General features: G+C 46.0%; 7 protein-coding genes and 1 long non-coding RNA gene across 14 annotated transcripts in view; 4 read left to right on the forward strand and 4 right to left on the reverse strand.

Moving 5' to 3' along the window:
• The window catches only part of LOC125126930 (NXPE family member 3-like), a 5697-nt gene extending 4994 nt beyond the window's left edge, over positions 1 to 703 (reverse strand). Inside the window, exon 1 of the mRNA XM_047779266.1 lies at positions 695 to 703. Within this exon, the coding sequence (XP_047635222.1) occupies positions 695 to 703 (9 nt within the window). The remainder of the gene's footprint in view (positions 1 to 694) is intronic.
• A 36929-nt stretch (positions 704 to 37632) lies between these two features.
• Positions 37633 to 40310, forward strand: LAMTOR4 (late endosomal/lysosomal adaptor, MAPK and MTOR activator 4). Of its 4 annotated transcripts, XM_047779669.1 has the most exons (5): positions 37963 to 38092; positions 38220 to 38300; positions 39142 to 39200; positions 39517 to 39634; positions 39974 to 40310. In XM_047779669.1, the coding sequence occupies exons 3-5, from the start codon at positions 39174 to 39176 to the stop codon at positions 40069 to 40071; spliced, it is 243 nt and encodes an 80-aa protein (XP_047635625.1). In that variant the 5' UTR covers positions 37963 to 38092; positions 38220 to 38300; positions 39142 to 39173; the 3' UTR covers positions 40072 to 40310. The 4 variants fall into 4 exon arrangements, with proteins under 4 accessions (XP_047635624.1, XP_047635623.1, XP_047635626.1 ...); XM_047779668.1 differs by lacking the exons at positions 37963 to 38092; positions 39142 to 39200 and adding an exon at positions 37633 to 37742 and having other exon boundaries at positions 39957 to 40310; XM_047779667.1 differs by lacking the exons at positions 37963 to 38092; positions 39142 to 39200 and adding an exon at positions 37634 to 37742.
• Positions 40311 to 40579: 269 nt separating this feature from the next.
• TRAPPC14 (trafficking protein particle complex subunit 14) lies at positions 40580 to 44870 on the reverse strand. The gene is made up of 11 exons (XM_047779665.1): positions 44278 to 44870; positions 43970 to 44065; positions 43747 to 43876; positions 43493 to 43579; positions 43215 to 43335; positions 42964 to 43111; positions 42756 to 42838; positions 42498 to 42661; positions 41805 to 41959; positions 41418 to 41611; positions 40580 to 41305 (listed from the first exon to the last, which is right to left on the reverse strand). Exons 1-11 carry the CDS (start codon positions 44686 to 44688, stop codon positions 41152 to 41154), a joined length of 1743 nt encoding a protein of 580 aa, XP_047635621.1. The 5' UTR covers positions 44689 to 44870; the 3' UTR covers positions 40580 to 41151.
• On the forward strand, positions 44058 to 57847 carry LOC125127107 (uncharacterized). Of its 3 annotated transcripts, none has more exons than XR_007134862.1 (6): positions 44058 to 44144; positions 46258 to 50266; positions 50562 to 53331; positions 54070 to 55500; positions 56848 to 57015; positions 57717 to 57847. It is a non-coding gene; the product is annotated as an uncharacterized LOC125127107 (long non-coding RNA). The 3 variants fall into 3 exon arrangements; XR_007134861.1 differs by lacking the exon at positions 44058 to 44144 and having other exon boundaries at positions 50182 to 50266; positions 54070 to 54192; positions 55354 to 55500; XR_007134863.1 differs by lacking the exon at positions 44058 to 44144 and having other exon boundaries at positions 50182 to 50266; positions 56852 to 57015.
• GAL3ST4 (galactose-3-O-sulfotransferase 4) lies at positions 45374 to 49687 on the reverse strand. The gene is made up of 3 exons (XM_047779666.1): positions 49563 to 49687; positions 49075 to 49378; positions 45374 to 46828 (listed from the first exon to the last, which is right to left on the reverse strand). Exons 1-3 carry the CDS (start codon positions 49685 to 49687, stop codon positions 45797 to 45799), a joined length of 1461 nt encoding a protein of 486 aa, XP_047635622.1. The 3' UTR covers positions 45374 to 45796.
• On the reverse strand, positions 52209 to 57780 carry GPC2 (glypican 2). The gene is made up of 10 exons (XM_047779671.1): positions 57615 to 57780; positions 56824 to 56982; positions 56177 to 56499; positions 55322 to 55402; positions 54408 to 54570; positions 54037 to 54167; positions 53701 to 53847; positions 53464 to 53603; positions 53196 to 53371; positions 52209 to 52482 (listed from the first exon to the last, which is right to left on the reverse strand). Exons 1-10 carry the CDS (start codon positions 57778 to 57780, stop codon positions 52235 to 52237), a joined length of 1734 nt encoding a protein of 577 aa, XP_047635627.1. The 3' UTR covers positions 52209 to 52234.
• Positions 57848 to 58317: 470 nt separating the features above from the next.
• STAG3 (stromal antigen 3) lies at positions 58318 to 101700 on the forward strand. The gene is made up of 34 exons (XM_047779673.1): positions 58318 to 58674; positions 59324 to 59506; positions 61210 to 61312; positions 61711 to 61827; positions 65459 to 65555; positions 66286 to 66362; positions 66855 to 67059; positions 67465 to 67616; positions 73765 to 73838; positions 75582 to 75705; positions 76162 to 76260; positions 76464 to 76543; positions 76866 to 76973; positions 77227 to 77341; positions 77769 to 77874; positions 78060 to 78163; positions 78682 to 78774; positions 78888 to 78977; positions 79525 to 79725; positions 79843 to 79913; positions 80028 to 80115; positions 80600 to 80680; positions 80767 to 80859; positions 81033 to 81201; positions 81316 to 81461; positions 82192 to 82293; positions 82841 to 82989; positions 83252 to 83380; positions 83467 to 83624; positions 91752 to 91926; positions 92162 to 92263; positions 92564 to 92639; positions 100967 to 101026; positions 101297 to 101700. Exons 2-34 carry the CDS (start codon positions 59334 to 59336, stop codon positions 101303 to 101305), a joined length of 3726 nt encoding a protein of 1241 aa, XP_047635629.1. The 5' UTR covers positions 58318 to 58674; positions 59324 to 59333; the 3' UTR covers positions 101306 to 101700.
• A 21585-nt stretch (positions 101701 to 123285) lies between these two features.
• Positions 123286 to 125584, forward strand: PVRIG (PVR related immunoglobulin domain containing). Of its 2 annotated transcripts, XM_047779675.1 has the most exons (6): positions 123298 to 123407; positions 123938 to 124073; positions 124160 to 124510; positions 124588 to 124711; positions 124803 to 124863; positions 124966 to 125584. In XM_047779675.1, the coding sequence occupies exons 2-6, from the start codon at positions 124013 to 124015 to the stop codon at positions 125296 to 125298; spliced, it is 930 nt and encodes a 309-aa protein (XP_047635631.1). In that variant the 5' UTR covers positions 123298 to 123407; positions 123938 to 124012; the 3' UTR covers positions 125299 to 125584. The 2 variants fall into 2 exon arrangements, with proteins under 2 accessions (XP_047635630.1, XP_047635631.1); XM_047779674.1 differs by having other exon boundaries at positions 123286 to 124073.
• The last annotated feature ends 14352 nt before the right edge of the window (positions 125585 to 139936 follow it).

Here is a 139936-nt window from a genome sequence, read left to right on the forward strand (position 1 = left end):
GTATTTTTATAGATTATACTTTGTTTAAAGTGATTGTTGAGTTCCCACTGTGCCTCAGCAGGTTAAGACCCCAACTAGTTTCCATGAGGATGTGGGTTCGATCCCTGGCCTTGCTCAGTAGGTTAAGCATCTGGCATTGCCACAAGCTTCCGTGTAGGTCACAGATGCAGCTGGGATCTGGCGTGGCTGTGGCTGTGGCATAGGCAGACAGCTGCAGCTCCAAATGGGCCGTTAGCCCAGGAACTTCCATATGCTGCAGGTGCAGCTCTAAAAAAAAGAAAAAAATAGTTATTGTAAAATATTGGCTATATTCCCTGTGGTATGTAATACATCCTTGTAGCTTATTTATTTTAAACAGAGTAGTTCGTACCTCTTAAGCCCCCACCCCTACCTTGCCCTTCTCCCCCTTACCACCGTGTGTTTAAAACCATATGTTTGTGAGTTTTGCTAAAATTCCCACGACGAACAAATAGTATCTCTCTCCACCCCTCCTCTGTCCCTGCTAGCTTCTGCCCCATCGGCTTACCCAAATGCACACACACTTCCTGCCACCAGAGGAAGGGGGTCCAGGCTTGGACACACCCACGTCTGTAGCCCTCCCCACCGTTTACAAGTCCTTCTCTGCATGGACTCCCAAACTCAGAGTAAATCCCCCTGTTCCTTCCTGTTTCCTCTTTCTACAGCCGACCTCTACCATCTCCATCGCGCATTCACAAGCAGAAGCAGGAGCTAGAGTCTATGGAACTAGGCACATGGGGTCCTGGCGTTTCCCTGTACAAGAGGCAGGAGAGAGACATGTAGATGGAAGGGGCTCAGGAGGGAATGGGCTGTGGCTCCAGCTCTTTCTAGCTCCCAACAAAAATCCAAGTCTCAGGTAAGCACAAGCCTAAGAGGGCCTTGGATCATGGGAAACAAACATGATTTGAAAGCACAGCACAAATGCTTAGCAGTTCTTTCTGGGGAAGGAAGCTAATCCAGTTTGATGGCCCATCAGCATTTGATGGTCTCTAGCGTTTATCTACCCAGCATCTGTTTGTTCTGTGAGGGCATATGGGTTTTTTTGTTTTGTTTTGTTTGCTTGATTTTGCTTTGGAGTATATTACCTCCACCCAGGTCAGCTTGAGGGAGTTCGTCTGTCCAGAGGGAGATTAGGATTTATTACAAAGGAATGCAAAGAAAAAGATGACATGTGAAGGTTATAATGAAGGAGAGGAAAATGGACTGATCTTGCATGTTAAAATTTTGGAAGCTTAGTTGAAGCTTTCTGAAATGATCAGGGAACAATAGAGAGACATATTAAGAAATAACACAAGTTACTCAATTACTAGAAAACTCAAAAGCAGAGGAAAAGCGTATGTGTTAGTTAGGAATTGTTTTGGCTGATTGATACTAACTTCAGGGGCATTAGCAAAAAAAAGTTTATTTTTCTCAAAGTGAGTGTCTAGAAGGAGACAGTTGGTGGCCTTGGTTCGATGTCTTAATGATGTCAGGGCAGGGTCTCTGTGATTCTCTTGGTATCTCCCTCATGGTCCCAAAGAGGCTGCTGGAGCTCCAACCATCATATTCGCTTTTAGGATGGCAGGAAGGAGGAAAGGCAGAGCATCAAAATAGCTTTTAAAAATCCCACCCAACAACACCTGTTTGTAAGTCATTGACCACTCCTCTCTGACGGGACCTGGACATGGTCTTCCCCCTTTTTCCATTGGGAACCTTACCTAGATTTGAATTAGTAGGGGAGAGTGGGAGCATATTTCTAAAGTGAGGCAAGAACCTTGGAGCTACAAGATCCAGTTCAGGAATCTGCAGAAGGTGAAACCAACATGGGGCGGAGAGGCATGGCCCACCTTCTGCCATACACATGCTCCCCACCCCTGCCAGGAGGCATATTTCACGGGCCAAAGCAATTCTGTGCAAGAAGCAGAGGCTACAGCCTTTGAACAGGGCACAGAAGATGTCTGTAAACAAGATAACGATAATATAGGGAGTTCCCCTTGTGGCTCATCAGTTAACGAAACTGACGAATATCCATGAGGATACAGATTCGATCCCTCGGCTTGTTCAGTGGGTTAAGTATCCAGCATTGCTGTGGCTGTGGTGTAGACCAGCAGCTACAGCTCTGATTTGACCCCTAGCCTGGGAACTTCGATATGCCGCGTATGCAGCCCTAAAAAGGAAAAAAAAAAAGATATGGTAATATAGTTCTCACTATTGTGCCACACTTTACACAGCAGCTGAACGTCTGAACCACAGAACTTGACGGGAAACAGGAAATTCAGATGTTTTAAACCGACATGACATGGGAAAGATGGGCCTCTTGAGTAAGATCTGATGATTAGGTTTTGTTATTGCCCATTTCCACATTTTCAGAAAGAAGGCAATGTCCCGCACCCCGTTCCCTGGGAAAGGAGGCAGTAGACAGAGGTGGATTTCCTCTGCTACTGTACCCTCAGGACGCGATCACTGTCTGTGGGAGAAATTCCCCAATGAACTTTAGGTCCATAGGTTGTAGACTTCAGACAAGCAGTGTAGACCACCTGGTGATCAGTTAAGGCTGAACCTGAGAAGCTTTTCTCTTTGCCTCCTCACTTGACTTCAGCTACCTCTGAAGTTCAGCTCTGGTCTTTGGCAGAACCAGAGACTTGGCTGTATTAAGGACCAGGTTCTGGGAACATTGTTTTCTGGGCTAACTGCTTGAAGGGTGGAAATTTGCTATCATTTTCCAACTCTGTGTGTGTGGCAGTGATAGTTGAGAGTCCTGATGACTCTGGGGCTCCTCCTTGTCCTCCTCTCTCTTCACCATCTCAGAACTCTCAAGGTTGGTGTTATGCGAGACAGTGATTCTGTAGAAGTGTGTCTCCTGTGCAGATCCAGGTGGTCCTGCAGGCGGATCGTTGGAGGTCTAGACTTGAGGAGGGTGCCTGTAACAGACACTGCTGGTTGTCTATCCAAGATCCCATTTTCTTTGGGGGCAGAATGTAGCCAACGGTGATACACTGTTATCATGATGTGTATTGTTATTGGTCTCAGCCAATCGTGACCCTCACATCCCACACATTCTCAGTCTTTTGGGGAGTTTCTCAGTTCTAATAAGCTAGGAGGAAAGGGTTTGATGAGAAATATCAGGGACAGCTTTTACTCACTAATGAAAAGGACCAATGAAGCTAGTGATGCCTCTATTTTATTTCCACCTGCAATATGGATTCAGTGTGTGACAACCCATCAATCTTCTTGAGATAAGAAGGGAAAAGCTATTTCAAACCTTGTTTCTCCTACACTGCCCACATACATCTGGTGCTGGGTGTCATAGGAAACAGTCATATCGTGATAGGACCTCTGGCTGTCTCTTCTTGCCTTGATGCTGGGTTCTATAGTGGGGGTAGGAGTATTCCTGAAAGCGATTCCTGCACTGAGACATTTAGCTGTAACTACACAGAGAAATAACTGAAAACCATATTAAATCAGAACTAAATGTTCCTTAACTCAAATTTCCCTCATCAGGCTCTAAAAACAGTCTGTGACCAGTCTAACATCACCTGACATGGAGGAAGTTGTAATAAAAAGATACATGACCTTCACAGATTGAGGTCAAAATATTTTACTGTTGCACATTTTGTAAGCGCACGTGACATTGCTAGTGCCCCACACAGGGCCTTGGAAGGGGTGTTTGCTTCACTGGCGTTTTGGCGGATATGCCTCACGTCATAACCTCTGCCCCCAGCTGACTGCAGTGTGAGCTACCATAATTTAGAAGACACATCTCGATTTCAGAGATGTTCAAATGTGAAAAGATGAACATCTTAGAACTGATGGAATATTTGCAACACATATGATAAACAAAGGATGAATATCCAGAAAACAGGATTGGCCACAAGCCAACATGAAAAAGGCAGCGTCCAAAAGAAAAATAGGCAAAGTAAACCAACAGGCAATTTACAGAAAGGGAACTATAAAAATAACAAACAAAAAGAATGCTCAGCTATGCTAATTATATGATCTAGAAACAGTTTTGCTGCAAATTATGGAAAACCCAACACATGGTGGCTTGCAAATGATGGTCTTATTTTTCTCACATAACAAGATGTCCAGAAGTAGCACATTAAGGGCTAAACCTATTAATTCCTGGAGCTTTTTTGTAGGTTTCTTGGGGGTTTCTACATAGGAAATAATTTCTTCTGTGAATAGAAAATATCATTTCCTTTCCAAACTATGCTTTTTTTCCCCTCGCCTTATCTCCCTGGCAGACCTCCAGTACCATGTTGAGGACAGACATCCTCGCTGTGCTCCTGACTTGGGGGAAAGCTTCAGTCTTCACCACTAAGTATGATTAAGCAGATTTCCTACATTAGCTTAAGTTATCTTCTATTTCCAGTTTGCTAAGACTTTTAATCATGAACAGATATTGAGATTTATCAAGTGCTTTTTCAGCATCTATTGAGATAACCATTTCTTTCTTTCTGAGGCTTTTAACATGGTGAACTATACTTATTTGATGTTTGAATCTTGGTAATGATGCATTTCCCAGGAAGATTTTTTTAAACTACAAATTCAATTTCCACAATAGATATAGACCTATTCATGTTGTGTCTTTCTTTTTGAGTCATTTTTTGTTTTACTGTTTTTGTCTTTAAAGAAACTTGGCAATTATGTCAGAGTTGTAGAGTTTATTGGCTTAAAGTTGTTCATGGTATCTCATTATTAATTTAATATCTGTAGAATATGTATTGATGACACCTCTTGCATTCCTGATATTGTTAATTTGTGTTTTTGTTCTTTTATCTTGATTGATTTGTCTAGGCGCTAATCAACGTACTGATCTTATAGAACCAGCTTTCAATTAATTGATTATCTGTATTTTTCTATTTTCTGTTTATTTCCGCTCTGATATTTATTTTCTTCTACTTATGTAAGGTTTAATTTGCACTTCTTTTTTTTTAGTTTCCCAAGGTAGAAAACAGTTCATTGATCTGAGATCTTCTTTTCTGACAAAACATTTAATGCTATACATTTCCCTCTTGAACATTCCCACCAATTTTTATAGGTCTGGTTTAATTTTTCCTTCCATTCAGAATACCTTCTAATTTCCTTTCAGATTTCCCCTTTGACCCACTGGGCCATTAAGAAGTGTGTTATTTAGTTTCCAAATATTTGAGAATTTTTTTAGAAATCTGTCTGTTATTGATTTTTAATATATTTCAATAGTGGCCAAAGAACACAACTTTGTATTATTTGAAACATTTTAAATTCATCAAATGATAAATTTTATGATCCAGAATACAATCTATTTTGGTGAATGTTCCATGTGTACTTGAAAAGAATATTTACTCCACTGCCGTTGTGTGGCGTGTTCTATAAATGTAAATTGGGTCAAGTTGGTTGAGTCTGTTGTTCTAGTCTTCTATACATAAAATTGTTTTCTGTCAACTTGTACTTTCAATTATTGATAGAGGGGTTCAGAAATCTGACTATAATTGTGAATATGTCTACTTTTCTTTGAAATTCTTTAAGTTTTTTACTTCACGGTTTTTGAAACTGTTATTAGGAGCATATACAGTTAGATTTTTTATGTCCTCTTGATGAACTGATGCTTTTAATGTTATGAAATAACTCCCTTTATCTCTGAAATTCTCACCAAACACCTCAGGTTCTTTTCTAGTCTTCTCCTTTCCATAATTGTAACTCCTTCAACAATGAGAAACTGGCTTCTCATTATCCTTAATGCAGTTACTTACTTGCTGTGCTTGCTGTATGAAACCAATTTCCCAGTCTTTCCTTCTCTTCCGCAGCTGCCACCCTTCTTGATTGCCTCCATATCTCCAATCTCTACTATATGAACTGTGATGTGACTTATAAAACATACATAAACTTATATATTTATAAATATGCGCACACATACGTACATATGATATATATGTATGTATGTATGTTTGGGAGCTCACAGCTCCCCAAACCTTTGTAAGTTCCTGTTGAGAATGATAAAGGAAGCACATAAGGATGGGGGCTGGTTGCCAGGAGAACCAACCACCTGATTAGAGGGTGGGGTGTCTTAGCCACCATTGACCAATGGCTTAATCAATCATGACTGTGTTATAAAGACTCCACAAAAAAAAAAAAAGGACAGGAGTTCCCGCTGTGGTGCAGCAGAAACAAATCCCACTAGGAACCATGAGACCATGAGGTTGTGGGTTCTATCCCTGGTCTTTCTCAGTGGCTTAAGAATCCGGCATTGCTGAGAGCTGTGGTGTAGGTTGAAGATGCGGCTCGGATCCAGTGTGGCTGTGGCTGTGGTGTAGGCCTCGGCAGCTGCAGCTCCAATTTGACCCCTAGCCTGGGAAGCTCCATGTGCCGTGGGTGTGGGCCTAAAAAAAAAAAAACCCAAAAGGACAGCTTTTTGGTCCTTTTTCAGAAATCTACTTTGGAGAATCAAAACACTTCCATATACTGTGATGTGGGATCCCAAGCTCCATGAGGACAGAAGCTCCTTTTTATGGGACCTCACCTTGTCCATATCTTCTTCTGGTTATTGATTTGTGTCCTTTAATATCTTTTTATAATAAATAGGTAATCTAGTGAGTAAATGGATTTTCCTGAGTTCTGTGAGCCATTCTAGCAAATTAATTGAACCCAAGGAGGGCATTCAGTTTGTAGTTGGTAGGTATGACTGGCATCTCAAGTGGAGGGTGGTCTTATGGGACCGAGCCATTTACCTGTGGAATCTAATTTTATCTCTAAGTAGGTCGTATCAGAACTGAGTTGAATTCTTAGACATCCTGCTGGTGTCTGAGAATTGCTTGTTGGAAACTGGGTCTGTAAACTCCTATTCAGTTCCATTTATCTACTTCTCTTACTCAATCCTGACCAAATGGCTTTTTGACTGACTTATTTAGGAAGGATAGGAGGTCTGTTTCCTAAAGAGATCCTGTTCTTCATTCTGTAGATCTGTTATTCTTAATGTATTTAGGTACTATTTCTCTACTGTTAACCATTCAGAAAATACCTTTTAAAGTGCTATACAACCTAGGAATTAGTCTCAGAAAAAAAAAGCAACTAGTGGTAGACACACCTATATATTATTCAAGCTTGAGAGAAGGAAATCATACTATAAATCTCCTAGCACTCACTAGGTATTTTGACATATGTTCATTCCCTTTCTCCATTCAATTAGCTCTAGCTAATATGTAATGAGCTCCTACTATATGCTAAGCACTGACCATACAGAGCTGAATAGGAAGTGGCCCTGCCAAAAGGTAACAGACAGGAAATAGGTGCTTATAGTTCAAGGTGATGTGTGATTAATAGAGATTTCAGGTAAGTCATCTTTAAGGATGTCATCATTTTCATTGAAGAGAGAGAAAAGGGTGGGAGAGAGAAGGAAAGAAGAGAGAGACAGAGAGATAGAGAAGATATTTTTGTTAAGAGGCAGATAGTCATGACCAAAAACCCGGCAAGTCTTGGATTCTAAAAGGTATAAGACAGTAGGTGAAGAAATTGAATTTCACTTCAGTATGGAACCACCTGGTTGACAGGGAGAAAGTGAAGAGGTCTGAGGGCAGGTCCTAGGTGCACTGGGATTTTACAAGAGGGTTGCAGGATAACACAAACCAGGTGGCCTAAGGGTGTATAGCCCTACAGTCGTATCAGGAAATGCTGTCCCTTGGAATAATCTCTTCCTCACACAGGGTCTTATCCCTCAGATACAGCCTCTATTCTGAGACAGCACTTCTCTACTGATTTCCTATTGCCTATTCTCTGATAAAGATCTGAGTTGGACTAGAAAACAAGAGAGGATGTTCAAGAAAAGATTCTCATTTTCACCAGGATGAGTCACAGCAACAATGTAAACATATCCCAGGCTAAATGGTGAACAGTCTAAGCTAATGCCCGGAAAAAGGAGCTGTTAAGACATTTCGGTTTGAAGACAGTTGTTAACTAGCTTAACATAAGTGATTTGTCCTTTGTAAATACAGAGATTTATATCTTTGTGGGGTTTTTTTTTTTTTTTTGTAGTTGTTGTTTTTACTTTTTGTCCCTTCTATTTATTCCTGGTAAAGCTTCTTTTTGAAGAAGTCAGCTTTTTTTTCCCCCAGCAAAACCATGGGGGAAAGGAAACTTCTACATATGTACTAGAGATAGGTAGGGAGGGGGAACAGGGTAACTTTCAAGACAAGGTGTAGCAGTTGCAGTGGTCTTCTCAGTTTTAAGAACTGGAAAGGAGCCAGGTAAGCTGAAGCAGAAATATAACAGCTAAGGGAAAGAGAAAGCACGGACAGCTGAGGTTTCTACCTTCTGCTCAAAGTCTTTTGGACTAGTGTTTTTGACTTCTCTAAAGCTACCCCTGCCTGATAGAATGCGCTCATTCCTTCTTTAAGAACTTGTCCCACCATGGCACTGCCTGGATTAGAAACAGGAAGATGGAATGCCAAAATACAAGAGTTCCTTCAGCCTCCTCCTCCTAGATGTAAGTAACTGGATCAAGCTCTATGGAACTTGAGTGAGAAGGGGTATACTTACACAGATTGCAATGACTGATGCCACAACCACAATCTTGTGCCACTTGAACTGTCTGATGAATAGGTCTTTGGAAGCTTGGAGTTGTTTATTAGACATCTGGTATGTGACCAAGACCCTAGGTAGATAAAAGTGTAAAAGCAAAAGGAGTGAAGTAATAAACATGATGAAATGGGAGTTTCTTCCCTTTTCCCCACCAAAGAACCTCAATTCTGACATCACCCATGGCTGAGAAGGCTTTTGTAGAAGTTTAGGGGTCCAGTGAAGAAATTTCCAGGACACACTTGGAGCAGTTATGATCCGGCAGTTCTATTCATGCTCACAAAAATATACATGAGAATGGTCATAGCACCCTTATTCATAATATTCCCAAACTGAAAAAAAAATACCCACTAATGGAAGAACAGATAAGCTAGTCTGCTATGTTCATATAAATGGATACCACTCAGCAACAAAAAGAAAAAAAAACTGTTGATACATACAACAACATAAATGAACCTCAAAAACATCAGGTTGAGTGAAAAAAAAAAAGCCAATCACAAAAGTTTCTTCTTACATGATTCTTTTAATAAATTATAGAAGATAGATCAGAATGGCAGTTGGCTCTGGTGGAAGGAGTTGACTGGAAGGGGATATGAGAGAAACTTACGGCATTCTAGAAAGTTCTTTATCTTAAATTGGGTGGTGGGTATACACATTTGTCCCAATTAATTATACCCTTAAGATCTGTGCGTTTGACCATAAATTAACCTCAATAAAAAGAATTAAAAAACAAGGATGAGAAAAGAAAAATATGTATATTCATAACTAAATTATAGGCAATATCAACATGCTAGAGGTGTTGCATAGGGAAAGACTAAGGGATGTGAGAGCACACTAAAATACTGGTATTGTTCAGGGGAAATATATAGATATTGATAAGCTTAAGAAATCAACAGGGTTAAGTAAACATCAAAAACCAACATAGGACTAAAAATGTAAAATGTTTAAACCAATGGAAAAAAAATGGATTCATCTATTGTAAAGTAGGGAAAGAAAAAGAATACAATAAATGGGAAATTGAAACAAGTTGGAAGGAGCAAGAAACTGTCATTGCAATAAATGTAAAAAGGTTAAACTCTCCAATTAAAAGATAATGGAATGCAATCAAGAATATATGCTCTTAGTGGACATCTCATTTCCCCGGAAAGCACAGAGAAGGAGCTGAGCTGGATTTACCACACCTATTCTCTCCCAAATTAAAAAGTGTACTTTTATGGAGGAATTATCTTCTTCCTTCTCTGGGGCTGGACCCCAAAGAAGAGCAAGATTAAATAGGCGCAAAGACAGGCATACCCCATATATTGCCTTGGTGGCTGGAGCCATGCTCAAGTGGGAGAGGACCAAGGCCTTGAGGCAGGGGTTGAAGAAACACCTGAGGGCCCAGGAGCAGATTTGAGGGAGAGCCCAGAAGACTGCTTATATGGGGTATATGGGTATGAGGGCTCTTTTAGATCATCTAGAGCTAGAGAGATATGTATCCACTGGAAACCTGGCCTGGAGCTTGAAAACCAGGCTTCCACTGTCCAACATGAATCCTGGGAGAGGCAAAGAGCTAAGATTGCTAGATTCAGTGACAACCTGGCTATTGGTGAAGATGGAGAATAAATTGAGACTCCTCTTGACCTTCTGCATTAACTTCTGCCTCTCCTTTCATTCAGAGCAGCAAAGAGCCAGGGGCCAGTACAGCAAGTGAGTAATGTACCCATGCCACTGTAATTTCCCAAATTATTGATCCCAACATGTGCATGCGGGGGTTGAATAGGTATATGATATGCAAGTGCAGACCCCATAAAAATGCAAAGCAAGAACAGCAACGGAGTTCCCATTGTGGCTCAGTGGTTAATGAACCCGACTAGTATCCATGAGGACTTGGGTTCAATCCCTGGCCTTGCTCAAGGGGTTAAGGATCCAGTGTTGCCATGAGCCATGGTGTAGGTCGCAGACACAGCTCTGATCCTGCATTGTTGTGGTTGTGGTGTAGGCCAGCAGCTACAGCTCCAATTCAACCCCTAGCCCTGGAACCTCCCTATGTGGCAGGTGCAGCCCTAAAAAGACAAAAGACAAAAGACAAAAAAAAAAAGCACAGCAGCAACTCAGGTGTCCTGAGCAGATTTAATCTTCCACCCAAATAAGGATGGGAGGCAGGGAGAAGTGTATGAAAGAGATTCAGTCCCCCAACTGCTATTGGCAAACTCCAAATACACTCCCATTTCATGTCTTTTCTTGAAACATAGCGATCTTAGTCACCAATTCCACCCACCTACTCACCTCCTTCACCTCTGTTTAATCACTTAGAAATTCCACCCCTTCTTCCTTGTACCTATAATGTTGGACAGACTTCCTTAAATTCTAAAAGCCACCCACACTGCTCTAATAAATCCAGTCATCCCACACTGTTAGGCATCTGCTTCCAGTCAGTACAGCATCATGTTTATTCAGCATCTGAACAAAACTAAGGCAAATACTAAGAATTTAACTTGGGACAGAGCAGGCGATCTCTTCTTCAGCTTCATGAAGTAGCTTCTGCCTATTTTATTCCTCCTCCTCCAGTCCTTTCTTGAGTAGGAAGCTACATCCTCCTCAGCACTTACTTCTTGAGGCTAATGGAAAACCCAGGAGTCCAGACCATCCTCCCTTAGAAATTCCAGACATCCTACCACTCAGTTGACCCCTTTCACTCCTGGGACTAGGTTGCAGGCTTCATTTTTTTACCCCAACACAGCCTTAGGACCTTGGTAGGTGCATTTGGCTAGAGCAGACCAAGAAGAGAAATCAAGCCACATAATTAGAAATGATGGGGTGTTCCCATTGTGGCTCAGGAGGTTAAGAACCCAACTAGTATCTTGAATCCCTGATTCATTCATTCTTTCAACCCCTGGTCTCTCTCAGTGGGTTAAGGATCTGGCATTGCTGCAAGCTGTGGCATAGGTCACAGATGCATCTTGGATCCAGTGTTGTCGTGGCTGTGGCATAGGACTGAAGCTGCAGTTCTGATTCAACCCCTAGCTTGGGAACTTCCGTATGCCCCAAGAACAGCCCTAAAAAGAAAAAAAAAATGATGCCCAAGATGGAGTCAATTTGATATCATAACTCAAACCCCAAAAGGTTGCTAGCAAAGGAAGCCATCTCAGGGAAGCTTATTCAGCTGATGAATGAAGTCACTGCTGTGCATAGACCTGATGTTGCTGTTGGAATTTAGGTGGCAATCAGTGTGTATGGCTCCCCAGCCAACAGTGTAGTTAGGACCATCTACATAAATTGCCATACATCAGGCAGTGGTCAGTACAAGCAAAAGGGGAGCCCTAGTGGTTGGATCCTGTGCCCCTGTCCAATGCTACCTTCCTCTCCCCTTCAGCCCAATTCATGAATGAGAATGAGCACACAGACCTACCATGAGGTGGGCTACAGAACCAGAGGTCAGCTATGGGCCCATTGGTATAGCACCGTATTATAAAATACTCTGGCCTGCATCCCTGAGCATTCTCCAGTAGAACACTGGCTACTGGCTTTGTTGGGTAGACACCCCGTATTCTATCCTGGAGATATTCCGTATCTTCTAGAAATAAAAGATCCATCCCACTTTCCTCCCAACCATGAATCCACCTCTAGTTCCCTTCAAGTCTCCCAGGGTTAACTGTCACCTCCGTGGTCTCTTTCACCATTATCTTTCTCAAATTCTCAGTGCTATTTTAAACTGTTGACCATTTTCTTCAGCCTGTAGCCTTACCCAATCCTCGTTTTTATGACTACCTGAGTCTTGTGTCTTCCCGACCACTTAGACATTGCTCATATCCCCATCTGCGGACAGAACCCAGCATTCTATTTGTTCAGCGCTGTGCATATCACTTTATCACCTTATCTTGTACCCTTTCTGTGTCCTGTACAACACTAAAGATGGTGATTTGCCCAGATTGTGATTTCAATCCATACTGGTTACATGACAAATAGACTAACTGCCGTGTTTCTTTTACCTGAGTCTGCCCTAGAGTCCACTGCCTGTGTTCACATTTCCTTTCTTGAAGCCTAAGCCCCCTTACCTCTTTACAGGATACCTCTCAACTCTTCTTGTTTTTTCTCTCCATCTTCTGCCAAGTCCCCAAAGCCTTGTTTCCTCTCTTCATAGCTCACAACGTCATAACTCACAAGATAATGTCCTGCCAAAGTACAGCATCTCTATACATGCGGATGCTGTGGCCAGCCAGACACCCAGAATGAGGTCAGATGTGGAGAGAGCATCGCTGTGGTAGGAAGGAGAGAGCCATGCTCTTAGCAGAATAAAGTTAGTGGCTGAGAACACAACAGTAAAGAAGAAATGTGGGAATAAGTTTGCAGCAAGAGGTGCTTAATTACTGTAGAACACCATGGGCCAAACCCCCAGACAAAGAATAACTTCCTCTTCCCACTCACTGGGGAGCATTTTCTACTAATGTCTGCAGAACAAAGCAGTGGCCTGGGAGAGGGCCATACTTTTCTCCTTTCTGGAAACTAGACTTGAGTCCATTCCTAAGCAGATGAGGGAAAGGGCAGGGGATGTTACGTGGTGTTCTTGCTTGAAGACTGAGTGCTTTCTCCCTGACTCTGAATTTTTATTGTCTTCTGTGTAACATTTAGCACTAAGAGGAGAAAAGAGGCTCAAGCTGGAAGCAGGGAGAAGGATTCCAAGTGCCATGGCTGCAGGAAATGAATGGGAGGTTAGGGGAGGGAGTTCCCATCGTGGCTCAGCGGTTAATGAACCCAACTAATGTCCATGACGACATGGGTTCAATCCCTGGCCTTGCTCAGTGGGTTGAGGATCTGGTGTTGCCGTGAGCTGTACTGTAGGCCGCAGACACGTCTTGGATCCCAAGTTGCTGTGACTGTGGTGTAGGCCGGCCGCCACAGCTCTGATTGGATCCCTAGCCTGGGAACTTCCATATGCCGAGGGTGAGGCCCTAAAAAGACAAAAATAAAAAGAGAGAGAGAGAGAGGTTGGGGTAAAGAGAAACTTCAAAATCCAGGGTTCACAAAGGAAAACATTATTTTGATTCTCTCTACAAAAGATATTATACAGGTCACTTGATTAGACAAAGAATAACTTACAGAAATAAAATCAGAAAGCAGAGAGGGAGAGTTCCTGCTGTGGCACAACAGGTTAAGGATCCAATGTTGTTTCTGCAGCAGCTCAGGTTTGATCCCTGGCCGGGAAAATTGCATATGCCGTGGGTGCAGCCAAAAAACCCCCCAAACAAACAAAAACAAAAAAAACAAAACAACAGAAAGAAAGCAGAGAAGGTAGTGTACAGGTATATTTCTTTTATTGCACTTTGCAGATATTGCATTTGTTACAAACTGAGATTTGTGGTAACCATGTGTTGGGCAAGTCTATCAGTGCCATTTTCCCAACAACATTTTTCATTTAAAGATTTAACATTTTTTTTTACGGTTTTTACTTTTTATGCACACTGAGGTATATGGAATGATTGGCCAATGGGGACCTGGTGTAAAGCACAGAGAACTCTACCCAATATTCTGTGATAATCTGTGTGGGAAAAGAATCTGAAAGAGAATGGATGTGTGTACATGTATAATTGAATCACTTTTTTATGTGACAGAAATTATCACAACATTGTAAATCAACTATACTTAAAAAAAAATGTTTTTCTTTTTAGGGCAGCACCTGTGGCCTGTGGACGTTCCCAGGCCAGGGGCTGAATCAGATCTGCAGCTGCGGCTTACACCATAGCCACAGCAACACCCAATCCAAGCCACATCTGCGAACTTCACTGCAGCTTGCAGCAACACCAAATCCTTAACCCACTGAGCAAGACCCGAATCCTCACAAAGACGATGTTGGGTCCTTAACTCACTGAGCCACAAGGGAACTCCTTTTTATACAATTTTTAAGAGGTATACTCCATTTACCGTTATTACAAAATATTGGCTGTATTCCCAGTGTTGTACAATACATTCTTGTAGCCTAGCTTACACCCAATAGTTTGTACTTCCCATTCCTCCACCCCTATAGTGCTCCCCTCCCACCATCACCACTAGTTTGTTCTCTATATCTGAGTCTGCTTCTTTTTTGTTATATTCATTAGCTTGCTGAATTTTTTAGGTTCCACATATAAATGATATCATATAGTATTTGTCTTTCTCCGACTTATTTCACTTAATGTAATGCACACTCCAAGTCCATGCATGTTGCTTCAAAAGTCAAAATGTTCTTTTTTTATTTTTATTACTATTTTTGTGTTTTTGTCTTTTTAGGGCCACACCCGTGGCATATGGAGGTTCCCAGGCTAGGGGTCTAATCAGAGCTGTAGCCGCCAGCCTACTCCACAGCCACAGCAACACGGGATCCGAGTCGCATCTGCAGCTTACACCACAGCTCAAGGCAACACCAGATCTTTAACCCGCTGAGCAAGGCCAGGGATCAAACCTGCAACCTCATGGTTCCTAGTAGGATTCATTTCCACTGCGCCACGACGGGAACTCCCTTTCTAATATTTTTTAGTGTTTGGTTTTTTTTTTTACTCAACGAATTTTATTACATTTATAGTTGTACTGTGATCATCACAACCTGGTTTTATAGCATTTCCATCCCAAACCCCCACCCCACTGCCCCACCCCCAACCTGTCTCCTTTGATAACCATAAGTTAGTGAAAATCTGTGAGTCAGTATCTGTTCTGTAAAGAAGTTCATTGTGCCCTTTTTTTAGATTTCACATGTAAGTGATAGCTTATGATGTTGGTGTCTCACTGTCTGACTAACTAGCATGATAATTTCTAGGTCCATCCATGTTGCTGCAAATGCCATTATTTCTTTCCTCTTAATGGCTGAGTAATATTCCATTGTGTATGTGTACCATATCTTCTTTATCCACTCCTCTGTCAATGGACATTTAGGTTGTTTCCATGTCTTGGCTATTGTATATAGTGCTGAAATGAACCTTGGAGTACATGTACCTTTTCTTTCCTTTTTTTTTTTTTAAGGGCCGCAACCACAGCATGAGGAGATTCCCAGGCTAGGGGTCCGATTGGATCCGCCAGGGATCAAAACTGTAACCTTATGGTTCCTAGTCAGATTCGTTTCCACTGCACCCACAGCGGAACTCTGGTTGTTTGTTTTCTTGATGCTGAGCTGTGTGAGCTGTTTATATATATTGGATATCACTGCCTTATTGGTCATATCATTTGCAAATATTTTCCCCCATTCAGTAGGTTATCTTTTCATTTATAAAACTCTAGAGGAAAACATAGAACACTCTTTGACAAAAATTGCAGCAATATTTTTTTGGATCTGTTTCCACCCTCCCCAGCAAAATGGATTCTCATTGTTCAAGTCATTCACATCTGGATAGAAGGATAGGAAGTCATTTAATTTCTGACTGAAGTACATGCCTTAAATTTTTTCTTTAGTAAGGATCTCCTGGTAAAGCCACTATCAGTTTGTTTGTCTGAAATGTTCTCACCTTACCATTTGTTATGGAATGAATTGTGTCCCCCTAAAATTCATATGTTGAGGCCCTCGCCCTCAAAGAGCCTATCTGTAGACAGATAGGTAATTAAGGTTAAATGAGGCGCTAATCTGGTAGAGACATTGGAGACCTGTCTTTCCAACCTGTGAGAAGGTGGCCGTCTGCCAGCCAGGAAGAGAGTCCTTACCAGACACAAACCCTGCTGGCACCTTGATGTTGGATCTTAGCCTCCAGAACTGAGAAAATAAATTTCATTTGTTTCAGCCACTTAGTCTCAGCGTTCCCTTGTGACACAGCGGGTTAAGAATCAGCGTTGTCACAGCAGCTGCTTGGGTTGCTGCTGTGGCTCAGGTTCAATCCCTGGCCTGGGAACTTCCACATGTGGGGAAAGGATGATGAACTCAGCCAGCAGTGCCAGATCAATCAGGAATCCAGATTTCTAAAACATAGAAAAAATCTGGAGTTCCTGTTGTAGCGCAGCAGAATGAATCCGACTAGTACCCATGAGGACGCGGGTTCATTCCCTGGCCTCACTCAGTGAGTTAAATATCCGGAGTTTCCGTGAACTGTGGTGTAGTTTGCAGATGCGGCTCGATGCTGTGGCTGTGATGTAGGCCGGCAGGTGAAGCTCCAATTTGATCCCTAGCCTGGGAACTTCCGTATGCCGCGGGTGTGGCCCTAAAAAGCTGGGAAAAAAAAAAATCTGTCATAAGTAATCAGAGAAATTCAAATTAAAACCACATGAGTCACTGATACCCATAATTTTTGCCAAATGTTTAAAAATGATAATATCAGATGCTCACAGGAATGTGGAACAACAAGAAACTGCTGGTAAAAGAGTAAACAGGTAAAACCACTTTTTAAAAATCAGCAAAATCCAATAAGTCTAAAGATATACCTACTCTCTGATCAGCAAAACCACGGCCAGGTGACACCCTACAGAAACACATGCTCATATGGACTTGAAAGTTACATGCGGCATATTTATGGGAGCTCCCGTTGTGGCTCAGCAGGTTAAGAACCTGACTAGTATCCATGAGGATGCTCTTCCCAGGATTTCCCATTCAGTATGTCTGGGGTGGGGGCTGAGCGGTCCATTTCCCAACAAGCTCCCAGGTGATACTGATGATGTGGTCTGGGAACCATGTTTTCAGAACCACCCTGATTCCTGTGCAGCATTAAGCCCCCTGGAAGTTTGTGGTCCTACCCTAAGGGGAGAGCATTCAGTGCAGCTGAACTTTTTCTCTAGGCATGTTCAGCAGCACAGGTGTAGTTGCAAAAGAGGCAGAGGGCTGAATGAGCCAGAGATTATCACCAAGATCATCATGGAGCTGGTTCCTTCTTATCCTTCTGACTCAGCCCAAATGAAACTGCCTTAGAAGCATCTTCCTCCTCACCATCTTGCCTTTTCACATAATTTTTTTCTCACAGGACTTTTTGTTCTTCCAAATTGTATACAGATTTATTTCATGACTTGTTTCTGAGTCTTTTCAGTAGAGTTTATGCACCACAAAACAGTGATCTTTTCTTGTGGGTGGTGGTCACTGCTACATTCCTAGAACTTAGAACAGTGCCTGGGCACCACAGGTACTTAATGAATATTTATTGATAAGGAAAAAAGGAAGGAGGGGGAGACAGAGAAAGAAGGAAAGAAGAAGAAAGAAAGGAAGGAAAGGAAAGAGGGAGGGAAGAAGAAAAAGAGAAGGAAAAGCAAATCACTACACAAGAAAGTAAATCCCACTATTAGTTTTGACTCTGAAGAATATGTAAGTAGATAACTGTAAACACAGCTTATTACATCGAAGATGAATGGAAAGCCATTAGAGTGATGGGACGTGGAGGCTCGCTAGGTCCTTACCACCGCATCTTCTCTTCCGGAAGGTGGTGTTTCCCAAATGCCCTGTTTGGACTGTGAGGAGGTTGTGGTCCCTATCAAATGGGTTCTTTGTAAGATATAAAGAATTCAAAGTAACATATATACTAATCAAAGTAAAGTTGACTCCAGGAGGGAGCTGAGCTTCTGTTCCCACCTGGCAGCAGAAACAGTGGGAAAAGGTATAGTGAAGAAATGCTTGCTGCATTGCACTCCCCGGCCCCGATGTCAATAGGGCAGAGTGTGGACCTGAACTTCTATCTTCATCTGGAGGCACCAAGGCCATGTGCTCCCCTTACACCAGGGCGGCTTCAGCAGGGCCCAAAAGGGAGCTGAACAACCACCCCATCTGGACCTACATACTGTTGGGGACATGGCTCGGATCATCAGTGTCGAAAAATGAGACACGTGAACATGGGGAGATCTCGACAAGTTTCTTTACTTCTGCAGAAGGGCACGGGCACTCCAAAAAATGCACGCGCCGAACTAAGGACCCTCTCCTACTTATCCCTAATGCAGGTGATGTACCTGTCCCCTTCCCATAGGTCAGGTCAGGGTGCACATTCTTCCTGGTTGGCTAATTTGAAACAAATTGTTCCTGGGAGAAGCGAGAAAGATTGGGGCGGGGCGGGGGCAGGTGGTCGCAGTAAGGTGAACAGGAGCAAAATGAAGTCACCAAGATTTCCTTTGATAGAAAAGACATTGTGCTACTTTCCACAATACTACACCTAAACAGGGTGGCTTCCTGCTAAAAAAGACCTGGAGTCTCACAATATAATACCTAAAATGTCCAGGGTTTTTGTTTTGTTTTGTTTTTTAGGGCCACGCCTGCAGCAAACGGAAGTTCCCAGGCTGCAGGTTGAATCAGGGCTACAGCCACAGCAACGCTGGATCCGAGCCATGACTGTAACCTACACCACAGCTCACGGCAACTTTGGATGCTTAACCCATATCCTTATAGATACTAATCAGGTTCATTATCACTGAGCCGCAACAGGAACTCCCCTAAAATGTCCAGTTTACAATAGAAAATCACTCACCACACCAAGATGGGACAGTCACAACCTGAAAGAAAAAAGACAATCATCAGATGCCAAGACCAAGATTACTCCGATTGGAGTTCCCATCGTGGCTCAGAGGAAACGAATCTGACTATCATCCATGAGGATGCAGGTTTGATCCCTGGCCTCACTCAGTGCATTAGGGATCCAGCGTTGCCCTGAGCTGTGGTCACAGATGCTGCTCAGAACTGCCTTGGCTGTGGTTGTGGCATAGGCCAGGAGCTGTAGCTCAAATTAGACCCCTAGCCTGGGAACCTCTATATGCTGTAAGTGCGGCCCTAAAAAGCAAAAAACAAAACAAAACAGAAATAGAATCATAGACATAGGAAACAAACTTATGATTACTAAAGGGGAAATGGGGGAAGAGGAATAAATTAGGAGTTTTGGATTAACAGGTGCACACTACTATGTGTGAAACAGATAACAAGGACCTACTGGATAGCATGGGGAACTATACTCAGTATCTTGTAATAATCTATAATGGAAAAGAATCTGAAAAACAATGAATACATATATATATACACATATAACTGTATCACTTTGCTGTACACCTGAAACTAACACAACATTGTAAAACAACTATACTTTAGTTGAAAAAAAAGAAAAAAGCTTGGGAGTTCCCATGGTGGCTCAGTTGGTTAAGGACCTGACATTGTTTCTATGAGGATGCAGATGCAATCCCTAGCCTCACTCAGTGGGCTAAGGACCCGGTGTTGCCATGGCTGTGGCTTAGGCCGCAGCTGCATCTCCAGTTCAACCCCTGGCCTGGAAACTTCCATATGCTGCAGGTGCAGCTGCAAAAAAAAAAAAAAAAGCTTTATCTGCCATTACGAATACTACATACCTATTAGTGTAGCTAACATTTAAAAGATTAGGGAGTTCCCGTTGCGGCTCTGTGGTTAACAAACCTGGCTAGTATCCATGAGGATGCAGGTTCAATCCCTAGCCTCTCCAGTGGGTTAAGGATCTGGCATTGCCATGAGCTTTGGTGTAAGTTGCAGATATGGCTTGGATCCTGCATTGCTGTGGCTGTGCCGTAGGCCAGTGGCTGTAGCTCTGATTCAACCCCATAGCCTGGGAACTTCCATATGCCACAGGTGTGGCCCTAAAAAGACAAAAGACAAAAAATAAATAAAATTTGAAAGATTAGCTTTTCCAAGTATGGGTGAGAATATAGAGCAACTGGAAGTCCTACCCAGTTATAATGGGAATAGAAAACGGTACAACTAGTTTGGAGAACATTTTGGCAGTTTCTTATATAGTTAAACATACACATATCATATGATCTAGCCATTCCACTTTAAGGTATTTACTCAAGAGAAATGAAAGCATATGCTCATAGAAAGACTTGTGCACAAATATAGCAGCTTTATTTGTAACAACTAAAAATTGGAAACAACCCAATGGCCCATCAACGCCAGATCCCCAACCCACTGAGCAAGGCCAGGGATCAAACCCACAACCTCATGGTTCCTAGTCAGATTCGTTTCTGCTGCACCACAACGAGAACTCCCAGTTTTCTTTTGTAGCAGTGTATTTTTTGGCTTTGGCATAAGAAAAACGCTATACTAATAGAATGAATTAGGAAGTATTTCTTTTCTGCTTTTTAGAAGAGTTTGAGAAGAATTAATATTCATACATCTTTATATGTCTGGTAGAATTTTTACTGAACGACACCAGTGAAGCTATCTGATCCTGGACTTTTCTTCATTTTTTAATTTTATAATGATTTTTATTTTTTCCGTTATAGCCGGTTTACAGTGTTCTGTCATTTTTCTACTGTTCAGCAGGGTGGCCCAGTTACCCATACAAGTATACATTCTTTTTTCTCACATTATCATGCTCCATTTTAAGTGACTAGATATAGTTCCCAGTGCTAGTCCTGGACTTTTCTTTATTGGGAGAAGTTTTATTACTGATCCAATCTCCTACCTGAATCTCCTATTCAGATTTTCTATTTCACCCAGCATCAATTTTGCACATTGCATATTTCTAGGAATTTGTCCATTTCATCTAAAGTATCTACTTTGTTGGCATACAATTGTTCATAATCCTTTTTTAACCTGAAAAGTCAGTAGGAATGTTCGTTTCTGATTTTATAAATTTGAGTCTTCTCACTTTCTTCTTCTTCTTTTTTTTTTTTTTTTTTTTTTGCTTTTTAGGGCTGCATCTGCAGCATATGGAAATTCCCAGGCTAGGGTCGAATTGGAGCTACAGCTGTCAGCCTACAACACAGTCACAGCAACAGCAGAACTGAGCCTCATCTATAACTTACATCACAGCTCACAACAACACTGGATCCTTAATGCACTGAGCAGGGCCAGGGATCAAATCTGCATCCTCCTGGATACGAGTTGGATTTGTTTCTGCCTCGCCACAATGAGAACTCTGCTTTTTAGTTTTTTTAAGGAACCTCCACACTGTTCTCCACAGTGGCTGCCACAATTTACATTCTAACCAACAGTGTTAGAGAGTTCCCTTTTTTCCACACTCTCTCCAGCATTTATTGTTTGTAGACTTTTTGATGCTGGCCATTCTGATCAGTGTGAGATGGCACCTCATTGTAGTTTTGATTTGCATTCCTCTAAAAATTAGCGACATGGAGCATCTTTTTATGTGCCTCTTGGCCATCTGTAGGTCTTTTTCAGGGAAATATCTATTTAAGGTTCTTCTGCTCATTTTTTCATTGGGTTATTTCTTTTCTTGATATTGAGCTGTATGAACTGTATATTTTGGAATTTAAACCCTTGTCAGTCACATCATTTACAAATACTTTCTCCTATCCCATAGGTTGCTTTTTCATTTTGTTTATGGTTTCCTTTGCTATGCAAAAACGTACAAGTTTGATTAGGTCCCATTTGTTTATTTTTGCTTTTTTTTCCCCCACTGTGCTAGGAGACAGATCCAAAAAAAAATATTGCTGCAATTTATGTCGGAATGTCTTGCCTATCTTCTCTTCTAGGAGTTTAATGGTGTCATGTCTTATACTTAAGTTTATCTTTATGTATGGTGAGAGGAAGTATCCTAACTACCCACTGCTTTTCATTTGTTCATTCTGCAAACCTAGAGCAACAGCTGGGTTGGGCATGCTGCTATGGTGCTTTGAAGAGCTCAGTGCCAAAGTGGAAACCCAGGCTGAGCGTAGCTGCAGTATGATGTTCTAAGTACTGGAATAGAGCAGAGGCCCCTGCGATTACTTCTGGGCACAGGGAAGCCTTCACAGAGGAAGTGGTTGTTTGAAGAGGGCCTTGAAGGATGAAATAGCTCAGAGAGGTGAAGGAGGGAGGGAAGAGCATCTCAGACAGAAGTGCCACATACAGAGAGAGGAAAGCAAACCCTTCTGGGAAGACAGAGACAGAAGACACACCTGGAATGGAAGGTTACAGCCAGACCGTGAGGGGATTTTTAAAAACTGGCTCAAGTGTTTGGACTTCCAACCCAATTCAGTATTTCCTAGATTTGTTTTTGTCATGGTCTTGGGAGGGGGCTTTCAGGGTCACTGAGAGGTATCCCAGTCAGGTGGGAGGGGGTTGCAGGGTCCCAGCTATGTGGAAGTAATTAGCGTCTTCTCATCCCAAACACATCCCAGCCCTCTCCTACTCACCCTGGCCTTGTCTCTTCCTTTCTCTTCTCCCGCCTCTCTCCCCTCTGCCCTCTCCTCCCCCTACCGCCCTTCACCACTCAGCTCTCAGTGCATTTGGGGTGGGTGCAATCAATAGCATTAGGAATTCTGCACAAGTGCACGGGTGCCCACGTTGGTAGTGGAGAGGGGAGGGGATCAATGGCATTCCCACTAAGGCTCTCAGGCATTTCAAGAAGTATCTGCTCACATTTTTTCACTAGGTCAAGGGGAAAAGTGAAATAGAGCTCAAGGATACTCACAAAATGAGAGCAATGGGATTTGTGGGAGGCGTTTTTCAACCAGAGACAAGAGGTAGTAAATTCACGTCCATGTTTAAATTTTTTGTTTGTTTGTTTTTGTCTTTTTAGGGCTGAACCCAAGACATATGGAGGTTCCCAGGCCAGGGATCAAATCGCAGCTGCTGGCCTACACCACAGCCACAGCAACTCGGGGTCCAAGCCACATCTGCGACGTATACCACAGCTCACGACAACACGGTATCCTTAACCCACTGAGGAAGGCCAAAGATCGAACCCAAGTCCTCATGGATACTAGTTGGGTTTGTTAACTACTGAGCCACGATGAGAATTCCTTAAATTTTTTTTATACCAGGGGAAAGTGAGTCTAAAGTTTGGATTGTCAGAAAATAAAGTCTCCTTGCCTCCTGGCAGGGTCCAGGGTCTCAGAGTGACTTGAGGTCATCTCCACCACTCCAGGATACGCCCCCCATTGCAGCAGGCAAGACCAACTACAAAATCTTCAGGGCCCAGTGCTAAATGAAAACATGGGGCCCCTGGCTGAAAAATTATTAAGAGTTTTTAGATAGGGACAGCAGAGCATTAAACCCAGCACAGGCCCTTCTGAGCACCGGGCCCTGTGGGACTGTACCATTTGAGCACCCATGAGGTCAGCCGGATGAAAGGCAATAACAGTATGGACAGAGCAGGCTCCATACATAGGAACTGAAGGTGGGAGAGAAAGAGGGTCACAAAGGAAATGAGCCACTTGGGTTCCCACGATGGGGTCTGTGATGGTCCGTGAACCATTTTCAGTATTTAAAAGACTTGGTAGAAATGGATATTGGAAGTATCCAATATCCAATGGATCTTGGAAGTAGGAGTGAAAGTTTCAGTACACTTGAAAAACAAAATAGAAAAGTTACATTCAAATGCAACTTTGGGGAGTTCCTGTCATGGCGCTGCAGAAATGAATCTGACTGGAAACCACGAGGTTTCAGGTTCAATCCCTGGCCTTGCTCAGTGGGTTGAGAATCTGGGGTTGCCGTGAGCTGTGGTGTAGGTCACAGATGTGGCTCAGATCTGGCATTGCTGTGGCTGTGGTGTAGGCTGGCAGCTATAGCTCTGATTGGACCCCTAGCCTAGGAACCTCCACATGCCATGGGTGTGGCCCTAAAAAGACAAAAGACAAAAAAAAAATGCAACTTTGTAAAAAGAGACTAGTGTCTTATTTCTGACTGCTGTTAACAAATTATTGTGGACTGGGTGGCTTATAAACTACAGAAATTTAGTTTTGGAAACTGGGAGTCAGATCAGAGTGCCAGCATGGCCAGGTTCCAATGAGAGCCTCTTCGGAGTTGCAGGTATCTAATTTTACCCTCACGTAGTGGAGAACAGAGACAGGAAGGAGCTCTCTCCCTCTCCTCTTATAAGGGCACTGATCCCACTGGTGAGGGCTCCATCCTCGACTAGTTACATCCCCAAAGTCCCACTGCCTCACACCTTCACACCAGGAGCTAGAATTTCAACATACGAATCTGGGGGGAGGGACACAAACATTCAGTCTATAATGAAGCGGGTTGGTTGTTGGCAATGAAAAGGTAAGAATCATGAAATAAATAGGAGCCCCCATTGTGGCTCAAGCAGGTTACGAACCCAACTAGTATCTGTGAGGATATAAGTTCCATCTCTGGCCTCCCTCAGTGGGTTAAGGATCTGGTGTTGTGCTGAGCTGTGGTGTAGGTCTCTGACGAGGTTCAGATCCTGCATGGCTGTGGCTGTGGTGTAGGCCGGCAGCTGCAGCTCTGATTTGACCCTTAGCCTGGGAACTTCCATATGCCATGGGTGTGGACCCTCAAAAAAGAACAAGAATAATCATGAAGTAAAATCAATTCACCTCATCACTCTATAATCTAGCCAACTTGGGAGGAGTTTTTGAGGGGAAAGCCAAGATGGGAAAGGCCTTTCCTGTGTCTAACCAGGAAAGATCTGATGGTCTAACCCCTTCCATCTCTCTGAGATAATCTGGAGTTCAGTAGATTCCCTCATGCCCATAGACCTCTCTGGGTTCACATTCCCTTCCTACCTCTTCCCTGCCTCCTATTCTTCCTCTCTTTTCAGTCTTGGCCTTTTCCCCTCTTTCTGCAATAGCTACATTCTCATTTCTTTGAGGAGAGCAAAAAAGTCCCCAAATTCAGCTCTCTTACCTCTTATGGGAGAGGGAGGAGGGAATGATGAGGAGGTAGGTGGAAATTGTTTGTGGGCCTGAACTTTGTTTTATTTGGTTTTGTTTTGCCTAATTTTGAGACAGTATGGCCCCAGTTTATGAGCATATTCTTGGTTTGCAAGTTTTTGTCTTTTCTTTTTCTTTTTTTTAGGGCTGCACCCATGGCATATGGAGGTTCCCAGGTTAGGGGTCCAATCGGAGCTGTAGCCCCCAACCTACACCACAGCCACAGCAACGCCAGATTCGAGCTGCGTTTTTGATTTACACCACAGCTCATGGCAACGCCAGATCTTTAACCCACTGAGCAAGGCCAGGGATCAAACCCGCAACCTCATGGTTCCTAGTTGGATTCATTTCCACTGTGCCATGACAGAAACTCCAGTTTGCAAGTTTCTAGTAGCAGCTCTGAGCTGAAGTTTCAGGGAGTGAATTCAGGATAAGTGATAGTATTAAATATAAATGATATATGGTTATTCAAAAGTGTTATTTAATGTGCCCACAGGGGTGACAGTGAACCAACTGGACTCCCATCCATCCATTCGGCCTGTATGAGGTCGTGTGTACCAGCAGTTTGGGAATTTATACATCTCTATCTTGCCATCAGAGTCCTTTATTTTTATTTTTTTTATATTTGGTCTTTTTAGGGCTGCACCTGCAGCATACAGAGGTTCCCAGGCTAGGGGCTGAATCAGAGCTTCAGCTGCCAGCCTATGCCACAGCCACAGCCACAGCCACAGCCACAACAACACAGGATCCAAGCCTTATCTTCGACCTACACTACAACTCACGGCAATGCTGGATCCTTAACCCACTGAGCAAGGCCAGGGATTGAACCCACAACCTCATGGATACTAGCTGGATTTGTTGCCACTGAGCCACAGCAGGAACTGCTAGAATCCTTTAAATACAGTGTTTGCCTCAATAAGTACACACTCACCTTCTAACAAAGCCAGGAAGAGAGGCTCTCCTTTCCTGGCTCCCAGACTGCTTGGTCTCTTGGCTGTGGCTGACTGGCTGGCCCTGGGCCTCACAGCGCTAATTCTGTGAGGTCGCATTTGCTCACCTGTTCCGGGCTCACCCCCAGCTGTGCCTTCTTTGACCTTCCAGGACCTTTTTCAGGCCCTTTCAGAGCCCATAGCAGGTGGTTGTTCCTACTGTCTACCAGCTGCCATGTCGGTCCCTGCATTTCTTACCAATGTCAGTTCCTGGCTTAGTCCCACTCTCTTCAATCCCCCACCTGTCCTCCTCTCAGCATTTCGTGTAGGTGATCCTTTCACGCGACAGCCTTTCAGTTCTGTGAGCTGCTCTCCACCAGTGATCCTGTTATCCATCCATGCTCAGCCACTCACTCTAGGCTGACCGTTTCACCCCTGGAGTCCTCAAACTCCAAATACCCCCTCTCACATACTCTCTCAGCCAATGTTCCCAGTTCCCCCTTCTGAAAAAAAATTCCACCGACTCTCCCAGTCACATTTGCATCCAACTATCAGTATCTGCATCTGTACAACCATAGAACTGGCCTGCCTGTCAGCTACCATGATGATCTATTCTCTTACCTAAAGACACCTCCCCTGGACCCTACCCTTTCTCACCTGCACAAGGCCATTGCCCAGCAATTCTCCATGCTCTCCACATAATTTTTCTCCTCTCTTCTGAGTTATTCCCATCAGCATACAGCTGTGCTTTTATTCTCTCATTTTGACACTCTATGATCACAGAGCCCTGTTCTGATCACTGATGTATCTGTACCTCCTTCTATCAGCTTTGGCCCATTTCTCTGATTCCTTTGTAGTCCAACTCTTCAAAGCAGACAGAGCCTTACTCAATGTTGTTGATTTCTCTCTTGCTGTTCTCTCTTAATCTTGTTCCACTCAGACTTTGTTCCTACTGTTCCACTAAAACTGCTCCTTTCAACATTATCAATGACCTTTAGAGTGCATAATTCATTGATCAACCCCCCCTTTTTGTCTTTTCTTTTCTTTTTTTTGCTTTTTGTGGCCACACCCACAGCATATGGAGGTTCCCAGGTTAGGAGGCCAGTCAGAGCTACAGCTGCCAGCCTACATCACAGCCACAGCCACAGCAATGAGGGATCCAAGCCACGTCTGCCACCTACATCACAGCTCATGGCAACACCGGATCCTTAACCCACTGAGTGAGGCCAGGGATCGAATCCACCACCTCATGCTTCCTAGGCGGATTCGTCTCTGCAGCGCCACAATGGCAACTCCTTTTTGTCTTTTTAGGGCCACACCTGCGGCATATGGAAGTTCTGGGCTAGGGATCTAATCGAAGCTGCTGCTGCTGGTCTGTGCCACAGCCATAGCAATGTGGGATCTGAGCCACGTCTGCAGACAACACAGCTCACAACAATGCCGGATCCTTAGCCCATTGAGCAAGGCCAGGGGTTGAACCCATGTCTTCATGGATACTAGTCGGGTTCGTTACTGCTGAGCCTCCACGGAAACTCCTCCATCCCGTATTGATAGTTCTCAGCACCTGTCAGAGGCATTTGTTTCCACTGGTCACTTCCTCCCCCACACGTGCTCTTCACTTATTTTCCAGGGCACCTCACTTTCCTGGTTTCCTCTTAGCTCACAGCTTGCTCCTTCTCAGGCTCTTTTGCTGATTCCTCCTCTTTTCCTAACCTCTTGATGTCAGCAGGCCCCAAGGCTCAGTCCCTGGCTCTCTTTTCTACTTATACTAACGCCCTTGGTGAGCTCATTCGTTCTCATGGATTAAAGACCGTCTATCTATCAACAGCTTCCAATTAGATATTTCTAGCCTAGACTTCTTTCCTGCATTCCAGACTTGTCTAGCTGCCTACTCATAATCTTTGCTTGGACATGTAGCAGATTTCTCAAATAGATGCATAGAAAACTGAACTCCTGATTCCACCACCACCCACCTTCCAAATAAATTGCTCCACCTTTAGCCTTTTGCATCTAAATTGAAGAGAATACCATCCTTCCAGTGGCTCAAACCAAAACCCTTAAAATCTTCCTCCTCTCTCTGTTTTCTCTCACATCTTACCCTCAGGTGCATCAGGAAATCCTACTGGTTTACCTTCAAAACATATTAATAGTCTGACTACCTCTCATTACCTCCGCTGCTAGCACCCTGGTCTTCCCCACCATAATCTCCTACATAATCGGTCTCCTTGCTTCCGCATGTGGGTCCTACAGTAGTCTTTTCTCAAAAAAAAAAACAGCCAGAATGATCCTTTTAAAAGTGAGGCCAGGAGTTCCCATTGTGGCTCAGCAGATGAAGAACCCAGTGTAGTCTCCATGAAGACGTAGGTTCAATCTCTGGCCTTGCTCGGTGTGTTAAGGATCTGGCATTGTTGCTTCAAGCTGCCGTGTAGGTTGAAAATGCAGCTCAGATCCCCAGCTGCTCTGGCTGTGGTGCAGGCCTGCAGCTGCAGCTCTGATTCGACCTCTAGCCTGGGAACTTCCATATGCCACAGGAGCAGCTGTAAAAAGAAAAAAAAAAAAAGTGAGATTATGTCATTCCTTTGTTCAGACTCCCTGGTGACTCACTCTTTCACTCAGAGCATGTCTTTTTTTTTGCAAGCAAAGTCTATTACAGGAAAGCAAACAGCTCCCCAGACAGCTGGGAGGGGGAAGAAGAGTCCCCAGAGCATATATTCTTAACAAGAGCAGTATCACCTCCAAGGGGATAAAATTTCTTTCCTGGAGAGGCAGGGAGTGATGAGAATCTTGGCTATTACAATATTATAAACAAATATACATTATATCTCTCGTATTATGATTTTTATGAGAGGATAGCAATTAGGAAAACAAAATTGTCTAGAAGGTTTTGTAAGGGTTGACAGCCACTAACTCAGAGGAAAAATCAAATTCCTACATGCCCCTACATGACCTGGGCCCCATTACTTCCCTGAGCTCAGGGAATTCCAACCACACTGGCCTCTTTGCTGAGTCTCAAGAACATCAGGCACATACACACGTGCACACACTGAGCCTTTGTGTTCTCTCATCTCCCGGATTTCCTCCAGGCTGACTTCCTCACCTCCTTCCAGTCTTTGCTTGACTCTTCTCAGTGTCACCCCAGAGAGACCTACCACGACCAACCTATTTAACACTGCAGGATTCGGAGTTCCCGTTGTGGCGCAGTGGTTAACGAATCCGACTAGGAACCATGAGGTTGCGGGTTCGGTCCCTGCCCTTGCTCAGTGGGTTAACGATCCGGCATTGCCGTGAGCTGTGGTGTAGGCTGCAGACGCGGCTCGGATCCCGCGTTGCTGTGGCTCTGGCGTGGGCCGGCGGCTACAGCTCCGATTCAACCCCTAGCCTGGGAACCTCCATATGCCGCGGGAGCGGCCCAAGAAATAGCAACAACAACAAAAAAGACAAAAAAAAAAAGACAACACTGCAGGATCCCATTTACCCTGACCTGCTTTTTTCCTCCATAACACTTATCATCTTCTAATATACTATTTAATTTTTCTTTTGCATGTATTGCTTTTTTTTTGTCTTTTCTAGGACCGCAACTGTGGCATGTGGAGGTTCCCAGGCTAGGGGTCTAATCGGAGCTGTAGCTGCCGGCCTGCACCACAGCCACAGCAACGCAGGATCTGAGCCACGTCTGCAACCTACACCGCAGCTCACGGCAACACCACATCCTTCACCCACTGAGCGAGGCCAGGGGTTGAACCCGCAACCTCATGGTTCCTAGTCGGATTCGTTAACCACTGTGCCACGATGGGAACTCCTGTATTGCTTGTTTTCTATCCGCATCCACTGGAGTCTAAGCTCCGTGAGGGTAGAGATCTTTATCCACAACCCCCAGAACAGTGCCTGGCCCAGAGGAGCTCTGTTATGAATGAATGAATCCTTTCCAGCCCTAGGGGGAAAATCTAAGTCCCAAAAGGAACCATAGATTGAATTGAGTGTGAATCGGTAACTGGGAAAAAAGTACAAGGCCAAGGCTGAGGGTGACTCATGGCCACATTATTCATTCTGTCTGGGACGCCCTCCGCAGGATCATAAGAATAATTAGAAACTGAGGCATGTTAAAACTGTATCTGGAGCCCAGCCCAGAGCAAGAGAGATTCTTTGCTTGGGTCAAATTCACGAAGAGCCTCAAATACAGGTTTTGAACATCCCCTCTAAAGGGGTTTGGTTAAATACCCAGCCAGAGACATGCCTGCTCTAAAGGAAGGAAACTTTCAGCTTAGAGTTTAACCAGTGTCTCATTACAATATTCTGCCCATGGGCTAACTCTGTAAGCCTGTAATTACTGCATGACTGTTAAAATCATAAAGGTTGTAATGTCTCCACATTAAAAGCATTCATTTGTTAAATGTAACTTTTTCAATTGTGCCACCGTCTTGGATCCCTGCTTTTGCTTCTCTTTGGTTTTCACATACTACTGCATTTGAGAAATGGAAGTGGCCACGGCTTTAAAAGGACCTGCATATTAAGAACCTAACCAGTACCATGAGGATGTGGGTTTGATCCCTAGCCTCCATCAGTGGGTTCAGGATCCAGTGTTGCTGCAAGCGGCAGTGTAGGTCACAAGTGCAGCTGGGATCCCGAGTGGCTGTGGCTGTGGTGTAGGCTGGCAGCTGTAGCTCCAATTTGACCCATAGCCTGGGAAATTCCATATGCCACAGGTACAGCTGTAAAAAAAGAAAAAAAGAGAAAAAAGGAAGGGGTTTGAGGTAATAAGGCAAATTGCATTGTTGGTATTACTTTAAATAATGGATTTAGTAATGTCTTAATGATACTTTTTTACCCTATGGAAGACTTAGACTCTGAATACTTACTTTTATAATAAATATTTGTCAACAAATTAAAGAAACATGAAGTTAGCTGCAGATAATTACCTTATAGAACATGTGTTCAGTTGTGTAAGAACTATTGCTATTCTCATGTGACTGTTAGGATATTCCAGATTCATTAATTTCAAATTTCCAAGTCTTGAATTGACTTTTTTTGAAAAATAAACATTATTATTGGCATTAAGACAGGGGGGAAAAAAAAAAAGAAAAAAAAGAACCTGCATAGAGCAGATAGGCTTGGACTCCTCTTGGCCACCAAGAACCAAGGAAGTAGACTCTGCAATACTGCCTGGTGCTCACAGGCCGCCTGCTGGGTCCCAGACCCCAAATGCCTCCTCCCCTCTGGCTCACCAACTCTTCCCCCAAGATAATGTATTTCCAAAGCACATGCCTTCCCTTTTGCTTACTCACTTATCTCAAAACACTCCTGGATATGGGCGGGGATGAAAAAGGGAAAGCCAGTATATTGTTTACCCAGGAGTGCAGCATATTGTCATTTGTAATAAATATGTATCTGTTCTTCATCCCATTTCTGGCACAAGCTCCTAAAACCTTAGTGTTCCCTAAGGGGGGAGAGCCACAAAGGTGCCTTTTTTAAAAATTATTTTTATTTTTTCCATTATAGTTGATTTACAGTGTTCTGCCACTTTCTACTGTACAGCAAAGTAACCCAGTCATATATATATACATATATATATATACACACACACACACACACAAATTCTTTTTCTCACATTACCCTCCATCATGTTCCATCACAAGTGACTGGATATAGTTCCCTGTGCTGTACAGCAGGACCTCACTGCTGATCCATTCCAAATGCAATAGTTTGCATCTCTTAACCCCAGATTCCCAGTCCATCCCACTCCCTCCCTCTCCCCCTTGGCAACCCCAAGTCTGTTCTCCAAGTCCATGAGTTTCTTTTCTGTGGAAAGGTTTATTTGTGCCGTATCTTAGATTCCAGATATAAGTGATATCATATGGTATTTGTCTTCCTCTTTCTGACTGACTTCACTTAGTTTGAGAGTCTCTAGTTGCCTCCACGGTGCAAATGGCATCATTTTGTTCTTTTTTATGGCTGAGTAGTATTCAGAGGTGCCTTTTGTTATGTTAATGAGGTGATTTTAGAAACTCTCTGAGGTTCAATCACCAGTGGCCCGTGATTTAGTCAACCATGACTATGTAATGAAGTCTCCATAAAACCCCAAAAGAATGGGGTTTGGAGAGCTTCTTGTGGGGTGAACACATGGAGATTTGGGAAGAACGGTGTCCTCAGAGAGAGCATGGAAACTACTGCCCTTTCCCAATACCTTGTCCTGTGCATTTCTTCCAACTGGCTCTTCCTGAGTTATATCCTTTTATGGTAAACCAGTGATCTAGTAAGTGGAATGTTTCTCAGCATTCTGTGAGTCCCTCCAGCAAATTAATCAAAGCCTTGGAGAGGGTCGTTGGAACCTCCAATGTGTAGCCAGTTGGTCAAAAACACAGGTGATAACCTGGACTTCAATACCAGTCTAGATGTTGCTATTAAAGGAAACCAGAATATGTTGCCCCAAAATATGCCACTTTGACATAAAAATTATTTTGCATTAAAGGTATTTGTTAAAAAACAGTGCGTGCAGAGTTCCCACAGTGGGTTAAGGATCTGGTGTTGTCTCTGTAGTAGTGCGGGTTTGACCTCTGATCCAGCACATTGGGTTAAGGATCAGATATTGCTGCAGCTCTGATGTAGGTTGCAGCTGTGACTTGCATTCCTTCTCTGGCCCCGGAACGTCCATATGCTATAGGTGCAGCCATTAAACAAAAACAAAAACAAAAACAAAAGCAGGTGCAGTTATGGTGCTCCGACTCTCCTCTTTTTCTTTGTAAAAGCAGGATATAAAACCTTAACACGGATGACGTTAAGCAGAAGCCAGAAGGAAAGTCATTCTTATCACCAAAGATGAGAAGTTAAACCTAAAATTCTGTAAAATGGACTTTATTGAAATAATTCCTTTCTTTCTTTAGCCTCCCCATGGTTTAATTATTTCTCCACGATTGCCTTACTTTGTCCAACCCAGTATAAAAGCATGTAGGTTTTACCACTTCTTTGACAAAAAACATGAAAAACAAAACAATATATTGTTTGGGGATCTAGCTATCTCGAAATGATTAATGGTTGGATGGATAAATAAATTGTGTCACATAATGGAACACTGTAGAGCAATGAGAATGACCAAACCAAAACTCTACATGGCGACATGAATGACTCACACAAACTTGACGTTGAGTGAAATCATACAAGAATACTTCCTGTGTGATTCCAATTATGTTAAGTACAGAAACAGGTAAAACAAATCAATCCTGTTAGAAATCAGAGTTGGGGTTGTCCATGGGAAAAGGGTTGAGACTGGACAAGAGAGGGTTCTTGGGGCTGTAATGCCTTTTTTTTTTTTTTGTCTTTTTAGGGCATCACCCGTGGCACATGGAAGTTCCCGGGCTAGGGGTTGAATCAGAGCTGCAGCTGCTGGCCTATGCCACAGGCACAGCAACTCCAGATGTGAGCCAGGTCTGAGACCTACACCACAGCTCAGGGCAACGCCAGATCCTCAACCCACTGAGCGAGTCCAAGGATCGAAGCTGGGTCCTCATGGATATTAGTTGGGTTTGTTACTGCCGAGCCACAAGAGGAACGCCAGTAATGCCATTTTTTGATCTGGAGGCTGCTGTGTGTGCATTCTGTTTGTGAAGATGTACTGAGCTGTACGGTTATGATATGTGAACTTTTCCCGAATGTATATTATGCTTTAATAAAGTTTAAAAGCAAAGTCAGGTAGAGGATGTAGAAGGTCGGGTGCTGGTGGGTATGTGACGTTATATCAAGTGGGCAGGATCGGCCTCTCTGATGAGGTGACAACTAAATTGAAAACTTGAGGGTATCAATCTGCCTGGGGGAAGAAGACTCCAGGGAGAGCGCCTTGCACTTGCGTTAGACAGTGAGCTCCTTGAAGATAAGGACCTGGTCCGCCTTCGCGGTTCCAGTGTGTACCTCAGCACCTAGCACGTGGCTAACCTACACAATGAACTGTTTTTTTTTCTATATTGTCCCAGCTGCTCCCAGAACTTCCTTCTGGTTTTAGGGACTTTTTATTTCGCTCCTTGCCCTTCCTTTTTTGGCAAAGGAGGGAACAAATTCTCCAATGTGAAGTGACATGTTTTCATCCATCCCAGTTCCCTCCTCCTTCCTGTCCAAGCCGTTTCCAAAGGACCCCAACACTCCCTCTTTCAACCTAATAGACCATCCTGACTGGAAACCACACCTTCTTTTATTTGCCCCCAACTCAACCCCTCCCAACACACGCACCTCATCCCTTGGGATCTAAGGGGCTTCTCTCTAGCGCAGCGCTTGCTACACTTCGCTGTGACGTTTTGTTTGCCCGCCTTGTTGGTTTCCAGGCTGGGCAGCATCGGGGTCAGGAATGTGGTATTTTCAGCATTTTATCCTCAAAGCACATGACTCGTACCCTGGTTGAACCCTGGGTTAAGAAAACCAAGAAAGGCAGAGTTGGGTTTGGGAAATCTGTCGATGGCTCTTGGATAGGGTCATAATTGGTACTAGGAAAATAAGAGAAAAGGAGGTTGTGTGTGAGAGGCCAGGAGATCTAGTTTCCAAGCAAATAACAACCAGCACAAAAAATCAGAATCAAAAGGACAAGGAATGCTAAGGGGGGGCAGCAAAGACAGCAAACACACAGAAACCAGCCCTAAGTCAACCACTGTGTTAGTCAGGATTCTCCAGAGAATAAGGGAGAGAGAGAGAACAGGGGAGGGAAAGAAAGGGAGAGAGCGAATATTTATTGTAAGGAACTAGCTCACCAAATTGTGGGGGCAGGCAAGTCTCAAATCTGTAGGGTAGGCCAGCAGCTGGAAATTCAGGGAAGAGTTGATGTTGCAGTTTTGAGTCTGAAATCCACAGGGCAACAGGCTGGAACGCAGCAGGGTTGCTATGTTATTAAAGTCTTGATGAGAATTCCTCCCTCTCTGGAAACCTCAGTCTTTCCTTTTCAGACCTTCAACCAGTTGGATGAAGCCTGTCCACATTATGGAGGCTCACATGCTTTATTCAAAATTAAATACTCATCCTATCTTAAGATGCACCTTCACAAAATGTTTTACTTCTCCCTTCCTAGGGTTTTCAGCTGGGTCTGCGAATTAACTTGACATAAGACCCATTACAGGAGCAAAGGGTAAAAATCTCCTTGACACAAGTGTTGCGTGACATGGGAGTCCTCACCCGGAAATGAAGAACCAAAGAACCGGGGAAATCTACGTGCTTTTATACCACACTGAGCAAAGAGAGGCAATTGTGGAGAAGCAAACTGTGCGGATGCTAAAGAAAGATAGCAATTATTTTAGTAGGGTCTGTTTTACAGGATTCTCTAGGCTTAGGTCTTGTTGATGGAACTCGGCTTTATTTTTCTCCATAGCACTTCTCACCACTTAAAAATATGTATTTTATTTACTTATTTATTACTGGCTCACAGCTCCTGGAAAACAGGAAAAAAATGCCTTATTTGTATTCACTGCCATACCTCCAATTCCAAGAAGTGTCTGGTACATAGAAGGTGCTCAATAAACATTGATTGAATGAAAGAACAAAAAACTTTCCTCCCTACATGAGGAGCTTGATTCAAGTTGTTTGTGAAAATGAACCAGTTCTAAAGATGGCTGGGGAGCAGTGTCCTGTGAAGGATTCTTCTGTGTCAAGAAAAATGAGAACAGGGAATTTCTGAGGTAAAACTAAATGTAGCTTTAAAAAAAAAAAAATAGTTGGCCAATGCAGCAATGGAAAAACCATCAGCCTCGGAGTCAGCAGACTTAGACTGGAATCTGGCTCTGTCACTTGCCAGCTGCGTGCCGTGAGCAAGGCTCAGTCTCTCCTGAATTTCCACTTCCTCATCTCTATAGTATCTGGGGATACTATTACAGGGTGGTTAATGAGTGGGTTAGGCCAGCGTGTGGATGAAAATGCTCTGAACAAGAATGTGCAGAAAAAATGATACCACAGACTATCATCAAAGTCACAGGCCAGGGAAGGCCTTGCAAATGAAACATCTCCACAGAACTTTCTCTCTCTACATGCTCCTCCAATTTAAATTTTATAATCATACCTCCCTTTAAAAAAGGAATCCCTCTTCTTCAGTTTTCTTCTCAAACAACAGCACTTAGCTTTATTGAGATAGAATTCACCCTTTTAAACTGCATAATTCAGTGGTTTTCATTACCTTCACAAGGTTGTACAACCATCATCACCCTATGATTCCGGAACATTTTCATCACCCCAAATGAAACCCCACACCATCAGCAGTCACTCCCCATTTCTCCCTCAGCTCAGGCTCTAGCAACCCCTAATCAGCTTTCTGTCTCTATGGATTCATCCAGTGTAGACATCTCACATAAATATAACCAGGCAATCTGTGAATTGTGTGTCTTATTTCTTTCACTTAGCATAATGTTTTCAAGGTTTACCCATGTCGTGGAATAGATCAGTACTCCATTCCTCTTTACAGCTGGATGATATTCCATTGTAGGGATGTGCTGCATTTCATTTATCTAGTCTTCAGTTTATGGATATTTGGGTTGTTTCTGTTTGGGTCTACTGTCAGGAATGCTGCTGTCAACATCTGTGTACCAGTTTTTGTGGGAACATGGTTTCAATTCTTACTTATCCCTCTCCAGTGGAATCTTTTTGGTCACATTTAACTTGTCTATATTTAACTTTGATTTATAAATATAGTAACTCTATATTTAACTTTTAGTGGGACCATTTGTTCCCTACAGCAACTGCACCATTTTACATGCCTACTAGCAATGTGTGAGGGCTCCAATTTCTCCACCACATCAAGTATTTATTGTTTATTACTATTGATCATCATCTTACCAACATTGCCTCACTCACATTAATATTGCCGCAGGTCTAAAAAGTATTTAAATTAAAGCCAAAAATGTCTGTGTGACATATATGAAAAATGATTCCAAGGTCATTTTCTAATTATTCCCGGCTCAGAATATTCAGCACTGCAGCTGCCTTGGCCAGCAAGAAACTCAATGCATTATCACACCATTTCTTACAGAATCCTGGGAAGAAAAACCACTTTGGAAAACAATTCCTGTCCTAGAGAGTTGCCTGGAGTAGTCACAAGGGTAGCTTTTTTGTTTGTTTTGTATTTTGTTTTGCTTTTTAGGGCCGCACCCATGGTACATGGAAGCTCCCAGTCTACCGGCTGAATTGGAGCTACAGCTGCCGGCCTACACCACAGCCACAGCCACAGGATCCAAGCCGCGTCTGCGACCTACACCACAGCTCACAGCAACCCCGGGTCACAGACCCACTGAGCGAGGCCAGGGAACGAACCCGCATCCTCACGGATACTAGTCGGATTCGTTTCCGGAGCGCAGCAACTGCAACTCCAAGATTAGCTTTTTGAATAGCTCTAAACTTGTGCTTCATGTCCTTTAGCTCTATTCTCTCCGGGTTCCACCTGCAGTCTAGCCCAGGTGAGGTGGAACCCAGCGGACCCTCCTGTGTACGCAGGTGCACACCGTCAGCCTAGCCTCCTTCCTTCGGCCGGCCTGCAAACCCGCACCTCCAGCGACCCGCCCCGTTCGCTCAGTGGTCTGGGGTTGAGGGGCGGGGAGATGAGTGTTAAAGAGAGACTACAGCCAATCCGCGCGCGTCTCCGGGAAATGGCGCTCCGCACTGGCAGATTAGTCCTGATGACGTAGCCACTCTCCAATCCGCATTCTAAGGGCGGGACTAAAATCGGGCGGTGCAAGGCAGGAGGAGGGCCGCCGTGTGGCAGCACGTGATCTGGGTCTGGAGCCGGAAGCTGCTTCTGGCAGGGAGCGCCCCCCAGCACCTAAGGCTGCGATGGTGAGTGAGAACGCATGCGCGGGACTATTCGCGGGGGGTTCCGTGGCCCTGTCCTTAATCTCTTTGGTTGCCCCGTCCTGAGCCTGCACTCGGTCCTCACCTGCTATCCGCTCCCCGGGACTGAGGGAATGGAGAGGGGAGGGGTGGCGACGCAGAAGGCTGAGAGGGGTCTTTGGAGTAGCCTGAGGGGGAGGGGCGGGCCATAAGTGAAATTGGAGAGGGGCCTGAGAGGAAGAGCCAGTGGGATAGCAAAGGTGGGGTGTTTAGGGCCGGTGGAAGCCAGGGGCATTGGGTGAGGACTGATGGAGGCTCAGGAAGATCAATGTTGAAAACCGTGTAGAAGGAAGAAGGTCTGGAAGGGCCCTGGCTGGGGAGAGAGGCTTGGGGAGGAGGGGCATTGTCAAGAGAGAGACTTGGGTTTGCCAAGGACCATCCTCTTAGGCTACTGTTCACACTGACTGCATCTTTACCCGCTAGACTTCTGCACTGACCCAGGGGCTGGAGCGAATCCCAGACCAGCTTGGCTACCTGGTGCTGAGTGAAGGCGCGGTGTTGGCGGTGCGTTCTGGAAAAGGGGAGGCGGGGTGGCACTCCAAGCACACGTGGCCCAGTGATGCTCTCTAACCTTACCCAGCCTGATTTGTCTGTTCTTGATCTTTACCTGGTATCGTGCCTGGCATTAGTAGTAAGCTTTCAGGAATTAAATCAATCTCTGCAGTCTTAGTCTTGTAACTATGCTAAGGTAAGAGAGGTTAACCAACTTCACCAGTGTCAGACTATTTACAGGTTGGTTGATAATGGACGTTACCAGAGTTATTCAGTCTAGCTAGAGAGGCAAGGCAAAATCTAGGTATGAAACTGAGCTGGTGGCAAGGAGGGAAGAGATTTCAAAGGGAGGTTCAAAATGCCTTGGTAATGACTAGAAATAAGTAATAGAGGAGATACTTTTTCATCCTGTAAGACTTTGAACTCAAGCCTAGAATGATGATGCCTTATCAGGAACTTAAGAAAGGAAGCTGAGGAGGGGGAGAGGTAAGGGGGATTTTGATGGCTCAGATTTAAACACTGACTTTGATATAGAATAATAGTTAAGTATGTATTGCTAGGAGCTGTTCTAAGCACCTTACCAATATTCTCTTGTACCCCTCACAGTGAACCCCTAAGATGGGTACTGTTGTCCCCAATTTACAGATGAGGAAACTGAGGTACAGAATGTCCAAGAGAGCAAAGGGCACTGAATTTGGCCTAATGGGAGGCCCATATTGAGGTGGTAGGCAGAAGAGGTTGAGATAGTCCCCAGAAAAGAGGAAGTCCAGCCACTGTGACATCATTACCCAAGGGCTCAGTAGTAGGAAGGGGTTCAGGGGCAAAGGGGATGCTTATGTATCGAATTCTGCAGACAGAGCAACAAGTGGGAAGACTGAGGAAAAGATGGAGCCTGGACCAAGTCCATGGCAGGTGGGCACTGATGTTTGAGAATGTGGTTTTATCAAATAACTTTTATCAAGTTTCAAGGAATTAGGAGAGCAGGGTCAGCAAAGAAATGGGTGGAAGTCACTGGTTCCCAAGAGAAGCCTGGTATTACAGGATGATAGCAACAGGGGCACCAATGTCACAGGCAAGTTTTAGGTTGATTTTTCCCAAACTGGGGGCGACCTTGGGGTTTTGGAAAGCGGAGAGCAGAGGTTAACAATGCTAGCGCCAAAGTCGCCTCCTAGAATTTTCTTCTAATTGTTTCCCTCATTCCTGTCACCCTCTCTCCATCTGCATGCAGTCATCTGGGGATCTAGAGAATGACGAGCAGGCAGCCAGCGCCATCTCTGAGCTGGTCAGCACTGCCTGCGGTTTCCGGCTGCACCACGGCATGAGCATCCCCTTCAAGCGCCTTTCGGGTGAGCCCCTGCCCCTGTGGTGTGGGTGGGTGCTCCCCGAGGCTTCCCAGGGAAAAACACCTGTCCCACCACCCTGCCACTATCTCCTGCTGGGATTCCTCTCCTCCCCTTGATATTCACCCCAGCATCAGAATTATGAGAAAGTAAGAGAAGGCAGAGGGTTTCACAGAGACCTCCCATCTTCAAATCTCAGCCTTGAACTATGAAATTCTTTGGCTTTGGATTCTAGCCAGTTTGTGTGTAACTCCCTCCACCCGCCATGGAGGCCTTGGCACCCCCCCCCTAACTCTCTGCTCCCTTCCCTCTCCTGGGGTGGGGGAAGGTCTGTCTCCCCTCCAGTGGTCTTTGGAGAACACACATTGCTCGTGACCGTGTCGGGACAGAGGGTGTTTGTGGTGAAGAGGCAGAACCGAGGCCGGGAGCCCATTGACGTCTGAGCCCGCCGGAGGGCGAGGGGCAGAGGTGGATGGGGCTGGGAAGCCTCTGTGATGAGGAGGACACAAGCTCCCCCCCCGCCTCTCCCTTGCCTGCTAGAGCTAAGCCATCTGCACACCCACTTCTCCATCCCCTACCTGGCAGGGCAGGGGCTTGGAGACTTTGTTAAGGAGAGTGAGGGCAAGGGGCCCTCCCTCTTCCCACCCTCCCTCCTAATAAACATGAGTCTGATGTTCCCGGGCCCAGGGACGTGTTGTGCGTATTGGGGGCAGAGGGTCACACGCCATGTGTCTTCCACCTTCTAGGGCCTCAGCCCAGAGGGCTGGGGTAAGGCCACCTCTAGGCATCTAACACTGAGAATCAGAAGGGAAAAACTGGTGGGAAGGGAGCTATTTGGTATACATGCTGAAGCCCCTGGGTCTCTGCTCCTGCCACCAACACACACACAGCAGTCATTCTTCTCCCTCCTGAACAGGCGTTTAATAGTCTTATTTCAGTTGGAAGCAGTAGTTGGAGAATAATTTATAGGAACAACAGACAGAGCCCCCCCCCAAGAAAAAGAAAAACTGAAACACCAAAAACCCCCACACAACTTAAAGTGCTTCAGGCTGCAAACGTAAACATGAGGGCAAGGGGAGGCCACATAGCTGGCTCCCCTGACCCGAGACAGGAGGGTCATGTCATTGTCAGGTCCCTTTTCCATCACCACCCTCTGATCTCAGCCCTGCGGGTGGAAAGGAGGGAGGGAATGTCAGAGGCGGGAAGACAACTTAAGAGGAATGAGGAAAACACTTTGTAAACTTAGAACCAGGGTACAAGGCGAGGGGCAGGGGAGCTCCCGGAGCCCTTGCCCTGGCCGAGGGGAGGGGCCAGCCCCCCCAGGAAGTCGGGGAAATACTGTTGGCGCCCCCCTGCAGCCATCCCCGCCCATTTCACAGCTTCTTCCCTGGTCCCTCATCAGCAGACACAGGCAGGCAGCCCTGAGGGCCTCTAAGGAGCTGGGAGGCATCCCCAGGAGGCCCAGCCTGGAGGGCGCACCCCCTTGGGGGCTGTCCATTTCCGGAAGTGCAGGAGGGAGGCAGCTACTTGACGGGCTCCACCACCAGGACCTTGCACTCGCGCTTGGCGATCTTGTCCAGAGAGAGCACAGCCTTGTCCGGGGGCAGGTAGAGGGGGCGGCCAACAGGGGAGGCCACGGGGGGCGTGATGGCCCTGCGCTCCATCACGCTGCCGGACCTGGGGGAAGGCAGAGGCTGCGGGCTCCGGTCGGACCCCAGGACCCCTTCCCGCGCCCTCGCCAATCCTGGCCTCTACCAAGCCCCCTGGCACCCCTCCTGCGGTTCTGTACCTCATGAGGTGGCTGCGGGAGGGCTGCTGGTGGGAGAAGGACTGAGATCGGCCCAGGCTCGCCTGGTGTCTCTCGACCAGGTCCCGGACAGCGGGGCTGCTGGGGCTGCTCTTGCGAGAGAGGGGCCGGGCTTCGGGCGGAGGGTGGGACACACTGGCCGTGAACTGCAGCTTCAGTTTCATGTGCTGGCTCAGCTGGGGTGGGAGACGCAGATCAGCCGTCTGACTGGTCCTCCCTTCAGGTCATCTTCCCGGCTTGCCAGGCCCAAGTCAGATCTAAATGCCCCCTTCCCTCTGCTTGGCTTTGTGGCACCACTCATTGTACTTCAGCTACAGAAGCTGGTGACCCAGGCGCCTCCCACCTGACCCTCTGCCTCACCCAGCCCACCTCAAAGAGCCCCGTCCTCAGAGCCTGGAAGGCCACACTGAAGGTGAGCGCGCTGCCCTTTCGGGAAAAGCCGAGGTTGTTGAGGGGCGTGTGGCAGACAACGGAGTCCAGGGCTGCCTGCATGGCCCGGCGCTCCTCTTCACACAGCTGCTTTCCTGGCGAGCAGAGACAGGGGCCGGGGACACATCTGTATGCTGTTGCTCAGTTCGCATAGTCTCATTTGATCCTCAGAGCCACTCTGTGAGGTGAACTGAGTATATGCTATTGGTCGCTGAATTTTAGAAATAACAATAGCTAATGCTTTGTATTGAGATCCATTCTAACCACTTCACGTACATTAACTCATTAAGTTGCCGTCACAGCCCCATGAAGTATTATTGTCTCAGTTTAAAGATGAGAATCTTTAAAATGAGATGAGACTCTGAGGCTCAGAGAGGTTAAGTAACCTACCAAACATCACACAGCTATTAAATGGGAGAAGTAAAAGTCAAACATACCAGGGAGTCCAGCCCCAATGTCAATGACCTTAAAATCACTCTGCCCTGTGGCCTCTCTAAACTCACCACTGTGACACTGTGGACACCACCCAAGAACAAGAGCCGAAGCAGCCTATGTACAAGTCCCCGTACCTTCATGACTTCTTCCTTTTCCCTCCTCTCCTTGGGACCAGGTCCTAGCCTGGCAGCCACTTACCAGCCTGAGCATGCTCTGGGGTCCACACGAGCCTCACAGCAAGGAAGTCTTGGAGATTATTGAGCAGCGTGTAGGTGACAGTGAAACGCTCGTAAGTCCGAACAGGGGACTCACAAGAAGCAGTCATCACAAAGCACGGGCGGTCCAGGCGGATGCTGGGCAAGCTAGAAGCAGTGAGAGAGAGGGAAGCGGGATGTGTATGTTTCCAAACAAAGGTGAACAGGATGGTGCCGAGTGGGGGATGTCCCATTAACTCACCGGTAGTGGGTATAGATGCTCTGGGTAAAGGGCAGTTTCGGGGTGGACCACTGAACCACAGCAATCAGGGGTACTTCCAGGCCCTGCCAGAGGGACACAGGGAGATGTCATGTCTCAGAAGTCTCCTCTCTTCTTAGCCCCTTGGCTTTTCCCTCCTACGGCGTTTTCTCAGCCTTCCTCCTTGAACCCATCAGTCCCTTATACTCACCTCTTTGGCCCCTGGAGGGGGTTGCTCACCCCCTCTCAGCTGAAACAGGAAGTTGTGTTCCTCCAGCGCACTAAGCGGGCAGGGGAAGCAGCCAGAGGTACCAGGGAGCCGGCAGAAGGAACCCATGGAGACTTCCCCAGATTGGTGACTAGTTCAGAAGAAAGGGGTCAGAGCTCGATCTGTCCACACCAGGGCTCTCCGCCCTGCCTCATCCCCACCACCTCGTGGCCCTCCCCCTTCCAGGACCTCACCAGACATTGTCCACCAGCAGCACAGAGCCATCGGGCATGACAGGTAGATAACTGGCATTGAAGTTTGGGAGAATGCGGATATCCCAGATGGAAATTTCCTCCTGGGAGGAGCTGTTCAGCACTGTAGAAGGCAACCAGCTCAGCTCAGAGGGTCTGGACCCATCGGACCCCACCTTTTCCTCCTTAAAGTGGACACCCCCCCCTCCACCGGCCAGAGTGACTGTTACCCAGTCGGTGCCCTGGCTGCTACCCAAGACTTGAGCCACCAATCTGCTTACCCTTGAGCACAGTCAAGTGTTTTCCAGCCACAGTGAACTGGCGGCATTTCAGAACCGGAGGGGGCAGCAGAGTCAGCAGGGTGCTCACTGCAGGAGAGGGCGGAGGCAAGGGATGGCGGACTGGGCCCACCTCACCTCCATCCCACAGTTCTAATCTTCCTCTTCTCCCGGGATTGGGCACTTGCCAGTAGCTCCCCTCCACTGTCCCCCAAATTCCAGGCTCCCACATTTCCTCTCTGCACTCTCCTCCCCACCTTGGGCCTTGAAAGCGCTCTGCTCGCCCCGGAAGGTCTCCCCAGGAGATCGGGTCTGCAGCAGGCGCAGGTAGCCTTGATCTCTGACCTCTGGTGCCTCAACCTCCCGCTTCCACACGGTCACTACAATCTGAGCACAGGGGACACAGGACCACAGTCGAGAGGAGAGACACAGGCCAGTTGTCTGAAATAAGGAAACAGCTCTACCCCTTGCCAGTATTACCTTGGCCTTAGGTGTCCCTGGGGGCAGTCTGTCCAGTGAAACGGTGAGTGGGAAGATGACCTCATCTGTGGACACAATTGGTTCCTCCACAGGCAGCTGGGTGGTGAAAGAGGTGAAGAGGTCAGGAGAGTCAGAGGCAGCCCGCGGCGCCAGCGTCCCCTTTAAGATCTGCCCGGTACGTGGTTCTTGCCCTCCCCTCTCCTCATCCGTCATCCGCTTCCCGCTACGGGCTTCCCTCTCCCCTCCGGGTCTTTGGAGCCCAGCACACCGCCCCTCCACCCTGTGCCGTGTCACCCCGAGCTCCTCACCGTGGTCGCTCCCCCTGAGGTAGCAGGGCCCGGGCCATGGGTGAGGAGGGGGCTGCAGCCTCGAAACAACCCCCCACCGCCGGGATCCCCGCCCCCCGGGGGTTCGGGATCCTGATCTCCGGAGCCGCCGCCCCCAGGAGCCCCGCCTCCGGCGCTGACTGAGGCCAGGGCGGCCAGGGCGGTCGCCAGTTCTGCCCAGGCCCCTCGGGAGCCCAAGCCCGGGCCGCCCCCAGCGCCGGACCCCGCGCCGCCCCGGCAGCGCAGCACCAGCAGGAAGCGGACAGTCTCCCCCAGGTAGAGGTGGTTGCGCCGGGGCAGCGCCCGGTACCGGCCCGGGTCGCCAGCCAGCTCGGCGCGGGGCGGCAGCGGCACGGCGGGGAAGTACATCGAGTAGTCGCACTGGGACTCCATGGGCGGCGAGGACAGCGCGGGCCAGGGGCGAGGTGGGGCCGGAGGAGGGCGAGGGGGCCGACGGGGTGGGCCCGGGGAGCCCCGACCCCCGACGGGTGCTGCGCGCGGCCGGGCCGGCCGGAGAAACCGACCGGGACCGGGAACCGGGACAACGAACCCGGAACCGACACCCCGCGGGGGCCGGAACCGGGGTGCAAGGCCGAATGACTGGCGAGAAACCGGAAGCGGAAGGGAAGGGGCGTGGCCTCCGAGGCCCCGGAATTTGTGGGTGACCGGACCGTGAAGGAGAGGGGCGGGGTGCGGCTGGGGTTAGGCTGCGGGAGGAAGGGTTTAGGAGATACTGCAGACAGACTTCTTAAAGAAGAACTGCTAGGAGTTCCCTTTGTGGCTCAGGAGAAACAAACCCGACTATATCCATGAGGATGCGGTTTCCATCCCTGGGCCCGCTCAGTGGGTTAAGGATGTGGCTTTGCCAGCTGCGGTGTATTGGGATCTGGCATTGCTGTGGCTGTGGTGTAGGCCGGCAGCTGCAGCTCCAATTCGACCCCTAGCTGGGGAACTTCCACATGCTGCACCTGCGGCCCTAACCCCCCCCCCAAAAAATGTTAAAAGAACCCCCTCCTATCCCGTTTCTCTTAGGAAGATGCTCCATCCCCTTCCCTTTCCACCCTACATAGAGCAGGTCGAAGTTCCAAATTATTTATTCATTCAACAAACATTTCATGGTGAAATGAGCATAGCCCAGTAACAAATATTTCATATAGAAATGGACTCATTATTCCAGTCCTTTGGGTTCCAAGCTTTCTCTGACATACTCCAAGGTTTGCTCCTCCAGGGCACCTCTGAGAGTGCTACTTGGAACTGCAGTGTGTGGGGGTCGCGCTGGAAAGAGGAAGGGGCCAAAAGGGGGAGGGAGGAGGTTACTGGTAGGACTGGGATTCCTCTGCACAGGCAGTAGGTCATGGAGCCCACTCCATGCAAAGTTCCACTGGTCCTCTAGGGAGCAGATATGCTTTCTGAGGGAAACAAGGCATTTGACTGCCCCACACTCATCACATGTGCCCTGTGGCTTAGCGGCTCTTCAGCTTAAGATGTAGTGGTCTGATGCCTAGGGAGAGGATAGCCTTGAATTTTTAAGGGGCAGAGAGACTGTTGGGGGAAACTGCTTGGCATCCAGCTTGTCCTTGTACTGTAGCTCAGGGGTAGCCAGGCGCTCACACTCTTCCTGGTCCTGGAGGCTCAGTCCACTCCGAAGCACATAGCCCAGAACCTTTCCTGACCCAAACTGGAAAGGGCGGAACCGCCGGTCTGTGATGTATTTGGGGTCTAAAGCCTCACCCCCCACAAGACAATGTTTAGCCAGGGCCTCTCGGCGAGCCCGGAGCTCCGCCACAGCACTGTCCAGCCGGCTCTGGCCATATTGCTTTATCCGTTCCCACAGACTGTGGTTGAAGTGGACATAGAGAGCCCAGTCTAGATTGTTCCAGGCCCGGGCCCGTGCAGTCAGCTGCTTGTCCTCAGCAGTTAGCCCATCGTCACTGACAGCACTTCCACTCTGCCTGCCTCCAGCCTGGGCGTTGTGCATGAAGCCCACCACGTCATCTAGCCCCCAGCACAGGGCATCTGCCAGCAGGACCAGTGACTCATCGAAGTACTCGGCCACCAAGACCAAGTCAAAGACAGAGTCCAGCCAGGCCAGACTCCACTGGATGAAGGATGAAGATCCCAAATCTGAAGAAGCAGGGCTGGATGTCCTACTGTGACCGTCAGCAAGGGTGGGAACAGGATGGAAGAGAGCGTTAGGATCCAGGGTGTGGGCTGGAGGGCCAGCACCAGAAGGCAAGACACGCAGCTGTGGGGCCTTGGGGTCTCTGGGGGGGCGAGGATTCCCTGTTTTGGTCCTCATCTCTGGAGGGAAGGGGAGGCCAAAGTCAAACCATAGCAAGTTGCGCGCATAGTGGTCTCCACGGGCCCCTGGCCGGTAGAAGGCTCGAGGATTGGCCAGGAAGGCAGCCAAGGAGGGTGCTTTGCGGAAAGCCGACGAGGTGGATTTATAGTAGGAGAAGGCAGAGCGGGTCAGAGCTGCTGGGTCTCGAACAATGGAAAAGAAGAAGCTGTCAGAAGGCATGACCTGAAGTACCTGCAGAGGAGAGAAAACAGACTTAGGGAGAGAGAACTAAGAGCAAACCCAGTGCCCGCTGAACCCCCAGCCTCTTCCAGCCTCCTTCTGACAGCTCTGCTGGGAACCTCTCAGCTTCCTTCACTAGCTGCACAGATCTTGGGTAGGGCATTTGACATCTCTGAGACTCAGTTTGCTCATCTGCAAAAGGGGAGCCATCCTACCTTCCTTGCAGAGGTATGTGATTGCAGAGATTACATGAGGTAAGGACGTGAAGGAGCCTGGAATGTGGGAAGCTCCTGGAGAACATTAATTTCCTTGGGCCTTTCTGTCTGCCTTGGTCAGTAAAACCTCTGGGAATTAAACTCTGTGTTCAGTTCGCCAATGAAAACCTATTAAGTGCCTACCCTGGGACTCTTGGTCACAGCTCCAAGAAAGGAATCGGCCTCAGGCCTCCTCAGGGGGATCATGGGCAGCCAATAGGGAGGAGAGGGGACAACCAATGCTGTCTCGGGGGCAGGCCAAGCCCAGGATGGCCGAAAGATGGGTCACTTGGGGGGTTCCTTCCCATCTTGGAGAGCAAGAGACACCCCTGGAATGGATGTTGGGGAGCCATGGCCACTTGGTTGGGTGCCGCTCTGAGGCCTGGGACATGTGATCCCACTTCTGGGCAAGAGGGAAGGAGGGAATTGGGCTGAGCCGCACCCTAACATGTTCCTGCAGGCAGGTCCACATCAGAACCCAGCTCTGGGGCTCCCTAAAGAGTTTCTGCCTCGGAAGGTCACAGCTGTCATTGAACCTGACTTCCTGACAAGTCCTCCAATCCGCTCTGCAGATGTGGGCATGGCCGCAGGGCAGAATCCACAAACTGTGTGTCTCTTTGAAGGCATAGGGGAGCGGTGCAGAGAACAGGCTGTGGCATCAGCTGGACCTGGAATAAACTCCCAATTCAGCCATTTACCAATGGTGTACCTTTGAGCAGGTCATTGAACTTCTCAGAGCCTTCATTCCTCCATCCGTAAGTCTGGGTTAACACTTACCTTGAAGAATGTGGAAGAGCAGGGAACGTGGGAGATGTTCAGTGAATGGTGGTACCAATGAAGGACATGATCGTAAACTCCAGAGAAACCTGCATCGGTGATCGCTAGCCTCGCCTCACCCCCAACAGTGCCCCTCGCTGCCAATTCAATCATATTCATGGGGCTCAGCTGCTTTCTCCAGCTTCAACAGGACTGTCTTTGCAGCCACCGCTGGAGCTCTACCACCTAAACACACACACACACACACACACACACACACACACACGTCTCACCACCACATCTTTGAGATATTCTGCTCTAAGACTGCCTAATACTTTCCTTCCTACAAAGTCATGTTCCCTCTTTCCTGTAAAACTCACCACTCCAGAAAGCCCCACTTGTTTTGATGAATATCCTCTCCACAGTTCCAGATACAAACATACACACACACACACACACACACACACACACACACATACATCGCAGGTGCTTTGACCTTGGAGCAGCTGGGCCTGGGTTCAAATCCCAGCTCTGTCACTTTCTGTTCACAGAGGCCAGTCACAGCCTCTCTGAGATTTGCTCTCCTCATCTGTGTCGCGGAGACTTATAATGCCCTCCAGGCAAGGTGGTGGTGCGATGACTACCCAGCACACACGACGTTTTCCATGAAAGTCCCCTCCTTCCCTGTGTTTTCATCTGCACATGGATTTTCTTCCTCCAGGAGCTCTCAGGCTCCCATGTGTGTGGAGGACATGAGAGTGGGTGCACTCATCTCCCCTGTTAGAACTGAGGCTCTCCACTGGGACTGGGCTAGGGCTTGGCATATAGCTGACCTCAAAATCTGGCAGACATGGTGAGGGGAGTGAGATGAAGACTGGTCAGAGGGCAGTGACTGAGCAGGGGCCCTGTTAGTCTCAGTGGAAGGCACCAGGAGGGGGGCACCTGGAGGCAGAGTTTCAGGGGGGTGGGATCAGGGTTGGTGGGGCACTGATGATAGATTGGTCCAGGAAAGATACTGGAGTAAACTCTAGGTGGGAGAGGGCAGAACTTCAGCTGCCAGAAAACTAAGCAAGAGACACCAGAAGAGAGGGGAACAGGATTCTCACCTTTGTGGCACCCACACCCAACTCTTGGGGAGGAGGTTGCCTGGGGAGTCCCCAGGCCTGGGCCTCCTCCCCTGGTGGTCTTGGCCATGCAGCCCAGAGCCCATTTCTCCCCAGTCCCACCCACCCCATCTCCACCCCTCACCTCTTTCAGGTTGAACCTCATGTGATGACAGAGGATGTGGAAGGGGGGCTGGGTGCCTCCACCCTGAGGGCGGTAGCCTTTGACCCGAGAGGCCTCGAAAAGTCTTGGGTAGCCAAACTGGTAGCGGGCAGGGAGGGCGAAGCGCAGCCCGTGCCGGTCCCCGTAGCGATGCAGCAGGCTCAGCACAGAGCTGCTCCCGGATTTATGAGTCTTGAGGAACACGAGTCGCTGTCGTGGTGAGCAGGACGGAAGAGCTAGTCCCGGGGATGGAGCCCAGGACTGTCGGAGCTGCAGCCCGGGGAGCCTGGGAAGAGACAGGAGGGGAAGTGTCCTGTCCCTCGGCAACAGGTGCATGGGTGTCTGTGCAGTAAGGACAGAGGACGTGAAGCATCCTCTGAGTCCCCAAGGGTCGCAGCCCCAGGTGGATGGGGAGGAGCACGTGGGGAGGGGGGCATCTGCAGGGGCATTAAGACAAGATGAGAACTCACCTCCTCTGGAAGGGACCCCCCCAGAACTGGAGGGCAAATCCGATGGTCATGAAGACTCCCAGAGCCACCCCCAGGCTCCGAGGCCCCCAGAGGCGCATGGTCCTGGTAGGAGACAGATGGCCCATGTGGCACCGGGAAGGGTGATGCTATTGAGGGACAGGGACAGGCACAGAAGCAGAGGCAGCTTGAGACAGCCGTGCGGACGCAGAAGGCGCCGGTTCGAGGCCGGGGGGTCATTCCCCAGATCTGCTCGCAGCCCCGGTTGAGTCTGCCCCCTGAGTTAGCAGATTTTTGCCTCTGTCAGCGTCTAGAAGGGAAATGAGGGGGAAGAAGGGGAGTCTAAGGAGAGGGTAGAGCTAGCTCTCCTGCTGCTACTGCAGCTGAAACTTCATTTCGGGTGGGAGGGGCAGCGGGGCAGGGTGTGTGGAGGGGTGCCTCTCTACCCTCAGGTCTTCTAGGTGTCCCGCAACTGCTCCTCTAGGTGCCATCAGCCTCCAGCGCCCACCGACAGTTTCTCCTGGGCATCGGGGATTTGGAAGAAAAGGGGAAAGTTCAGCCCAGTCGGCTCATACCAGTCCCCCGGCCGCCTCCTCAGCCCCCGTCTGTGATAAGCTGGGATGAAGAGCCCCATTCTGAGGCTGAGAGCGGGAGCCATGAGGAGGGAATGAGGGCCCGACAAGACACCGGCTTAGGAACCCGGCGAGGTGAGACTGCTGGAGCGACTTTGTAAAGAGTAAGAGTCGACCATCTCGGCCAAGCTCAGACATCCTCTCTCTCTCAGCGCTCGGCAGACCCCAGTCTGTGAGAGGGGTGGGGGCTGGTGGTGTAGGGTTGCTTATGAAGCCCAGATCCCGGACCCACTCCCGTTCCCATTTCCCACCCCCATCAGTGCACCCAGAGGGGATTGAGCGGGTGGGGCTGGAGGAGGCGGGGGGAACTCTGCGCCACAAAGATAACTAGAGAAAAACGCGAACGCTGAGCTTTGGAATTCCTTCCCAGGCCCCAGCTTCTCAATCAACCAGGAGCCCAGACTTGACCCGTCAAATTACAGTGCACAGCCACGGGCCACAGCCCCTCCAACAAGCCCCGAGAGCCCTCTTCCAGGACGAGCCCAGAGTGACCCCAGGCGGAGAACCCACACTTGCTACCCAGAGACCCGCCCCCTCTGGCATCATCCCCCAGCCCAGCCCCCAGGACCCAGCCCCGCACTGGACTCCCCTCTATATCCAGATTTCTTCTTATCCTCCCATCCATCTCTGTCTCCTCCCATTACCCCCATTCCAGCCCGCTGTCCCCTCCAGCGTTGGTGACTGCTCAGTCTGTCTCCAGCCCTGGGCTGGCTCCCACCGGGATTCTTTCCCATAAATTCTAGAGATCCTCCCTCCACTGGCCGAGGCCTCAGCTTCACTTGCCCACTCACCAGGCCACCTGAGGAGCAGCAGGGAAATCAGGGTCTTGTCCTCCCGCCTGCCCCAGCCACCGCCCGATTCCTCGCTCGGCTCAACTCTCCCCATAAACTTTCTCGGCGCCCAAGCTCCTCCCCCTCCCTCCCTTTGTCCCGCCAGTCTCTGTAGCTGATTCAGCTTTGATCGCGTCCCTGGGTCTCTCCCTCCCTGCATCTTTCCCTCACTGTCAGGACACTCAGCCTGCCCTTGCAAGACACCATTTCCACCCTCCCTTCACACTCAGGAATCCATTGTACCTTTTCCCTCTGCCTTCTGCAGGACAAAAGACTCATTCAGGCGACCGAAAGAAAGAAGGAGAAAGTTATCAGACAAGAATTGAAAGCAGGATGTGAACAAGGTAACCTGAGGCTGATACGGAGAACAGGGGCCGCCAGGGGCAGTGGTGTGGTCGTATTAATGACGCATCGGCTCCAAAAGAATTTTGCCAGTGCCCACAATTCTCCCCACTTTGCAGATGAAGGTGCTCAGACCCGGAGGGTGGACACCTTGCCCATACTCAATCCCTGGGGAACAGGTTCCAAGAGAGGCAAGAAGTAGGCAGAAAATGAGCTGCCAATCACAGAGGCTTGGGGGCTGAAGGTACCGAAAGTCACACACAGTGTTCAATAAATTAGCAGTTTATTTATGGAATAAACACTGAAGCATGAAATGAGTAAGCTTGTGAAGGATGTGGTGGATGGCAGAGGCCATGAGATGAACTTTTTTTTTTTTTTTTTTGGCATTTAGTTTAAAAAATTGATACTGAAAAAACTCAATAGAACCCAGGTCCATAGAGCCTGACATCCTATTCACACCCACCCTGGTCCCCTGCCCTGCACCCCGTCAGCACCCAGCTTTGTCTGTTTCTGAGACTGGGTGCCCCCACCCATTCCTACTTCCAACTTCCTTCAGACCCACCCCTCCCTCCCTCCTGGTTGCAGCTGACCACCAGCCCAACCACAGAGGCTGGGCTGGAGAGACCACACCTCCTTCCTACATAAATACCCGCAGCCCCTCCTCCCCAGATACTAAATGAAAAAATAAACATTGTGAACACCCTCCCCCAACCCACCAATGGAAATCTGGATTTGGGGCCCCAGCCATTCACCCAAAAAGTCCTTCTTCTAGCCTCTCTGCAGCCCCCTTCGACTCCTCCCCAGACTCTCTCCAGGGGGGGAGGAGGGGAAGGGCCATGAACCCTTCTGATGCCAGGGCACCCCTCCCCTGTTATCGAGGTCCAAGCAGGGCGAGGGCTGAGAGGAAGAGAATGAGGAGAGGTTGGGCATGAAAACCAATAGATGTCCCTCCAGTCCTGTTCCTGTCCTGGTTGTGGCGGATAAGGACATCGCCTCCTTTACCCCCAGCACTATCCCTTCGAGGAGGGCGAAGAGGCCGGCCTGGGGGGGCCGCAGCTGCTGCCCCAGCCATCCAGTCATCTGCATAGTGCTGTCCCTCTCCGGAGCCGCTAGCGTCCTCTGCAGGGTGGAGGAAGATCAGAAGAAGACAGGGATGGGAAAGAGAGGTAGCAGGAGATGGGGAGAGAGAAAGAAATGCAGGCAAGGAGGAAAAGAACTCGTGATAAAATCAGTGAAGGAGGGGAGCAGGCAGGTTGGGAGGAGGGAGAAAGTGAGTGGCAGGAAGGCAAGGAGTGAGAGATCAGACATGGGAATAGGCAAAGAAAACAAGAGACAGGAAGAGACGATGAGACAGAGACAGAAAAGAGAGACAGATGGGGAGAGAGGATAAACAGAAAAAGACAGAGAAAACAGACACAGAAGCAGCAGCGAGCAGACGGGAAGGGGTGGGGAGGAGAGACAGAGACAGTGGGAGAAAAGAAAAAAATGTAAATGCCTTGCTTTTCTCTGGCAAACTCTACCCCTACCCCACTTCCCCACCGCCCCGGATCGCCGCCCTCCCCAGTCTCTCACAGCCCATTGCCCACTCTCAGGAGCTTCCGTCCAGTTCTGTAAGAATGTTTGGTGTCTTCCCGCGCATTGGTCTTCTACGCCCCTTCCTTTGAGATAAGCGTTGCGTACGAGCGTGTAAATTGAGTGAGTGAATGAATGAACGGTAACTGAGATGCCAGGGGAGGAGCTACAGAAGGCAGGGGGCGGGGTTACGATTTGGCCGGAGTCCAATCATGGGCAGCTGGGAGGAGCGAGGCCCTCGCTCCGCCCCCGGGTCTCACCCCAGTCCTCCTGCTCCAAGTCGCGTCCTTGGGCGGCCGCCTTCATCCTGGTCGTGGCTGCGCGCAGCTTCAGCCGCCGCCTCCGCGTCTGAAGGTCGGGGCTCGAGGCTTCCGCATCCAGCTCTGGGTTGTCGAGGTGCTGAGCTTGGGAGCCCCCAACCACGGGTGACAAGTACCTGCGAGCAGAGCAGCCCCAAAGCCTCCCGCCCCGCCCCCGGGGTTGCCCGCCCGCCCGCCGCCGCCGCTGCCACTGCCGCCCCGCTCTCACCGGCCCTGCCCAGCTCCGGTCCAGCAGGGCGCCGCCTCCTGCGAGAGGTCCGCCGCCATGCGGGGGTCCCCGCACACCGCCAGGGGCAGCCCGGCCCAGAAGCCTCTCACTCGGCTCAGCCGCTCGCGGAGCTCCCACACCTGGACGCAAAGAGAGAGCCGGGTGGAGCTGGAGCGCGCGCCCCCCGCCGCGCCCGCGCCCGCGCCCGCGCCCCCGCCACGCCCGCCCCCTACTCACCAGCTGGGGCAGGCTGGAGCCCGCAGCGGTTGCCGGCCGCTCCTCCGCCGCCGCCGCCGACCAGAGCCGGCTCACCTCTTCCCGCGGGGCCGGGGCTCGGCGGGCGCGGGCCGGCGTGGGTTGGGGGCTCCCACACTCCTGGAACACCTGCGGCATCGGGAAGAGATCCCCGACCCCCCACAAACAGTCATCCCGTGGACAAACCCACACTCCAGTCGCCTGCAACACCCCAGTTTATTCGGAGACCCTACGGTGTCTCCCTGACACCCCACTTTCCCCCGACTCTTCTCTCTCCTGTCCTCCCTCCAAACCCCTCCCTTCTCCTGGCCCCTGTACCTGGGCTGACACCCCCACACTGTTTTCCTGCAGGTGCATCAAACCCTCTGAGATCTTCGCCCCGAGGGACTGGGCTGCTAACTCAAAGGAAAAGGGGCCCTGGATCTTCTCAGCCAGGAACAGGAGACCATCTTGAAAGAGAGGAAGAGAGAAAAGGTGAAATGAAGGGACATTCACTTCTGAGATTCTCACTGAACTGGGAAGTTCCCACAGATCTGGCCCGGAGGGAAGCAGCAAGTCTTAGATGGGGGCAACTCACGGGAGAAGAGCCCCGTCCTCTCCCCTCAGTGCTGCTTAAAACTCCCTCCCCAGTCCACACTGTCCACCCCCACGCAGACAGCCCCCTCCCAGGCTTTCCTGAATCCCCTCACCCAGGTAGGGCCCCCAGTCAGGATCCAATCCCTGGCTGCCGATACAGCCATGGGCCACGTTGAGGCAGAAGCCCCGGCAGGGTGGCAGCGAGGGGACCCCCCGGCAAAGGGGGCAACCTGTCAGACGCATCACAGCCCGCCTGCAGCCTTCGGACATCGGCATCTGGGAGCAGAGAGCAGGGCTGTGTCATCCACAGACACCGTGGCTACCTTCAGCCAAGCCTGGTGCCGGGCACGGAGAGAAACCAAACCTCCCACCCCACCTTTCCCAAGTTCTGCATGTGAACATCTAGAGCTGGGCGTGAACATCTAGAATTGATGACCCCATGTGGCATCAGGAGTGATCCCAAGGCTGCCACAGATCTGAGGAGGGAGCTTCCTAAGGGCCAGGGTGCAGACACTGCTTCTTGGGAAAGATGGAACTAGAAGGGTGGTGGGGGTGAGGGTGGGGGTCTGAGAAAAGGTTCAAGGAAAAGAGTGAGCCCATCCTGGTTGCGGAGAAAGGAGACTGACGATGCAGGAGGTAAGGCTGGGAGGTTAGAGAAGAATGGGCAGTTGAGACAGGGCCTTAAAGGCCAGGCCAGGAATCTGGCCTCCAGTAGCAGAGAAAAGGGAGCCACTGAGGGGTCCTGGGGAAAACCAGGAGGGCCAGTACTCCAATCTCAGAGATGCTGGGAGCAGGTCCCCAGCGTATGGCAGGGGTAAGAGTCATCAGAGGGTCAGAGGTGGGAGGAGGTCAAGGGTCATAGCACAAGGGAGACGCTAGCCTTCCTGTTTTACTTGGGGATGCCAGGGCCTTGAGGCTGATATGGGAAGGCCCAGGCCCTCCCTCTCCTGCCAGTTGGCACCTGACTCTTCCACATGGGGCCTCTCCTACTTCTTCCTCTCCCTCCCTGGGCCCTGCCCCCTCTAACCTTAAGTGTTTCGCTGACCACATCTCTTCCAGTCTCCAGGCCCTGGACAAAGGCCCGGGCAGCCACCAGGGCTCGGGTTATCTGGGGAAGAGGAAAGAAGGTGAGAAAAAGCACAGCATTGTCGAGGGTCCGTCAACACTGGGGCCAAGAGACTGCACCAAGGGGATGAGCACTTAGGGGTGAGGTTTGTTGGGTTATCTTGGGATTCTTAGGAATGTCAAGTGGCAGAGGGAGGCAGGTTCGAGAGGCTCAAAGCAATCCTAGTCTAGAAGGATCAAGAGAAACTGGGCTTGGGAAGAGGTGGAGGGATTATGTTTTACAGGGCTTGGAGTCAGAGAGACTTGTATCGGAACAAATTCTGAACTTGATGCTGGGAGACCTGGCTATGAAATACAGCTCTGCCACTTATTGGCTGTGAAGCCTTAACCTCTGGGAGGTTCAGTTTTCTCGTCTGTAAAATAGGAATGCTAATATCTACCTTGTCAAGTTATGATTTCAATTAAATGAGATACTATAAGTGAAGTCCTTCTCAAATATTGTGTCTAGTTCTCAGTTGAACCAGAGGAAGTCAAGATCTTAGGGATTAGGGAGGAGGTGGCAGAAAGGGGGGGGGGCAAGAGCAGGTAAGTGGATCAGTGACTTGTGTGAAACTAGGACACAGAATGGCAGGGGGGTTGAGAGGGGCATTCAATTAAAGCAGACCAAGGAGCACTGGGTTAGGCTGAGGTGACAGGGACTCAAGGTGGGGGTCACCTTGCCATGCAGGGATAAGGGGTGACTGGGTTAGAGGTGAGTGCACAGTTCAGAGGTCACTACATCAGAGGTAGCTGAAGCTCAGGCCTTGGGGCCCCTCACCTGCAGGCGGAGGCGGCGGGGTGAGTCCCCGAAAGGCTTCAGAGAGTCATCAGCAGAGGAGGCCAGGCGTGTGAGGCAGAACAGGTAGTCGGGGGAGAAGGTGTACTGTGGGTGTAGCAGGGGGAACATTTTCTCCAGGAGCTGAGCCCAGAAATCCACCAAGGCATCATCTAACCCCTCACCGGACCTCTCATAGTAGTCCCGTAGCCGAGAGAACAGGCCACTGAATAAGAGGGTGTGCTGGGCATACAGGCGGCCGAAGGAGCGGTGGAAGAGCAGGGACAGGGAGTGCTCAGCTGATGAGAGCATCTCCCGAAAAACATCTGTGGCAAGTGCAGAGAAAGGGATGAGAGGTGGGGTGAGAGAAGGAAGGGAAAGAGAAGTAGCAGAGGCAGGAAAAGATGGGCATGAGGAGAGAAAAAAAAGGCAAGTGAGTTAGAAATTAAGCAACTCTCAGAGTCCTGGGCAGACTGGGGATGGGGCGGGGTGGCAACAGGACCCTGAGAGAGCCTAGAGTGGGGATGTCTGGGCTAAGCCAGGGCCGGAGGGCCTTAGGGATGGAGTAGGGCACGGGGACAGGATGCTTGCTGGAGTCATGAGCACAGAGAGGAGGTGTGATGCCGCGTTTGGGGATGCCAGGTCCTCACCATCAAATTTTCTGTGCCGGGCAGCCAGTGTGTGAACCAAGAAGGAGCCGTTCTCCTCTACCAGGCCTCGGAAGGTGGTCTCAGTCTCCCAGGTCAGCCTCTGCTCTATCTCACTGGAACAGCAGGTGTACTCCTGGGGACAGATCCGGAGGTGCTCACCTGGACAGGGGAGACATGAAAGAACGGCAGGAGGTGATGTGAAATTCCTTCCTTCTGCCTATCTCTGGCAGCCAGTCTTTCTCTTCCACCTGCCTGTTTCTTTTCTATTGTCTGCCACCTCATTCCCACCTGGCCCTACCCCTTCCTTATTGTCACCTCGACCATCGCAGATCCACTGCCATTAGCTTTGGGTTCAAACAGGGATGGGCCGATTTAGTGATTTAGAGGGTCCTCAGGTAGCCTCCCTAACATGGCACACCCCAGCCCTCTAAGGACTTACAGGAGGGCTTCAATGGGAAGAATGGGGTTTGGAGGAGTGGGGTTACTCAGATACGAAAGAATTATCACAGAAGGGACTCAGAAATGCCGGGGGAAATTAGGATGTAAAGAAAGAAACAGGGGTGCTAATTACTAGAAAGGGATTCCTGGGGTGGGGGTGGAGTAGAGAGCTATTATGTGAGGGGTGTAACTGTGATCCTGGTAAAGAAGTTCAGGAGAAGAGACATTATTACTATGAGATGAAAGGTTATTACAGCGGCTACTCTTAAAGGCAAGAGAGTCATGAGATGAGGAGGACCGGCCCCCGCCCTCCTCCCTCGCCCCAATTCTCTAGTCTTCCTCTTTCTCCTCACCTGAGATCAGGGCGGGAGGGAGTAGGCTTAAGCTATATCCCCGGGCCCCCAGGATCTGCCGGGTCTCAATGCAACTCCGGGTGACCTTTGCCTCGATAGCAGGTCCAGGACCAGGACCGGGACACAGAGGCAACAGCAGAAGCAGAAGAGATCGCAGAGCGTACATAACTGCTGCCACCTCGGGACGGCAAAGTGGGTGCTAAGGAGGAAAGAAGAGCCCCTCGAACTCGGGAAGCCGGTTCTCTGCCGCGGGACCGCCCTGTCGGCCAGAGAAAGAGCACGACCTCCGAAAACTGAACACTGGCAGAATAGAGGGACCAGGAGGCATCTGCCGAGACAATGGGAGCTGGGAGCCGGACAGGGGGCGGGAACCGAGGCGGGGGCCCGCCAATAATGGTTAGCAGCCAGCCTCAGGGGCGGGGTGAAGAGAGAAATTAAGCCAATGTACTGGGGAAGCTCAGCATGGGGGTGGGACTTGGCCGGACTGAGGGGGTTGGTGGGGGAGGGGCGTGGCCCTCCTCAGGGGCGTGGCGATCCCGTTCGAAAGGGCGGGGCCTGGTGGAACCCAGCCTATGGCAGTTGAGAAGCCAGATTAAAGGCGCTACTACTAGCCTAGTGTGAACCCCGGCCAGTGGAGAGGGAAATTGGAGGCGGAGGGGCGGGGCCGGGGCCGGGGCCGGGGCGGGGCCTGGACAGGGCTGGGAGGAACCTCAGCCAAACCAGGCGGCCAACGCGCCGCAACCCACGTGACACGGAGGCACGCTAGACAACTTGTGGTCACACGAGGCTGTGGGAGCGGCCTGACTGGAACGTGCTGAGCACGAGCTTGCACACGCTCAAGCCTCGCGACAATTGTCGGCCCTGAGACTAGCCGTTGGGCTCGCGCCTGCGCACAACCCGGCTCGCGCCTTCCCGCGTTTTTCTGGATTCTTCTACCGCAGGAAGGGAAGCGGTGGGCGCCTGTCCAGGACGGAAGGGGACTACAGAGACCCGGGGCACCCGAGGCAGTGGCTTTTCCTCAACGCTGCTCCGCCAGAAGTCGCTGTTCCGGGCTCAGACAGTGAGACTTATCTTTGACCCAAGCGTTCACCCTTTCCGTTAGCACTCTGACTTTGAGAGGGGACCCTCTCTCCTCTGTACCTCAGAGACCAGGAACCCAAAGGGCTGGTGGTCGCTCCTGAGTGGTTAGACGGCTCCTGAACCCCAAGAAAAGTGGCCTGGGGTGGAGCAGAGGTTCCCCCCCCCCCGGCCCCCCTTCTGGAAAAGTGGAGAACGCAGGCTTTCCCTGAGTCCTTCGGCGTTTCCGCTAGGTTCTCAGGGCGCTTCTGGCGCAAAAGCGTTAAGCGCGTCCCACTTGGTCCTTGGGCATCAGGTTCTAACGTTGTAGAAACTCAAGTCTAGGTGCTTTTAGGGTTTTGGTTTTTGTTGCTGTTTTCGTCTATTGTTTGTAACAGGTGAGCTGGTTCCACAGCTGCCCTGGTGCGCGCCTTGCTCCGCGCTTGGAGAGCAGCTCCGAGGCCAAGGTCGGGGGCGGGGGGTGGTTACCTCCCTGAGGCCTCAGGTCAGGGCTCTTTCGCCATCTGGCTTTTGGTGGGTCCCCCGCCCCCCACCCAGTTCCGGAGCACTTCTCTTGGAAAGAAAGGGGTCGTCGGGGCCAGGGCTGGGGACGCGGTGGGTGGACAGGAAGCCTTCCCTCCCTCTCCTCCCAGCTGGACCAGCATGCCCACCCTGCGGTCATCCTCCTCCCGGCCCCAGAGCTCCTCCTCCCCCAGCAGTGAGTCCTCCCCGCTGCAGAGAGCCGTGGGGCCTGGGCCGAGGGGCTTGTCTGCGTCTTCTAGTTCATCTGTCTCCGTGCCCTGTGATGACTGGGACTCGAACCAGGCTTCAAAGGGGTGAGTGGAGTCAGTGAGAGGCCATTGCATTGTCCGCAGCTTTCCCATTGGTCATTTTGCGGCGTGGATAGTAACATGCGTGTGACTGTAAAAAAGATAGGAGATGCTGGGCTGGTTCAGAACAGTGGGGGGGGGGGGGGAACACCAAACTCCTTGACAGTTTCGGAGTTCCCGTCGTGGCGCAGTGGTTAACGAATCCGACTAGGAACCATGAGGTTGCGGGTTCGGTCCCTGCCCTTGCTCAGTGGGTTAAGGATCCGGCGTTGCCGTGAGCTGTGGTGTAGGTTGCAGACGCGGCTCGGATCCCGCGTTGTTGCGGCTCTGGCATAGGCCGGTGGCTACAGCTCCGATTCGACCCCTAGCCTGGGAACCTCCATATGCCGTGGGAGCGGCCCCAAAAAATAGCGAAAAGACAAAAAAAAAAAGAAAGAACAGTGACTCTTCCCCCAGGTCTGCTGGCTGTTTTTTCAGCTGCCCTGCATGTTGGCGGCGTCGAGAATAATCTATCATGTTGTAAAGCCGTCATTCAACTTACCTAACCCTTTCTCGAACACGTTTGTATGTTCAGCACAGGCAGCCTCTGGTGGGGCCAAGAGATGGGGGAAAGGGAATCGAGTTCTTTGTTCCCTGAGAACTAGTATATAGTTTTTATTGGTGGTCTGTAGTTGCTTTATTTGGGAATTTTATAAGTAGGTCCGTATTTGTTATCATATATGATATTTATGATAGCGTACTTTGTGTAAGTTGTAAGTATACTTTGGGTTGGATTTTTTTTCCCCCTCATTCTCTTCCAGGAAAAAATAATCCCATACAAAGTATGATTTACACTCCCCCCCCCCCGCCTTTTTTTAGGGCTGCACCTGCAGCATGTGGAAGTTCCCAGGCAGGAGTTGAGTCAGAGCTACAGCTGCTGGCCTACACCACAGCCACAGCAACGCCAGATCTGTTAACCCACTGAGCGGGGCCAGGATCAAACCTGAATCCTCATGGATACTAGTTGGGTTCGTTTCCACTGAGCCACAGGGGGAACTCCCCCTGGTATTTTTAAAATTGAGTTATAGTTAGTGTGTGATATTATATACGTTTCAGTTGTACAACATAGTGTTTCACAATTTTTACAGTTATACTTAATTATAAAAATAAGCCCTGGTAGTTTTAATTGGTCTTTTCTCAATCATTTCTGTTTCTGTCATTGCTGCTCTTTGGGACCAGGTTGTATCTATGTTAAAACTTAACTCTAATGAGTAAGACATGGTGAATTTGTTTCAAGGGGTGAAATTTAACCCCAGGCACATATTAATCTCCTGTTTGTGTATAAGTGATGCAAGACTTCCTGAGCCATGCTGAGTTTTCTCTTCACAGCAGTGGTCTCCCTGCCTGCTTCCATGAATATCTTTTTTTTTTTTAAACGTGAATATCTTATATTTTGATATTCTTATTCAGGGAGGATATTAGGAAAGGGTTGTCCTTTACCAACTTTAGTTCCTCATTGTTTATCTCAAATGCTTTATTCAAGTGAAGGTTTTCCTTTAAGGCATTGTCCCTGTGACATGGCAACAGTAAGCTCATCTTTTCTTAAAATCTGAGTATATTTTTCTCATGGAGGGGGTGTATGGTTAGAGACAGAGAAATTATAATTCATTTACACTCTTATGTATAGGGACTGGGGCGTTGTATCTAAGCAGAACTACACTTCCTCATAGGGATAGTGAATCTTTGTCATCTGGTGAAGACAGTGACTTTGAAGACAGCTTGAGACGAAATGCGAAGAAGAGAGCAGCAAAACGACCACTCAAGACAACCCCAGTGAGTTGGTTTCTTTTGTTTTCTTTTGTTTTTAAACCTGGTCTGGGAAGCAGCAAAATAAAACCTAGAAGAGGCTTGATAGGTTTGATGAAAAGACAAGACTTAGAGAGTGTTAAGGGACACAAATAGGAAGGAGGCAGATTTTGAAGGGCAAATAAGAGGAGAGGGTGTTAGGATATAGAGGAATGGAAATGGGGCTAAGGGAATTTTAAAATGAGAAGAGGTTAGAAATGATAAAGTTAACAATTTAAAAATCAGTTGTTTCTAAGCAGAGTCAGTAACTCAGAACTCTGCTGTGGAATTGGCAATTTAAGCTTACCTGTGTGCTAATGATGAGACCAAGTGTTAATGCCACTTTCACATTTTAAAAATATTCGTGATCTCTTTGTACTTACTAGGTGGCAAAACATCCAAAGAAGGGATCCCGAATGGTACATGCTCGTGGCCAGAAAGAGTCAGAGCCACCAACCAGTAATCTCTTTGATGCTGTGAAAGCTGCCAAAAGTGACATGCAGGTAAAAAGTGCCTCACCTCTGTTTTTCGATACCATCTCACCACTTGTTGGGTGGAAAGATAAATGTCTACAAACTTGGTTTAATGTAGACATTTTAGTGAACATAATGTATATCAGGGAAGGCAGGTGAGACCACAGTGAATTCTTGGAGTGATGTAAGGGGGCTCTCACATGAGAGGAAGTATTCCTTTCCTAAAAGTATCACAGAACAGGATAGATTTTTGCTTTTGTCGATTAATGGAAGAGGCAAGGAGAGGCATTGGATAATCTAGAGAAGCAGCATAGATTCAGGTGGCAACTTGTTTATCGTTGTCACTTTTTTGCTTCAGTTTGACAATTATACTGAATTCTTTTTTCCTCCCCACATTTCTTTTTCAATAATTGTATTGTAATTCTGTTATCTAAAAATGTGTAAGGGGAGTTCCCGTCGTGGCGCAGTGGTTAACGAATCCGACTAGGAACCATGAGGTTGCGGGTTCGGTCCCTGCGCTTGCTCAGTGGGTTAACGATCCGGCGTTGCCGTGAGCTGTGGTGTAGGTCGCAGACGCGGCTTGGATCCCGCATTGCTGTGGCTCTGGCATAGGCTGGCGACTACAGCTCCGATTCGACCCCTAGCCTGGGAACCTCCATGTGCCGCGGGAGCGGCCCAAGAAATAGCAAAAAGACAATAAAATAAAATAAAAATAAAAATGTGTAAGGCTTATATGTACTTTAAAATTTTTTTAGCCATCACTCAGGTCTCTAGCCCTAGCTTCAGAAATGAGACATTATGGTGTTGCAGAGACCCTGTGTGCCTTCCCTCCACCCTGCTCCCCTAGTCCCCTGACTACCCAGAGATAACCACTAGTATTAGTCAATTTTCTGTCAGTCATTCCCTTGTCTTTTATTATAGTTTTATTGCCAATTTAAACAAATGAATTATTCTTTATAGAATCTCCCGTGACTTATTTCAGTTTGTAATTTACCCATATTGATGTGTAAGGTAGATTTTTGTAGTTTTTAGAAAAGTTTAAAATTTTCAACCACATGGAGATTTTCTGTTTTGTTGTTGTTACTGATTTCTATTTATTGCATGTGGTCAGAAAATACGGTGACTAGCTCTATGACGTAGCATTTAGTCAGTTTCTAAAACTATTGTACGTGTGCTTGAAGAGGATGTGTGTTCTTCATTTGTTGGGTACAGTGTTCTCTTGGGTGAGATTAAAAAGTTAAATGTGATACTACGTTGATATCTCTACAGTTTTGGGGGTAGAGTTTTTGTTTTGTCTGTTTGATATATCAGTTACAGAGGTGTGTTAAAATCTATGAAGGTGACTTTTTCATTTACTCCTTTTGTATTCATACCCATTTTTGCCTTAAATATCTTGAGGCTTTGTTTCCTAGTAAATTGAACCTTTTGTTATGTACTGACACTTCTTTAATCTTCAGATTTTAAGACAAAAATTTATGTTGCTTTATCTACAATAGCTATATTTTTGGTTAGTATTTGCCTTGTATCTTCTTTTGTCCTTACAGTTTCAGTCTTTTGTGCATGCTTGGAGTCTGTGTTTTCTGCATATAGTAAATTTATCTGTGTTATGTTCCTTAATCCATTCTTCCAATCTTTCCTGTAACGAGAGAGCTTAATTCATTTACATTTATTGTCACTACTGCAAATATATACCTACCATTTAATGTGTTTTCACTTTATCTTGCCTTTTCTGTTTCTTTTTCCCTTTGCTTGCTTTCTTTTCGAATTTCTATCTTCCACAATAACCTAAGCACATTTTAATTCCACTTGCACCTTCCAACTTACATGCTGTTTATCGTGGAGTGTTTAGTTCTGTCTTTTCCTCCTCTACCAACAAATATACATCAAAGTTCTAAATGTTTGTTTATACTTACCTACATTTAGTCATTTTCTTTGTCATTTCTTTTCAAATCTCAAATCTTCCACAAAGATTTTTCTTGCTGTCCAAGGTTTATCCTTTAAAATTTCCTTTAGAGTTTACTAACAAAGTCATTTTTTGCTTGTATAAAATCTTTACCCTTGTTCTTAAAAGACTTTTTTGGGTATCAGATTCTAAGATGACTTCTTCGTCTGAGCACATGAAAAGATGATTCCACTGCCTTCTAACGCCCCATATTGCTTCTGAAAGTCGACTATCTTTCTAAGTGCTGTCTAGACAACAATTTGTAATGATGGAGATGTATGTATGACTGCTGTCTGGTACAGTATCCACTAGCCACATGTGGATTTTGAAATGTGGCTGAGGAAATGCATTTTTAATGGTCATTATTTGGTTTAATTTTAATTACCACATATGACTAGGGGCTGATGTACTTGTCCATATCTAACTTGTAAATGTTTTCATTTGTAATATTAAATGCAGACCCTTTGTAAGTGATTTGTTTTTGCTTTGACTGTTTTCAAGACTTTTTTCCTTTTGTGTTCTGATTATTACAAGATGTTTGTAGGTGTACATTTCTTTATTATTTATCGTGCTTGAGATTCATTTAGGTTCCAGGCTCTGAGGATTGGTGCCTTTTGACAACTATGGAAAATTATTTTTAAATATTGTCTCTTTCTCATTTTGTTATCTACTTGTAGAATTTATTTAGACATCATTAGAAGTTCTCACTCTATTCTCCATGTCTTAATAGCTCTTTCATTGTTTCTGTTTGGGCTGCATTTTGGATCATTTCTTTGACTTAATCTTTCAGTTCACTCATCTTACGTTGGGCTATGTCCAGTCTGCTTTTAATCCATTCATTGAAGCTTCAAATTTTATTTACCATTTCTACAAATTTTATTTGACCCCTTTTCAAACTTACTTGGCTCTTTCAAGCTTTTTTTAAATTTATTTAATCATAGAAACAATAATTTTATAACTTTATTGTCTAAAGCCTGTGAATATAATTCTGTCTGCTTTTCTGCTAATTCTAACTTTCAGTGCTGTTTCTTTACTAGGTCTTACTGTAAGCCACTCATTTTCCATGTAGCTCTATGTGTTGGAATTCTTTGGGGCCTAGATTGAAAGTGGTTAAGAGAGGAAACTTGTTTTCTTCTGGTGGTTGAATGGTGACATTCCAGAATCACTTTTAATTAAATTCTCTGATTGAGATTATTTTGATCATATAGGTAATATGGATCTGAACTGCAAATACAGATCAGAGAGCTGGCTTGTGGTAATGAATTCTTAGGGGACACTTCTTTTTTTCCCCTCTCTCCCACAGTAAGGTCATAAAAAGCTAGTTTCCTTGATGTCCTCATTTGACCTATAGGTTTATTTCTCTTTGTTTCATGAGGATGTGACTCTTTGTAGGACCCTCTCTTTGGACTACACATATTGGAAGCCCTTTAGTCTCTAGCTTCGTATGCTCTACATTCCTTGCAGCCATTTGGATAGAAAGGGTTCCCAGGCCTTAATAGAACCCTCAGATCAAAAGTTTGCTTGTCTCCCAGAATTGCTACCTTCACTTCATTTTTGGATTTTATGGAGTTCTACCTTTCATTGTAATTCAGCTGTGCATTTTAAAAGATGTTTTAAATATTTTAATCAGAAGTTTAGATAGTTTAATTGGGAAGATTATATCAAATTTCTAGTCTGTCATATTGCCAGAAATAGAAGTCATCCACATTATTTTCCTAGTCTTTGGTAGATGAGTGGCTGGATAGCTACAAGCAAGACCAGGATGCAGGATTCCTGGAGCTCATTAACTTTTTCATCCGATCTTGTGGATGTAAAGGTGAGGAAACCCCTGCCCTCTTCTAATCCCCACCCTTTTGCTCCTATATTATAAACCTTTTCCTCCATTTAGGTGAGTAGGATTAGGCATATCCTAAATAAAGGGAGAAAGTTTTAAAGCATAAGAAAAGTTCATGTATTTAACTAGTATCACCTACATTTTGATTCATAAATAGGGTAGTGATTTAGTAAGAAACTGTATTGGTTTGAAGACAAGACACTTTGGAGAGGAATAATCATGTTAATGTGATGATATGGCGTTTACAAATTTGGAAATGGACCATCAGACTTTTAGCCTTTCTTTCTCTAAATGAAATAGTCTTTTGTTTTCTTATTCCTTATTTCTCAGCCACTTCATCTCATATTTATCCACTGAAGCTGTGGGCCTCCAGGTACCCAGAGGCCATGACCTAATTTACCAGGGCAGATAGTCTTATAAGACATAGGGTTGTATTATAAGAATCCAGAATCTGGCCTAGTTTTTTGTTTTTTGTTTGGAATATTTTTTTTAACCACAGTTTTCTGCTGTTTGATTCCCTTGGGTTTTCTAGCGTGGTTGTGTTATACCAGATCCTCAGATGGTAGCAGTTTTATGACTAGGATTCAGGTCTTCTGATTTGCTACCTAAGCTCTTTTCATTATATTCCCTAGCTCATCATCAAATGTATATGTAAATGGTCATAGTGTCCTGTTATTTTCCTTCTAAGTACCTGATCCCCTCCATTCTTCAGGCACTGTGACCCACGAGATGTTCAAGAAGATGTCCAACTCAGAGATCATCCGGCACCTAACAGAACAGTTTAATGAGGTGGAGGAAGATGATCCAGGATCCTCTTGCCACTCTTATTTCAAAATACAAGGCCTTTTACCCCCTTTTTCCTGATTCTGGGAAATAGGATAGCTTTTAGAAGAGGAAATTTAATCTTAGGCGCAAAATGACCTATACACATTATCTGAATATACCTCTAGAGTTGAAAACGAGGTGTAACAGAGATAGATTTTTATTGTATGTTGGGGTTTTTTTGTTGTTGTTGGGATTTTTTTTTTTTTTTTTTTTTTTTTTTTTTTTTGCTGCTCCTGTGGCATAGGCAAGTTCTCAGGGCCAGAGATTGAACCTGCACCACAGAAGCAGCCCATGCTGCTGCAGTGACAACAGCAGATCCTTAGCCCGCTGTGCCACAAGGGAACCCCTGTACTATTGGGTTTTGATATTCAGTCCCTGTGACTTCATAGTCATAATAATAACTATATGGTAAATAGAGTAATAAATTTTCCATCCTTTTCATAAACCCTTCTATAGGACTCAGGAGACTATCCTCTGACAGCTCCCAGCCCATCCTGGAAGAAGTTCCAGGGCAGCTTCTGTGAATTTATAAGGACACTGGTCTATCAGTGCCAGTACAGCCTCCTCTATGATGGCTTTCCTATGGACAACCTCATCTCTCTGCTCACTGGCCTCTCAGACTCCCAAGTCCGTGCCTTCCGTCACACTAGCACCCTGGCTGGTAAGCGGTCATTTTTACTGTGTAAGTGTTCTGGGGGTTGGTGGAACTTGCCTTTCTTCTCTAGTCTTGGATCTTCTTTCTTACCTGCATTCTAGCTCTTTACTTCAAGGTCATGCTTCTTTTATCCTAAACTTTCATACAGTTTCTTGCTAATGGATTTGTAGAAAGAGGTGGATCACAGCGAGTTTCCTGCCTTACCTTGTTTCTCATGCATAGGGATATGCAAAGGATTAAAAGAAGCCCAGTAGAGTTAGGGAGAGAAAAAGTCCACTCCAGAACAGGGAGTTTTAGGTTTTTAGGGTCACCCCGCTCTAGCTTTTCTTTATTCATAGGCCCTTTTTGAACCTACCCTTCCTCATCTGATTTAAGTAATGATTTCCTTATCTTATTTTTACTGACTCAAAGCCATGAAGCTGATGACCTCCTTGGTAAGAGTTGCCCTCCAGCTGAGTCTGCACAAGGACAACAATCAGCGTCAGTATGAGGCTGAACGAAACAAGGGGCCAGGACTGAGAGCGCCTGAGCGGCTAGAGAGCCTGTTGGAGAAACGCAAAGAGGTGAAAAGTGCTCCTTGCCTCTTCTCTCCCCATCTCCTGGCTTCCTTCCACTGCTGCTGCCCACCTTATCAGTCCCCAAGCACTTCTCTCTTCTAAGGCACAGGCTCCCAGGCAATCTTTTCAGAATATAAATGATGAAGTCTGGCAATAGTTTAATAGACCCATCCTGTCAGCGGTCATTGCATGCTCATCTTGTTTGTGCATTGTGGGCTCAATAAATCATTTCTAGTTTAGAGAAAATTTTAGAGTTCTCTGTAATTCCACTTTGCTCAGTTTCCATGGCTACATTCATCATCAGAACTGTTTAAGTGTTGTGCTTGCATCTTGTGCAAGGAGTTAAGTATTGACTTGTCAGTTGTACAGTATACAAGTTACCACAGGAGTACTGAAGGCCAACCACTGCTGAGGGTGGCCAAATTCTCTAGGAATGGAAAGGACGTAGGCCTTAAAGTCATTCCTGGGTTTAAATTTTGTTCCAGTTAGCTATTAGCTCCATGATCTTATGTAATCTTTAAGCTTCAGTTTCCTTTCCTTTAAAAAGGGCATAATTTTTTGAATGAAGGTTAAATGAGATAATGGGTAAGTTGCCTGGCTTGACACATAGCGGGTACTTGCTTTATTTCCTTTTAAATTTGAAGAAGACCACTGGAGGATGTAAACCCTAACAAAATCTTTTACACTGATTAAACCTTCAACAGCTATGTCTATTGTGAAGCTAACACTGACTTTCCCCCCATTTCTCCTAAATATCTTGAGACCTTCCCCACCATGAGGTTGGCAGGCCTCACCATGTCTAATTGTACCCACTGACTGTTGTCCAGCTCTCACCAAAGATCTCTTCCACGCTAAATCATTAGAAAAGGAAACATTCTACTTCCCTGCTTCTCTTTTGCTGTTTTCACTGTCAGTATGATCTTAAACTCTATGTGTATTAGGTATGTCTCAAATCTTAAATTATATACTCTAGAGTGAATCCTTTATTTGGACTTCTCTGGGCTCTTGCTTCATCAGTTATCATTCTGCTTTTTGTTTTTAATCTCTCCCTCCCCAGTGTTCTCCTCACTCCACTTATAAATGTATGTAAGCCCTTGAATCTTTCCTTCAATCTTCTGTGAGCTATCCTTCCCTTTTAGTATTTCCTTACTTCCTTAATATCCATCTGAATCCTTTTCACTACCTAGCTTCTGTTCTCTTTTTTTCTTTCAAATTATTCTTTCCAAATCAGTGACTTTTCAATTCCCATAGCCAGTGGCCTTTTCTCAATGTCCCTTTTTCAGACTTACGTAGAATTTGGTACTGATGACCTACCCACCTTTCCTCCTTCCCTCTTTCTCCTTTGTTTTCTTTTAAATATGAAATTTTCCAAACATGCAAAATAGCAGAGGAGTTCCCATTGTGGCGCAGCAGAAATGAATCTGACTAGTATCTATGAGGATGCAGGATCCCTGGCCTCACTTGGTCGGCGATCTGCTGTTACCATGAGCTGTGGTGTAGGTTTCAGACGTGGCTCAGATCCAGAGTTGCTGTGGCTGTGATGTAAGCTGGCAGCCCTAGCTCTGATTCAACCTCTAGCCTGGGAACTTCCGTATGTTGTGGGTGCAGCTCTAAAAAGACAATAGATACCCTGAAAGAATGAATACCATATACTAATTATCTAGATTTAACAATTAATATTTCACTGTATTTGCTTTATCTTTTGTTTTGCTGTTTTATAGTAAAATAGGGACATACTGATATTTCAACCTAAAGACTTAAATATGTCTTCTAAAAAAAATGACATGCTCCTACATAATCCCAGTAATATTTTCATATCCAAAATATAATATATATGTATATTTGATTATTTTATTTACTCCACGAGTTTTATTACATTTATTGTTGTGCAGTGATCATCAAAACCAAATTTTATAGCATTTCCATCCCAAACCCCCAGTGCATCCCCCACCCCCCAACCTGTCTCATTTGGAAACCATAAGTTTTTCAAAGTCTGTGAATCAATATCTGTTCTGCAAAGAAGTTCTTTGTGTCCTTTTTTTTAGATTCCACATTTAAGTGATAGCATTTGATGTTGGTGTCTCATTGTCTGACTTCACTTAGCATGATAATTTCTAGGTCCATCCATATTGCTGCAAATGCCCTTATTTCTTTCCTTCTAGTGGCTGAGTAATATTCCATTGTGTATATGTACCACATCTTCTTTATCCACTCTTCTGTCAATGGGCATTTAGGTTGTTTCCATGTCTTGGCTATTGTATAGAGTGCCGCAATGAACATTGGAGTACATGTATCTTTTCAAGTCATGGTTTTCTCTGGATAGATGCCCAGGAGTGGGATTGCTGGATCAAATGGTAATTCTACTTTTAGTTTTCTGAGGAATCTCCATACTGTCTTCCACAGTGACTGCACAGGGGTTGTACCTTCCCACAAACAGTGTAATATGGTTCTCTTTTCTCCAAACCCTGTCCAGCATTTATTGTTTGTATACTTTTTGATGATGGCCATTCTGGCCGGTGTAAGGTGGTACCTCATAGTGGTTTTGATTTGCATTTCTCTAATAATTAGTGATGTTGAACATTTTTTCATGCTTTTTTTGGCCATCTGTATGTCTTCTTTGGAGAATTGTCTGTTTAGATTTTCTGCCCATTAAAAAAAAATTTTTTTTTGTCTTTTTAGCCATTTCTTGGGCCGCTCCCACAGCATATGGAGGTTCCCAGGCTAGGGGTCGAATCATAGCTGTAGCTGCCAGCCTACACCAGAGCCACAGCAACATGGGATCCGAGCCGAGTCTGCGACCTACACCACAGCTCACAGCAACGCTGGATCCCTAACCCACTGAGCAAGAACAGGAATCAAACCCTCAACCTGGATCCCTAACCCACTGAGCAAGAACAGGAATCAAACCCTCAACCTCATGGTTCCTAGTCAGATTTGTTAACCACTGAGCCATGATGGGAACTCCTCTTCTGCCCATTTTTTGATGGGGTTGTTTGGTTTTTTTTGGTATTGAGCTACAGAAGGTGTTTATAAATTTTGGAGATTAAATCCTTGTCAGTTGTTTCATTTGCAGATACTTTCTCCCATTCTGTGGGTTGTCTTTTTGTTTTGTTTAGGGTTTCCTGTGCAGTGCAGAAACTTTTTAAGTTTAATTAAGTCCCCCACTTGTTTATTTTTGTTTTTATTGTCATTACTTTAGGAGGTAGATCTGAGAAGATGTTGCTGTGGTTTATGTTGGAGAGTGGCCTGTGTTTTCCTCCAAGAGTTTTATAGTATCTGGTCTTACCTTTAGGTCTTTAATCCATTTTGAGTTTATTTTTGTGTATGATGTTAGGAAGTGTTCTAATGTTATTCTTTTGCATGTGGCTGTCCAGTTTTCCCAGCACCACTTATGGAAGGGGCTGTCTTTTTCTCCATTGTATATTCTTGCCTCCTTTGTCATAAATTAGTTGACTGTAGGTGCGTGGGTTGAATTCTGGGCTTTCTATCCTGTTCCACTGATCTATATTTCTGTCTTTGTGCCAGTACCATACGGTTTTGATGACTTTGCATTGTAGTATAGTCTGAAGTCAGGGATCCTGATTCCTCCAGCTCCATTTTTCTTTCTCAGGACGTCTTGGGCTATTCTGGGTCTTTTGGGCTTCCAAACAAACTTTAAAATATTGTTTGAGTTCTGTGAAAAATGTCCTTAGTAATCTGATAGGGATTGCACTGAATCTGTAGATTGCCTTGGGTAGTATAGTCATTTTGATAATACTGATTATTCCAATCCAAGAGCATGGTATGTCCTTCCAATTGTTTGTATCATCTTTGATTTCTTTCATCAGCATCTTAGAGTTTTCAGAATAAGGTCTTTTGTCTCTTTAGGTGGGTTTATTCCTAGGTATTTTATTCTTTTTGATGCAGTGGTAGATGGGATTGTTTCCTTAACTTCTCTTTCTGATCTTTCATTGTTAGTGTATAGAAATGCAGTTGATTTCTGTGTATTAATTTTATATCCTGTGATTTTACCAAATTCATTGATGAGCTCTAACAGTTTTCTGGTAGTGTCTTTAGGATTTTCTAGGTATATAGTATCATGTCATCTGCAAATAGTGATAGTTTTACTTCTTCCTTTCCAATTTGGATTCCTTTTCTTTCTTTTTTCTTCTCTGATTGCTGTGGCTAGGACTTCCAAAACTATGTTGAATAGTACTGGCAAGAGCGGACATCCTTGTCTTGTTCCTGATCTCAGTGGGAATTCTTTCAGCTGATATTAGCTCTGGGTTTGTCATATATGGCCTTTATTAATAATGTTGAGGTAGGTTCCCGTTATGCCCACTTTCTGAAGGGTTTTTATCAGAAATGGGTGTTGGATTTTGTCAAAAGCTTTTTCTGCATCTGTTGAGAGGATCATATGATTTTTTATTCTTCAGTTTGTTAATGTAGTGTATCACACTGATTGATTTGCGAATATTGAAGAATCCTTGCATCCCTGGGATAAATCCCACTTCATGATGTACAATTCCTTTAATGAATTGTTGGATTTGGTTTGCTAGTATTTTGTTGAGGATTTTTGCATCTGTGTTCATTGATGAAATTGGCCTGTAATTTTCTTTTTTTGTGGTATCTTTGTCTGGTTTTGGTAGGGTGATGGCAGCCTCATAGAATGAGTTTGGGCATGTTCCTTCCTCTGCAGTGTTTTGGAATAGTTTTAGAAGGATAGGTGTTAACTCTTCTCTAAATGTTTGATAGAATTCACCTATGAAGCCATCTTGTCCTGGACTTTTGTTTGTTGGAAGTTGTTTCATCACAGTTTCAATTTCAATGCTTGTGATTGGCCCGTTCATCTTTTCTGTTTCATCTTGGATTAATCTCAGAAGATTGTGCTTTTCTAAGACTGTGTCCATTTCTTCTAGGTTTTCCATTTTATTGGCATATATTTATTTTTTTGGTGGCTGCACCCGCAGCATATGGAAGTTCCTGGTTTAGGGATTGAATCTAAGCCATAGCTGTGACTTACGCCACAGCTGCAGCGACAGCAGATCCTTAACCCACTGCGCGGGGCTGGAGATCAAACCCACACCACAGTAGTGACCCCAGCTGCCACAGAGACAACACTGGATCCTTAGTCTCCTGCACCATACCAGGAACTCCTTATATCCAAAAAATATTAGCAATATGTTTTCTAACCCCAATTCATATTTAAAAATTTCTGTTTGTCCCCAAAATGCCTTTTATATCTGGTTAATTCCAGCAAGGATTTAATGAAGGACTATACATTGCATTTAGTTATTGTGGGGTTTTTTTCCCCTCTTTTTTTTTAGGACCACATGTGTGGCATATGGAAGTTCCCAGGCTAGGGGTCAAATTGCAGCTGCAGCTGCCAGCCCAGGGCAATGCCAGATCCTTAACCCACTGAATGAGGCCAGGGATCGAACCTGCATCCTCATGGATACCAGTTGGATTCCTTACCACTGAGACACAACAGGAACTCCCATTGTGTTTCTTAAGTCTCTTTTAGTCTTATACAGAACCTCTGCCTCCTCTGCTGTTTTTCCCCATTATGTTGATTTATTGAAGAATTGAGTCAGTAAAGAATGTTTCCTTGTAATTCTGCTCCTTGTTATCTGTTACTCATCTAATTTAGGGTTTCTCAAGTAGGGGGCTGTCCTGGAATTGCAGGATGTTTACCAGCATCCCAGGCCTCTATCCTCTAGATGGCAGTAGTACCTTCACAGGTTGTGACAACCAAAAATGTTTTCACACACGGCTGAATGTTCCCTGGGAGCATCCAATTGACGATCACTGATCTTACTCTTCCTTCTCTTTTTTATTGTTAATTCTCCTTTTTGCAAACAGACGACATTTATCAAAAATTTTTCCTCAGTTGTTGTTAGTTGAAAACACATGTAACTGCCAGCCAGGGTCTGTGAATAGCCAAAGATAGTCACAATAACCAGAAAATTTTTCTAAACACAAAGACATCACTGAGCCATTAGCTGACTATACAGCTTCTTCCAGAATTATAAGTTTTAAAAGGTAAAATAAGATACCAGGACTTCAGATTGTGTCCTCTAATAAGTAGGAAGTAGGAGGAAGACATACTTACATTTTTGTGGCCTTATACTATTGGACAAAAAGAGAGCTTGACCTATTTCTCCCTGTTCTCCAGCTCCAAGAGCATCAAGAGGAGATTGAAGGAATGATGAATGCCCTCTTCAGGGGTGTCTTTGTACATCGGTACAGGTGAGTTACTAGGTTTCTCTCACTGAAGCAGCTTGGTCCTTGGTTATGGAGTGACAAGTAGAAGTGACAAGACCCCCTCCTAATCCTGAGTTATCTGGTTAGTCTCATTGCTAATGCACTTGGAGCAAAAATCCTAACAAATATTCAAAATTAGCTTTAATTTATCCACACCCATAAAGGATCGTGTAAGCTCTTCTGAGAGAGAAGATAAAGAGGGTAAAACATTTCTGAGTATTCTTCTCCAGTTTTTCCCAGGGCCTCCCCTCCCTCATCTTCCCAGGACTTGATCCTTGAGAGGACAAGACCGAGAGCCGAAAGGCAGGTCCTTTCTGAGGGTGTACACCCTGACAAGCCTTTTCCAAGCCCACTTCACTGTGTCTTTCACTGTGCTAAAGGAAGGGGAGTTTTTTACTAGGTAAAGAACTGGTAGAATTAAACGTTGTGGGGAGGGATAAATTGGAGGTTGGGATTGTCATATACAGACTACTATAAACAAAATCAACAAGTAACAAGGACCTACTGTACAGAACAGGGAAATTTATCCAGTACTCTTTGATGATTTATATGGGAAAAGAATCTGAAAAAGAATGGATATATGTATAACTGATTCACTCTGGTATACCTGTGAAGCTAACGCAACAATGTAAGTCAACTATACTGCAATAAAATTTAAAAAAGAAAAAAAACCTAGAATTGAGGAGGGGTTTTTTGTTTTTTTTTTTTTTTTTTTTTGCTTTTTAGGGCCACACCTGCAGCATATGGAGGTTCCCAGGCTAGGGGTCCAATCGGAGCTGTAGCCACTGGCCTACACCAGAGCCACAGCAATGTGGGATCCAAGCCGCGTCTGCAACCTACACCACAGCTCACGGCAACGCCGGATCCTTAACCCACTGAGCAAGGGCAGGGACCGAACCCTCAACCTCATGGTTCCTAGTCAGATTTGTTAACCACTGCTCCACGACGGGAACTCCATTTTGTCTTATTCTTAACTGGATTTCAACCTCTGCCTTTCCAGAACCCCTTTGCTGATTTAATCTTTACTTGAAGTAGACTCAGAATACACATAGATATATTGTATAACACAGAATATAGCCAATATTTTGTAACTATAAATGAAACACAACCTTTAAAAATTGAGTTGCTGTGTTATATACCTAAATCTTTTATGATATCATATGTCTGTGGTACCTCTATTAAAAACATACACATGCAGTTTGGCCAACAGCTAAAATAAGTTCCAAAATCAGTTTTTAAAAGGGGCATGTAGGGGAGTTCCCATTGTGGCTCAACAGTTATGAACCCAGCTAGTATCCATGAGGTTGCGGGTTTGGTCCCTGGCCTTGCTCAGTGGGTTAAAGATCTGACGTTTCCATGAGCTGTGGTGTAGGTTACAGATGCACCTCAGATCTGGCATTGCTGTGGTTGTGGCACAGACCAGAAGCTGTAGCTCCAATTCAGCTCCTAGCCTGGGAACTTCCATATGCTGCAGGTGTGGCCCTTAAAAAAATTTTTTTTCAAATAAAAGGGGTATGTAGGATGAGTTCAAATATTTTATGGGTTGGTTACAGAAAGAAAGTTCATTTTTTAATATATTGCATTCACATTGGGAGGAGAAAATGAAAGTCATGGTATCTGGTGTTTAGTCAAGAAAACAGATTCTTCTTTGACAAAGAGATACCTGCTAGGATGTAAAGTAAGTTTGGAGAGAAGGTGGTACGAGTCAATTTCTCCCTCTGTGCCTAGGGATGTCCTTCCTGAGATCCGTGCTATCTGCATCGAGGAGATTGGGTCTTGGATGCAAAGCTACAGTACTTCTTTCCTCACTGACAGCTATTTAAAATATATTGGCTGGACCCTGCATGATAAGGTGAAGAGTTGGGTCAGTCCTCTTTCTGGCCTTAGGATGCTTCAACTCTTCTTGGTCCTGCCACTGGATCAAACTCATCAAGACACTGAACTTCAAAATTCCCCCAGTATTGGGGAGGGGTAGGATAAGTTAGGAGAGAGATGCCATGTCTAGGAAATTATATGCCTCAAAACCACAGGGAGAAAGACTTTCCCTGTATAAAGGCAAGAAAGTTACTGACGGAGTGGTAATAAAGTGTTAGGGCAGTGGCCAAAAGAGCCTTTCCATTACCCTTGCTAAATTCTGCTGTGATCCTTTTGGACTTCAAGTGAGACAGCAGCTGTTTGTTGTCTCTGAGACATCTCACAGTCCTCGCCATGAGAGGACACCCAGGCCAGAATGGGCGAGGGGAGTCTGAAGGCCCAGTGGGGGGAGAGTAGAGGAGGAGTCACTCATATTTCCTTTTCTCCTTAATAGCATCGAGAAGTCCGTCTGAAATGCCTGAAGGCTCTTAAAGGGCTGTATAGCAACAGAGACTTGACTGCACGCCTGGAGCTCTTTACCAGCCGATTTAAGGTAATATTGGGAGTGTTCCTGTGCTTGGCTTCTGTGGTTCCCATTTCCCCACCTCATTTTCCCATTTCTGTGCTTTTATATATCCATAGCACTCCCAGTATCTGCTTCTACACCTCCTTTTTAGGAATCCCTCAAATTCTAAGAGAACATAGTATTTGGCGATGGGTGCAGTGAGGTATCGAGCAATGTTCTCCTTCCTACAGGAGCGGATGGTTTCCATGGTCATGGACCGAGAGTACGACGTGGCAGTGGAGGCTGTCAGTTTACTAACAGTCATCCTTAAGTGAGTCCTGGGACATGGAGAGACAAGCATCTCAGACTTACCTTCTCAGCACCAGACCCTTCCAGAGTCCCATTCCTCCACCAATTATAGGTTGACTCTTGTTTATGTACAGGTTGAAAAACAGAGGTCATTCCTGAGTGCGAGATCTCTGGGGAAGGGGGGATATTCCCTTTCTTCTCTAACTCTCCATATCCCTCTGTCTTCCACACTTCCCATTTGAAAGTTTTTTGTGAGTTAATCCTTGTTGGTTTTGCCTTTTCATCTCTAGCCTTAGTTGTGCTAGAGGACAGCATTCATATCTGCTCTGCTTTTCCCCTGGCAGGAACATGGAAGGAGTGCTAACAGATGCAGACTGTGAGAGCATCTATCCTGTTGTATATGCCTCTAACAGAGCCCTGGCCTCTGCTGCAGGGGAGTTTCTATACTGGAAGTGAGTGGGACTCCTTTCATTCATTCCTCGAGCACCATCCTTTTTTGTGCTGCTGTTCTTCCTAAGGGCTCCCCATACCTAGAAAAATCCCCTGGGGGGATCTCCTTTCCTTTCTCAACTCTTTGGGGCTTTCCTTAGCTCTGGGCCTCTTTCTTTCACTCCTCTCCTAGGACTGTTTTCTTCTGTCCATAGTAATTATTGCACTCCTTACTGCCTCCTGTGTTGTGCTCTTTCCCTGTGTCCCTTCTACCAGGCTCTTCTATCCTGAGTGTGAGACAAGAATGATGGGTGGGAGAGAGCGACGCCGAAGTCCACGCGCCCAGAGGACTTTCTTCCACCTTCTCCTGTCCTTTTTTGTGGAGAGTGAGGTGATGTATGGAAAGAAGCACTTTGGCTGTTGTGCATAAGACCCTGCAGGGAGGGATGGGAGCTAGCACTGCAGGAAGGAGAAAAATGGTTCATTAGTAGCCACTTACTGGAGTTTTAAAATGTAGCTTGGAGTTCCCATCGTGGCGCAGTGGAATAGAATCTGACTAGGAACCATGATGTTGTGGGTCCGATCCCTGGCCTCGCTCAATGGGTTAAGCGTTGCCAAGAGCTGTGGTGTAGGTCACAGATGCGGCTCAGATCTGGCATTGCTGTGACTCTGGCGTAGGCTGGCAACTGTACCTCCAATTTGACCCCTAGCCTGGGAACCTCCATGTGCTGCGGGTGCAGCCCTAAAAAGCAAAAAAAAATTTTTAAATGAAAAATAAAATGTAGCTTTAGTGACTTAACATTTGCCTTTTCCCACAGCTCCATGATCACGCTGCATACTTAGTAGACAGCCTGTGGGACTGTGCAGGGCCTCAGCTGAAGGACTGGGAGAGTCTGACAAGCCTGCTACTGGAGAAGGACCAGAGTGTGTGCCGCCTGGTAGCCAGGGGTGGGGGCCTTTTACCTCCTAGAAGGAAACCCAGAGACATTTCTCTCCTGACTTTGTAAAAAGCATAGGTGTCGTGGGCAGTGGGGATGTAGGCAGGGGGGCTTGGAGCGAGAGCGTGGTTAATCTGTGGTTCTGTATTTTTCATCCTTCTGCCAACTCAGACCTGGACGATGTGCAGGAGAGCACGCTGATAGAAATCCTTGTGTCTAGTGTCCGGCAAGCTTCAGAGGGTCACCCGCCTGTGGGGCGGGTGACAGGGAGGAAGGTATGGCATGAGGAGTGGGGGTGGGTTGGTTACCAGTATTAAATCCAGACAAGGGAGTTCCCATCATGGCTCAGTGGTAACAAACCCAACTAATATCCATGAGGATATGGGTTTGATCCCTGGGCTGCCTGAGTGGGTTAAGGACCCGGTGTTGGCTGTGAGCTTGGTTTAGGTCACAGACACAGCTTGGATCTGGCATTGCTGTGGCTCTAGTGTAGGCCGGCAGCTACAGCTCCGATTAGACCCCTAGCCTGGGAACCTACATGTGCCGAGGGTACAGGCCTGAAGAGACAAAACAACAACAACAAAAACATCTGGACAGGTATTGTCTGTCCTTGTCTTTGAGTCTTATGTTAGGATGTGCTCCTCTGCCCCTCAGAGAATTCCATTTCTAGAAAAAAGAAATCTGAAGGAAACTGCTAAATTCTCTTTTTCTGTCTTGGGAAGATAAGCTTGTTGGGCAGAGGAATATATGTAAAGAAACCTTTCCCCCCACCCTCAAATAACTCTCATTCCAGGGCTTAACCCTCAAAGAACGTAAGATCCAGGCCGATGACAAGGTGAAGCTGACTGAGCACCTCATCCCCCTGCTCCCCCAACTCCTGGCCAAGGTAGAGCCGCCCTGCCCCACTGCACGGCCTCTGGGAATGAGCGGGTGGAAGGCAGTGCCTCCAGAGGAGCAGTGTAGCAGGTAGTAAGTAGGCTTCCCTCTCAATCACCACAGTTCTCAGCTGATGCAGAGAAGGTTGCTCCACTGCTGCAGCTTCTCAACTACTTTGACCTCAATATCTATTGTACCAGGCGCTTGGAGAAGGTGAGGAGACAGGAAGATACCTTCCCTATACTTTGCCTCTTTCATCTTAGGGCCGAAGGTTCTACTGCCAGTATCTGGGTTTTCTCAAGAACCTAGGTCCTAGGAGTTCCCGTCGTGGCGCAGTGGTTAACGAATCTGACTAGGAACCATGAGGTTGCGTGTTCGGTCCCTGCCCTTGCTCAGTGGGTTAAGGATCTGGCATTGCCGTGAGCTGTGGTGTAGGTCGCAGACGCGGCTCGGATCCCGCATTGCTGCGGCTCTGACGTAGGCTGGCAGCTACAGCTCCGATTCGACCCCTAGCCTGGGAACCTCCACATGCTGCAGAACCAGCCCTAGAAAAAGGCAAAAAGACACACACACACACACAAAAAAAAAACTTAAAAAAAAAGAACCTAGGTTGCAGAATAACCAATAAGCTTTCCCTTTCTCAGGCATTTTATTCTTGAAGTTTAATGCTTTCAGCTCTATTTCTTTTCTTCCCCACCCCTCGTCCCCTCGGGAAGAGTTGTCCTATAGCACTGTCTTCTCCCACTTTTTTCTCTCTCAGCACCTGGAGCTGCTCCTGCAGCAGCTCCAGGAGGTAGTGGTGAAGCATGCGGAGCCTGCAGTGCTCGAGGCTGGTGCTCATGCCCTCTATCTGCTCTGTAATCCCGAGTTCACCTTCTTCAGCCGAGTGGACTTTGCCCGAAGCCAACTGGTGGATTTGCTGACTGACCGCTTCCAGCAGGAGCTTGAAGAGCTGCTGCAGGTAGGAAGTGGGGCTGCAAGATGGGACACCCCAGACTCATGTGGGAGAAGCCATGAGATGGGGACCTGGACCTGGGTTCTTGGGAAAAGCCCGTCATGGACATTCTTTCTTCCTTAGTCGTCCTTCCTAGATGAGGATGAGGTGTACAGTCTGGCGGCCACTCTGAAGCGCCTCTCTGCCTTCTACAAGTGAGGAGCTCCCTTTCTGCTCCCTACCTTCTATTTCCTCTGGTGTCTGTGGAGTTGCCTCCTCTCATTCTGTCCAAGTGTAACATGTCCCTCTTCTCCCTCCCTCCCCCCAAGTGCCCATGACCTAACCCGCTGGGAGCTCTATGAGCCCTGCTACCAACTCCTCCGGAAGGCCGTGGACACAGGAGAGGTTCCTCACCAGGCAAGCAGACAAGTTGAGATGTGGAGGCAGGGGAGGAGGTTTAGGGGCCCTATGTCCTAGGCGGCCGTCCCCCGCAGGCAGTTCCAGTCCCAGGGGTGTGGAGTGGACGAGAGATCGATCAAGCATGTGTGTCCTTCCTTCCTTCCCACTCTTGAAAGGTGGAGGTACTTTTTTAAACACCTGAAAACATCCATTCTCTTTGGTTTCCTGAGAGACAAGGACGCTGTTGACTCTCAGGATTCTAGGAGACTTTAATTAGGGAGAGGTGGTATTCCTACCCAGGATAGAATCCTCTGAAGATTGTCCAGAATCAGTTCTTTTCTACTAGAAAAGGAATCGGGGGTCTCTCCTAATCTTACTTTACCTCTTCTTAGCTGCTTTTTTCTTCCTTGCTTTGTGAGTGTCCCCCATGTCTCTCTCTCTCTCTCTCCGCCTGCCCTTTACTCTCTTGACTCCTCATTTTTGTAACATTTGGTTGTTACAGGTGACCCTGCCAGCCTTGACTCTTGTTTATTTTTCCATTCTCTGGATGCTAACCCACATTTCTGGATCAGGTGCTTCCCAGGTGAGTATGGATCTGATTAGGGGCAATGGGAATATATGAGCCTGTGTCTTCCTTCATTCCTCCCCCTGAAGCCACTGTCTCCACAGAAGCAGTTGTTGAGTTTGAAGGGCAGGATGGTGGCCTTCTGCGAGCTCTGCCAGAGTTGCCTCTCAGATGTCGATCCTGAGATCCAGGAGCAGGTGAGCGGTTACTCAAGTGGGACGGAGAGCACAAGTCTCCCCTCTGCCCGTGCCCCTCCCCACCTTTGCCTGGGCCTGAGGAAACCCTGTTCTGAGGGGAAATCACAATGTCATTTCTATTTTGGTCAGTATTCTCCTTTTTAAACATTCTTTTTCTTTTTTTTCTCCAACAGGCTTTTGTCTTGTTAAGTGACTTGCTTCTCATATTCAGCCCTCAGATGATCGTAGGGGGACGAGATTTCCTTAGACCACTTGTCTTTTTCCCTGAAGCCACTCTCCAGTCAGAGCTAGCCAGCTTCCTCATGGACCATGTCTTTATCCAGCCAGGAGAACTGGGCAGTGGTACTGGGACTCTATACCTGGGGCTCAGGAAGGGTTGGGGGCTTGGGCCTGCCTCGAGCACAGAGGGCAGGAAGCCTAAATCTGTGATTCTGATATTTCCGTTCTGCATTTGAGGTGAGCCAGGCCATTCCCAGGAGGATCATTTACAGATCGAGCAGCTGCACCAGCGGCGCCGCCTCCTGGCTGGGTTCTGCAAGCTGTTGCTGTATGGGGTGCTGGAGATGGACGCAGCCTCAGATGTTTTCAAACACTACAACAAGGTACACCAAGGCTCCAAGCTGAGCGCAGCCTTCGCTGCGGACACTACAGAAAGGAGGGTGCGGAGAGGACGGTATCAGGCTTTTAAGGAGGAGCAGCGGGGGAGGACCAATAGGAGTTGAGAATAAAAGGTCAAAGAGACTTAGTAGTAAATAATTACAGAGAAAAAGCTGTTAGGAGAAAGAAATTCATTGGAGAGGAAATGTCTTAGTCTTCCTGGCCAGAAATTTTTTTTTTTTTCTCTGAACCTAGTCTATGGGATAAGGTAATGTAAGGAAGAGGAAAAAAGAATGGACCAGGGTACAATCCTCACAAGATACCTAGATAATGTACCTCAGTTTCCTCAACCCACCATTGTGTTGATTGCTGTTTCTTGAGTACCTACTATCCCAGGCACCTCAGTGAACAAAACAGACAATAGTTCCTGCTTTCTGGAGCTTCTGTTTTGGTGGGAAGAGGCAAATAGCAAAGACTTCAGTGCAAGATGACAGGGGGCACTGGCAGGCTTACGACCCTTCTTCTCCAAGAAATGAGCTCAGGGCCGAGCTGCTTATTTATTTGCCTGAACTCTAGAGATGTGATCTAGTATGAGTTGTTTAATGCATAGATTCACATTTTCCTACCTAAGGCTCCTTTGGAAGGAGACATGATTAGGGCTATGAATAATGAAACAAAGCAGAAACAGTCTCTTCCTGTGGTTAGACATTATCTCCTCCACTTCCTCTCCGTCAGTTCTACAATGACTACGGTGACATTATCAAGGAAACATTAACTAGAGCAAGGCAGATTGACCGAAGTCACTGTTCCCGAATTCTGCTGCTGAGCCTCAAGCAGGTACCCTCTTCTGCCTAGAGAGCCTCAGACCTGATGTGCCCTCCTGCAGCCCACAAGCTGTCCTGTGCTTAGCCCTTCAGAATGTGAGATCCTTCAGAGCAGAAGCTTCCTAATTTATTTTGATTTCTACTCTACATGACAGTCTCCCTCATAACTAATAGACCAGTAAAAAGAGGCTTTTTTAAGTGGGCAGTCTCCACCCCTATCCATACAAACCCCATGTCAGGTAGAACATGGGAGCACCAACAATCAAGTGACAAGGAATTCCTAATTTCTTTCCAAGTCTGGTCTTTCTCACCCTTTCAGTTACTACAGACATGTTTGTTTATTGTTAGAGGGCAGGGTGAAGCCCCTCTCTGCTGCAGCCGATCAGGAATAGAGGAATAGGGTCAGTGTCCTGGGAGGAAAGAAAGAGTTAAAAAAAATAGCAGATGGTTTCCCGAACCCTTTAGGATTTCTTGGCAGAAAAGGGAATGCTGTACTTCTCTACTTCTGCCTTGTTTCTCCTTTTCCCAAATGTGCCATATGCCTTGTCTCCTGGATATAGTTATACACAGAACTACTGCAGGAACAGGGGCCCCAGGGCCTGAATGAGCTTCCGGCCTTCATCGAGATGAGGGACCTGGCCAGGAGGTTTGCCTTGAGCTTTGGGCCCCAACAGCTACAGAACCGTGACCTTGTGGTCACACTACACAAGTAAGGAAGTATCGGTTGGAAGGCAAGGTACTTGAACCTTCCTGAGAGGGCTGAGCCAGAGGCTGTGTACAGGGAGGGCTAGGAGGGAGGAGGGAGGGGGCAGGCATGTCGAGGAGCAGCAGTTGAGCTGGTGAGGGGGTAGTTTCTGGAAGACAAACTGGGTCCTGGACCAGGAAGGAAGGAAGTACTTGGACAGGATGCCTCAGCCCTGGGAGGGAAGTGGGAAGGGACGATCTTCCTAAAATGATTCTGCTCAACCAAGGGAAGGCATCAAGTTCTCCTTGTCAGAGCTTCCTCCAGCTGGCTCCACCAGTCAGCCCCCAAATCTTGCATTCCTGGAGCTCCTTTCAGAGTTCTCCCCCCGACTCTTCCATCAGGACAAGCAGCTGCTGTAAGTCAGAGGGTAATTGGGTAAAGATGTGGGTTAGAGAAGGTGGCTGTGACCATGTCAGCCTCTCCATTCCACTTCTTCCTTAGACTGTCCTACCTGGAGAAGTGTCTGCGTCGTGTCTCCCAGGCCCCTGGCCATCCATGGGGCCCCGTCACCACCTATTGCCACTCCCTCAGCCCTGTGGAGAACACAGCAGAGGCCAGTCCTCAGGGCTACCCCCGCTCCAAGAAGAGGCGCATTGAAGGTGAAGTGCTGTGGATGTGGGTATCGGGGCTCAGAGCCGCTTCCTGATCACTGCTACCTAGAAAAGCAGCATGTGGGCTTTTGCTTCCTTCAAAGTCTTGCGTTTGGTCATGTATTCCATTGAGCACCAGATATCATTAAGGGTACTCATTTTTGTCACGGTTTACCTAGCCAACTAAAGATGGCCAACATCTGTGAAAAGTAAAATAGAAACTAATGGTAAAACCAAAGATTGAACAAGAAATCTGTATAATTAGGATGCCCCTCCTTGACATATTATTTTCCGATTTTTAAAGATTTTTACACAACCTTCATGATTTTTTTTTTACTTGTTGTAATTTTCCTGTTTTTTAAATTTTCTTTTTTAATATAGTCTCATCTTGAGCGGTAATATCCTAGAAATCACACGTTCATGTGTTAGTGTTTTCTAGTGTACATTTGAAAATACTAGTAGTCATTCCCCATCCTGCCCATTCCCTCAGCCTAGACAGTATAACTAATTTACTTCCTGAGCTTGCCTCTTCTAGACATTTTGTATAAATGGAATCATATAATATGTGGCCTTGTATGTCTTCTTTTACTTAGCATAATGCTTTCCAGTTTCAAACATGCTTAGCACTTACCAGTTCTTCATGACTTTATTATTATTATTCTTACTAGCTCCTGCACCGATGGCATATGGAGGTTCCCAGGCTAGGGGCCAAATCAGAGCTACAGCTGCCAGCCATAGCAACGCGGGATCTGAGCCGCGTCTGTGACCTACACCACAGCTCATGGCAATGCCAGATCCCTAACCCACTGAGCAAGGCCAGGGGTCGAACCTGCAACCTCATGGTTCCTAGTCAGATTGTTTCCACTGCCCCATGATGGGAACTCCTCTTCATGACTTTTTAGTTTTTTTGGCCACACCCACAGCATGTGGATGTTCCCAGGCCAGGAATCAAACCTGTGTCACAGCAGCCACCCAAGCTACTGCATTGACATTGCCTATTCTTAACCTGCTGTGACACAAGAGAATTCCCCTGATAACTTCTTATGGACAAATAATATCCCATTGTACAGGTATGCCACATTTTTATTTGTAACTTCATCAGTTTATTGACATTTGGGTTGTTTTTACTTTCTGTTATATGTAATGCTGCTATGAACATTCATGAGTGTAAGTTTTTGCATGGATATAAGTTTTGACTTGCGATATACCTGGGAGTGAAATTGCTAGATCATATGGAAACTGTGCATGTAACTTTATGAGAAATTACCAAATTGTGTTCCAAAGGGCCTATATCATTTTATAGTCTCAGCAACAACATATGAGGCCCCAGTTTCTTTATAGTCTTGCCAACACTTGTTATTGTCTTTTGTTTTACCCATCGACTAGTGAATTGGTATCTTATTGTGATTTAAATTTGCATTTCCCTAAAAACTAGTCATATTGAGCATCTTTTCACATGCTATTAGGTATTGTATGTCTCCTTCAGAGAAATGTCTGTTCAAATCCTTTGCTCATTTAAAAATTTAGTCATCTTTCTCCCCCGCCCCGCCCCGGTTTTTTGGCCATTTCACAGCACATGGAGTTCCCAGGCCAGGAATCAGATCTGAGCCACAGTTGTGACCTGTGCCGCAGGTGTGGCAACACTGGGTCCTTTAACCCACTCTGCTGGGATGGGAATCAAACCTACCTACTGGTGCTGCAGAGATGCTGCCAATCCCATTGCGCCACATCAGGAACTCCCAGGTTGTCTTTTATTAAGTTGTAAGAGTTCTTTATATATTCTAGATAAAAGTTCCTTACCAGATAGAGAAAATTTTCTCCCATTCTGTGGATTATCTTTTCATCCTCTTGATGGTATCCTTTGAAATACAAAAGTTCTTAATTTTGATGATATTCACCTTATTTTTTTTTATTCTTTTAAAATTTAATTTTTGTTTTATATTGGAGTATAGTTGATTTACAATGTTGTTAGTTTCAGGTATACAGGAAAGTTATTTGATTATACATATAGCCATTCTTTTTCAGATTCTTTTCCCATATAGTTTATTAAAGAATTTTGAATAGAATTGCCTGTGCTATGCAGTAGGTCCTTGTTGACTATTTTATATGTGGTAGTGTCTGTATGTTAATCCCAAACTCCTAATTTATTCCTCTCCCCCCACCTTTCCCCTCTGGTAACCATAAGTTTTGCTTTCCAAGTCTATGAGTCTCTTTCTGTTCTGCAGATAAGTTCATTTGTATCCTTTTTTTAAGATTCTACATGTAAGTGATATCATGTTTGTCTTTCACTGACTGACTTCATCTAGTATGATAATCTCTAGGTTCATCCATGTTGCTACAAATGGCATTATAAAAAATATTCTTTTTATTGATGGGTAATATTCCATTGTATATATGTACCACAACTTTATCCATTCCTCTGTCAGTGGACATTTAGGTTGCTTCCATGTCTAGGCTGTTGTAATTAGTGGTACAGTGAACAATGGGGTGCATGCATCTTTTTGAATTATGGCTTTCTCCTGATGGACACCCAGGAGTGGGATTGCTGGATCATCTGGTAGTTCTATTTTTAGTTTTTTGAGGAACCTCCATAATGTTTCCATAGTGTTTTACCAATTTACATTCCCACCAACAGTGTATGAGAGTTCCCTTTTCTCTGCACCCTCTCCAGCATTTGTTTGTAGATTTTTGTTGGTGGCCATTCAGGCTGGTGTAATGTGGTACCTCATAGCAGTTTTGATTTGCATTTTGCTAATAATTAGTGATGTTGAGCATATTTTCATGTGTTTTTTGGCCATCAGCATGTCTTTTTTTTTTTTTTTAGCTTTTAAAAAACTTTTTTACTTATTCATTTATTTTTGCTTTTTTTAGGGCTGTGCCCACAGCATGTGGATGTTCCCAGGCTAGGGGCTGGAATCAGAGCTACAGCTGTCAGCCTACACCACAGCTCACAGCAACACCGGATCCCCGACCCACTGAACGATGCTAGGCATTGAACTCATATCCTCATGAATACTAGTCGGACTTGTTTCCGCTGTACCACAACTGGAACTCCCCACCTGTATGTCTTCTTTGGAGAAATGTCTATTTAGATCTTTTTTTTAAATATTGAGCTGCGTGAGTTTGTATATTTTGAAATGAATCCCTTGTCAGTTGCTTCATTTGCGAATATTTTCTCTTATTCTGTGGGGTTGTCCTTTTGTTTATGGTTTATGTACATTCTTATTGCCATTTTGTTAATTGTTTGGATTTGTTGTTTTTCCTTCCCTTTTGTCCTCCTCTCCTGTGGTCTGATGACTGTTGTGTTTTTTGTTTTTTGTTTTTTTGTCTTTTTGTCTTTTTGTTGTTGTTGTTGCTATTTCTTGGGCCGCTCCCAAGGCATATGGAGGTTCCCAGGCTAGGGGTTGAATCGGAGCTGTAGCCACCGGCTTACGCCAGAGCCACAGCAATGCGGGATCCAAGCCGCGTCTGCAACCTACACCACAGCTCAGGGCAACGCCGGATGGTTAACCCACTGAGCAAGGGCAGGGACCGAACCCTCAACCTCATGGTTCCTAGTCGGATTCGTTAACTACTGCGCCACGACGGGAACTCCCTGATGACTGTTTTTAGTGTTGTACTTGGATTGGTTTTTTTTTTATTTGTGTATCTGTTGTAGATTGTTGGTTTGCAGTTACCACGACGTTTTGATATAGGAGTGTGTGTGTGTGTGTGTGTGTGTGTGTGTGTGTGTGTGTAGTATGATTGTTATAAGTTCCTGGTCTCTTAATTGCAAATGCATTTGCAGTATCCTGCATGTATCCTACTAGTTTTGGTAGCATATTTGTGTACGGATGATTCCCTACCTTTACTATATGCTTGGCTTTACTAGTAAGTCTTCTTATTTGTAACTTTGTTTCTAGTTGTGGCCTTTTCTTTTCCACCTGCAGAAGTTCCTTTAGTATTTGTTGTAAGGCTGGTTTAGTGGTACTGAATTAGCTTTTGATTTCTCTTTCAAATCTGAATGAGAGCCTTGCTGGGTAGAGTATTCCTGGTTGTAGGATTTTTTTCCTTTCATCACTTTTTTTTTTTTTGTCTTTTTGCTATTTCTTTGGGCTGCTCCCGCGGCATATGGAGGTTCCCAGGCTAGGGGTTGAATCGGAGCTGTAGCCACCGGCCTACGCCAGAGCCACAGCAACGCGGGATCCGAGCCGCGTCTGCAACCTACACTACAGCTCATGGCAACGCCGGATGGTTAACCCACTGAGCAAGGGCAGGGACCGAACCTGCAACCTCATGGTTCCTAGTCGGATTCGTTAACCACTGCGCCACGACGGGAACTCCTCCTTTCATCACTTTAAATATATAATATCGCTCCTTCTGGCTTGCAGAGTTTCTCCTGAAAAATCAGCTGGTAACCTTATCAGGGTTATCTTGTGTATTATTTTGTTGCTTTTCCCTGGCTGCTTTCAACATTTTCTCCTTGTCTTCAATTTTGGTCAGTTTTATTAATATATGTCTCAGGGTGTTCCTCCTTGGTTTTATTCTGTATGGTATTTGCTGTGCTTCCTGGATTTGAATAAATGATTCCTTTCCTGTATTAGGGGAGTTATTGGCTATTACCTCTTCGAATGTTTTCTCTAGTCCTTTCTCTTCTTTAGGCAACCATGTGATTCTGATGTTGGTTTTTTTAAAGTTGTCCCAGAGTTCTCTTAGACTGTCTTCCTTTCTTTTCATTCTTTTTTTCTTTTGTACCTTAGCAGTGATTTCCACCAATATGTCTTCCAGCTTATTTATTCTTCTGCCTCCAGTATTCTGCCATTGGTTCCTTCTGGTAAATTTTTTATTGTGGCTGTTGTGTTCATCTTTGCTGGTTTTAGGTCTTACATATCTTTATTAAACATTCCCTGTAATGTATTGATCTTTGCCTCCAATTTTTTTTCTGAGATCTTGGATCATCTTTACTATTACCCTAAAGTGTTTTTCATGTAGGTTGCTTATCTACATTTCACTTAGCTGTTCTTCTGGGAATTTGTCTTGTTCCTTCATCTGGCTCATATTTCTCTGCCTTTTCATTTTGTCTAGCTTTCTGTGTGATCTCCTTTTTGCAGGCTACAGAGTTGTAGCCTCTCTTGCTTCTGGCGTCTGCCCTCATGTGGTTGGAATTGATACAGGGGCTTGTGGTGGCTTCCTGATTAGAAGGGACTGATGCCTGCTTTCTGGTGGGTGGGACTTTGTCTTTGGGTGTGATTAGAGGCAGCTGTGTGCCTGGAAGGACTTTAGACATCCTGTTTGTTGTCGGATGGGGCTGGGTTCTCACGCTGTTTGTTGTTTGACCTGAGACTTCTCACCCTTGATGGGTGGGGCCAGATTTTTCCAAAATGGCAGCTTCCAGGGGAACTCACTCCAATGATTATTCCTGGGACCACTACCTCCAATGTCCTGCCCCCATAGTGAGCCACAGCCTACCCCTGGCCAGGAGACCATCAGAGACCCACAGGTAGGTCTGACCCAGATTCTTTTTTTTTTTTTCCTTTATAAGGCCACACCTGTGGCATATGGAAGTTTCCAGGCTAGGGGTTGAATTGGAGCTGCAGCTGCTGACCTGTGCCACAGCAATGCAGGATCTGAGCCGCAACTGCAACTTAGACCACAGCTCATGGCAATGCCAGATCCTTAACCTACTGAGCAGGGCCAGGAATCAAACCCATGTCCTCATGGATATTTGTTGGATTTCTTTCTGCTGCACCACAATGGGAACTCCTAGTGCATGACTTTGTAATGGTTTCTATATACCACCTAAAATTATCCTTTATATACCAGGAAACTCTGTCTTTAATAAGTAAACTAACAAATGCTTGTTAAGGACCTACTATATGCAAGATATTGTGTTAGGTGTTTTAGAGGCCATGAAATTCTTCAAGCAGCTTACCATCTAATAGGAAAGAAGATACATTTATAGAAAATCTGAGTTATGTCACCAGTAAGTGATAATTTCCTGGGGGTTTGAGAGGGATTGACAGATGAATGCTGTAGAATTCGGGGAAGGAAAGTATCATTTCAAGTTTAGTTGATCTATAAAGAAGATGGAATTTAAGCTGGAGCTTGAAAAATGTGTAAGATTTATATAAGCTAAATAGTGGAAAAATGAGTATGATGGGCTAGCAGAATAGCATAAGCAAAACGAAGGTAAGCATTCACCCAAGCACATAGATATGTAGTTGGCTTACCTGAAACAGGGGGTTTGTAAAGGTAGGATAAAACTGAAAAGATTAGTTCCATTGTTCATTCAGCAGGTGCTTATGAACACCTTGTGCTGGCAATACAGCAGGGAACGTTCTTTAGAATCATGTAGGGTAGTGATATGTGCAGTGGTGTGAAGCAGGGAAGATGGGGAAATACTGGTGAGGTGGGAATTATAACATTGTGAAGAGTGATCAGGGGAAAGCTTCACAGAGAACATGAATTAAGGACAAAAAACTAAAGGAAGTGAGGGGGATGTCTGGTGTATATCAGAATAGCAGGCAAGAGGGTGCAGCTAGTCCAGAGGCCATGGTGGGATGTGCCTGGCACGTTCAGAAAATAGCAAGAAGGCCAATATTGCTGAATGGAGATTGTATAGACATGAGACCAAAGAGGTTGTGGGAGTCCAGAGCCTATGAGCTAGAATAAAACTCAGAGTGAAATGGGCAAACATTGGAGGATTTGAGCAGAGAGCGATCTGCTTTATATTTTAAGGGGTTCCTTCTGACTGCTATTTTGAGAACTGACTATAGGAGGGGCAGAGGTGGAAGCCAAGGAACTGGTGAGGGGGCTGCAGTAGGGGCCCAGGCAAGAGATGAGAGTGGGCGAACTGGAGGGTGGGGGAGGCAGGAGGGTGAGGTGGCAGGGTAGTGAGAAGTGGCCAGATTCTGGACATATTTCCAAGATATCACAGATAGTACCTCCCTGACAAAGTGCATGTGGGAGATAAGACAGAAAGGCGTTAAGGGTGACTCCAAGGATTTTGGCCTAACAGTTGGAAGGATAGAATTGATAGCAAATGAAGTGGGGAAGGCTGTATGAAGTAAGATCAGGGCTTTGGCATGAGCCATGTTTTTTTCAAGTGAAGATGTTGGACAGGCAGCTGGGGATAGGAACCTGGAGCGAAGTGGCAGGGAGTGCAGGAGGGAGGCAGAAGCTTTAGATGTGGAAGCTGGTATTTTAAAGCTCTGAACCTGAATGGCTGAGGAAGCCAGTGAAGATGGAGACAAGAAGTTCCAGAGCTGAATCCTTTGATATTACACAAATAATAATAGGTTGGGGAGATTAGGAGAAGCTGTGTGGGGGCCCAAGATTTCTTTGGAACACAAGTTAATGGGTGTGGCTCTTCCCTGTTTCTATAGCCTTCTGCTTAAACCAGTAGCAGCTCGCTTTCTGGTTATTTGTTTTGGTGTCCAAAAAGGCTGTGGGAGGGAAGATAGTGGGGGTATGAATATTTAAAGTTGACAGATACTAGTATCAATTTGACTTATGTTTTAAAATATCATTACCTGGATTTTCTAAGACATTAGGGCTTCTTTGTCCTCCTCCACCTCCTTAGATGGCTTCAGGAGAGTCATCAACATTTTGAGCCCCAATTCTTCCACTTATCCTTCATATTAGAACTATGCTGACATTGCAGTCATCTCATTTTTTTTCTGGCTTTTATAAAGTCCCATCTCCAATTTTTCTTTCTCCTTAGCCTGTGTGCTTCCTCCCTAGATTTTGGCCATTCTAAGCTTTTCTCACTGTAGAACTCTTGAATGAAATCCTGATCTCAGATGTCTTCATTGATTAACCAAGACCTCTCAGTCTCAGGGACTCAAGTGTTTGCTCACATTTAGGTTTGTATGTTACTGTTTGTGTGATGGAATGCATATTTATGTCTCTTTCATCTTGTTTTCTAAGCTGTGTAGTGAGTTTTTTTGGACAGGTCCTAGATAGCATTCTAGAAGCCTTACTTTTTAGTACATAGGCTGTGCTCATTTTTTAGTCATAACATAATGAGGCCATTTAGGTTTTCCATTCTCGTCTTTCCTAACTTTCCCTTATCAATCCTGAGCAGGTCTTGAAAAGCTAAAAGCATCTGTGGCAGTACTTGGTCTACAGTTAATTTGAGCCTCTGCTGTTTTGCAGACCCCTCCAGGCAGCACAGAGAGGACATCTCTGCATCCCAAGAGGAAAGCATACAGCTGATCAGCATCCCACCCACACCCACCCTCACCTCGACTGCTGTGAAGAGTAGGCAGCCCCTGGTGGGGTTGGAAGAGAGGGAAGAAGAAGGCAACTCAGAACTGGCGTTTACCCAAAGGTACAGCCCTGGGAGAGCCTGGCTGTGATTTCCCAGTTTGGTGTCTCACCATTTCTTTCGTGTTGTTCCCTCCTACAGCACCCCTTCATTCTCACATTCTCTGGTCCTTCCCCATTTTTTTAGCCTTAATATTTTCTCTTTTTCTCTCCATTCTCACCTTTTTGATGGCCGCTTTACCTCCTTTTTTTACCCTTTATTTTTAACCCCTGTCGTTGATCCTACTTCATTCCCACAGCCAGCCCCCTTTAGGTACCCAGAGGTCAAGGTCCTCAAGTCCACAGCATTTTGAGACTCCACTCAACCCTTCAGGCCCTGGGCTGGGCAACCGACTGACCCGGTGAGCTTTTCCCATTATTTTCTGTCCTCACTTCAGATCTGTCACCCACTGTGAGGGGATTCTCCTCTCATCAGTGCTTCTGTGATGGTCTCTGTGGACTTGTCTTAACCACAGAACACTTCCTTCCAGTATAATATGGAGTCCTAGTGTGTAAAACTGATATAAGTAGAGCTGCTCTGACTGAAGCACAGGTGGGGACCTGGAGCCCTACTCTGCTTACTGCCCACCCTGCTCCCCTGGGTGCCTCTGCGAAATTCTCAGGGGTTCTTGAAAACCCCTGCTCTTTGCTACCGCTTCCAGACTGAGCCTGATGGAAGACGATGAAGAGGTGGAAATTCAGAATGAGTCCAGTGAAGAGTGGCAAGATTCAGGCAAGGTGAGCAGAGTGACGGGTCCTTTTCTTCTAGAAGTAGAAGCAGTTGAGGATCTAGAATCACTCTCTGTCAGTCTCGCTGATGCCTTATCCTAGAAACTGCCCAGGATCTTTTGAAAGAATCATAGAGGAGGAGGGAGGTTTGTAAGTAGGCTTTCACTTTGTGTGGACCTTACTTTTATTTTATTTTTTTAGCACTATCAATGTAGTTTATTTTTATTTTTTTATTTTTTTAATTTTTTAAAAATATTTTTATTTTCCCACTGTACAGCAAGGGGGTCAGGTTATCCTTACATGTATACATTACAATTACATTTTCCCCCCAGCCTTTCTTCTGTTGCAACATGAGTATCTAGACAAAGTTCTCAATGCTATTCAGCAGGATCTCCTTGTAAATCTATTCTAAGTTGTGTCTGATAAGCCCAAGCTCCCGATCCCTCCCACTCCCTCCCCCTCCCATCAGGCAGCCACAAGTCTCTTCTCCAAGTCCATGATTTTCTTTTCTGAGGAGATGTTCATTTGTGCGGGATATTAGATTCCAGTTATAAGTGATATCATATGGTATTTGTCTTTGTCTTTCTGGCTCATTTCACTCACTATGAGATTCTCTAGCTCCATCCATGTTGCTGCAAATGGCATTATGTCATTCTTTTTTATGGCTGAGTAGTATTCCATTGTCAATGGACATTTAGGTTGTTTCCATGTCCTGGCTATTGTGAATAGTGCTGCAATGAACATGCGGGTGCACGTGTCTCTTTTAAGTAGAGTTTTGTCCGGATAGATGCCCAAGAGTGGGATTGTGGGGTCATATGGAAGTTCTATGTATAGATTTCTAAGGTATCTCCAGACTGTTCTGCATAGTGGCTGTACCAGTTTACATTCCCACCAACAGTGTAGGAGGATTCCCTTTTCTCCACACCCCCTCCAGCACTTGTTATTTGTGGATTTATGAATGATGGCCATTCTGACTGGTGTGAGGTGATATCTCATGGTAGTTTTGATTTGCATTTCTCTTATAACCAGCGATGTTGAGCATTTTTTCATGTGTTTGTTGGCCATCTGTATATCTTCTTTGGAGAACAGTCTATTCAGGTCTTTTGCCCATTTTTCCATTGATTGATTGGTTTTTTTGCTGTTGGGTTGTATAAGTTGTTTATATATTCTAGAGATGAAGCCCTTGTCCGTTGCATCATTTGAAACTGTTTTCTCCCATTCTGAAAGTTGTCTTTTTGTTTTCTTTTGGGTTTTCTTTGCTATGCAAAAGCTTGTCAGTTTGATGAGGTCCCATGGGTTTATTTTTGCTCTAATTTCTATTTCTTTGGGAGACTGACCTGAGAAAATATTCATGATGTTGCTGTCAGAGAGTGTTTTGCCTATGTTTTCTTCTAGGAGTTTGATGGTGTCCTGTCATATATTTAAGTCTTTCAGCCATTTTGAGTGTATTTTTGTGCATGGTGTGAGGGTGTGTTCTAGTTTCATTGCTTTGCATGCAGCTGTCCAGGTTTCCCAGCAGTGCTTGCTGAATAGACTTTCTTTTTCCCATTTGATGTTCTTGCCTCCCTTGTCAAAGATTAATTGACCATAGGTGTCAGGGTTTATTTCCGGATTCTCTATTCTATTCCATTGGTCTGTCTGTCTGTTTTGGTACCAGTACCACACTGTTTTGATGACTGTGGCTTTGTAATATTTTTTGAAATCTTGGAGAGTTATGCCTCCTGCTTGGTTTTTGTTTCTCAGGATTGCTTTGGCGATTCTGGGTCTTTTGTTGTTCCATATAAATGTTTGGATTGTTTGTTCTAGTTCTGTGAAAAATGTCATGGGTCATTTGATAGGGATTGCATTGAATCTGTAGATTGCTTTGGGTAGTATGGCCATTTTTACAACATTGATTTTCCCAATCCAGGAACATTCAATATCTTTCCATTTCTTTACATCTTCTTTGATTTCTTTGATTAAAGTTTTATAGTTCTCGGCATATAGGTCCTTTACCTCCTTGGGCAGGTGTATTCCGAGGTATTTGATTTTGTGAGGTACAATTTTAAAAGGTATCGTATTTTTGTATTCCTTTTCTAATGTTTCATTGCTGGTATACAGAAATGCCACTGACTTCTGAATGTTAATCTTATATCCTGCTACTTTGCTGAATTTATTAATCAGTTCAAGGAGTTTTGGGGTTGAGTCCTTCGGGTTTTCTATGTATAGTATCATGTCATCTGCATACAGTGACAGTTTGATCTCTTCTCTTCCTATATGGATGCCTTTTATTTCTTTTGTTTGTCTAATTGCTGTGGCTAGGACTTCCAAAACTATGTTGAAGAGCAGTGGTGAGAGTGGGCATCCCTGTCTTGTTCCAGATTTGAGTGAGAAGGCTTTCAGTTTTTCCCCATTGAGGATTATATTTGCTGTGGGTTTATCGTAAATGGCTTTGATTATATTCAGGAATGTTCCCTCTACACCCACTTTGGCGAGGGTCTTGAACATGAATGGATGTTGGACTTTGTCAAATGCTTTTTCTGCGTCTATTGAGATGATCATATGATTTTTGACTTTTTTTTTGTTAATGTGGTGTATGATGCTGATTGATTTGCGTATGTTGAACCATCCTTGTGAACCTGGGATGAACCCAACCTGGTCATGGTGTATAATTTTTTTGGTATGTTGTTGGATTCGGGTGGCTAAGATTTTGTTGAGAATTTTTGCATCTATCTTCATCAATGATATTGGGCGATAGTTTTCTTTTTTGGTGGTATCTCTGTCTGGTTTTGGAATGAGGGTGATGGTGGCATCATAGAATGTCTTTGGGAGTATTCCTTCTTCTTCAACCTTTGGAAAGAGTTTAAGGAGGATGGGCACCAATTCCTCTTTATATGTTTGATAAAATTCACCTGTGAAGCCATCTGGTCCTGGACTTTTATTTGTAGGGAGTGATTTTATGACCTCTTCCATTTCATTTCTAGTGATCGGTCTGTTCAGTTGGTCTGTTTCTACTTGATTCAGTTTTGGCAGGCTGTAAGATTCTAGAAGATTGTCCATTTCTTCCAGATTATCAAACTTGTTGCCGTATAGTTGTTCATAGTATTTGCTTATGGTTTTTAGTATTTCTGCTGTATCCGTTGTGATTTCTCCTTTTTCATTTCTAATTTTGGTTATTTGGGTTCTTTCTCTCCTCTTTTTAGTGAGTCTGGCCAGGGGTTTGTCAATTTTGTTCACCTTTTCAAAGAACCAGCTCTTGGTTTTATTAATTTTCTCTATTGTTTTTTGAGTCTCTATTTTATTGATTTCTTCTTTGATCTTTATAATTTCCTTCCTTCTGCTGACTTTAGGCCTTTTTTGTTCTTTTTCTAATTCCTTTAGGTGGAGGGTTAAGTTGTCCATTTGGGATCTTTCTTCTTTTTTGAGAAAGGCCTGTATTGCTATAAATTTCCCTCTGAGCACTGCTTTCACAGCATCCCATAGATTTTGAGAGGTTGTGTCTTCATTATCATTTGTTTCAAGGTAGTTTTTAATTTCCTTTTTGATTTCCTCATTGACCCATTGGTTTTTTAGTAGCATGTTGTTTAGTCTCCATGTAGTAGGTTTTTTCTCTTTCCTTTTCCCATGGTTGATTTCTAATTTCATGGCATTTTGGTCAGAGAAGATACTTGAGATAATTTCTATGCTCCTAAATTTATTGAGATTGGCTTTGTGTCCCAATATGTGGTCGATTCTTGAGAATGTTCCATGAGCATTTGAGAAGAATGTGTATTCTGCTTTTTTTGGATGTAGTGTCCTGAAGATCTCAATGAAGTCTAACTTTTCTATTGTTTCCTTTAGGATCTCTGTTGCTTTATTGGTTTTCTGTCTAGAGGATCTGTCCATTGATGTGAGGGGGGTATTAAGGTCTCCTACTATGATTGTATTCTCATCAATATCTCCCTTTATGTCTGTTAATATTTGTTGTATGTATCCGGGTGCTCCTGTATTTGGGGCATATATGTTTACGATAGTAATATCCTCTCCTTGGATGGATCCCTTAAGCATTAAATAGTGTCCTTCTTTGTCTTTCTTTATGTCTTTTGTTTTAAAGTCTATTTTGTCTGACATGAGCGTTGCGACTCCTGCTTTTCTGTCATGTCTATTGGCGTGAAATATTTTTCCCCACCCTTCCACTTTCAATCTATATGTATCTTTTGTCCTAAGGTGAGTTTCTTGTAGGCAGCATATTGAAGGTTTTTGCCTTTTTATCCACTCAGCCACTCTGTGCCTTTTGATTGGGGCGTTCAGTCCATTGACATTTAAGGTGATACTTGATAGATGATTATTTATTGCCATTTGAACCTCGTGTTCCAGTTGATTCTATGGTTCTCCATTCTTCCTTTCTTTTTTTTTTTTTTTGGTTGGATGGTCTCCTGTTACTATCTGCTTGAGTGTATTTTTTTTTTTTTTGCAAATGCAATATTTGGTTTTGGCTTGTGGTTGCCCTGTTTTTTAAGTATGCTAACCCCTTCCTATAATTGTGTGTTTTAGCCTGATGGTCCTGTAAGTTCAAACACTTCATTACTATATTAAAATTAAGAAGAGAAACATACAAACAAAAAGGGTTATTTACTTCCTAACATCCCTTGCCCACATTTTATGGTTTTGATGACTCTTTTTTATTTTTTTCTTTTTAATTTTATTTTGTTTGAAGCATGTTCATGATTAAATCTGTATGCTGGCTTATTTGAATGACTGCTCTCTGATTGTGGTTTCCTCAGTCCTAGTTCTTCCTCTTCTTCTTTTTTTTTCTTTTCTTTTTTCTTCCCTTTCCTTCCTTTCTTTTTGGTTTAGAGAAGCCCTTTCAATATTTCCTTTTACCTGGGTTTTGTGTTGCTGTATTCTTTAAGTTTTTGTTTGTTGGAAAAAATTTTTATTTCCCCTTCTATTTTAAATGATATTCTTGCTGGATAGAGTATTCTAGGTTGCATATTTTTTCCTTTTAGCACTTTCAATATCTCTTGCCATTCCCTCCTGGCCTGTAGTGTTTCTGTAGAGAAATCAGCTGATAACCTTATGGGGTTCCCTTGTAGGTAACATTCTGTTTTTCTCTTGCTGCCTTTAGGATCCTCTCTTTATCACTAACTTTTGCCATTTTTATTATGATGTGTCTTGGTGTGGGTCTGTTTGGGTTCAGTTTGTTTGGGGCCCTCTGTGCTTCTTGTATCTTGAACCCAGTATCCTTTAGATTTGGGAAGTTTCCAGCGATAATTTCTTCAAATATATTTTCCATCCCCTTATCTTTTTCTACTCCTTCTGGAATTCCTATTATGCGTAGATTGGCCTGCTTTATATTATCCCATAGGTCTCTTATATTGCTTTCCAGTTTTTTGATTCGGTTTTCTGTCTGTTGATTGGATTGAGTGAATTCCATTATTCTATCTTCCATATCACTGATTAGTTCTTCTGCATTATTCATTCTGGTTTTTACTGCCCTTAGTTCAGTCTGTATCTCTGCAAATGAATTTTCTAGTTTTTCTTGGCTCCTCATATTTTCTAGTTCCTTTCTGAGGGTGTCTGCATTACTGTTTATATCTTCTCTTAATTCCTTCAGTATTTTCACTATTTCTCTTTTGAACTCCAGGTATGTCAGACTGCAGAGATCTGTTTCATTGTTGACTGTTTTGGGTGAGTTCTCCTGTTGGTTTTACTGGGGGTGGTTTCTCAGCTTCTTCATCTTGCTTGTTGTTTTGTTTCTCCTGAGGGAGTTGTACTCTCCGTTATCGGGCAGTGTTTGCCTTGTCACTGCCGTGGAATATTTCCTGAGGGCTGGCGTTGTTGGTCAATCTTTTTTAAGGCAGTGTGGCTTTTCTGGAGTGTTGATGGGGCTAACAGGGTCTCTTTGAAGCAAAGGAGGGCTTCCTGAGGGCAGACAGGACTGGGAGGTCCACACCACGATGTAGCAGATTTCACTTGGTCATGCAGAGCTTGCTCTGGTGTTTTTAGGCTGTGGGGTTCTTGCAGGGGGTTGGCGGTGCTGGGCAGCTGTTCCTCAGGAGTGCAGCACCCCCTGGGGGCTGGAGCAGCTATCTGGGTCACTGAGAACCTAAGAGGCTCTTCCCTAGGGCAGCCCAACTCAGAAGGACAGCCTGAGAATGTAGGCGGATCTTTTCACAGTCTGGCCGAGCTTGTTGCAGCTTTTCTGGGCTGCAGGGGCTCTTCCAGGGGGCTGGTGGCGGGAGTGGGGCGCCCCCTGGGGGCTTGGGCGGGTAGCAGGGCCACTGGAAACCCAAGAGGCTCTCCCCAGGGCAGCCGATTCAGAAAGACCGTCTGAGATCTTTTCCCGACTCGGCCAGGCTTGTTACAGCTTTTCTGGGCTGCAGGGGGTCCTGCCTGGAGCTGGCAGTCCTATGCAGCTGGTCCACTAGGTCTCAGTACCCCCTGGGGGCTTGATCGGGTAGCAGGGCCGCTGGAGACCCAAGAGGCTCCTCCCCGGGGCAGCCCGACTCAGAAAAACTGTCCGAGAATTAGGCCAATCTATTCACAGCCTGACTAGGCTTGTTCTAGCTTTTCTGGGCTGCAGGCCTTTTCTCGGGGGCTGGTGGAGTTTGGTGCTGCTCTGAGGAAGTGTAGCCCCTCCAAAGAGCAAGCAGGCCTGTGCAGGGACAGCCCCTGCAGTGGTAGGCTTCAGGCAATTGTTGAGGCCAGCCCTCCTGGATGGCAGGCAGCCCCAGGTCCGGTGAGAGCATAGGGGGTGGCGGGGGGGGGGGATGCACTGGGAAGCACAGCTTTCTGCTAGCTAGCAGGCTTGTAAGCTTGCTGTGGCGTGGGGGGTATTCTCTGGGGACCCACCCCTTCTTCTCTCCCCTCCCCAGCACGGGCGCAGACCAGGCTCATCTCCCAGGTTCCCTCTGATGCGGCTTTCCACTTCCCCGCCCCTAGAGTATTGCTCCCTTCCTCTGCGAAAGCTTTGTTTTCTAGTCTCCCAGGCAGTCTCTGCCCTGTCAAATGGTTTCTAGACCTCCCAAGCAGTTTCCGCTCCGCCCCGCCCCCCCCCAGCCCGGGGCCTAACCTCTGGAGCCGAGGTCTCGGTGCCCAGCCCCCACCCAGGCGTCTCAATTTTTGGTGACTGTGCCCGTAGTTCAGATGGTCCGTTGGGTTCTTGATCGGCTTTTCCATACTCCAACTTACTGCTACACTCTTCTCTGCATCTGGAGATTCCTCCGGTTCGTTTGATCTTTCCCCCGTGTAGGTGACTTTCCAGGGTGCGGGATCCCTTTCTCCTCCGCAGTTCCCTTTCGGGAGCACCCGTCCCGCTCGGATTCACCTTCTCTCACTCTCCTCTTTTCTCCCGTTCTGCCCAGTAATGTCACGAACTTCTTGCCGTTATTGGAGTTTAGGTTCCTCTGCCAGCGATTGGTTGCTGTTCTGTGTGAGTCATTTATTCTGTAGATGTGCTTTTTTTGTTGTGTTTGTGGGAGAGGGCGAGCGTGTCCCCCTACTCCTCCGCCATCTTGTCCTCTCTCGGACCTTACTTTTATTAAAGAAATAGAGAAAGGAAATTTTAGTTATCAAAAGGGACTTGAGGTAGCAGTCTCCCTCTCAATCCTCATATAAATATTTTGCCTTTGACTCTGTTAAGAATTAAAGGTACTCCTAGAGCTGGGGATGGACGGTCACCCAGTCCAGCCTTGCAGCCCATTCACTAAGTCTTCATAACACATGCGCACAACAGGCACACCCCTTGACGGGCTGCCGCAGTCCCTCTTCCTCCACTCACTCCCTTTTCTGCCCTAGCTTGCCTGCTGAAGCTAGTACAACATTGTAGATCAGTTGTAGGAGGAAATGCTGCCAGTTCAGTAGGAAGAGCATGGAGTCAGAGTGAGGGGACCTTAGAGTCTTCAGATCCACCACTTTACCAAGTTAGCTCCTTAACCCCTCTCAATCTTATCTTTAAAATGGACCTCTTACACAAAATACAAAGTGAAGGCACCTTTTAAACAGGAAAAGGTTATGTTGCTGTTACACTCCGTTGTCTGCTCTTTAAGGAGAAAGGGCACAGAGAGCAGAGATGAGTGGAGGTCTTATGTGCAAAGGGAAGACCAGACAGCAGGGCAACTGTTAAAGTAGTCTTTCCTAAAGTCCTCTTAGGAAAAATCCCATTCTGTAGTTCCAGAAGTGAATGAATTTAATAAGAGTTGCAGTCAGCAGGCCAGGAAAGGAGGCACTTCTCTGATGACTCTGATCCTGCGGTTCACTCTGACTTTGCTTCTCTTCCCTCCCTGTCACGTGAGACCGGAAAGGACCTTTGTTATTGTTTGCAGGTGAAGGGGGTGGGGAGGGACCTTTTTGACTTTTGACCCCATTCTTTCTAGCAGTCTTCCTCCAGTGAGCACAGGCTGGACCTCTTAGATTCTACAGAACTGAACATTGAGGTGAGTGTCCCCAAAACAGACTATAAAGCAAGTTAAGAGGAGTCGTGCTTCCTTGGGAGATGCTGGCAAGGAACCCACGTACCTGTCACATAGGTGGAAAGAAAGGCCACAGCTCCTGGCCCACTGTCTTAGGGCTGTAGGGGTATCCTGGGGGGAGGGGCTGTGCAGGAAGAGAATGAGAATTGTTATCTAGAGGACCTTGCAGTCATCTCTTTACCCTTTGGTCTGTTGTCATGCCTCTGTATTTTACTTTTATCTTTCTCATCACAGGATTTCTGACATGACCCCGTGCCCCTCCCATCTCCACGACATGACCACTTGGAAAAGGCAAACAGGAGAGAGAGTGAAAGGAATCATTACTTCCCCTCCCCTCATCTCTCAAGGGAAGGAGAGGTGGGCTGTGCCTTTCTAACCTGACCTTTCTCTGATGATGCTGGGATAGAGAAGCAGAAGCCCCCGTCCTCCCTGATGCATTGTGGCTCTGTCCCTCTGTGTTTGAGCAGAGTGACTGTTTTCTGCTGTTTGGAGGGGCAGGCGCTCTACCTCAGCATTGGAGAGGGTCACTGCCTGTGTTGAATGAAAGGAACCTGATAGTTTTTCTGTATTTGGGGAACATCTTTCCTGGCCTGTTTTGTGCACTTCTGGTTAGCTGAATAAACACATTGGAGTCAGTTCCAGGATGTGGCTTGAAATTGTTAAACTGATGGAGGTCAGGTTCTTTGCTGAAGTCTTAAGTGGCTTTGCCTAACCCCATGGTCCAGTGTACAGGGGCCGGCACTGCACACCACCCAGGTATGCTGGCTCTCAAGGACGTACTGCTTTGTAACTGGGAAACTGGTTACCTTAAAGTAGTTTATCTCGTGGAGACAGTGTAGGCCAACAAGGGGAGGTAGGTAGCATTGGATTGGATGTAGGGTAGACCTTCCTGTCTCATCTCCACTGAGGCCGAGGCAGTCCACATATCATTGTAGCTTTCACCTAAGGGTTCTTTACAGAAATGATTTCCTGCCCATATCCCAAAGACACCTGTCATAACTTGAACTTTCATAAGTTATTCTGAATGCCCAAGTCCTCAACCCCACCCTCTCTTGGTCTTTGCTTCCCCAGCTAGTTTCTCACCAGTACTGGCAAGTCATTCTCCAAAGTACATCTTTGATCTGTGTCCTCTCTCTGTGCCACCATCATCTCTCACCTAGACTGCCACAAAATAGCCTCTGGGTCCTTGCCTCCTTGAAGCTGACTTGTTCTCCTTCTGCTTCTTGGAATAGCACAGAACCTCTGTTCTTTCCTTTCTCTCTGACAAGCAATCTAATACATAAAGATGCTGTTGTCACTTTATTTTTTTCAAAGATTTAAATTTTTCCCTTTATAGTGGATTTACAGTGTTCTGTCCATTTCTACTGTATAGCAAAGTGATCCAGTCATACATATATTTTTTTTCTCCCATTATCCTCCATCATGTTCCATTACAAGTGACTAGATATAGTTCTCTGTGCTATACAGTGGGATATCATTGCTTATCTACTCCAAATGCAATAGTTTGGATATATTAACCCCAAACTCCCAATCCATCCTACTCCCTCCCCATCCCCTCTGGCAACCACAAGTCTCTTCTCCAAGTTCATGAGTTTCTTTTCTGTGGAAAGGTTCATTTGTCCCATTTATTAGATTCCAGATAAAATGATACCATATGGTATTTGTCTTTCTCTTTCTGACTTGCTTCACTTAGTATGAGCATCTCTAGTTCCATCCTGTTGTCACTTTGTACCTTCACTGTTTGCTTCGGTGGTTGAAGGAATTCTTCAGCTTCTTCTTTCAGACACGAGCTTCAGTTCTTCCCTGTCTGGGCATCTGCTTTAATATCAGCTTATCTGTATAGTCTCCCAGGCCAGACAGCAGTCATCCAGCTAGTGATTTCTTCAGAAGGAACCATCGTTTCCTGTGATTAGGTCACTCAGTCAAACTCATTTATTCCTCCTTCAGCCTTCCTTTCCTTCCCTCCAAGATAAAAGCTAGAAGCTGGGTTTGTGAGTCTCTTTTGGAAAGCCAGCCTTACCAGTGCCCTAGGGATCATTAGCTTATATAATCAGTGGAACAACTCCAGAGAGAGGAGCCTTTTCTTCTTTTTTGATTTAATTTTTATTTTAGATTTTGAGAGCACAGTGGATACACAATGTTGTGTTTCAGATGTACAGCAGAGTGATTCAGTTATATGTGTACATGTGTCCATTCTTTTTCAGATTCTTTTTCCATATAGGTTATTACAGAACATTGCATTTGCTATATACAGTAGGTCCTTGTTGATTATTTGATAAATAGTAGTGTGTATATGTTAATCCCAAACTCCTAATATATCCCTCCCCACCTTTCCCCTTTGGAAACCACAAGTGTGTTCTCTGTGGCTGTGAGTCTATTTCTGTTCTGTGGAAAGGTTCATTTTGCCATATTTTAAATTCTGTATGTAAGTGATATATATGGTATTTGTCTCTTTCTTACTTAGTGTGAGAATCTCTACCTGCATCTGTGTTGCTGTAAAAGGAATTATTTTCTTTTTTATGATGAATAATATTCCATTGTATAGAATTACCACATCTTCTTAATCCATTCATCTGTCGTTAGACGTTTAGGTTGTTTCCATGTCTTGGCTATTGTGAATAGTGCTGCAGTGAACATAGAGGTGCATGTATCTTTTGAATTGTAGATTGCTGGATCACATGGTAGTCATATATTTACTGTTCTGAGGTAGCTCCATACTGTTTTCCATAGTGGAAATGAAAAACCAATTTATATTCTCACCAGCAATATAGGAAGATTCCCTTTTTTTCCACACCCTCTCCAGCATTCGTTATTTGTAGACTTGTTGTAATTAAAGGTGTTGAGCATCTTTTCATGTGCCTATTGGCTATCTCTCTGTCTTCTTTGAAGAAATGTCTGTTTAGGTCTTCTGCCCATTTTCAGTTGGGTTGTTTTTTGCAGTAGAATTGTGTAAGTTCTTTGTATATTTTGGAGATTAGGCCATTGTTGGTTGCATTGATTGAAAAGATTTTCTACTCTTAGGTTGGTTGTCCTTTCACTTTTTAATTGTTTTCTTTGCTCTGCAAAAGCTTTTGAGTTTCATTAGGTCCCATTGGTTTATTTTTGTTTTGGTTGTCATTAATTCTAGGAGGTGGATCAAACAAGATGTAGCTGCGATTTATGTCAAAGAGCATTCTGCCTATGCTTTCCTCTAGGAGTTTTATAGTATCTGGCCTTATGTTTAGGTCTTTAATCCATTTTGAGTTTATTTTCGTGTGTGGTGTTAGAGAATGTTGTGATTTCATTCTTTTACATGTAAGCTGTCCAGTTTTCCCAGCATCACTTATTAAAGAGACTGTTTTTCCTCCACTGTGTGTTCTTTCCTCCTTTGTCATGGATTAGTTGACCATAGGTGCTTGGGTTTATTTCTGGGCTTTCTATCCTTTCTATTGATCCATATTTGTTTTTGTGCTGGTACCACACTGTTCTGATGACTGTAGCTTTTGTGGTATAGTCTGAAGTCAGGGTGCCTGATTCCTAAAATCCTGTTTTTTCTTTTGCTTTTACTTTTTTTTTTGTCTTTTGTCCTTTTAGGGCCACACCTGCAGCATATGGAGGTTCCCAGGCTAAGGGTCTAATTGAAGCTGTTGCTGCTGGCCTATGCCAGAGCCACAGCAATGCCATATCTGAGCTGCGTCTGCAAGCTACACCACAGCTCATGGCTACACTGGATCCTTAACCCACTAAGTAAGGCCAGGGATTGAACCCACAACTTCATGGTTCCTAGTCAGATTCGTTTCCTCTGTGCCATGACAGGAACTGTTTTTTCTTCTTCAGTGTTGCTTTGGCCATTCAGGGTCTTTTGTGTTTCCATACAAATTTCAAAATATTTTGTTCTATTTCTAGGAAGAATGTCCTTGGTAATTTGATCGGGATTGCATTGAATATGTAGATTGCCTTGGGCAGTATAGTTCTTTTGACAATATTGATTCCTCCAAACCAAAAACATGATGTATCTTTCCATCCGTTTATATCATCTTTGATTTCTTTCATCAACATCTTATAGTTTTCAGAGTGCAGGTCTTTTGTCTACAGTTTTCCTGTAGTGTGTTTAGGATTTTCTATCTATATTTTCACGTCATCTCTAACAGTGATAGTTTTACTTCTTTTTTTCCAGTTTAGATTCCGTTTTTTTCTTTCTTCTCTGGTTGCTGTGGCTAGGACCTCCAGAACTATGTTGAATAACAGTGGTGAAAGTATACATCTTTGTCATGTTCCTGATCTTAGTGGAATTGCTTTCAGTTTTTCACCTGGAGAATGATGTTGGCTGTGAGTTTGTCATACATGGCTTTTATTATGTTGAGGCAGGTTTCCTCTATTCTCACTTTCTGGAGGGTTTTTAAAAATCAAAAATGGGTGTGTAATTTTGTCAAAAGCCTTTTCTGCATCTATTGAGATGATCATTGGAGTTATTCTTCAGTTGATGTGGTGTGTTACACTAATTTGTGGATACTGAGAGAATCTTTGCATCCCTGAGATAAATCCCACCTGATTATGGTGTATGATCCTTTTAATGTAGAGTTGTATTCGATGTGCTAATATTTTATTGAGGATTTTTGCATCTATTTTCATCAGTGATATTGGCCTGTAATTTTCTTTTTTTTGTGGTATCTTTGTCTAGTTTTGGTATGAGGGGCTGGTGGCCTCTGAATGAGCTTAGGAGTATTCCTTCCTCTGCAGTTTTTTGGAAGAGTTTCAGAAGAGTAGGTGTTAACTCTTCTCTAAAAGTTAGATAGAATTTTCCTGTGAAGCTGTCAGGTCCTGGACTTTTGTTTTTTGGAAGTTTTTAAATCGCATTTTCAATTTCAGTACTTGTGATTGGCCTGTTCGTCTTTTATCTTCCTGGTTCAGTCTTAGAAGGTCATACCTATGTAAGAATCTGTCCATTTCTTCTAGGTTTTCCATTTTAGTACATATAGTTACCTATAGTGGTCTCTTGTGATCCTTTGTATTTTTGCAGTGTTGGTTGTAACGTCTTTTTCATTACTAATTTTATTGATTTGCACCCTGTCCCTTTTTTTCTTGGTGAGTCTGGCTAAAGGTGTATCTATTTTGTTGATCTTTTCAAAGAACCAACTCTTGGTTTCATTGATCTTCTGTATTGTTTTCTTTACCTCTGTTTCATTTATTTCTGCTCTGATCTTTATGATTTCTTTCCTCCACTAACTTTGAGCTTTGTTCTTCTTTCTGTGTATGTTTTAGGTGTGAAGGTTGGGTTGTTTGAGTTTTCTCTTGTTTCCTGATACAGGATTGTATTGCCATAGCTTCCCTCTCAGAACTGCTTTTGCTGTGTGCCATAGATTCTGGATTGTCATATCTTTTTGTTTTTTGCTTTTTAGGGCCACACCTATGACATATGGAAGTTCCCAGGCTAGGGGTTGAATCAGAGCTACAGCTGCCAGCCTACACCATAGCCACAGCAATGCAGGATCTGAGCTGTGTCTGTGACCTACACCACAGCTCATGGCAATGTCAGATCCTTAACCCACTGAACAAGGCCAAGGACTAAACCCACATCCTCACGGATACTAGTTAGGTTCATTACTGCTGAACCACAATGGGAACTCCAGCTTGTCATGTCTTTATTGTCATTTGTCTCTATCTTTCGATTTCCTCTTTGATTTCTTCAGTGGTCCATTGGTTGTTTAATATAACATATTGTTTAGCTTTTAGGAGTTTGTGTTTTTGCTGTTTTTTCCCCCTCATTAGTTGACTTCTAGTCTCATAGCACTGTGGTTAGAGAAAATGCTTCAAATTATTTCAGTTTTTTTAAATTTACCAAGGCTTGATCTGTGGCCCAAGATGTGATCTATCCTGGAGAATGTTCCATGTGTACTTGAGGAGACCGTGTATTCTGCTTCTTTGGGTTGGAATATTCTGTAAGTATCAGTTAAGTCTATCTGGTCTAGGATATCATTTAAGGCCTGAGTTTCCTTGTTGACTTTCTGTCTGGATGAACTGTCCATTGTTGGAAGTGGGGTATTAAAGTCCTCCACTGTTAGTGTATTACTGTCAGTTTCTCCTTTTATGGGTATTTGCAGTTGTCTTTTATATTGTGGCACTCCTGTGTTGGGGTATATATATTTACAATTGTTACATCTTCTTGGATTGAGCCTTTGATATTATTTAGTGTCCTTTTTTGTCTCTTGTGACTTTTATAAACTGTTTTGTCTAATATGAGTATTGCTACTCCAGCTTTTCTTTGATTTCCATCTACATGTAATACTTTCTTCTATCCCCTCACTTTCAGTCTATATGTGTCCTTATGTCTGAAGTGGGTGTCTTAGCAACAGCATATACGTGGGTCTTATCTTGGTATTCATTCAGCCGGTCTGTGTCTTTTGGTTGGAGCATTTAATCCATTTAAATTCAGTGTAATTATGGATAAATATATACTTATTGCCATTTTCTTAAATTGTTTTGGATATACTATTTTAGTTTTTTTTTTTCTTCCCTCTCTCTGGTTGTCTTCTCTTGTGATTTGCTGACTATCTTTTGTGTTGTATTTGATTTTTCTTTTTTATGTGTTTGTCCTGTAGTTTTTTGGTTTGTGGTTCCCCTTAGATTTTGCTATAACCACCTATATATGTACAGAATTGTTTTGGGTTGCTGGACTCATAATTTCAAATGTATTTTCAGTTTTCTGCATTTGTCCTTTCCTCTTCTCATGCTTGCTAGTTTTGATGTCCTGTTTGTCGGGTGATTTCCTTTTTTTTTTTAATTATTTTTACCTTTACCAGTGACTTCTCTCATTTGTAATTTTCTTTTATGGCTGCACCTGCAGTATATGGAAGTTCCCAGGTTAGGGGTCAATTCGGAGCTGCAGTTGCAGGCTTGTGCCCACGTGGCACAAACCATGGCAACACTGGATTAGAGCCACATCTGCAACCTGCACCATAGCTTGCAGCAGGGCCAGGTCCTTAACTCACTGAACAAGGCCAGGGATCAAACCTGCATACTCATGGACACTATGTTGGGTTCTTAACCCACTGAGCCACACTGGGAACTCCTCATTTGTAACTTTCTTGTTTCTAACTTAGTGGCCTTTCCTAAAGAAGGAAGTTCTTTCTTCTGAAAGAAGTTCTTTCAGGAAGTTCCCATTGTGGTAGAGCAGAAACAGATCTTACCAGGAACCATGAGGTTGTGGGTTCGATCCTTGGCCTTGCTCAGTGGGTCAAGGATCTGGCATTGCCCTGAGATGTAACATAGGTCATAGATGCAGCTCAGATCTGATGTTGCTGTGGCATAGGTTGGCAGCTGTAGCTCCGATGGGACCCCTAGCCTGGGAACTTCCATCTGCTGTGGGTGCAGCCCTAACAAAAAGCAAAAAAAAAAAAAAAAAAAAGTTCTTTCAGCAGTTGTAGAGCTGGTTTGGAGGTGCTGAATTCTCTTAGCTGTTGCTTTTCTGAAAAGCTTTTGATCTCTCCATCAACACTGAATGAGAGCCTTGCTGGATAGAGTATACTTGGTTCTGGGTTCCTCCATTTCATCACCTTAAATATATCTTGCCACCCCTCTTTTAGCTTGCAGAGTTTCTGCTGAAAAATCAGCTGTTATCCTTATCAGGGTTCCCTTATGTATTATTTGTTGTTTTTCCCTGTGGCTTTTAATATTTTTTCTTTGTATGCAACTTTTGTCAGGTTAGTATGTGTCTTGCTGTGTTTCTCCTTGGGTTTACCCTGTATGGGAGCCTCTGTGCTTCCTGACCTTAAGTGTTTCCCAAATTAGGCAAGTTTTCAACTATAATCCCTTAAAATACTTTCTCTGGCCCTCTCTCTCTTCTTCTGGAACCACTATAATGTGAATGTTGGTACATTTAATGTTGTCCCAGAGGTCTCTGAGACTGTCCTCATTTTTTTTAATGGCCGCACCCATGGCATAGAAGTTCCTGGGTCAGGGATTGAATCCTAGCCACAGCTAAAACAATGCTAAATCCTTTAACCCAGTGTGCTGGGCAGGGGATTGAACCCATGCCTCTGCAGTGACCAAAGCCACTGCAATTGAATTCTTAACCCACTATAGGAACTCTTGTCCTCATTTGTTTCATTCTTTTTTCTTTATTCTGTTCCACAGGAGTGATTTCCACCAATCTGTCTTCCAGATCACTTATTCATTCTTCTGCCTCCTTTATTCTGCTATTGATTCATCTGGTGTGATTTTCATTTCAGTTATTGTGTTGTTCATCTCTGATCATTAAATCTTCTAGCTTCTTAATTTTTCTTAATTCTTCTCAATTTGTGCCTCCATTCTTTTTCCGAGATCTTAGATCATCTTTACTATCATTACTTTAAGTTCTTTTTCAGAGAGATTGCGCATTTTCATTTCACTTAGTTGTTCTTCTGGGGGTTTATTTCATCTCTTTATCTAGAACATATTTCTCTGCCATTTTTTTTAACATTCTGTGTTTTTGGTCCCAGTGCATGTGAAACCTTGTTGTATGCACCCTCAAAGAGTGGAGTCCCTGTTTTCCCAAGTCCTTTGTAATTCCTGCACTCAAGCCCCACTGGCCTTTAAAGCCAAATACTCTGGGGGCTTCTCCTGACACCAGACTCTCAGCCTGGGCCTGATGTGGGGTGCAGAACTCTCACTCCTGTGGGAGTACCTATGAGATAGTTATTTTCTAGTTTGTGAGTTGCCTACCCAGTGGATATGGGATTTGATTATATCGTGTCCCTACTACCATCTCTTTGTGGCTTCTTCATCTTTGGATGCAAAATAGCTTTTTTGGTAGGTTCCAGTGGTTTTGTTGGTTGTTCAGCAGTGACTATTACATGTTTTCATGAGAGGAGATGAGCCAAGTCCTTCTTCTCTGCCATCTTGTCTCCCTCTATAAAGTGAGGTGTTCAACAGCTTTGACCTCTTGCATTAATAGGAGACATACTGCTGACAGTACCTGGTGCTGTTGGTAATGGCAGTGGTCTGGTCCATGGAGGTGCTATAAATGAGCTTTTGTCACCAAGTATTTTCCTGAGTTGTACCCACCACTGTTGTCTGCCTCTGCAAATCATGACACTGTGGTCCATACTTTGTCTTCTTCTTGCATCCTTCAAACAGGTCAGGGAGGTCCCTCCTTCCTTGGAGACTCAAAACTAGCTCTTTCCTGCATCTACAGCTGTCTTTCTTCAGATTGCCTCTCCTGCTCCTTCTTTTCCAAATCTGATCTCCAGTGCCAGCCTTCCTTTCTGAGAGGAGCCTTTTTTCTATGGGTCTGGAAGCAGAGTGGGAAAAATAAGGTGAAGATGTAGAGGTCACCAGGGCAAGAGTCCCAAGTTATTTAAATAACCAGTCAAGCCAGTACTTCACAGTCATGAGAGTCCTTGGAAGCTCTGTAAATATGGAGATCTTTATGCAGCCAGACACCAGTGAGTGGATTGAGCCCCAACCTTAGAATCTGTCCAAGTTTTATACCATGCTCCCTAGATTGTTGGCCACTCTTTATTGTGAGTTTGGGTCTAGGTCGTCTCCCCTTGAGTATGGGCTCTGTGAGTGATTCACAGAGTATGGTGGAGTAGTGCAGGGCCAGTTTCTGAGCCCAGACCTTGAAGAAACTGGCAGGTTCCACATTTTGTTTCTTTCAAGATGTTCCCTCTTGGCACTGAAGCACCATGCTGTGAGAAATCCCCAGCAGCCACATGGAAAGACTGCATGTAGATGCCCATCCGACAGCCCTAGCTGAGGTCCCATGTCCAGTTGTAACCAGCAGGCATGATTTAGGTGTGACTCAGATGATTCCAACACCTAGATTTGGGGTCTTCCAGCTGAGGTGGTCCCAGGCATCAGGGAGCAGAGACAAGCCGTCTTTCCTGTACATTTTCCAGATTCCCAACCCACATAATCCATGAGTGTGATAAAATGGTGGTATTTATGAGATTAAGTTTGGGGTGGTTTGTTATGTAGCACTAGTAACTGAAACAGAACTTTAGAGTCAAAAGTTACCAGAAGTTTCGATGTATTTATCAGTTTAAAAATTACTTATAGGAGTTTCCTCATAGCCTAGCAGTTAAAGATTTGGCATCAGGTTTGATCCCTGGCCCAGGAACTTCCACATGCCCTGCGCATGGCTTTAAAAGAGAATTATTTTTATACTGAGTGAACATTTACCACTTGTTTTATTTATCATATACCTTAAAATGTATGGGATGAGTTATGGTGAAATAAGTTCTTTTATTCTTTTTACGGCCATACCAACAGCATATGGAAGTTCCTGGGCTAGGGGTTAAATTGGAGGTACAGCGGCTAACCTACACCACAGCCATGGCAACGCCAGATCTGAGCCACACGTGTAACCTACGCCATAGCTTGCAGCAACGCCAGATCCGTAACCCACTAAGCAAAGCCAGGAATTGAACTCGCATCCTCATGGACACTAACATGTCAGGTTCTTAACATGCCGAGCCACAATGGGAAATCTGGGTGAAATTTTTAAAATAATTTGTTGGTTTACAGTACCAAAACAACCCTTTTTTTGGTTTAAAGAAACAGCAGAAGTGAGAAAGATTTTTAAAAATCATGGCTTAGGAGTGGCGCAGTGGTTAACGAATCCGACTAGGAACCATGAGGTTGCGGGTTTGGTCCCTGCCCTCGCTCAGTGGGTTAAGGATCCGGCGTTGCCATGAGCTGTGGTGTAGGTTGCAGACGCGGCTCGGATCCCGAGTTGCTGTGGCTCTGGCATAGGCCGGTGGCTACAGCTCCGATTCGACCCCTAGCCTGGGAACCTCCATATGCCGCAGAAGCGGCCCAAGAAATAGCTAAAAAAAAACCCTCATTCATTTCGAATGTTAGAGAACCATATCTAACACTCCCCCTAAAAGGTTTAGGACTTAAGCAAACCTAAAAATTAAAAAAAAAAAAAATCATGGCTTAACATTTTATGAAATTCTAGTTGAAAATTCAGTTTAATAGTTTTGTTTTGTTTTGGCTGCACCCACAGCATGTGGAAATTCCAAAACCAGAAATCAAACCCATGCCATAGCTGTAACCAGTGCCAGAGCAGTGATAACACTAGAGCCTTAACCCTCTGAGCCACCAGGGAATTTCTGTTTTGATAGTTTTAAATGATCTTTGTAACTGAAAAGAGTGTCTGTCTCTCAAACATGTAAATCCAAATGGAATAGGTGCCATGCTTTGTCTGCATTTATTACTTTTTAAATAGACAAGCCATAATCCACTGAGATTCTTCATTTGGAAGACATGTCACCATGTCAGAAAATGGTTTCCAAATAAAATTAATAGCATTCTTGGAGGGGTACACATTGTTTGGGACCAGAAAACCACTACATCCTGTCTCGCATATGTTGCAGTTGGTCATAGTAAGTTAGGAGTGTGCCTCTCTGACCTTAGGATACTTAACTGATCTTATTAGAGGTGAACCATGACGTTTGGATCCCAGTGAGGGCACTAGTGCCATTTAAAAATACAGTGAAGTTAACTTTTGTATTATAGTATCCTTTAAAAAGTGGAAATGTTAATCATTTTTCCTTCATGACACCAGTGTGTATTTCGTGTCATCTGAGGGTGCAAACACCCCACCTTGACAACCATGGCTTTGAAGGATTTTGTGCCAAGAAGCCCCTTGCTGGCAGAGGCAGGGCTGTCGGCCTCACAAGCAGCAGCTCCCATTGGTCAGGCCCAGATCAGGGCTTACTTAACCTTCCCTGTGTTGGTAAGTGACACCAGGGAATGCTCTTCAGGGGACTGGCATTGCTGTGTGTGGCCTGTTAACTTACATTGCTTTTAAATTATTTTAAATATTTTTCAATAAGCTTTTTCTTTTTTAACCCTTGTAACCATGTACTGAGCCAGCAGGTGAGTTGTTGGTGTTCTCTCCTAAATTATAAACTGAAGAGGGTTTTTTCCAAACTGCTGAGAAAAGTCTTCAGCTAGGAAGTCACCTAGTCCTTTGAACTCCAGGCAGTACTGACTGAGGAGGAAAGAATTTGTGGTTGGATGACATGAGAGGATAAGGTGCTAGGGTTGGTGAGGGTGGGGTGGTAATTTTCACATGAAGATACTTTGAAGTCTTCCTTGAGCTCTGTAGTTCCTCCCCAGGGAATAGGGTGGATGGAACATTTGGATCCTGGAAAGGATCCACACAACAGTTCGTTCTTTAGCACAGATCCACTGAAAACCCTGACTGTATTTGAGTTGGGATGGATGAGAACCAGGCTCTAAAGAATGGTCAAGAAGGAGCAGAGAAGTAGTGAGAAGATCAGCAAACCCACCAAAGATGAACCTCAGGAAACCGTAGAGAACAGGAGCTCAGAATCCGGGGGAAACCTGAAGGAACATGTATTTGATTCAGTAGATTATACCCAGTGATGAGGTTGTGGTCTAGGAGAAGCTCAAAAATAAAGCATCTTGTGTTGCAGTAGCCTCTCACGTGGGATGCGGAGGCAGCCCAAGCTGGGAACTCAGCAGAAGTTCTCCACTGATGTGGCAGGAGCTGCTGCGTTTGTGCCAGAACCCTTGTAATTCAGTTTAAATTTTTCATTGAGAGAAGCAGCTAAGCATAGTTGTTACTCGTGTGCATTCAGGATTGATAGTTTGTCATGAGTTAAACCCCGGCTTCACTGTGTACGAGCCTTGTACTTCTGGACAAGTTTTTTACTCATAAGGTGATCGTTGTGAGTGATTAAAATATGTTAGCTTCATAGTTAAAAAATTGTCACATACCTGTATGTTCTCTCTTATTGTTTACGTTATTTGAATGTGGGAACTTAAGTAGCTTTTTACATAACATGAAAATAGATGTAAAAATAAAATGAGTCCCATCCCACAAACTCAACATAAGGAATATCTCATAGAAAAGGATGGTCACGAAGGTTCACTGAGGGAGGGCTTGAGCTAGTTAGGAGCAGAGTGCTACACTGATGCTAATTTACTTAATACTGTCAGTTACACTGAAGCAGAGTGTGGTCCCTATTGGAGTATTGCTGCTTTGGGGAAGTTAAGTTGTTTTGCTTAAACTTAATGATCTATGAAATTCTGGCACCAATTCAAACGCTCAAGGGCCTAATTCTAGGTAGACACTGGCCACAGGGCGGTTTTCTCTGCAACAGGACTTGGGCTGTGGCTGCAGAGATTTCATGAATAAATGTTAGAACAGGAAGTGGCTATTACCAATCCTGTGTCACCTTAACCTGTACCTCCAGGCCAAAGAAGAAAGGCCAACAATGCATACTGATGAACACAGGGCTTGCGTAGTTAGGTTTAATGACTTTTTGTGTCTCCAGAGTTCAAAATTCTGGAGACTGTTCAGGAATAGCCCAGAAAGTTCTGAGAAAGGATGAGGACCTTCCTGTATAGATATAAAAAATAAAAGCATTCTACTTAGGACCATGTGATACTGACACAGGAATATCTAAATAAATCAGGGAATGCATTAAGAGAGAGAATCCAGAAGTAGACCCATTTGTAAGAATTTATGGTTAATACATCAAGAGACTGAGGGAACTTGGCCAAGGTGGTAGAATAGAAAGACCCTGAGCTCACCTCCTATGGGAACACAAAAAATACAGTTCTTTACAAAGCGGTCCTTGATGACAAAGACCAGAATTTACCAGGAAGATGCAAAATAAGAACCACGAGATGGGTACAATTAAAGATAAAAGAACCACGAGATGGGTAGGAGAGGCAGAGTTGCAGTACATTCAGTACCCAAGGAACATGATTATAGTGTAGAGCTTCTGCCCAAGAGCAGGTGGTCTGAGGCCCACATCAGGCTTTCCAGCCATCAAGAAGATGAGTCCTCTCTAGAGTGGCTTTGAAGGCAAATGGGGCTGGCTTTTCAAAGAGCCAGAGGCCTGCGGGAAAGAGATTCCACTCTCATTAAAGGGTGCACACAAAATCTCACACACTCTGGGACACAGGGAAGAACCAGTAATGGGAAAAGAGCCTAAGTTAGACCCATCTGCTGATTTTGGAACATCTCCCGAAGAGGCAAGAGGCAGGTGGAGCTCACCCTGGAGACATAATGCTGGCAGCAACCATTGGAGGGAGCTTGTTCTGCCACATGGAAACTGCTGGCAGGTGCCATTTTGGAGTCCTCCACTAGTTCATTACTCACCAAACTAGCCATGGCTTGGGAGGCCTTTGGGGGTCCTGGGGTAGGTGCCTGACTCTGCTGGTAGGTTGGCTGGGTCCTTTCACAGCAGACTCCATGGCTGTGGTGGTCTTGGAGTTGGTGTCTGCTCACTAGTGGACCAGACTGGGGTCCAGGGCAGCCCCACCCGCCAGCAGGCAGGCTGCCTTAAGACCCCCTGAACTTATGGCCACCCTTTGGACATTGCCCTGTCCACTAGGTGGCACAGAACCTGGCCTTACTTCACACACTAGACCTGGGACCCAGATCCACCCACCAGTTGGCAGGTACCAGACCTAGAACACTCTAGTTCCTGTGTCCACCTACTAGTGAGCTGGCACTAGGTTCAGGACCAGCCACACACCACTGCATCATTGCAGCCTGCCATGACAAGACCCAGTCTACCCACCAGCAGGCAGGCACAAGCCCTGGAATCTCCTGTGCCCCAGCCCTGCCCCTCAGCAGGCCAACTCCAACTTTGAGACTCTTCAGCCTCTTAGGCCAAGAACCAGGATCCAGCACCACCCACCAGTAGGCTGACACCAACTTCAGGGCCTCCTGGGCCACACCCCCACCCGCCAGCAGACTACACCAGCTCTGATCCCATGGACTCTTCAGTCAGCCAGCTGGGGATCCAGGCCCACTTAGCAGGCCAACACCAGCTTTGGGACAGCCCATAACCTGCAGCCAGACAAGTCAGGAACCAGCTCCACACACTAATATACATAAATAATGTGTGTGTGTGTGTGTATACACACAGAAAGAATGTACATGTATGTGACGTTCTACCTAAAATCAGAAGAATATGCTTTCAGGGGCACATGAAATAGTCATATGGTTGGATCACATGCTACGCCACAAAACAAGTCTCAGTGTTGTTTTGTTTTTTTAAGGCTGCACCCATGGCATATGGGAGTTCCCAGGCTATGGGTAGAATTGGAGCTGCAGTGCCAGCCTACAGCGCTGCTCATGGCTGTGCAGGATCCAAGCTACATCTGTGACCACAGCTCACATCAACACCAGATGCTTAACCCAGTGAGCAGGATACTTAACCCATCCTCATGGGTACTAGTTGGGTTTGTTATGCTGAGCCACAATGGGAACGCCTCAGTAAATTTTTAAAAATTGAAATCATATCAGCTATCTTTTCCAACCACAGTGCTGTGAGGTTAGAAGTCGATTGCAAAAAAAACACAAACATGGAGACTAAAGAAATGCTATTAAACAACCAGTGGGTCAGTGAAATAAATCAAAGAAGAAATCAGACATAACCGTATACATGAAATTGTAAACAACAAACCAACATCCCTGGGACGCAGCAAAAGCAATTCTAAGAGGCAAGTTTATAGTGATATAAGCCCACCTCAGGAAATAAAAATCTCAACCTGACCTTACACTTAAAACTAGAAAAAGACTATGCAAAACCCAAAGTTAGTGGGAGGAAAGAAATTAAGATGAGAGCAGAAATAGAAATTTAAAAGCAATAAAAAAGATCAGTGAAACTAAAGGCTGGTTCTTTGAAAAGACAAAATTGATAAAGCTTTAGCCAGACTCAAAGAAAAGAAGGGCTCAAATCAATAAAATCAAACGAAAATGGTAAAGTTACAATCAACGCCACGGAAGAATGATTGTGAGATTACCATAGAAACTATATGCCAATAAAATAGCCTAAAACAAATGGACAATATTTGTTTTGGAAATACATAATCTCCCAAGACTGAACCAGGAAGAAATAGAAAATAGGAACAGACCCATGACCACAAATGAAATTGAACTAGTAATTTTAAAAACTCCCATAAACAGGAGTTCCTGTCATGGCGCCATGGTTAACAAATCCGACCAGGAACCATGAGGTTGCGGGTTTGGTCCCTGCCCTTGCTCAGTGGCTTAACGATCTGGCGTTGCCGTGAGCTGTGGTGTAGGTTGCAGACGCAGCTCGGATCCCGCGTTGCTGTGGCTCTGGTGTAGGCCGGTGACTACAGCTCCGATTCGACCCCTAGCCTGGGAACCACCATATGCCGTGGGAGCGGCCCAAAGAAATAGCTAAAAAGACACACACACAAAAAAAAACTCCCATAAACAAAAGACCAGATGTCTTCATAGATGAGTTCTAACAAACATTTAGAGAAGAGTTAACACCTATCCTCAAACTACTCCAGAAAATTGCAGAGACAGGAATGCTGCTGAACTCATTTTATGAAGCTAAGATCACCCTGATACCAAAAGCAGACAAAGACATCACACACACACAATTACAGGCAGTATCACCGATGAACATAGATTCTCAACAAAATATTAGCAAACTGAATCCAACAATACAGTAAAGGGATTACACACCATGATCAAGTGGGGTTTACCTCAGGGATGCAGGGATGGGTCAGTATCTACAAAATCAGTGTTACACCATATTAACAAAGCATAAAAGTCACGTTATCTAAATAGATGCAGAAAAGCACTTGGACAGAATTCAACATGTTTTTACAATATAAACTCCCCACGAAGAGAAAACTACTTTGACATAATAATAAGGCCTAACATCATAATAGTAAAAAGCTGAATGCATTTCCTTTAAGATGAGAAGCAAGACAAGGACGCCCACTCTCACCACTTTTATTCAACATAGCATTGGAAGTCCTTGCCAAGTTTGCAGCTGGCATGATAAATGACTTTCTATGTATAGGAAATCATAAAGATGCCACAAGAAATCTACTAGAACTCAATGAATTCAGAAAGGTTGTAGGATGGAGTCCCTATCATGGCTCAGGGGTTAACGAATCTGACTAGGAACCGTGAGGTTCCGGGTTTGATCCCTGGCCCTGCTCAGTGGGTTAAGGATCCAGTGTTGCTGTGAGCTGTGGTGTAGGTCGCAGACGCGGCTTGGATCTGGCATTGCTGTGGCTCTGGCATAGGCTGGCGGCTACAGCTCTAATCAGACCCCAGCCTGGGAACCTCCATATGCTGAAGCAAAAAAAAAAAAAAAGAAAAAGAAAGGTTGTAGGATACAAAATCAATATACAGAAATGTGCTGCATTTCAATACACTAACAAACTGTCAGAGAAATTAAGGAAATAATCCCATTTGTAATCACATCAAAAAGAATAAAATTTCTAGGCATTCCCACCGTGGCACGGCAGAATCAAATCTGACTAGTAACCATGGGGTTGCAGGTTCAATCCCTGGCATCACTCAGTGAGTTAAGGATCCAGCATTGCCATGAGCTGTGGTGGGGGCCGCAGATGCGGCTCAGATCCCGCGTTGCTGTGGCTATGGCATAGACCAGCAGCTACAGCTCCAGTTAGACCCCTAGCCTGGGAACCTCCATATGCCATAGGTGCAGCCCTAAAAACACGAAAGAAAAAAAAATAAAATTTTTAGGAATAAGTCTACCTAAGAAGATAAAAGACCTGTACTCAGAAGACTGTAAATAAACACTGAATAAAAGAAGTTGAAAACAGCACAAACAAGTGGAAAGATACACCATGCTCTTAGGTTTGAATAATTAATATTGTTTAAATGACCATATTTGCCCAAGGCAATCTGCAGATTCAGTATAGTTGCAATCAAAATACTAAAGGCATTTTCATAGAATTAGAATAATTCTAAAATCTGTATGAAAACACGAAGGCCCCGAATAGCCAAAATACTCTTGAGAAGAACAGAGCTGGAGGTATCACACTCCTTGACTTCAGACCATACTACAAACTATAGTAACCAAAACATGGGACTGGCACAAAAATAGACACATTAATCAATGGACATGAGTTGAGAGCTGAGAAATAAACCCATTCACTTACAGTCAGTCTACAACAGAGGAGGCAAGGATGTACAGTGGGGGAAGAATGTCTTCAATAAGTGGTTCTGGGGAAACTGGACAGCTACATGTAAAAGAATAAAATTAGAACATTTTCAAACTCTAAACATAAGACCAGAAACTAGTTTTCTTGTGGTGCAGCTATTTAAGGATCTGGTGTCGTTGCTGTCTGTGGTTCTGGTTGCTTCTGTGGTACAGGTTTGACCCCTGGCCCAAGAGCTTTCACATGTACCAGGCATGGACAAAACAAAACAAAACACCAAAAAGACAGGAACCCATAAAACTCCTAGAAGGAAACAAACGGAACCATTTTGGTTTTCTTTTTATAGCCTCGCCTATGGCATATGGAAGTTCCTGGGCCAGGGGTTAAACTGGAGCTGCAGCTGTGGCCTATACCACAGCAACACCAGATCTGAGCCGCATCTTTGACCTATGCTGTAGCTTTGTGGCAATGCTGGATGCTTAACCCACTGAGCAAGGCCGGGGGTCAAACCCACACACTCACAGAGACAATGTCTGATCTGGTCCTTAAGCCACTGAGCCACAAGGGGAACTTGGGCAGAACACTCTTTGATATAAATTGTAACTGTAGTTTTCAGTCTGTTGCCTAAAGCACAGGAAATAAAAGTAAAAGTAAACAAGTGGGGCCTATTTAAACTTAAAAGCTTTTGCACAGTAAAAAACTACCATCGACAACATGGAGAACCCACTGAGTGGGAGAAAAATATTCACAGATGATAAGACTGTTAGTTAAGGGGTTAATATCCAAAATAGATAAACAGCTCATATAACTCAATATAAAAAATGGTTTAAAATGATGGTGCTCCCGTCCTGGTTCAGCAGAAATGAATCTGAATAGTATCTGTGAGGATGCAGGTTTGATCCCTGGCCTCGTTCAGTGGGTTAAGGATCCAGCATTGCTGTGAACTATGCTGTAGGTCCCAGACGTGGCTTGGATCCCACATTGCTGTGGCTGTGGTGTAGGCCGGTGGCTACAGCTCCAATTTGACTCCTAGCCTGGGAACCTCCACATGCCTCAGGTATGGCCCTTTAAAAAAAAAAAAATGAGCAGAAAATCTGAATAGACATTTTTCCAAAGAATATAAGCATTGGCCAACAGGCACCTGAAATGATACTCAACATCACTAATCAAAGAAATTCAAATAAAAGCTGCAATGAGATACCACCTTATGCCTATCAGAATGGCTATCAAAAAGATCACAAATAACAAATATTGGTGAGGAGGTAGAGGAAGGAGAACCATTGTCGCTGTTGCTGGGAATGAAAATTGGTGCAACAAATTGGTGGAAACAGTCTGGAGGTTCCTCAAAAAACTAAAACTACCATTTGATCTAGCAGTTCCACTCCTGGGCATATATCTAAAGAAAATGAAATACTAATTTGGAAAGGTACAAGCTCCCCAGTGTTCATAGCAGCATTATTTGCAATAACCAGGATAGGGAGTCAACCTAAGTGTCCATCAGCAGATGAATGGATAAGGAAGTTCCATATAAGCAATGGAAAACTACTTAGCCATAAAAAAGAATGAAACTTTGTCATTTGCAGCAGCATGGATGGACCAGGAGGGTATTATACTCAGAGAAATAAGTCACAAAGACAAATACTGTAGGTTATCACTTACATGCAGAATCTAACAATAAATGAATGAATAATAACAAAACAGAACAAATTAGTGGTTACCAGAAGAGAGAGGAAAGTGTGGAGAGGGACAAGGTAGAAGTAGGGAATAAAGGGATACAAACTACTGTATATCAAATAAGGCTACAAGGACTTTGCAGCACAGGCAATATAGCCAGTATTTTATAATAACTTTCAATGGAGTATAATCTATAAAAATTTTGAATTATTATGCTGTACTCCTGAAACTAATATTGTAACTCAGTTATACAACAGTAACAAAAAATATGGCAAGACTCTTCAATAATAGTTTGGGGACATCTGGCTTCCACCTAAATTGCAAAATAATACCACCTCCAACTGAAAATTCTTCATGGGCTAAAAATAAACCCATAGAGTTAAGCATAAAAACAGAACTATAAATTATTTTCATAATTTGACCTTCCAAATCCAGAAACAATGAAAGATTGACAGTTTTAACCTCATTGAAAATTAAAACAGGGAGAGAAAGGGGAATGGGCAGGCAGGTGAAGGAGAACAGTGATGTTTTTCTCCTCTTCTGTGTTGCCTGAATCTTACACAGTGAAAACTTACTGGGGACAGTGGGGCTTACAAGACTGAAAAAGTGGAAAACGTTGGTGAGTAGTTAGCTTTGTGCCAGGCTTTTCATCCCTTGATCACCAAGTACTGAGCTCCCCTATGTACTTGGAATGTATGGAGGTTGAATAAAAGACAGAGCAGAGCCGCCACCCAGGGCCTGCCCTCTGTGCCGTGGTTGTCCAGGAAGGAAATGGTCACTGGGGACAGCTTCCTGGAGGGGGTAGGTGTTGACCTGGGCCTTGCACACAGGGAAGACTTCCAGTCTTCCAGGCTTGGGAGATAGGACCGGCAGCCCCCACCTGCCGCTGGGCTCTGCCCCCACACCGGGCTGGGCCTCCTTGAAGTAGGTAAGCCCTGCCCAGGTCTCCCTGGAGTCGGGAACAGTGGAGGAGGAAGTGGTGAGAGCAGGTCTGAGTCAGGTTTGGCGATTGGTCCACCTGGCCTGAGAGAAGGTCGGAGGTCAAGAGAATGAATGCTCCCTGGACAGGAGCAGTGTAGTTATTAACCTGGAGGGTCTGATTATCCAGGCTCTCAGGTGTGGATGGAGCAACCGAGAATTTACTCAAGAGACCCAGTGGCTTACAGCTGGCACCACAGGATTAAAAGAGATGCTGGGTCAGGGGCACGTGGACAGGGTAGGCCTCGGGGGCCCACAGCCCTGAGGTTGGGCCACCTCTCAGGTCTCACCACACCCTGGACGAGAGTCTTCAACACGGACCTGTGGCTCTAACATTGAGCTCACCAAGCTACTCTCACCCCAGATGCAAGCCCGGCCCAGGATAAGACAGGACCGAAGCACCAGGCTCACTTGTTACTGCTTACAGCAGTGTTCCAGTTGGTTCACGTTCTGTATGTGAACGAACGAACGAACACAAGAAAGCTTTTGCACAGCAAAGGAAACCCAAAAGAAAACAAAAACACAACTTACAGAATGGGAGAAAACAGTTTCAAATGATGCAACTGACAAGGCTTAATCTCTAGAATATATAAACAACTTATACAACCCAACAGCAAAAAAACCAATCAATCAATGGAAAAATGGGCAAAAGACCTGAATAGACATTTCTCCAAAGAAGATATACAGATGGCCAACAAACACATGAAAAAATGCTCAACATCGCTGATTGTAAGAGAAATGCAAATCAAACCTACCACGAGATATCACCTCACACCAGTCAGAATGACCGTCATTAATAAATCCACAAATAACAAGTGCTGGAGGGAACCCTCCTGCACTGCTGGTGGGAATGTAAACTGGTACAGCCACTATGGAGAACAGTTTGGAGATACCTTAGAAATCTATACATAGAACTTCCATATGACCCCGCAATCCCACTCTTGGGCATCTATCCGGACAAAACTCTACTTAAAAGAGACACGTGCACCCGCATGTTCATTGCAGCACTATTCACAATAGCCAGGACATGGAAACAACCCAAATGTCCATCAACAGGTGATTGGATTTGGAAGAGGTGGTATATATACACAATGGAATACTACTCAGCCATAAAAAAGAATGACATAATGCCATTTGCAGCAACATGGATGGAACTAGAGAATCTCATACTGAGTGAGATGAGCCAGAAAGACAAAGACAAATACCATATGCTATCACTTATAACTGGAATCTAATATCCAGCACAAATGAACATATCCTCAGAAAAGAAAATCATGGACTTGGAGAAGAGACTTGTGGCTGCCTGATGGGAGGGGGAGGGAGTGGGAGGGATCGGGAGCTTGGGCTTATCAGACACAACTTAGAATAGATTTACAAGGAGATCCTGCTGAGTAGCACTGAGAACTTTGTCTAGATACTCATGTTGCAACAGAAAAAAGGGTGGGGGAAAAAATGTAATGTATACATGTAAGGATAACCTGACCCCCTTGCTGTACAATGGGAAAATAAAAAAAATTATTAAAATAAAATAAAATAAAAAGCAAGCAACTGAGAACCACGCTTGGGGGGGAAAGACAGCTTGAGTCAGCGAGGTGGCTGGGGTTGTGGTGAAACGAGGTCAGGTGGTCAGGATGTGAAGCCTTCAGAGTTTTTTCGTGGCCTGGAGATGAGAGAAGAGCCACAGATGACGACGCCTCTGGCCTGACCAACTGGAAGCCAGCTGCCCTCAGCGGCCGGGGAGGCTGCAGGGGGGGCAGAGGTCCATTGGGGGCCGTTTGAGGTCAGGCTTCAGGACAAGGTGCTCCGTGGGGCAGCTGGATAGGGGACTCGAGAGGGAGGTCTGGTCTGGGGGGGGTCCACGCGGGACTGGGTGCTGCGGCCGGCAGCTTCAGGTGTCCTCAGCAGGCAAGCGATGGGTCAAGCTACGCCTGGCCCTTTGGCAGTCCCCCTGCTGGTGTCCCCCTGACACACACACACACCCACCCACACCCACACATCCTGCTCTTCCCAGGTTCTGCCGCCTTCCCCCCCTGCTTCGAGGGGCGAGGCCTGAGGTCAGGGCCTCCTTCCTAAGGGGAAGCCAGGGCCCCTCCCCTCTCCTCCTCAGGGTCCGGCCCACCCAGGGCTGGTTCGGGGACCTGAGCTGCCCACCCTGCTCACACTCAATTTCAGCGTGGGGACAGGGAAAATCTTAAATCACTTTAAGTCTCTTGAGGGAGGGGGTCCTCAGCCTGGGTTCGGCACCCTGAGGGAGACAGAAGGAAGTGGGGCAGGTTCGGCAGTGCTCCCGGGGCCTCCTCGCACACACAGACTTCCTGCGATGAGAACGGAAACCCAGGTGCTGTCCCCACCACGGCAGCCCCCGAGCCCGGCAGGAGGGGAGCCATGGACAGGCCCCGGGCCCTCGGCCTGCTCTTGGCGCTGCTGACTCTCTGCATCACCGCTGGTGAGTGGGGGCCGGAGAGGCCCAAAGACCGCGGGGCGGGGTGGAGACCCAGCCCTGGGCCCTGGTGCTATGCCTGTATCCCCCAGGGACTCCTGAGGTGTGGGTGCAAGTTCGGATGGAGGCCACCGAGTCCCTGTCCTTCACTGTCCGCTGTGGATTCCTGGGATCCGGCTCTATCTCCCTGGTGACTGTGAGCTACGGGGGCCCTGATGGTGCCGGAGGGACCAAGCTGGCAGTGCTGCACCCAACATTGGGCACCCAGCACTGGGCCCCAGCCTGCCAGGCCCACTGGGAGACCAGAAGCAGCATTTCCCTCACCCTGGAAGGGTCTGAGGGGAGAAGCTCCAGACACAACGCCACCTTTTGCTGCAGATTTACCTCCTTCCCCGAGGGCTCCCAGGAGGCCTGTGGGAACCTCTCCCTCAGCACAGACCAAGGTGGGGCTGGCGAGGAGGGAGGACGGGGAGGGACTTGGGGCACCAGCCACCTGACGGGTTCGTCTCTCCGCGCACAGGGCTCGCTGCTCCTACTCCAGCCCCTGTGCTGCGGGCCGACCTGGCAGGGATCTTGGGGGTCTCCGGGGTCTTTTTCTTCGGCTCCATCTACCTCCTCTACCTCCTGCGTCGACAAAGGCACTGGTGAGACTTGGCCCCTGCGGGACCCAGTCCAAAGCCCCACGGCACTGGGCCGGCCTTGGCTCTGCCTCTGACCTTCCTAACTTTCTCCCAGGTCTGTCACCAAGCTTCAGCCACCCAGACACAACAGCCCCCAGACACAGAGGCGAGCAAGCGTAAGGATCGGGGGTCATTTTGGAGAGGGGACCAGAAGGGGCTGAGGCCGGGGGCCATGAGGTAGAGCCTGACGCGGGCTTCCTTCCTCAACACCCCTGCAGGCAGCCGGCCAGGCCTCCCTGACTTCTCTCCACGGCCCCTGCGCCACCATCAGCACCAGCTACCTCTGTCCGGCAAGTCTGCACCCGGTCCTCCCGCCCCAGCCACTGCCCAAGTGGGCGACGCTGCCCGCCCACCCTGCACGTCGTCCCCAGAGCCTGGCCCGCTGGGTGCCCCCGCCCGGCTCCGGCTCCGTGCGCAGCAGCTTCGTCTCCATGGAGAACTGGCTCTATGCTCAGGCGGGAACGAGGCCGCTCCACACCCGCGCCACCCCCAGCGCTCTCCTGGGCCCTCTGGGGCCCAGGGCCACCAAGGAGGACCTAGCGGCTCGCTGAGAAGGACCCAAATCCAGTCCACCTCTCTCGCCTCCCGGGGCTCAGGGACCCCCTTGTGCGTGGTGTCTGCGTCCTGTCTGGGCACAGCGTGTTTTGTCCTTAGGTTTCTAATGTCTACACAACCCGGCCGGGCCCACTTGCGGATGTGGTCAGCACATGTGCCCCTGTGTGCACAAGTGTGCATATGCGAGATGATAAAACCCCGTCCCAGGTTGTTTCCTGTTTTCAAGTCCCCAACCCTTCCAAGTGAGGGTGATAATGAAGTCAACAAAAGCGGTTTCTCTGACCTGGGCCTTGGCTGGGCCTTTTCTTCTCTAGGGGGCAGGCGGGGGTGCGGAGGGGTCGAGCATGGGTGTGTGTGTGTGTGTGTGTGTGTGTGTGTGTGTGTGTGTGTGTGTGTGTGTGTGTGTGTGTGTGTGTGTGTGTGTGTGAGAGTTTCATCCCCTGGGGGGCGGGAGTCGCCTCGGGAGGGGACGGGGAGGGAGCCTCAGCACCAGGATCTCGCCTCTGCCCCCTGAAGCGGGAGGGAGGTCCTGGTCCTGCAGACCCTGCTGAAGGACACGAAGTGGGAAGACGGCATTTGGGGGCTGTGGGACCCCAGACAGGATGGTTCATATTCAAATCCCCCTGTATCCTAGGACAGTAGCAAGGGCTTATGGGGCTTCTACCCCAGAAAAAAGTTCCTGTGGTCTGACTGGGCATCCCTGTGTCAAGGGCTCCCTGAGGTGGCCTGGGGGTGGGCCCCGATGCCCCCCTCCACAGAGAGGATATTCCTAGGTAGGGGACCCTCCTCCGCTCTCCCAAGTGGCGTCTTCCAGCCCCTCCCCAGTGGTCACACACTGGCTTAGGGAGGCCCACCCAGAGGCTGTCTAACCACAGAATCTTCCAGAAACTCAGCTTACTATTGCAGCATTGCTCAGACATGGTGCTCCCAGAACCCATCCCCATCCAGCCATCAGCTCTAGGCCACGCTCGGGAGAGGGTGAACAGACAGGGCGGGGAGGCGGTTAGGCTCATGAGGCCTGCGCCCCTCAGCCAGTGGTGGCCATGATCCCCTGAGGAGCTCTCAGCACTGGCCTGGTCGGCTCAGTGGTCCCTGCAGGGCCAGAGGTTCAAGGGAGATAAGTGGGGGGTGCTATGGAGGTCCCCAAGGAAAGTCAGGGAGATGTCATGTAAGGTAGGCAGTAGCTGGGGGCCAGACAGCCTTGGGACCATGTCGAGACCAGGGACAGGAGCGTGGGGGCAGCGGGGCTCAGGGCAGGGCTTGGAGAAAGCCTCACTTCCTTAGGAAGAGACCATTCATGGGACAAGGGGGGCAGCTCTGAGGGCTCCCAGCCAGGCCATTGCCCGCCATACAGTCAGGGGAGAGCCCCCTGGCCCGAGCCATCTCCCACAAGCTCCAGAGGCCACAGCCCAATTTGATCCTGCAGTACATGAAACCTAAATAAATCCTCGGACCTGGGCAATCTCCCCTGCTCCCCAAGTGCCAGGACCAGCAGCACTGAAGGGACCATGGAGTTGCGGCCCTGCGCCCACACACAGCCCCCAGGAGCAGCATCCAGGCGCCGCTCTCCGAACCCAGTCTTGGGGTCATGCTGTCCTCTTCCTTCATCCAACATGTGGGGAAATGGAGGCCCACGAGGAGAGGGTTTGCCCAAGAGAACAAGACAGAACCCGCCCCAGCAGCTCCACCAGGCATCCAGGACATGCCCTCAGCATCATCTGGCATGAGACTTGGCTCTGAACAGACCTGACTTGGATCCCGGGGGCCGCTCCCTGGCCGTGGAACCCTGAGTGGTTTTCTCGGCCTCCAAGAGGTTCGCTTTGCTCCTCACACAGGGGACGCGAGCCCTGAGGGGAATGTGAAGATCATCAGCCGGCACCGAGGACTAAACACCTTGGCATGGAGCGGCGGATTTAGTACTGACCAAAAATACCTACCCCTTGAGGTTGTCATAAGCCCATTTAACAGATGAGGAGCCTGAGCTCAAGACGGCACAGCCAGGGAGGCAGAGGTGTTTTAGGCAGGAAGAGAGGAGACACAGCGCCACTACCCGGTCCCTGGAGACACTCTGCTAGGCTCCCAGCCTCACCTTGCCAGGGGCCGGGAGCGCGGACGCCACCAGGTGGCACCACCAATATGACCATGCGGCCACCTGTGAGGCATCCCAGAAGGTCCCTTTGCAGAAAATGCCAACCCAGCCGGAGAGAAGAGCATCCTTAGAGGCACCCCAGGGGTGGCGGAGGAAGGACAAGTGCGAGGCACTCCAAGAGGGGTGGTGGTGGGAGCGGTGACAGAGGGGTGACCCACCCAGGAGCCCCACCGGAGTTCAACCCTCCCCAGACCGCCTCAGGACCCTCCCTCCCCAGTGGCCACCCCAACCCCCATCAGCTCCCCCCTTCCACCCCACTGGGGTCCAGCAGCGGGTCCCTGAGAACGCACCCACCCCAACCTTCTGCCCTCAGTGACCCTGGTGCCCTCCTGGACTCCAGCTTCCACCCACCCTCAGGCTGGCCCCGTGGCCCCACTTCCAGACTGGCCCCACTCCCTAGCCTACCGCAGCCCTTCCCAACTCGGGTCCCGCCCCGTCCCTGTGGTGCCCAGCTCCCGTCAGCGCCCGCCCCTGGCCCCTGTGGACCGGCACCGCCTCTCCCCTCCCTTCAGCACGCTGGGGCCACTTGTCTCGGCTTTGGACTCTCGGCTTCTGCCGCCTCGCACTGACACACGGCCATATGGAGCCGTGGACCCTGGGCATCTCGGCCACCCACCCACTGTGTGACCTCAGGCAGCCTGGGGGCCCACAGGGCCTCAGACCCTGGCTGGGTTCACTGCAGAGGCTGGGCCACGTCACAGCCTCACCCCTAGTCGGGTCTGGCCTCAACAGTGAATAGAAGCACCTGGGACCTAGCAAGAAGAGAGAGGATCCTGGGTGTCTGAAGGCTCCGCCAGCGGGGCACAGAGAGAAGGGCTGGCCAGGATAAGCTGGGGGCTGGAAGGGGCCAGAGTTGAGCTACGAGAGCCTCCTGCCTCCCTCCTGGTCCCCGGGCCTCTCCCAGGCCTCAAGGGGAGATAACTCCCCAGAGAAAAACCACATGCTGAGCCCCATCCCCAACATGAGGACCCAGGAAAGCACAGAATACGAGGTCTGTCGGCCCAGCCATGGGTCGGGGAAGCTTTCCAGCCTCAGGTTTCACTCAAACCCCACTGAGGGGGGCAGTGCTATCTGGAATTTCCAGCTTCATTTCAGTATCTGTCATGGGTCAGAAAGCTGGGCTATTTCAATAAAAGTAAATAAACAGACATCACAAATGTTAAAAAGATCTGGGTGCTCTGAGAAGGAATGGTAGGGCTCCTCTGAGATGACTTTTTTCTGATTTTTTTTTTTAGTGGAAAATATATACGTAACATAAAATTTACCAGCGGAATCATTGTTAAGGGGGGAAAAATGAAATATAATTGGCGAACAGCATTACGGTAGCTCCCGGTGTACTATGTGGTGACTTGACATTTGCGTACTTGGGAATTGATCGCCGTAAGTCTAGAAACAACCTCTCCAAAGTTATTACAGCGTTATTGCCCATATTCCTTATGCTGCGTATTATGTGCCCGTGACTTATTTTGTAACTGGAGGTCTGTCACTCAATTCCCTTCACCTATTTTGCCTTCACCACCCCCCTTCTTGTAATCACCTGTTTATTCTCCGTACCTATGAACCTGCTTTCATTTTGCTTTTTTAGATGCCTCGTATAAATGAAATCATACCATATGACTTGGACTTATTTCACTTAGCATAATACCATCTAGATCCATCCATGTTGTTACAAATGGAAAGATTTCATTTGTGACATGGCTGGGTAATATCCCATTATGGTATATACACACCACATCTGCCTTATCCATTCATCTATTGATGGGCATTTAGGTTGCTTCTGTATCTTAGCTATTGTAAATAGTGATGCAATGAACACTGGGGTGCATAAACTTTTCTCAAAATTAGTGTTTACTTTCTTTGGGTAAATACCCAGAAATGACATTGCTCTATCATACATGGCAGTTATATTCTTAATTTTTTGAGGAAACTCCACACTGTTTTCCACAGGGGCTGCACCAATTTTACATTCCTACCAAGAGTGTACACGTGTTCCCTTTTTTCCACATTCTCACCAAAATTGTTATTTGTTGTCTTTTTGGTGACAGCCTTTCTGGCGGGTGAAAGTAAGGTGGTGTCTCATTGTGGTTTTGATTTGCAAGGTGACATTTAAAATAAAACCTGGGAGTTCCTGCTGTGGCCAGTAGGATCCAGCATTGCTGCAGCTGTGGTGTAGGTTGCAGCTGCAGCTTGGATTCAATCCCTGGCCCAGGAATGTCCATATGCCATGGATATGGTGAAAAGAAAAAATTAAAACCTAAACATAAGTGGAAGGATTGCAGGGAGACCACTCCAGGCAGGAAAAGACATGTACAAATGCCCTCAGGTTAAAAAGAAGTTGCCACTGGCACGGCCCAAGGAAGGTCAGTGTGTTTGAAACAAGGCGAGAGCAGCAGGCAGAGCCCACAGAAGGGATTTGGACTTTATTATGAGGGCAGTTGTCACTCTTGTTGGGTTTTAAGCAGAGAAGTAAAGTGATCAGATTTACATGTTATAGAAAATTTACTTTGGTGCTGAGTAGAGAACACTCTGATGAGACAGAGGAAGTAAGAGAAGTAAGAACAATCAGGAATCCAGGTGGGAGATGGGGTGTCTTGTAAAATGCAGATGCAAAGAAGTAGATGGATTCAAAATGCATTTTGTAGTTTTAGTTGTTTCTGGCTGTGGGAAGAGGGGATCTGGATGGTCTCAAGGGGAAGCCCAGTTTTCTAGCTTGAATAGCTGGTAGGGGGAGATGCCACTCACTGAGACGCAAAATTGAGAGCAGCGTGTTCCAGGAGAGGGGTGACAAGGGGCCAATAAAAGCTTAAGTTGAGGGAGTTTCCTTCATGGCTCAGCAGTTAACATACCCAACTATGACCCATGGGGACTCAGGTTTCAATCCCTGACCTTGCCCAGTGGGTTAAGGATCTGGCGCTGCTGCGAGCTGTGGTGTAGGTCGCAGACGTGGCTTGGATTTGGCATTGCTGTGGCTGTGACTGGCAGCTTGGTTCCCATTCGACCCCTAACCTGGAAACTTCCATATGCCATGGGTGCAGCCCTAGAGAATAAAAAAGGCATCTTAAATTGAGATGCCTGAGAACAAACTACGTGGAGGCATGGCAGTGCCTCCACAAAGCTCAGGCAGCGTCTTAAGAAGGGACAAGAACTATATGCAAAATAACAAAAAGGGAAATCAAAGTTCTGAATAAATGGAGAGAAATACCGTATTTATAGAGCAGAAGGCCATTTTATTTGCTGTGGGTTTTTTTCGTTTAGTTTGCTGCCCCGCGGCATATGGAGTTCCTGGGCCAGAGATCAGATCCGAACCACAACTTCGACTTACACCACAGCTGGGGCAACACTGGAGCCCTTTATTAACCCACTGTGCCCGGGCAAGGATGGAACCTGCATTTAGGCACCACAGAGATGAGGCCGATCCTATTGCTCCACAGCCCGAACTCCAGAAGGATCATTGTTAAGAGATTAATTCTCCCAAATGGATCTACAGAATCAAAGCTTTTTTTTTTTTTTTTTGGTCTTTTTTAGGGCTGCACCCATGGCATGTGGAGGTTCCCAGGCTAGGGGTTCAATTGGAGCTGTAGCTGCCAGCCTAAACCACAGCTACAGCAACTCAGGATCCAAGGTGCACCTGCGACCTACACGGTAGCTCACAACAACACTGGACCCTTAACACACTGAGCAAGGCCAGGGATAGAACCTGCATCCTCATGGATGCTAATCAGATTCATTTCTGCTGAGCCAGAACTCTCAGAATTGAAGAACTCTTAATTGATATTCCCCAAGGCTGCACTGTAGAAACTGACCAGCTGATTTTAAAACTGATAGGGAAAAACAAAAGTAACTGGAAAAGCCACAACACTTTTGAAAAAGAACAAAGTTGGAGACTTACACTACTGAATTCAAAATTTATATATAAAACTAAAATAATCAAGCCAGTGAGGTATAGGGACAAAGATCAGATGTAGATCAATGGAACAGAATAAAGAGTGCAGAAATAGATCCCTGCACATGCATGTACACACACACACACACACACACACACACACGGCCCTCTGTGTCTTTAGGTTCTGCATCTGCAGATTTTAATCAATTGCGGATCAAATATATTTGGGGGAAAATTACAGAAAGTTCCAAAAAGCAAAAGTTGAACTAGCCACATATGAGCAGCTGTTTATACAGCACTTATATTTACAAGGATTTCCACGGCATTTACCTTGTATTAGGTATTATAACCAGAGATGATTTCAAGTGTATGGGAGAGAGGTGGCCAAGATGGGGGGGAAGGGAGACCCTGAATTCTCCTCTTCCCGTAGGTACGCCAACATTACAACTGCTTCCAGAGCAACTATCTATGACAACGGCCTGAAGACCAGCAGAAAAGATTTTCCTCAACTCCAGATGAAGGAGGATCCTCAACAAGGAGGGCAGGAGGGGCAGAAACACAATACAGTCAGGACCCCCACTCCCAGCTCGGCGACCCACAAACGGAAAGGGGGTCACAATCCTGGAGGCCCTCCCCAAGGAGGAGGAGCTCCAACCCCCACATAAGGCTCCCCACTCCCAGAGGGTCTGCCCTGGGAAGACAATCCCTCGAACACCTGACTGTGAAAACAAGCAGGATGACAGAACGCTGTACATCAAATATAATAATTTTATTTATTATTATTATTGCCTCTTTTTAGGGCCACACCCAGAGCATATGGACGTTCCCAGGCTATGGGTCAAGTTGGAAGCCAGCCTACGCCACAGCCACAGCCACAGCCATGTGGGATCCAAGCCACATCTGTAACTTCTACCACAGCTCCCAGCAACTCCAGATCTTTAACCCACTGAGCAAGGCCATGGATCGAACCCACGTCCTCATGGATACCAGTTGGGATTGTTAGCACTGAGCCAAGATGGGAACTCCTATAATAAAAAATTTTATTTTATTTTATTTTATTTATTTATTTCATCTTTTTGTCTTTTCTAGGACCGCTCCTGCGGGATATGGAGGTTCCCAGGCCAGGGGTCTAATCAGAGCTGTCGCCACCAGCCTAAGCCAGAGCCACAGCAATGTGGGATCCGAGCCGCATCTGTGACCCACACCAGAACTCACGGCAATGCCGGATCCTTAACCCACTGAGCAAGGCCAGGGATTGAATCCACAACCTCATGGTTCCTAGTCGGATTCATTAACCACTGTGCCATGACGGGAACTCCTAAAAAATTTTAAAGAAAAGAAAACAAGCAAGGCTTAGGTTCAGGAGATCAAGAGGACTATAGGAAACAGACTTCACTCTTGAAGGGCAAGCACAAAATCTCACACTGAGTCCCAGCACAGAGGCAGTCATTTCAAAGGAGCCTGGGTCAGACCCACTTGCTCATCCTGAATGCACAGAATGCAACTAGGACCCCCCCACCTCCTGGGGATGGAGATGCTAGCAGCAGCCACTTGTGGACCTCATTCTACTGTGATAACACCCGCATTGGCAAGCATCATTCTGGAATCCTCCCTCTACCTATTAATGTTGAGGACCAGGCTCTGCCCACCAATAGACCAGCAGCAGCCTGAGGTCCCACCTCAGGCTGCACAACCCATCACAGTGGAAATCTGCTTCACTATCTGGTGGGCCACAGCCACCACACAGGGCACAGCCTTGAAGCCAACTAGGCCAGGGACGAGCCCTGCTTACCGGCACACCCATAGTAGTCAGTCCCACTGCTACCCAGAGGGCTCAGGCAGCACATATAGGGGGCATCCTAGAACACATGCCTCAGAGGGGAGCCTGCTGCTGGGCCCCATAGAACATTTCCTACATAGGTCCACTTCTCCAAGATTGGAAAGGTAACTGACCTACCTAATACATAGAAATAAACAGAGGGAATTGGGCAAAATGGAAGAGAAAATGTTCCAAATGAAGAATAAGCCTTAGCCTCAGAAAAAGAACTAAATGTAATGGAGATAAATAATCTGATTAAGCACTGAATGTAATGATCATAAAGATGCTTCCTGAACTTGAAGACGGGATGAAGGCCGTAAGATTTCAACAAGTTAGAATAAAAGAAAAACAGAACCGAAGAACATAGTAACTGAAATAAGAAAGACACTAGAAGGGATCAATAGATTAGATGATACAGAGGAATAAGTCAGCCATCTAGAAGGCAGTGGTGGAAATAATCATCCAAGCTGAACAAAAAAGAAAGTAAAAACTTTTTAAATGAAGATAGTTTAAGAGACGCCCAATATTCCCATTAAAGGAGTCCCAGGAGACAAGAGAGAGATCAGGGCAGAGAATTTATTTCAAGAAATAACAGCTGAAAACTTCCATCATCTGGAGAAGCAAACAGACATCCAGGCTCAGGAAGTACAGTGTCCCATCAAAGACCAAAGAGGTCCACATCAAGGCACATTCCAATTACAACAGCAAAAATTAAAGATAAAAAAGAAGATCTTATGCATGGTAGGAGTTCCCACTGTGGCACAACACAACGAGAACAGCACCATCTCTGGAGCACCAGGATGCAGGTTTGATCCTCAGTGCAGGAGACGGGGTTAAGGATTCAGCATTACCACAGCTGTGGTGTAGGTTGCAACTGCAGCTCACATCTGATCGCTGGCCTGGGAATTTCATATGCTGGTGGAGCAGGGGGTGTGCAAAAAAAAAAAAAAAAAAAAAAAAAGGTAAAAGTAACTACTTACATACAAGAGAACTTCTGTAATGCTATCAGGTGACTTTTCAGCAGAAAATTTTGCAGGCCAGAAGGGAGTGGCCTGACACACTTAAGAGGATGAAAGGAAAAAGTTGACAACCACCAATACTCTACCCAGCGAGGTAATCATTCATATTTGAAGCAGTGTTACGAGTTTTACAGACAAGCAAAAGCTAACAGATTTCCGCACCATGAAGCCAACTTTACAAGAAATGTTGAAGTAACTTCTCCTAGGAGAAAGACCACAACTAGAATATGAAAGTTATGAGAGGAAAGCTCTCACAGGTAAAGGTAAACATAGAGAAAAGGAAATAGGCCAACCACTTATAAAGCTAGAAGGAAGATTAAAAACAGTAGTAGTTAAATCATCTATATCCACAATAAGTAGTTAGGGAAAACACAAAACAAGAACATTTAAAATATGATGTCAAAAACATTACACAGGAGTTCTTGTCGTGGTGCAACGGAAACGAATCTGACTGGGAACCATGAGGATGCAGGTTTGACCCCTGGCCTCACTCAGTGGGTTAAGGATCTGGCATTGCCCTGAGCTGTGTGTAGGTCACAGGCATGGCTTGGATCTCACAATGTTGTGGCTCTGGTGTAGGCTGGCAACTACAGCTCCGATTGGACCCCTAGCCTGGGAACCTCCATATGCCACGGGTGAGGCTCTAAAAAGACAAACAAACAAACAAAACTTTAAACAGATACCAGATAAGATGGCAGAGGAGAAGGACATGAAAACACTGGAATTACAACTAACTGCTGAACAACCATCCACAAAATAGCCCAGAAAATACCAGAATAGATATTCCATACTCAAAGACAAAGAAGGAGCCACATCAAAATGGTAGGAGGGGCACTTCCATGATATAAGCAATCCCATACCCACTAAGTGGAAAATAACTATATTGCAGAGGCTCTCACACAGGAGTGAGAGTTCTAAACCCCATGTCAGATTCCCCAGTCTGAGGGTCTGGCATTGGGAGGAGGAGTTCCCAGGGCATTTGGTGTTGAAGGCCAGTGAGGCTTGAGTGCAAGAGCTCCAAAAGGGCTGGGGGAAACAGAGACTCTATTCTTTGAGGGTACACCCAGTGTTTCATGTGCACTGGGTAACAAGGCAAAGCAGGGACTCCATAAAGATCTGAGTCATGGGAGTTCCCATGGTGACTCAGCAGTGATGAACCCGACTAGTATGCATGAGGATGTGGGTTTGATCCCTGGTTTTGCTCAGTAGATTAAGGATCTGGCGTTGCTGTGAGCTGAGGTGTAGGTTGGCAGCTGCAGCTCCAATTTAACCCCTAGCCTGGAAAGTCCATATGCAGCAGATGCAGCCCTTAAAAAATAAAAAGAAAAGAAAAAAGAATCTGGGTCAGAACTACCTGTGGGTCTTGGAGAATCTTCTGGGAAAGCAGGGGGCAGCTGTGGTTGGCTATGGGAGCAGGACATTGGAGGCAGAGGTCTCAGGGAATAATCTCCATCATAAGTGCCCCTGGAGGCTGCCATTTTGGAAAAATTTGGCCCCACCCATCAAGGCTGAGAAGCCTCAGGCCAAACAACCAACAGGGTGGGAACCCAGCCTCATTCATCAGCCAACAGGCTGCCTCAAGTCCTCCCAGGCACACAGCCACCTCAAATCAGACCCAGAGCTACAGCCCCACCCACTAGAGGGACAAGACTCAGCTCCACTCACCAGTAGGCAGGCACCAGTATCCCATCAGGAAGCTGGCCACAAGCCCCTTTACTAACTTCACCCACAAGGGGGAAGACAACAGAAGCAAGAGAGGCTACAACCCTGTACCCTGCAAAAAGACTACACAGAAAAATTGCAGAGAAATATGAGCCAGATGACAGAACAAGACAAAACCCCAGAACAGCAGCTAAGTGAAGTCGAGATAAGCAACCTACATGAAAAAGACTTTAGAGTGATGATAGTAAAGATGATCCAAGATCTCAGAAAAAAACTAGAGGCAGGAGTTCCTATTGTGGTGCAGCAGATTAAGGATCTGGCCTTGTCTCTGGGGCAGCACAGGTTCAATCCTCAGCTCAGGTCAATGAGTTATGGATCCAGCATTGCCAAAGCTATGGCACAGGGTTAAATTCCTGGCCCAGGAACTTCCATATGCTGGGGGTGCAGTCAAAAAAAAAAAGAAAGAAAAAAAAACTGGAGGCAAAGATTGGTAAGTTACAAGAAATGTGTAACAAAGAAATAGAATAAAGACTAAATAAGCAGAGATGAACACAATAATCAAAATGAAAATTTCACTAGGAGGAACAAATCACAGAATACAGGAGGCACAAGAACAACTAAGTAATGTGGAAGACAAACTGGCAGAAATCACTGCTGCGGAACAAGAAAGAATGAAAAGAAATGAGAATGGTCTAAGAGAACTCTGGGACAACAGTATAGCACTGGAAACTATATCTAGTCACTTATGATGGAGCATGATAATGTGAGAAAAAGAATGTATATATGTATGTGTGACTGAGTCACCTTGCTGTACAGTAGAAGATTGACAGAATGCTGTAAACCGGCTATAATGGCAAAAGTAAAAATCATTTAAAGAAGCGAAAATAAAATCAAATAATTAAGTAAAAAGAGAGAGAGGGTGAACTCTGGGACTACAATAATACCAACATTCCCATTATAGGGGGGTTCTAGAAGGAGAAAAGAGAATGCGGCAGAGAAAATATTTGAAGAGGTAATAGCCAATACATTCCTGACATGGGAAAGCAATCACTAACTCAAATCCAGGAAGCACAATGATTACCATATAGAATAAACCCAAAGAGGAACACCCCAAGGCACATATCAAACTGACCAAAATTAAACAGAGAAAATATTCAAAGTAGGAGCTAGAGAAAAGCAACAATAACAACAAGGGAACCCAGATAAAGTTAACAGCAGAAATTCTGCAGGCCAAAAGTCAGTGTCATGATGTATTTAAAGCAATTAAAGGGAAAATTCTACAACCAAGAATACTCTACCCAGTAAGGCCCTCATTCAGATTTGAAGTAGAAAACAAAAGCTTTACAGACAAGCAAAAGCTAAGAGAATTCAGCAACACCAAATCAGCTTTACAACAAATACTAAAGGAACTTCTCTAGGTGGATAAGAAAAGGCCATGACTAGAAACAAAATTACAAATGAAAAGTCTCACGGGTAAAGGCAAACATAGCAAGGTAGGAAATCATCCACACACAAATATGATATCAAGGAGTTCCCATCATGGCACAGTAGTTAATGAATCTGACTAGGAACCATGAGGTTGCAGGTTTGATCCTTGGCCTTGATCAGTGGGTTAATGATCTGGTATTGCCATGAGCTGTGGTGTAGGTCCCAGACACAGCTTGGATCCCGTTTTGCTGTGGCTCTGGTATAGGCTGGAAGCTGTAGCTCCAATTTGACCCCTAGCCTGGGAACCTCCATATCCCATAAGAGCAGCCCTTGAAAAGGCAAAAAGACAAAAACAAAGTATCATATCAAAACTAGCAATCATGGAGTTCCTACTGTGGTGCAGTGGGATCAGCAGTGTCTCTGCAGCACCAGGACACAGGTTCGAACCTTAGCACAGTGGGTTAAAGGATCCAGTGTTGCCTCAGCTGTGGCATAGGTCACAACTGCAGTTCAGATCTGATCCCTGGGCCAGAACTCCATATGCCAAGTGGAAGCAAAAACAACCCCCCCAAAATAGCAATCATGAGATAAGGAGGGTAGAAATGCAAGATACTGGAAATGCATTTGCAATTAAGAAACCAACAACTTAAAACAATCTTACATATACATATAGACTCCTATTTCAAAACCTCATAGTAACTGCAAACAAAATCTACAATAGATACACTCATAAATAAGAAAAACCAATCCAAACACAATTTTAAAGACAGTCGTCAAACCACAGAAGAAGAGAATGAAAGAAGAAAAAAGAACAAAAACAAATCCAAAACAAAATGGTAATAAAAACAAATCCAAAACAAAGTGGTAATAAAAACATACATATCAATAATAACCTTAAATATAAATGGACTACTTCCAAGTCGGGCTGCCCTGGGGAAGAGCCTCTTGGGTTCGCAGCGGCCCAGCTAGTCACTCCAGCTCTAACGGGGAGCCGCACTCCCGCGGAACAACTACACAGGACCACCAGCTCCCTCCAGGACCCCCCTCCACCAGCCCAGAAAAGCTACAACAAGCTTGGCCGGGCCATGAAAACAACTGCCTAATTCTCGGACAGTCCTTCCGAGTTGGGCTGCCCTAGGGAAGAGCCTCTTGGGTTTGCAGCAGCACAGCTAGCCACTCCAGGCCTTGGGGGGAGGGGGTGCTGCACTCCCATGGAACAGCTGCACAGGACTGCCAGCTCCCTGCAGGAGCCCCCACAGCCCAGAAAAGCTACAACAAGCTTGGTCAGGCCGTGAAAACATTTGCCTACATTCTCAGACAGTCCTTCTGAAGTGGGCTGCCCTTGGGAAGAGCCTCTTGGGTTCTCAGAGACCTAGATAGCTGCTCCAGCCCATGGGGGGTGCTTCACTCCTGAGGAACAACTGCCCAGCACCACCAGCCCCCTGCAAGAGCCCCACAGCCCAAAAACACCAGAGCAAGCTCTGCCCGGCCGAGTGAAATCTGCTACTATCGTGGTGTGGACCTCCCAGTCCTATCTGCCCTCAGGAAGTCCTCCTTTGCTTCAAAGAGACCCTGTTAGCCCCACCAACACTCCAGAAAAGCCACACTGCCTCAAAAAAGACTGACCAACAATGCCAGCCCTCAGGAAACATTCCACAGCAGTGCCAAGGCAAACACTGCCCGGCCACGGAGAGTACAACTCCACCAGGAAAAAGAAAACAAAAAGCAAGATGAAGAGGCTGAAAAACCACCCCCAGTTAAACCAACAGGAGAACTCACCCAAAACAGTCAACAATGAAACAAATCTCTGCAATCTGACAGACCCGGAGATCAAAAGAGAAATAGTGAAAATACTGAAGGAATTAAGAGACTATATGAACAGTAATGCAGACACCCTCAGAAAGGAACTAGAAAATATAAGGAGGAGCCAAGAAAAACTAGAAAATTCATTTGCAGAGATACAGACTGAACTAAGGGCAGTAAAAACCAGAATGAATAATGCAGAAGAATGAATCAGTGATATGGAAGATAGAATAATAGAAATCACCCAATCAGGTCAGCAGACAGAAAACCAAATCAAAAAACATGAAAGCAATATAAGAGACCTATGGGATAATATAAAGCGGGCCAATCTATGCATAATAGGAATTCCAGAAGGAGTAGAAAAAGTTAAGGGAATGGAAAATATATTTGAAGAAATTATCGCCGCAAACTTCCCAAATCTAAAGGATACTGAGTTCAAGATACAGGAAGCACAGAGGGCCCCAAACAAGTTGAACCCAAATAGACCCACACCAATACACATAATAATAAAAATGGCAAAAGTTAGTGATAAAGAGAGGATCCCAAAAGCAGCAAGAGAAAAGCAGAATGTTACCTACAAGGGAACCCCCATAAGATTATCAGCTGATTTCTCTACAGAAACACTACATGCCAGGAGGGAATGGCAAGAGATATTTAAAGTGCTAAAAGGAAAAAATATGCAACCTAGAATACTCTATCCAGCAAGAATATCATTTAAAATAGAAGGAGAAATAAAAATTTTTTTCAACAAACAAAAACTAAAAGAATACAGCACTACAAAACCCAGGCTAAAAGAAATACTGAAAGGGCTTCTCTAAACCAGAAAGAAAGGAAGGAAAGAAAGGGAGGAAAAAGAAAAAATGAAGAAGAA

Source organism: Phacochoerus africanus, chromosome 5 (genome assembly GCF_016906955.1).
Source record: "Phacochoerus africanus isolate WHEZ1 chromosome 5, ROS_Pafr_v1, whole genome shotgun sequence".
In the NCBI taxonomy this organism is placed as follows: domain Eukaryota; kingdom Metazoa; phylum Chordata; class Mammalia; order Artiodactyla; family Suidae; genus Phacochoerus; species Phacochoerus africanus.

What these genes read in the sequence shown, in the direction of transcription:
- GPC2 (XM_047779671.1), bottom strand. Translation starts at nt 57,780, where the DNA reads ATGTACGCTCTGCGATCTCTTCTGCTTCTGCTGTTGCCTCTGTGTCCC. An exon ending in TGGTCAGCGAAACACTTAAG is followed by an intron (nt 54,571 to 55,321) that starts GTTAGAGGGGGC and finishes CTCTGCTCCCAG; the next exon opens with ATGCCGATGTCCGAAGGCTG. An exon ending in GCTCCAGCCTGCCCCAGCTG is followed by an intron (nt 53,604 to 53,700) that starts GTGAGTAGGGGG and finishes CTTTGCGTCCAG; the next exon opens with GTGTGGGAGCTCCGCGAGCG.
- GAL3ST4 (XM_047779666.1), bottom strand. Translation starts at nt 49,687, where the DNA reads ATGGGCCATCTGTCTCCTACCAGGACCATGCGCCTCTGGGGGCCTCGG. An exon ending in GGGGGTCCCTTCCAGAGGAG is followed by an intron (nt 49,379 to 49,562) that starts GTGAGTTCTCAT and finishes GTCTCTTCCCAG; the next exon opens with GCTCCCCGGGCTGCAGCTCC. An exon ending in TGAGGTTCAACCTGAAAGAG is followed by an intron (nt 46,829 to 49,074) that starts GTGAGGGGTGGA and finishes TCTCCTCTGCAG; the next exon opens with GTACTTCAGGTCATGCCTTC.
- LAMTOR4 (XM_047779667.1), top strand. An exon ending in GTGAAGGCGCGGTGTTGGCG is followed by an intron (nt 38,301 to 39,516) that starts GTGCGTTCTGGA and finishes ATCTGCATGCAG; the next exon opens with TCATCTGGGGATCTAGAGAA. An exon ending in CCCCTTCAAGCGCCTTTCGG is followed by an intron (nt 39,635 to 39,973) that starts GTGAGCCCCTGC and finishes TCTCCCCTCCAG; the next exon opens with TGGTCTTTGGAGAACACACA.
- STAG3 (XM_047779673.1), top strand. Translation starts at nt 59,334, where the DNA reads ATGCCCACCCTGCGGTCATCCTCCTCCCGGCCCCAGAGCTCCTCCTCC. An exon ending in GGGGAGTTTCTATACTGGAA is followed by an intron (nt 76,974 to 77,226) that starts GTGAGTGGGACT and finishes CCCTTCTACCAG; the next exon opens with GCTCTTCTATCCTGAGTGTG. An exon ending in CTGGATCAGGTGCTTCCCAG is followed by an intron (nt 80,681 to 80,766) that starts GTGAGTATGGAT and finishes CTGTCTCCACAG; the next exon opens with AAGCAGTTGTTGAGTTTGAA.
- TRAPPC14 (XM_047779665.1), bottom strand. Translation starts at nt 44,688, where the DNA reads ATGGAGTCCCAGTGCGACTACTCGATGTACTTCCCCGCCGTGCCGCTG. An exon ending in CAGGGACACCTAAGGCCAAG is followed by an intron (nt 43,877 to 43,969) that starts GTAATACTGGCA and finishes CCCTGTGCTCAG; the next exon opens with ATTGTAGTGACCGTGTGGAA. An exon ending in ACACTTGACTGTGCTCAAGG is followed by an intron (nt 43,336 to 43,492) that starts GTAAGCAGATTG and finishes TGCCTTCTACAG; the next exon opens with TGCTGAACAGCTCCTCCCAG.
- PVRIG (XM_047779674.1), top strand. Translation starts at nt 124,013, where the DNA reads ATGGACAGGCCCCGGGCCCTCGGCCTGCTCTTGGCGCTGCTGACTCTC. An exon ending in GACTCTCTGCATCACCGCTG is followed by an intron (nt 124,074 to 124,159) that starts GTGAGTGGGGGC and finishes TGTATCCCCCAG; the next exon opens with GGACTCCTGAGGTGTGGGTG. An exon ending in CTCCCTCAGCACAGACCAAG is followed by an intron (nt 124,511 to 124,587) that starts GTGGGGCTGGCG and finishes CTCCGCGCACAG; the next exon opens with GGCTCGCTGCTCCTACTCCA.